This window comes from Artemia sp. Qi Xiang Cuo, chromosome 20, assembly GCF_049724085.1.
Source record: "Artemia sp. Qi Xiang Cuo chromosome 20, ASM4972408v1, whole genome shotgun sequence".
Classification (NCBI taxonomy): Eukaryota; Metazoa; Arthropoda; class Branchiopoda; order Anostraca; family Artemiidae; genus Artemia; species Artemia sp. Qi Xiang Cuo.
In genome coordinates this window covers 49830787-49974965 of record NC_142813.1, presented here as the reverse complement: position 1 = coordinate 49974965, position 144179 = coordinate 49830787, and the positions used below count along the sequence as shown (strand labels likewise).

Sequence of the window (144179 nt, the reverse complement as noted above, 5' to 3'; positions counted from 1 at the left end):
AAAAAGCAATTTTGTACCCAGCACTAACTAAAAGGTCAGAAATGAAACCATATTGAAAACTCCAGATGTTCTAGAATTAAATACAAAGCACCCTTGCATATTTTTCGTAAACCCTATCGTATTTGGCTTACCAAACTCAAGATAAAAAGCAATTTTGTACCCAGCACTAACAAAAAGGTCAAAAGTGAAACAACTTTCAAGACTCCTGCTGTTCTAGAATTAAATAAAAAGCACACATGCGTATTTTTCGAAAACCAAATCGTATTTGGCTTACCAAAATCAAGATAAAAAGCAATATTGTACCCAGCAGTAACAAAAAGGTCAAAAATGAAACCATATTGAAAACACCGGCTGTTCTAGAATTAAATATAAAGCACTCTTGCGCATTTTTAGTAAACCCAATCGTATTTGGCTTACAAAACTCAAGAAAAACAGCAATTTTGTACACAGCACAAACCGAAAGGCCCACAATGAAAGCATATTTAAAACTTCTACTGCTCTAGAATTAAATGTATATCACACTTGAGCATTTTTCGTACTCCCAATCGTATTTTTCTTACCAAACTCAAGATAAAAGTGAAGTTTATACACATCAATAACCGAATGGTCAAGAATAAAACCGTAGTAAAAATTCTGGCTGTTATAGAATTCAATACAAAAGCACACTTGTATATTTTTCGCAAACCCAATCATAATGGGCTTAACAAAATCGAAATAAAAAGCAATTTTGTACCTAACAGTCATAAGAAGTTCAGAAATGAAACAATATTGAAGAATCCAGATATTATATAATTAAATAAAAAGAACGCATGTGTATTTTTCGTAAGCCAAATCGTATTTGGCTTACCAAACTCAACTTAAACGGCAATTTTGAACCCAGCACAGACATAAAGGTCCACAATGAAACCATATTGAAAAATCAAAATGCTCTAGAATTAAATGTAAATAATTCTAGCGCATTTTTCGTACACCCAATCGTATTTGTCTAACAAAACTCAAGATAAATGGCAAGTTGATACCCATAACTAACAAAATGGTCAACAATAAAACCATATTAAAAATTCTTGCTGTTATAGAATTCAATGCAAAAGCACACGTGTATATTTTTTGAAAACCAAATCATATTTGTCTTACAAAATTCAAGATAAAACGAAATTTTGTACCCAGAAGAAATAAGAAGGTCCTAAATAAAACAATTTTCAAAACTCGAGAGGTTCTAGTATTAAATACAAAGAACCCATGTGTATTTTTCGTAAAACCAATCGTATTTGGCTTACCAAACTCAAGATAAAAAGCAGTTTTGTACCCAGCACTAACTAAAAGGTCAGACAATGAAACTATATTGAAAACTCCAAATGTTCTAGAATGAAATACAAATCACACTTGCGCATTTTTCGTAAACCCAATTACATTTGGCTCACCAATCTCCAGATAAGAAGGAATTTTGTACCCAGCAGTAACAAAATGGTCATAAATGAAACTATAATGAAAATTCTTGATTTTCTGGAATTAAATACAAAGCACTCTTGCATATTTTTAATAAACCCAATCGTATTTGGCTTACCAAACTCAAGATAAAAAGCAATATTGTACCTAGAACTAACTAAAAGGTTAGAAATGAAACCATATTTAAAACTCCATCTGTTCTAGAATTAAATAAAAAGGACACTTACGTATTTTTCGTAAACCCAATCGTATTTGGCTTACCAAACTCAAGATAAAAAGCAATTTTGTACCCAGCACTAACTAAAAGGCCAACAATGAAAGCATATTGAAAGCTCCAACTGTTCTAGAATTAAATACAAAGTACCCTTGCGTATTTTTCGTAAACCCAATCATATTTGGCTTACCAAACTCAAGATAAAAAGCAATTTTGTGCCCAGAACTAACCGAGTGGTCAACAATGAAACAGTATTGAAAATTCTTTATGTTCTATAATTAAATACAAAGCACCCTTGCGTATTTTTCTCACACCCCATCATATTTGGCCCACTAGAATCAAAATAAGAATTACTTTTGTCACCAGGACTAACTCCCAGGTCATAAATGAAACAATATCGACAACTCCTGCTGTTCTAGAATTAAATAAAAAGCACACTTGCGTATTATCATTAAACCTAATCGTATTCGAATTACCCAACTCAAGATCAAAAGCAATGTTGTACCCAGCACTAACTGAAAGGTCAACAATGAAACCATATTGAAAACACCGGCTGTTCTAGAATTAAATATAAAGCCCCTTTTATATTTTTCGCAAACCCAACACTCCCCCTCTCTTTTACCGTCTCTGTTTCGCATTCTTCTGGCCTATCTTCTGTTCGGGGCACGAAATGGTATGATAAGCGTGAATGGAATAAAGCTAACTGGACATTATGTATCTATACTTTGGCAACTCTGCTCTCATCTGTGACAGTTCCTTACCATTTACTTTGAACCAGTGTCCTCTCGCCTAATGCTCGATCACAACTCAATTTTTACTATTTTCAGATTGTTGCCTGCCTTAAACAAGCCGAAGCCATAGCTGTCCCTGTTTCCCGTATTCGTTCGAAAAATAGAAGTTCTTTATGGAAAGAGGACCCTAAGTTAAAATTTTTTAAAAACCGGGCAAAACTGTGGTTCCGTATATGAAATGCGTGTGGCCGCCCCATCTCAGTTCATGTATTTAATATTAAAAAAAAAAACAAATCTGATTTAAAATCTTAATTGCGAATCTTCTGATATAAGGGTAATGAATTTCCGAAAAGTACTTGGCAATGGAGTGAAGTGTTGAATTCTAGCAAGCTAAACCTGACTGTTTCGTCCAGTTCAATTCCCGGTGATTCATGGGTTAGTCATTACTCGACAATTTTCAGTACAGTAAATTATGCAGTCCATTCCAGGTTTTGTAGATTGCTTGATTCAGTTATTCCGCGTAAACTGCGCCAGAAAGATATTATCCCTATTAGTGCTGAGTATGTCGTGGAAAGCATTAAAAAAATAAAATCTAAGTCTGTTGATTTGGATACAATTTGTGTTGAACATTTAAGAATCGATTCTCCCGAGTTGATTAGCCATCTGCAACTCCTTTTTCAGATGTGTGTTAGTAGCTCACTAGTGCCTGACTCTTTCCTGTGTGGTACTGTTACCCCTGTTCTGAAGCGAGGGAAGGATCCGCTTAATTGTGGATCCTACTGCCCTATCACTGTACCGATTAATTTAAGCAAACTATTTGAATATGTACTGCTCCCATTTATTCAAGATAAGGTGGATTACGACACAAATCAGTTCGGTTTTAAGTCGCGTATAGGATGCCAGCAAGCCCACCGTATACTTGCAAAGTAGTTACAAGAAGGACATCGTTTAAAAACGGAATTTCACTTTTGTGCGTTAGACCTATCTAAAGCTTTCGATACTGTTTGTCACTCTCAGGCATGGTTTTCTCTGGCACGTTTGGGTGTGAATAGTTCAATTATCTGTGTACTTCGGTTTTGGTACCAGTATTCATTTATTCAGTTGAGGCAAGGTTCCTAGGCCTTTAGCAAAATCCCAGTTAGATCTGGGGTCCGTCAGGGTAGTGTGCTTTCACCTCATATTTTTAAAGCTTGTTTATTGAGTGTTCTTAATATGATACCGCTTTCTTACTCTTCAGGGTTGTCAAACGTCTCCTATATTGCATATGCGGATGATTTTCTGCTTGTTAGCAGGTCAAAGTTTGCATTAATGAAGTATGTGCTACTTGTATCGCGGCTGTATGGGGAAATCGGATTAAGCCTCAACACTGATAAATGCGAATATTTAGTGTTTAATTCAAAATTTTCAGCAACGCCGCATGATTGCGGCGTATTTTCTGTAAAAAGTGTTGAATCTTTCCGATGGCTTGGGATCAATATTTGCAAATCGCTTACGTTATTTTGTCTCCGGGCATGGAGTGATACTAAAGATAAGCTGAAACTGGGGTACGCCAAAATTGTCCCCAACAGGGGAAGATATAACAGAAAAGCATTGTCTAAATTGTACTCGAGATTTTGTGACCATGCAGTTTGTTCCCAGCTGTCCATCACATCCTGTTTCGGCCAGAGGATATTAGCGATATTAGAAATATATATTTTAAATATTGAAAGTTTTTATTGTATCTACCTCGCAGATACAGCAATAGAAACATGATGCGAATTTTTGGCACTTCGGATATTGTAAATTGTTTTGTGAGACAAAGTAGCCGTCTTCAAGAGAACATTTATGCGACTTTGGGTGTTAACCACCCAATTATCCGGGTAGCCACAGCGCATTGAGTGTAATATTTATTTATTGTGTAGTTGTTAAATGTATCTTTGTGTTTTTTTTTGTTGGTTTGTTTATTTATTTTTTTTTTTTTTCTCTTTTCTTGTGTTACTCCACTTCATTTTCTGTATAGTGGGTCAAAAATAAATTATTATTATTATTATTTGGCTGCTGTGTACAAAATTTCTTTTTATCTTGAATTTGGTAAGCCAAATAAGATTTGGTTTACGAAAAATACGCAAGGGTGCTTTGTATTTAATTCTAGAACAGCCGGAATTTTCAATATGGTTTTATTGTTGACCTTTCGGTTAGTTCTGGGTACAAAATAGTTTTTTATTTTGAGTTTGGTAAGCCAAATACGATTGGGTTTACGAAAAATACGCAAGGGTACTTTGTATTTAATTCTAGAACAGATGGAGTTTTCAATATGGTTTCATTGTTGACCTTTCAGTTAGTGCTGGGTACAAAATTGCTTTTTATCTTGAGTTTATCCGGAGTGATAACATCAACTTTTTGGATCTAGTGAACTTTAAAACCAGCTGTGAAATTGTATTAATTCAGTGCCTTGAGCAATAATATATTCAGTGACCTTGAGGATTATTTCACATGATTATTTCTGCTACGGATTATAATCTAAGGTAAACTTATTGATATGGACTAATTGCTTGTTTGGATGAATATGGTAGCAACAAAGTTCAAATTTTAAGGGAAAGAAAAGGAAGGAAAGAAGGGAAAGAAAAAAGGAAAGAAAGAAAAAGGATTATTTGGCTAATAATATAGTTTAATAGCCCAAATTTTCATTTTCATTATTTTTTCGCTGATTAGTGACAGCCTGTGCAGAAGAGAGCGGGAAAACACACAAGAGCCGTGTCGGTCCCGGCCGGATATTGATCCTTAAACTGCTGGGAAAGGTGATTTGGGTACCCGCACATCCCACAGGAGCTGTATCTCGTCAGCATTCTTTCTGTGCAGTTCATATATAATGTTATTGCTGTAACGTGAGCAAGATGTTAGTGGAATATGCATATTAGCCTGTTCTGAATTTTCTCCAATTAAATTTTCGCGAAGGAGTTGATGACGTGACGATAATTAATCATACACTGGAATTTTTTGATGATAAAGTCATTAAAGACGCCAAAGCGGAGTTTTGGGGAATAGCAGATCCGAATAAATCTGTTTAAAAAAAAAAAATTCTTTAAACTGAAAGTAAGGAGCGACATTAAAACTTAAAACGAACAGAAATTATTCCGTATATGAAAGAGGCTGTGCCCTCCTCAACGCCTCGCTCTTTACGCTAAAGTTTGACTTTCTCACAACTCTTTTTTTAAACAATAAAAACATTAGCGTAAAGAGCGAGGCGTTGAGGAGGGCAAAGCCTCTTTCATATACGGAATAATTTCTGTTCGTTTTAAGTTTTAATGTCGCTCCTTACTTTCAGTTTAAATAATTTTTTTTCATATTTAAAGGCTGCGAAAGCGGGGGGTTTGGGGGGTGGTAGCCCCACAACTGTGCCTCCTAATCCCGCACGTTTTAAGGTTCGACCTTGTAACTCAGCCTCTTTAACTCTTTAGAAAACGTAGTTTTTTTCAAATAATTTCTGCACTTTTTTGTACAGTTTATTACTTATTTTTGCTTGACTAACTGTTAGCTGATGGTGTCTGGAGTTAATGTTGGGGGGGCGGCAGCCCCCCCAACCCCCCGCTCTTGAACATTCTTGTGTTAAGGCTTTTAATTCCTGAATACGCAAATCACGTCGTACAGGGTGCCTCCTAATCCCTGTACGTTTTAAGGTTCGAAATTGTGACTCAGCCTCTTTAACAGCCCCCCAACTGTGCCTCCTAATCCCTGTACGTTTTAAGGGTCGACCTTGTAGCTCAGCCTCTTTAACTCTTTAGAAAACGTAATTTTTTTCAAATAATTTAAAAAAGAAACTGAGTTTCTTTTTAAAGTTTAAATTCAGTATATAAAAAAGTTGCTCTGATGGTGAATCGAACCCGGCTTTTCCGCCTGACAGTCTGGAGTATCAAGCGCTGGACTATACAAACACAATAGTAATTGTTGTTTAGCAAATGGAAGCTATTTTCGACGCAAGCAAATTCCCAAAAATCTTGATATGTGGTTTTTGGAAAACAGGGAAGGAGTGATCAAATTGAGCTGAAATTTCGAGGATAAGCTCCCAGGCCCCAGGAAAGCTTATTCTCTAAATTTCAGCCTGATCAGACAACGTTAAAGGGGGGTTGTGGTGGGAAAAATTAACATGGGCTAATATAGGAAAACGAGGTTTTTCGTAAATGTAAATTCGGGGGATAATTTTTTCGGTCTGAAAATATCAAAAGGCCCTAACAGGTCGAATTCTGCTTCGAATGAGTCCTCATTCAACCGGATCCATTGCCAACTGTGGCCTGTAGGCGTGGCTAAGAAAAAAAAAGAAATGATGATGATGAATTTTAAGTGGCTAGATTTGGTTTTTTGAAAACAGGGAAGGAGTGATCGGATTGAGCTGAAATTTCGAGGATAAGCTCCCGGGCCCTAGGAAAGCTTAACCTCTAAATTTCAGCCCTATCGGACAACGTTAAAGGGGGGCTGTGGTGGGAGGGTCCAAACTTCCGGCCCAGTTTACCCCATGAAGATAAAGTCGGAGGAGGATGAAATTTTGCAAGGTTCTTAGTTTGAGCTTGGGCCATAAAATGCGATTACCGTCGTCTCTCTGCGACCTCTAGGACCTGAAATCGCTTAACATTGTGGTGGGTCGCCTCTTTATAGAGGCACAAGTGTGCCTCCTTGATAAACCCGAAACCCGAAACTTAAAGAACAGGTGGGCTCAAGTGCGATGCAATTATTGGTTAATAAAGTTTTTTGTACAGCTTTGCGGTTGCCCAGCTTTGGGAGGAGGAGGAGGAGGAGGGGGAGGGGGGAGGGGGAGGAGGGAGGAAGAGGCGGAGGGAGAGGAGGCGCCCCCGGGCCAAAGGGGGGGAGGGGCCCTTTGGGGCCCGAGGGGGGAGAGGGGGGGGGGTCTGGGGGACCCTTGAGGGCGGGTGGTCTTTTGGGAGCCCGGGGGACCTTTGAGGACCGGTGGCTTCCTTCGGGGTTGGGGTTGACGGTGTTGACGGTGGAGACCCTAGATGGTGTTGACCAGTTTCTCCGGATACGAGCTTGAGATTTTCGTCTTCGATTTTTCATAACATTCGCTGAGAGCGTGCACTTACAACAACAACAACATCAACACCTTTGGAAATTTAGGTCATTGACCCCATTAACCACGTGTTCTCCCCAGGGACTCTATGCCCGTATACGGACTCCCGTTCGGAGTAGAACCCCCCTCTCTACTCTCATATCTGCAAAAATCTGCAACTATATCTGCAACGTATTTTTTGCCAGAAGGAAAATACACGAATATAGAAGTTCGTTACCTAAGTTAATTTGTAAATTACGTCAGAACCAAATTTAGAGACAGCCATCTAGCAAAAGAAGAGTAAAATTTTTATGCAAATTTTGTTTACTTATTCAATGACGGTGAGCCAAAATAAAAGCTGCATATAAAGAAAGAAAAACGAGCAAAAATGGGGTTTTTATAGGCCAAATGAAGATACTGAAAAAACGAAGCGAATATTTCGAGAGGACAAACGCCTCTTTTCTTCAGTGCGACACGAAACGATGCATCAATAAAAGCCAAAAATTAAAAGAATTAAAACCAGCTACCTAACAACCATAAAAGCGAGTTATTCGCCAATATCTGCGATTTGCACAAAATCCAAAAAATATGAACTGCCATCGACGGATACTAGCAAACAACTGAACAAGGAAAGGAATCAATTCATTCACTCGAAAAACAAAACGAACCAGCAATTAAATAAGTTGGAAAACTATGTCATTTGATTTCGGATTTTAATTAAGGCATTTCTTGCAGACACCCTTTGAGACCTAAGGGGTTGTTCACGTGTTTGATTAGATGATTGGGAAAGTGGTTCAAGGTTTATTTCAGGGATCACTAAAGTATCGGCTTCTCTTTTGAGAAAACCGAAATATGACTCGTTTATTCTTAAATCACCGGAATCTCTGTTTAAAGCTAGACCTAAATGTTGGTATTTATAAATTTCAACAGCTTCTCTGTAGTGCTGGACAATGCCTTTATCATTCGAAATAAGACTAGCTTGATTAAACAAAATAGTATGGTCTGGTTTTTCAAAAATGTGCTCTGCAAGGGCAGAGTCAAAATTTTCTGGTTTTTTCCGCTTTTTAAGTGTATTATTAATTGAACTAGAGTGCATTAACTGCATTAGCTGCATTAACTAAAAAACGATGAAAAATTTAATTTAAAAAAACAAGTTTTTTAAACTGAAAGTAAGGAGCGACATTAAAACTAAAAACGAACAGAAATTATTCCGTATATGAAAGGGGCTGTTCCCTCCTCAACGCCTCGCTCTTTACGCTAAAGTTTGACTCTGTCTCACAACTTTATTTTTTAAAACAAGAAAAAACTTTAGCGTAAAGAGCGAGGCGTTGAGGAGGAGACAGCCCCTTTCATATACGGAATAATTTCTGTTCGTTTTAAGTTTTAATGTCGCTCCTTACTTTCAGTTTAAAAAACTTGTTTTTTTTATTTTATTATTGGAAAATGATCACCGTAATAAGTGTCTGAACGCAATCTATAAGTTTGTGAATGATTTCATTCACCTTTACACACATGATTCCTGGAATCGTGGAGATAGTGCATGTGTGAAAGCATTTTAGATATTTTGTTACCACCGAATACATTGAACTCAAGTCCTTCAAAGTCAAAGGAGAGTCTTTTTCCCACTGTACTGTGGCAATTCTTAATATGAATATACCATTCAATTAGTGGTGTCTAAGACGCGAAAATAATATGTGAAAAAATATTCCATATCATCGTGAAGAAATTAAGTTTTTTATCTCCTCTATTATTCTTATGAATAAAGTTTCCAAGAAAAAATATTTTTATTCGTTAATACAATTCTAATTTGTAACTTACGGAAACAGTATGTCGTGACTGTGACTCAGAAACACACAGAAGAAAAGAGTAGCGTTCAACCCGCTTGAATATGAAAGTTTTTATAAGCCAGCGCTATGCTACGGTTATAAGCCATCTCACTAAAATGTAGGAGGGAGGAGCAAGGATTTCTTACAGCTGAAGAAAAAAATTGGATTTAAATAAAGTTCGCTTTAAAACATAAACATAAAAAAAGAAATCGCTCAAACAATTAAGGAGCGTTAATTGCCTGGATCTACACGCTGAAAACCTTACACAGCAAACGTATAGATTCCCATGGCTTGAACAAAGAGGAAAATCTGTTGGCTTGAAAAACAAGGATAGTCGCAGCAACCTAGTAAAATCTGCATGGGAAAAATGTCTTTTTTTGTTGTTTTTTTTCAGCAGCTAATTGGGCACTGGAACATCATAAAAAGTTGTTTAAGGGCTCATTTTAAAGAGAATTGCTGCACTAGTGCAGGGGCGGATCCAGGATTGTTTTTAGGGGGGGCGCAAAATAGGTTGATACGGTAAACTTGTGTTAAGAGCAAGTTTGTTTAACGCAAACTTACGTTAATTAAGTAAAATACACTATTTTAGACTACGTTAGGGGGCGCACACCCCCCTCGCACCCTGGATCCGCCATTGCGATAGTGTCTTTTGTAATTAACAAAAAACAACAATTAAGATAAAGTCAGTTTTTTATGAACAACTGTATTTTCGTATACAATATGAAGAGGGACGTCATAACTGTATGTTATACCATAAATGACATAAAAGTAAAACCTATATAATGATGTCAGCTATAATGATCAACTTAAAATACGATGCCGCTCTCCCTTTGTGTGAAAACCTGAGCAAGAACGAGTCCAACCCAGCATCAGCTATGTTTGGCACTAAAAATAATTAGAGGTATCTGTCCTTTTCAAACCCTAAGCCTACTTCTGTCTTAGCGGGTAGTACTAATTTGCCTTGCGGCGCACATTTCGGCGTTAATAATGTGAAGTGCAATTTCCACTCATTGTTAAAGGCCCTCCTGATTAAGCAAGAAAAAAGCAAACAAATTCCTTCTATAAGGAGGACCATAGGTACAGTGGTGGATCCAGAGGGGGAGGGCGCCCCCCTAACGTACTCTAAAGTAGTGTAATTTAATTAATTAACGTAAGTTTGCGTCAAATGTACTTCCTCCTAACGCAAGTTTATCGGATTAACCTAATTTGCGCCCCCCCTAAAAAAAATCCTGGATCCGCCCCTGCATAGGTAGGGCTGCTTAACCCAAATGCCCCCTTAGCTTTTCGCTCCCGGTCCATCTCTGAATATAATGGTGTGTGGAAGGAAGTACTGACAACCACCAACAAATTATCTTATTGTTAGAAATATATGCCTTTTTTCATTATTTAAACGATCAATAATCATGTCTAAATGTGTTTATAGGAAGCACTGACAACTGCCAACAAAACATCTTAGTGTTAGAATTTTATACTTTTTTTGTAATTAATTAAGTGAGCGATACTGGTAATTTTTTTCTTGAAACTTAATTATTGACCTTTCTGGCCACAAAAACAATCTAAATAGGTGACATCTATTAAGGAATCTTATTATCTATTGACATCTATAATGACATCTATAAGGATCTTGTAAGGAAGAATTTGTATTTTTTCAAGGGCGGTTGTATCGAACCTATGGCGACGCTATTATATTAAAAAGAAGTTCACATTGTCTGCGGTTAGAAGGCAACTGACAATGAGAATCAATGTATAAAAGTCTGCTGCGTTTCCTCCTTCCTTATTTCAAGAATAAACTATATCCCTATTCAAGCAAAAGTGCTATTCCGAATAATTCTGGGCTTTCCCATGCCGTATTTGATGGCTTTTCATCGGTTTGGGTTCTCATGGGTTCAGCAAGAGTAATATTTTTACTAGAACCCCTCTAAAGCATATTGTGAAGTACGTAAAAATTCATTAATTTGGGTTGTGAGATGTTTCGCAAGAGCAGTATTCCGAGAGAAGCTCTGCCTACAAATGTCCCATTTGTGCTACTTTTCACGAGTGTGAGTTCTCAGATGTACGGTAAGAGCACTATTATGTTTAAATATTTGCTTACAAACGTCACATTTGGCACAATTGTAGGGCTTTTCACCAATGTGTATTTTCACATGTTGAGATAGATGACCATTTGTCAGAAAGCTCCTGTTGCATGTAAAGCACTTGTATGGCTTTTCACCGGTGTGTATCATCTTATGTCGATTGACATGACTTTTTAGAGAAAAACTCTTACTACATATATCACACTTGTAGGGCTTTTCACCGGTGTGGGTTCTCATGTGTACGACAAGATAATCCTTATGACTAAAACTACGCTCACATACATCACAGAAAAATGGCTTTTCACCGGTGTGTATCTTCTCATGTCGAATAAGATTACTTTTTAAAGAAAAACTCTTACTACATGTATCACACTTGTAGGGCTTTTCACCGGTGTGGGTTCTTATGTGTATGACAAGATTATCCTTATAACTAAAACTGCGCTCACATACATCACAGAAAAATGGCTTTTCACCGGTGTGTATCCTCTTATGGTAATTGACATGAATTTTTTGAGAAAAACTCTTACTACATGTATCACACTTGTAGGGCTTTGTGTGGGTTCTCATGTGTATGACAAGATTATTCTTCTGACTAAAACTGCGCTCACATACTTCACACATAAATGGCTTTTCTCCGGTGTGTATCTTCTCATGACTTGTTGCGTCCTCTTCATTTTCATCTGGTTGTTTCTCCAGCTGGTTAGTCAGCTTCTTTGTGGCTTGATTATCATCAAAACTGTCTACTGATGAACTGAGTTTATTCGATAGTTCAGATTCAGTTGAGTCCGTATGAAACTGATTTAACTGATTGGTGTCGTTCTCAAAAATCATATCAGAGGCTTTTTCACTTATTAAATTCATCTTTGAGGATTCAAATTCTAACCGACTTCAATTTCGTTGAGCTTCAAGTTAAAGTTAAGAAGCCCTGGCAAGGATGAATTCACATTAAAAAAAAGTTCGGCTCAAACCAAGACATTGTATTAAATTATTTTAGATTTCATGAGAAAACGAAATAATTCTTTACTTTAAAGATTTTGATTATACACATAAGCACACTAAAAAATTTTGACTTCGTTCTTTTTAATGAAATTCGTCATTATTTACGAAAGCCAGTCTTAGTTAATTATCATGACTGTAGCAGTAACTACAGTCTAGTAAAAACAAACCAAAATTTAATAAGGAAATATTTGCAAGAAAACGAAAAGTGACAAATATTTCCCATGTTACATTAATTTCGAGATAGTAACTTTCACTCAGATGTATCAGAAAATTAATTTGTAATTACGAGAAGAAATTTTGAGAATTAAGAAAAAACCCGATACCTTTAATAAATTATGTACAGTAAATTAAAAGTATGCCGTTAGATAATTGATTTTTAAAAATAAGTTATCATGATATCAAATATCATAATATCTATTTTAGTGACGTCATTCCAAGAATCAGAATGATTTAAAAAGGAAAGTGAAGAAAAAAAAATTTGCGTTTAGAAGATATGCGACAACGAAGATCGAATTAAAAAAAAAAAGTTTAAAGAAAAGGCTGCATAAATAGCAATGATAGCATAAAACTCGCTGATGCCTAGAATAATTCTTCAGTTTTCTTATGAATAAACTAAAGTAAAACTTTTTAAAATATTAAAAATACAAATGAATGTGCATTGTCAGTTCAATATACATATACTGATATTTAGTAATCAAAATCTTAATATTATTTAATTTTTAAAGTTATAAAAGTAAAAACATTTATATTTTTTCAGTAAAGTGCAAATTTTGTTCTGACCTTGGGAAGGCATAGGGGTTATGCGCACAACTTCTGTTAGTTTCTGCTTGTTTTGAGTTTGACTCGGTTAATTATTGTAATTTCTGTTCGTTTTGGGTTTCATTTATTTATCGATTCTGATTTGTGGTAGTTTCACGCTTGGTAGATTATTTGATTTTTTTTGCTCATTTTTTGTTTAATGGAGTTCTTTACTTTTCTTTGAAAGACTTATTTTTTGGAATTTTTTTTTTTAATTAATTAAGAGTAAAAAGTGATCAGAGAGTCTCTAGCCCTCCCACGTCCTTTTTCCCAAATGCGCCTAATCACGATTCTGAGATAGCCATTTTGTTAAAATAGTCAAAGGATAAAATAGCAAAGCCTCCGGGGTTAAACAAATTTTAAGATAACTAATTTGGTCGAAATAGTCCAAATGTAAAATAACTATGGTTCCGAGCTTGATAACTCCCCAGAAGTCGTGGCAAGGTCTTGAAGTTCTGCAAGTTGTCCATTGTTAACACATAATTTTTTTGTGGAAGGGTCGTCGTAACCACTTTGGAGGGGACTCATTCGATTGGAGATTGAAGGTTTTGTTCTTTTTATAAGAGTCAAAACTGATCAAAGGGCAAACAGTCTCCCACCCCCCCCCCACCCCAACCTTTTTTTCCAAATGTATCTAGTCAAAATTTTGAAATAGCCATTTAGTTCAAAATAGTCCGAAGGCCAAAATAACTAGTCGTTCAAGTTTGAAATCACCCCCCCCCCCGCCAGACCCAGGGGCAACTATTGTGAGTTATACGAGTTTCTTATTGTTACTTTGATGCATACCTCTGCCGAAAATACCCTCCCTCCACGGAAAATACCCCCCCCCCGAAAATAACCCAGAAAATACCCCATGGAAAATAACCCGCGCGGAAAATAACCCGTCGCTGTTCTCCTCAAGAGCTTCGAGAAAACGCAGAATTAGCTAGTGTACCTCAAGAAAACGCATAACTGAATGATGGGACGCGACCCATCTTGTTTCAAAGAGTCCGGTCTGGTTTTGTTTTTGCGAATCCGACAAGAGTTGCTTAAAATCTTGAATAGAGCAGACAGATGAAATGACAAGGTTGAGACTGTGTGCACTACAGTGGACGTAAAGTGCCTTTGGAGACTGCTGGCGTATAATGGCCTGAGTGCTCTTTATGTGGTCGCTCATCGCTGCCGTGCGATCATAACGCTGGCCAGCCGTTTTGTCTAGGTCAAGCCCAAGGCTTTCCATAAAATGCAAAATTGCCGAAGCGAAACCTTGTCCAGATAGATCCTTAACTGGGACAAAACCAAGAAAATCTTCGTGAAGATTTCTAGCAGAGGTGTAGTGGACGCAAACACATAGCTGCTCCATGTTGAAAACGTCCGCCGTTTCGTCAGCAAGCAACAAAAAGCAAAGACTTGATGTTTCAACGTCGACAATGGACTGTTGAAGAATTTCTCCACAAGCGGAAAACCGACCATTCTGAACCTTTGGTGAAACATACGTGGCATTTGTAGCTGCGAAAAGAAGATGTTTCACCAGACTTTTGTCGCCAACCCATGCCCTTAGTTTCAAAAGAGCTCGGAAACTGTCATCGTTTTGAGATGATTCTGGATCCGTGAGTGAAATGGGACTGGAATCATCCGCACCCCTAAGGGCAAGCTATTGCTATCCGCAAAATATTACAGTTTCAACAATCAGTGTCAGTTTCTGATTATTTTCCTGAACCTGTACTGTCCTTGCAGTGTCTATATGGTTGATGAAGTTATCCTGCCTTTTCTTAGCAACAGACATAAAGATGTCTGTGGTTAAAGTATATTTTTAGTGAAACTGTGTTTGTTGGTGACTTGTGCAGCATTCAATAGCATAAAGATAATTTCTTAAACCACATTGGCCTGACATCACATAAAGAAAGAAAAACGAGCAAAAATGGGGTTTTTATAGGCCAAATGACGATACTGAAAAAACAAAGCGAATATTTCGAGAGGAGAAACGCCTCTCTTCTTCAGCGCGAAACGAAACGATGTATCAATAAAAGCCAAAAATTAAAAGAATTAAAACCAACTACCTAACAACCATAAAAGCGAGTTATTCGCCAATATCCGCGATTTGCACAAAATCCAAAAAAACATGAACTGCCATCGACGGATACTAGTGAGCAACTGATAAATGAAAGGAATCAATTCATTCACTCGAAAAAACAAAACGAACCAGCAATTAAATAAGTTGGAAAACTATGTCATTTGATTTCGGATTTTAATTTAGGCATTTCTTGCAGACACCCTTTGAGACCTAAGGGGTTGTTCACGTGTGTGATTAGATGACTGTGAAAGTGGTTCAAGGTTTATTTCAGGGATTACTAACGTATCGGCTTCTATTTGAGAAAACCGAAATATGACTCGTTTATTCTTAAATCACCTGAATCTCTGTTTAAAGCTAGACCTAAATGTTGGTATTTATAAATTTCAACAGCTTCTCTGTAGTGCTGGAAAATACCTTTATCATGCGAAATAAGACTAGCTTGACTAAACAAAATAGTAAGATCTGGTTTTTCAAAAATGTGCTCTGCAAGGGCAGAGTCAAAATTTTCTGGTTTTTTCCGCTTTTTAAGTGTATTATTAATTGAACTAGAATGCTGGGTTAATCTATCTGTTAGTCGCTGATTTGTTCTTCCGATACACCAAAGACCACACGAACAAGGAATTCTGTAGACACCGGAGTTTTCATCTATCGGTATAGGGTCTTTACCTTGATAAATTTGGGACCTGATAGTTTTTCTGGGTCTATAATAAGTGTAAATGTTATTTTTCCTTAGATTTTTTGAAATGTGGTCTGAAATCCCTTTAATGTATTGGAGAGCAAGATAAACTGAATTTTCCCTTTGATTTGTGTTTTCTGTGGAACTATCTGATAATCTTTTAAAGCGTTTTGTAATTACAGAATTTATTAAACTAATTGGATAACCATTCCCAAATAAAATATCTCTAAGGTGGTTGAGTTCTAAATCCAAGAATCGTGTTGAACAAACTTTCAATGCTCTATCAACTAGAGAAGTGACAACTCCTCTTTTCACAGCAGGAGAATGATTGGAGGAATAACTTAAGTAACGGTCATTATGTGTGGGTTTTCTATATGCACTAAACTCGAATCACGAATCATTTCGGTGCACCAGAACATCTAAGAAAGGAAGACGCCTCTCTATCTCTGATTCCTGAGTAAATTTCAGTTTTTGATCCAAAGAGTTGAGCAAGTGAAGAAAAGAACCCTGAGACTCGTCACCATGCTCCCATAAATAAAAAATGTCATCTTTAAAACGAACCCAAAATTCAGGTTTACAAGAACTTTGCAAAATAGCCCTTTCTTCAAGGTCTTCCATGAAAATATCAGCCTGTATTGGAGAAAGGGGCACCCATGGAGAGCCCATATTTCTGTCTATAAAAAATGCCTCTGTAATGGAAATAAAAAGAAGTTTTGTTACAAAGGGCTGTAAGCGAAAGAAGTGTCTGATTCGAAAGAGTAGAATTTTCTGATATAGATGGGTTAGAATTAAGTTTTTGCTCCAAAAACAGTTCGGCCTTTAAAATAAAAACACACATCAATTGTGATCCTCAAAAGGCCGAAATGATTTTGGAGACTAATCTTAATTCTAACCCATCTATATCAGAAAATTCTACTCTTTCGAATCAGACACTTCTTTCGCTTACAGCCCTTTGTAACAAAACTTCTTTTATTTCCATTACAGAGGCATTTTTTATAGACAGAAATATGGGCTCTCCATGGGTGCCCCCTTCTCCAATACAGGCTGATATTTTCATGGAAGACCTTGAAGAAAGGGCTATTTTGCAAAGTTCTTGTAAGCCTGAGTTTTGGGTTCATTTTAAAGATGAAATTTTTTATTTATGGGAGCATGGTGACGAGTCTCTGGGTTCTTTTCTTCCCTTGCTCAACTCCTTGGATCAAAAACTGAAATTTACTCAGGAATCAGAGATAGAGAGGCGTCTTCCTTTCTTAGATGTTCTGGTGCACCGAAATGATTCGTGTTTCGAGTTTAGTGTATATAGAAAACCCACACATAATGACCGTTACTTAAGTTATTCCTCCAATCATTCTCCTGCTGTGAAAAGAGGAGTTGTCACTTCTCTAGTTGATAGAGCATTGAAAGTTTGTTCAACACGTTTCTTGGATTTAGAACTCAACCACCTTAGAGATATTTTATTTGGGAATGGTTTTCCAATTAGTTTAATAAATACTGTAATTACAAAACGCTTTAAAAGATTATCAGATAGTTCCACAGAAAACACAAATCAAAGGGAAAATTCAGTTTATCTTGGTCTCCCATACATTAAAAGGATTTCAGACCACATTTCAAAAAATCTAAGGAAAAATAACATTTACACTTATTATAGACCCAGAAAAACTATCAGGTCCCAAATTTATCAAGGTAAAGACCCTATACCGATAGGTGAAAACTCCGGTGTCTACAGAATTCCTTGTTCGTGTGGTCTTTGGTATATCGGAAGAACAAATCAGCGACTAACAGATAGATTAACCCAGCATTCTAGTTCAATTAATAATACACTTAAAAAGCGGAAAAAACCAGAAAATTTTGACTCTGCCCTTGCAGAGCCCATTTTTGAAAAACCAGACCATACTATTTTGTTTAGTCAAGCTAGTCTTATTTCGCATGATAAAGGTATTGTCCAGCACTACAGAGAAGCTGTTGAAATCTATAAATACCAACATTTAGGTCTAGCTTTAAACAGAGATTCCGGTGATTTAAGAATAAACGAGTCATATTTCGGTTTTCTCAAAAGAGAAGTCGATACGTTAGTAATCCCTGAAATAAACCTTGAACCACTTTCCCAGTCATCTAATCAAACACGTGAACAACCCCTTAGGTCTCAAAGGGTGTCTGCAAGAAATGCCTTAATTAAAATCCGAAATCAAATTACATAGTTCTACAACTTATTTAATTGCTGGTTCGTTTTGTTTTTTCGAGTGAATGAATTGATTCCTTTCATTTATCAGTTGCTCGCTAGTATCCGTCGATGGCAGTTCATGTTTTTTTGGATTTTGTGCCAATCGCGGATATAGGCGAATAACTCGCTTTTATGGTTGTTGGGTAGTTGGTTTTAATTCTTTTAATTTTTGTCTTTTATTGATACATCGTTTCGTTTCACGCTGAAGAAGAGAGGCGTTTGTCCTATCGAAATATTCGCTTTTTTTTTTCAGTATAGTAATTTGGCCTATAAAAACCCCATTTTTTCTCGTTTTTCTTTCTTTATTTGTTCAATAGCATCCTTCCAGTTCCTGAAGGGTTTTCTGACAAGGTTACCTAAGCTTTGGTGGCTGCCTTTGCCAGCTGTTCTGGACGAAAAAAGAAGACAGAATCGACAAAAACCACCGCCCTCAGATGGCGAATAGGACAACCAGCTGAAACGAATCAGCCAAACCAACTAAAACTTCAACTTTCTTTTCCCAGATATTGGAAAAGTATATGCAATACCTGGAGTCCAAGGACTCTTTAGCAGACAAAGTTTAGACGCTGTGTTTAGTGACGACGATTTGTGGAACTATCCGTCCGATGTCGTTTGGCACCAAATAAGATTGGGTAATAGCGTTCTGCGAAGTGACTGTACCGAGTGGACTGGAATGTGAATCAAGCTTAGCGTCCTCAAGTTTAACCTGAGTATCAGTAACCTCTTCCATGTTAAATAAGGCCGCAGGGGCAGATGAACAGTCCGCAGACGACCCGCCAACGTCACTATTAGAAATAACTAACCTTGTTCGCTTGGGGGCAAAAAACGATGTTATATCACATTTCCTTTTCATTTTTTGGATCGCTCTTCACTTAGCAAAGTCGGAAAATAAACTGACAAAAGAAACTGTCTGGTGATCCCTTTATGTTCTTGTGATAGCTGAAATTTAGTTTTATCCATTTACTAAATTACATTTTTAAATTATGCTTTTTAGTTTTTTTATTTTCTTTTTTTTGTCGAAAACACGTTGAAGACAGATCTATGACAGTTTAGGTCATTATTTATGAAAAAGTATAAGTCAACAAAAGTCTAAGTATCAAAATCATATAGCCTTGACCTAATTTATAAAAAAGTATATATGTACGACCAAAACTCCTCCCTAAGTTAAGCCATGTCTTTTAAGGTTTGAGCTCCCTGTGAAAAATTTGGTTTGTTATTTTTCTGCAGTTATTTGATATGTTCCGACCTAAGGTTAACTCGTCCTAGCCAAGTGGAAGGCGCACCGGATTTGGGATCCTTTGTCCGAACGGCGATGGTTCATTTCCAGGTATTGCCAGCTATTTGGTTTGGGACGATGGTCAGTAGCGTAACAGTGTAAGCTCTGCCAGAGTTGGCCCTGCTCTAAATGGGTACCTGGAGAAATTTGGGGAAGGTAAGCAGGAAGAGTGCTGGAAAGCATAGAATGGCTTGCTCCATCCCCCCATTGCATTTCCTGGCTAAAGGGCCTTGAGACGGAGATCAGCATCGCTGGATTGGGCTTTTGTAACCTTAGGTTAAGGTAAAGAAAAAGGTAAAGGATAAAGCACTAGACCCTTAAAGTCTAACCCGGTGATGCTTATCTCCGTTTCAAGACCCTTCAGCCAGGAAGCGCAATGGGGGTACGGGGGAATGTAAAGAACGATCTAAATCAAAAGATACTATGTAATTCCATGCTTTCAAATCTTCATGCAATATTTTAAGAATGGTTTGGGGTATTAAGTTAAATTATTCAGAGCACAAAGCACAAACAAAGCAAACAATGTGCTTCCAACTTGTGAGAAGGGCGTATGTGATTTTAGAGCTTCTAACAAAAAATGTAAGTAAAATTAATGCTGATGTAGTCGGCCGCTCTCCAGAAGAATCGAAGTTGTAGCCAAAGATGAACACGGCCCATAGTAACGGAAAAATAGCCTGAAACCCCTGAAAATGGTATCGGATCTAAACACAAAGTGCACCGTTAGAATTACTCTGGCCAAAAACCGTATTCAGGAAACCTACACTCCCATGGCTTGAATAACATGGAAAGTTACTGCAGCCACTACAGTCACTGTAAATGCGCATGAGAAGCAGTGTTTTTCATGAAGAAAACATGTTTTATATTTTTGGGGGCTTTTTCTGTAAGAATTCAAATTTTGGCTAGCTATTTGTATGTTGGAGATTCTTTTTCAAATTTTTTTAATCCTGACACAAATAGTAGGCTATTGTTTGATTTTGTTTTATACCTCCTCAAATTGACCTGAAAAATAAAACTTTACGTGAAGTGCCTTTTGATTTACTTTTAAAGCAACATCTAGTTTTGGAACATAATGGGCAAATTGCATAATTGTGCGGACTTAAAATACCCAATATCTCTAGAGACACAACTACTGGATCGTTTTACTATGCTGAACAAAATGGCTGTTCTCAAAATTTTTACTGGATGTGCTAGGAAGATTAATGGACTTCGGAGGATGGCTGATTGTCCTTCAATATCTTTTGACTCTTAAAAAAGGCACTAGAACTTCCAAATCTTCACTCAGATTAGTTCCTTTACCAATGCTCATATGCGTTTTTGAAAACCTGTATGCGTATAATTTTTCTTTGTTTAATTCGAACTCCCCTTAAACGTCCTCGAAAAGTTTCACCTTAATAAAACTAGCGTCATTAGTTACAGTAACTGTAGTGGTAATATTAATAGTATACATATGGTGGCTTCTGGCTAGTTCAAAATCAGCAACATCATACCCTTAAAGGTCTAACTTTATCGTTCTGGAAATATTGCTTTGTCACCTTTTTGAATACTCAAATGCTCATAGTTTGCTTTGATTTAGTTTAATATTCTCCTAAGAATTCCTTGAAAGCTTCACATTCCTACCCTTTGCTTGTAATACAGCAACACTTGCAATATCAGTAATAGCATTAGTAGCAGCATGGACATAACGCCTTTGGCTTCTTTAACCTGCCTTTCAGCATACGATGGTAGTTTCAACTTAATACCATCGACCGTTACTTAATTATTGCTGATTATTGAATGATCTTGAATGATTGAATGATTCAATTATGCTGAATGATTGTCCTCTTGACCACCTGTGTGGACAGAGTGTGTTTAAATTTAGTTTCATACACTTTCAATATTTCCCAAATTTTTGGCCTTAATACCCTTAGTTTTAATAGCAGCAGTAGTAGTACCATCAGGAATAGTAGCAGAGGTAAATTTAATAACAGTATCCTTAGCTTTAGTGACAGTACTAGTAGTAGAAGTAGTAATAATAGTAGCAGAAGCAGTAATATACTCATATTACTAGAAGCAGTAGCATTAGGTAGAAAATACTTTCTTTTGGGTAGTTCAACATCCCAAAAACAAGCCCTGTTAATTCCAACTTCATACACCAGACTGTTCCTAATATATTAGTGTTACGCCCTTTTGACAACATGCATACAGACGGCATGCTATGATTTAATTCACCGTCCCAATCAAAATTCCCGGAAAATTTTACATTCATATCCTTAAGTATAGCTGTAATAGCAGTCACAATAGTAGTATTGGTATTACTAGTAGTAGTATTAATAGTGACAGCGGTAGCACTAGTAGCAGCAGTAGTATTAACGTGTTACTTTTTGGTCATTTGAACATACCTTTCATTAAGTACTGAAAGTTTCAACTTAATACAATAAGTAATTGCTATGACATTGCTGATACTTCCTTTCGATAACGTGTATATTTGATACTTCTTGAAAATTTCATATTAATGTTCTTGGCTTTACAATAGCAATAGTAGTTGAAGAACTATTGAAGAGCAATAGTAGTTCGATGGTCTGACAGCCTGTCCGAGTTCCTGGCGATGGCAAATATCAGGTTGAGCGATGTGCAAACGCTTGCCATGGACCGAAGTGGATGGAGGAGGCAGACGTCACTCTCTACGCCGAGCAGCGCCCGGCACGAGACATAAGTCAAGTAAGTCAAGTAAGTCAAGTTGAAGAAGCAGCAGTAGTAGTAGTAGTAGATGTAATATTGATAGTGGTATTAGCAGTAGCGTGCACATATTGCCTTTTGTTCAGATGATCTTCTCCATTAAGTATTCTCTGAATTTTCCAACTTTGCTCTTTTCATAATGTGCATGGCCCTTAGTGTCCTTTGGTTTAGTTCAAATTTTCCCTCAATATTGTAAATGGAGTAGTGTGGTAGCAGTAGCAGTAGTGGTACCAGTAGTAGTGGTAGCAGTGTAGTAGTAGTGGTAGCACGCATTAAATTGCTTTTTTGATCATCTCTCTTGTCATTTTCTGTAAGTTCCAAAATAATATAGGCTCCTTAGTCATTCCTGAGTGAGGACCTTTTGACAGTCCGAATACACATAACATGTTTTGATTTAGTTCAACACTCCTCTCAACACTTTTGGAAAGGCTCACCTGAATGCCCTTCGTCATATTCGAAAGTAAAGTTCAAACATTCATACCTTTCTCAATAACATATACTATATGTAATACCTGACAATTTCGACGGGATGCGTTTGGGGAAAAGAGGATGTCTGGGGGGGGTCTATTTGCTGTGTATCACTTCCGACTCATAAAAGGGAGCTAAAACCTTATATTTATAACCGATGAGCCTTCTTTAAAGTTTACATGACCACCCCTTCCATAAGAACCTTATATGCTCCTGGGCGTAACTCTCAACCCTTGGCCCCAGAATCTGGGTGGTTGTGTCCATCTCAAAGGCCTTTTTATGTGATCTTTGGACTAGTTTTTGAAAAATTGACCATCTCGAAATTTCTATCAGACCCACTTGGGCACAATAGGACGTGATGCAGGGGGGGTCTAGTTGCCCTCCGATCACGTTGACTCTTAATAAGGGCCCTAGAACTTATCTGATTTTAAATCCAATGAGCCCCCTCCAAAGTTTATACGACCAAACCTTATATACCCCCAGGAGCATAACTTACAACCCTTGCCCTGAGGGCTTTGAGCGGGTTGTCATCCTTAAAGATATAATTACCGGACCTTTCAATTACGCTGAATAAAATGCTATTGGAAAATTGATGGGTCTGGGGAAGGGGTTGGTTATCCTTCAATCACTTTTGACTAATAAAAAGGGCACTAGAACTTTCTACTTCCATTTCAATGAGCCCCGTTGATTGGGTGTGTTTAAGAAAATGATTGGCGTGGGGGGCTGGTCATCCTGCATTCACTTTTGACTATATAAAAAGGGCACTAGAACTTCTAATTTCCAAACCAATGAGCCCCATCCGAAATTTATGTGACCATCCTTTCTATAAAAACATTATATGCCCCCACGGCATAACTTACAATCCTTGCTCTGAGGGCTGTGGGGAGGAGGGTGTCATCCTCAAAGATACAATTATTGAACCTTTTAACTACGCTGAACTAAACGGCTAACTCAAAATTATTGCGCTGCTTATTATGTAATGTAATATTTCTGGTCTAAAATATTTAAAATATGATTTAAATAGGTAGAACTTTATTGCGAAACTTAAAGCTCTTGCCATTTTCTTCACTTTTATGTCTTATGCTCATATGAGTTCAAAGTTGCTGTTTTCAACTCTTTGTTATAAAGGTAATTATATTTAGGCTTTTATAATACCATTTTATACATCCTTTCGAAGAAATTCATTTTTTGAAAAAAAATTTATAAAAACATTTTATTATTTTCTTGTAAGATCCATTATTTATCAAACTCTTTAAATCTAAATTAAGGACACGTGGTAGATTACAATATTTGAATATTCGACAAAGTAAAAACATACTCTTAAAATCTATAAGAGATCACAAGAGTCAAGACTAATTGATTCAATTATCTAGCATATTTGTCTTCCATGGTGCAAATTTGTTCCATGGTGCCATGGTGCAAAGCCATTCTTTTCGATAGATGTCTCTTGCATACAATCTCAAAGAACATACTTTGAAACTATTTCTAAAATGTGTTTAATGAGTTAGTAATAGTGTCATAGGTCATTAATATTTTAGCTGATGACTTTACAAAATTTCATTTTTAATTAAAAATTTCTATTTATTTCTCTAATGAATTATACAGATTTTTTTCTTGCGATAATAAACAATTTTAATAATTTGTCATTAAAAAAAAACTAAGTTCACAAAAACGCAGTGGTTTTGTCCTTTAAAATGGCGTCGGATATATCCTTTTGATAAAAAATCATAAGTACAAAAAGAATTTTCAAAGTTTCTTTAATTTTCAATATATAAATCCCTAATTTTGTCGTTTGAAAACATTTATTGGTAACAGAAAAACAAAACAATTTTTAATTCTAACATACTTTGAAATAAGTAACAAAACAACACAAGTGATATCACAGAAACTATTTAGATCCTAAACTAAGGAGATGTGGAAAATAAACTCAAACTTTGAAACTCAATGGAAACAATTGATACCTCAGCAAAGACCAAATATCTCTTTTATTTCTATATAAAATTACCAAAATCATAGAAAATTAACTGACCAATTTTTTATTCAGATATCTAATTGATCGCCATCTTTCTAATAACGTAATGTACTGGTTTAAAACTAAGTCTTCCCTCTCTAAAAGATACAAAATATGCATTAAACATATAATTTTGCAATGACAATTAGTGCCCTTGCCATTTTAATGTGTATTCAGAATTGTTTCTGGCACTTTAACATAAAGGCAATTAGAATTAGGCTTTTTTGTTTTTGTTTCATTTTGATAAACTTCATACAATGAAAAAACGAACAAAATGGGACACATTTGTTTTTGGTTATTTCTTTGTCTTTTTGAAATTTTACTTAACTATTTTTTGGTTCACGGTGAAGAAGAGAGGTTGCTGTCCTTTCGAAATATTTGTTTTTTTTTCAGTATTTCCGTTTGGCCTTAAAAACAAAATATTTTTGTTGTTTTTTTCTTTAAATTATGACAGGCCAATTCGGTTTAAGAAATTATAAATTTCAGACATAGAAAAATAATTTAAGAAATCATTTTATTATTTTTATTAAAGAAATCTTTTAACTATAAAACTTTAAATCTAGATTAAGGACACTTTGGAAAAAAGACTCCGATTCTAAAATCCAATTACAACGATTGAACATTAAACAAAATCACGAATTTTTTTTTTTTTTTTTTTTTATCCATTTAACCTCACAAGTCAAATAATAAAAATAAAATGGTTACTAAATGATTTGAATCTAATTGACTGACATTCCAAGTTCCAAGGGCTCAATATTTTTTATAAATATTTATCTTGTGCAATCACAAAAAAATCCCCATTAGTGTTGTATTTATTAAATAGGTATATTCAGGGCTGCCACCCCTAGGGGTTTATTACTATTTCTAGGGATTTTTTTACATTGCCTAAACAAAAAAATTACTAAATTTTCACAAAAACCATTAAGATAATGGAGCTTACTCTATTATCTTATTGTAAAGGTAATGAGACTTGGAAAATCATTTTGAGAAAGTTTGAAGCTCAAGAAATAAATTTAAATTATTTTTTAATGATCTTTTTATACACATTCTTCTTTAATCTCTTCTTTTCCCTGTTTCGATCATCAATAAATGAAGACAGTTATTAAGGATAGAAGAAAAATTCACAATATATTTAATTTGAATTTTCTGATTCCTTGGTATTTCGAGTTTTAAGCTAACGCTTTAGGAAAGCGGTCTATTCATGTATTTTTATCACAAATTTGCTAAAAAAAAAAAAAAAAAAAAAAAAAAAAAAAAAAAAAAACTAAAATGGAATAGGTTTCTTGAGCTCAGCAGCAATATTGATAACAGAAAATAATTAATTAAAATACAATTTAATTTTGAAAAATATCCTTGAAATATAAAAATACACGTTAAAATTCATTAGTAAATAAAAATACCAGGACATCTTTAGTTTTTACTTTGTACTATTAAAAAATTCTTTTTCAATTTCGTTAAATTCAAATTTTTACATTCTTTTTTTTCATTTTAATTTTCCCAGAAATGCAAATTTCCGAAGTTGTTCAGGAAATTTGAAAGGAACAAAAATTTCCAAGCCGAAATTTCGTATGAGCACTAATGGAATACGTTTTTCTTTTTTGTTTAGAAATTTACATGGGCAAAATACCAATCAAATACAGCTTAGATTTATTCAACATGCTGTTTAGAAAAATACGTTTTCAAATCTTTAATTAAAAAATTAAAACGTATTAATAAACAAAAATATCATCACATCTTCAGCTTTTGCTTCGGATTATTTGCGAATTTCTTTTAATTTCGTTAAATTTAATTTTTTACATTCTTGTTTCAGAATTTCAAATTTTCGCAGTAATCCAAATTTCCGAAGTCTTGTTCAGGAAATTTGAAAGGAACGAAAATTTCCAAGCCGAAATTTCATATGAGCACTAATTGATAACGTTTTTCTTTTGTGTTTAGAAATTTTCTTAGAAGAAGTATATATCTATTACAGTTTAGATTTATTTATCATGCTATTTAGAATAATACGTTTTCAAATCATTAATTAAAACGTTAAAACGCATCAGTAAATAAAGATACCATCTTTAGTTTTTGCTTCAAATTATTTAAGAATTCTTTAAATTTCGTAAAATTCAAGTTTTTACATTCTTGTTTCAGAATTTTAAATTTTCCAAAGAAGTTTTGTCAAAGAAATTCGGAAGGAACGAAATTTTCCAAGCCAAAATTTTGTATAAATATTAATGGAATACGTTTTCTTTTGTGTTGATAAATTTTCTTACAAAAATTATAAATCAAATACAGCTTTTATCTATCATGCTATTTAGAAGAAAATGTTTTCAAATCATTTCAAATATTAATTCAATAAGCATACTTCTGAAATAAAAATTATGAATTTTATGTGTATTTATTGATTCTAATCCATGCATCAATGATATAACGGTTATTATTGATTCTTTTTGTGGAGCGTACCTTTAAATATACTTAATTAAACTAAAAGTAACTTAACACTAAGTAACTGTATATGTAATTAGTAACAAAATCTTGTAATTAGTCCCTAATGCAAAGAATAAGAAAGTTTAAGTACATTATAATGCAAGAAGTATTGAGAAAATTAAAATAAAAATTATAAATAGTAATCTGTACTCTCAGAACTGTTATTTAGTTTAGAAAAGTTTCATATGTATTCTATAGCGTTTGGCAGTGGCAGATCCAGGGGAGGGCAAAAGGGCGCCCCCCTAACGTAATCTAAAATAGTGTAATTTACTTAATTAACGCAAGTTTGCGTTAATTGTTTCCTGGTGTTTCGTGTTTCCTGGTGTTTGGAAAATCAAGCTCTATCTAAGTACTTCAAAACTATTTATTCGTTGATTTATGCTCACAAGAGTTCAGAGTTGTTTCTGACTCATTAATGTAAAGGTAATTCAATTTCGGTTTTTGTAATACCGTTTCATAAGTCATTTTGATGAAGTTGTTTGCATAAGAAATGATTCCATAATATATTGTATTGTTTGATCATATAATCTTTTTAAAAATCATTTACTGATGATGGAAAAATAAAATATACCTTATCTCGGTTTTTGGATTAGTTGGTTTTCCATGATTCAAAACCACACATTTCTTCAGACATATATCACGTGCAAATAGTAAAAACTCCTTTTTGAATTTTTTCAAAGACCTGTTTATTATCTTTTGTACTAAAAGAGTCTGTGTCAAAATAAAACGAAATTTGTTAAAAAGACTGTTCTGTTGAAAGCTCCAAATTCAAGCCGACTGATGAATTATTTGTCGCAGGTAGATATTTGTAGAGAATTGTTTGTACACTAGATGCAGTAGCTCAAGATTTGTTCCATTGAACTACATAAAAATCATCTATTGATGATGGGAAAGGGAAACAAAATTTACACTATTTTATTTTTACTTCTTCTAAATTGAAAATAAGGCGTTTAGGTACAAGCCCAACTATGCTTTTTTTTCCGCGAAAAGCTCAGATTCATTTATGACAAACAGTATATAATAATTAATAAATAGTTACAAGTGCTTGGCATTGAGGCCAAGCTGTTTAAAAAAAAAGCGAAAATAAAAATCGGACAAAATAAAAATGATTTTTTTTTTAATATGTGAAGACGATGTATGATGCCACATCATTGTGGTTCACTCCGTTGGGATTGTGCTTGTTTTACAGATCTTCCCCTTCAATCAATCGGAGTGCATCTTTGGAGAGCCAAACAATTTGCAGTCTTGTTTTTACTTATTTTCGTCTACCTATTACTTATTCTTTTACTTATTACTGCATTTATTTCGTCAACTTGTTTTTTCATTTGTGTTTGCTGTTAGCAGTGCATGAATTGCTAACATATTCATGCCATTTGCAGTGATTGCAGTGACATTTGGAAATTATTAAATTGTGAGCTTTATTTATTTGCTTTTTATTGTTTTTCTTTTTCTTTATATGTTGTGATTGATTTAGCTTTACACATTTTTTGTACGTTGATAGAAGCTCCCAGACATGGAGTCGAAACATTTGGATCTTTATTAATTAAAGTTTGTTGGTTTTCTGTTCTGTTTTGTTCCACTGTTTTATTGAAATATTTTTCTAAATTGTCATTTATTAAATTCTTTCAATTGAAATGCAGTGTGGTCTTAGAAATTATATACCGTCAAGATGGTCTAAAAAGTAAATTGGCTCAATATATGTCTAGTAGACTTCAAGATCGCAAGAAATCAAAAGGATAAAGACCCTCGAGAGCCATAGATGGCACTTGAGGCGTCAGATAGACATTTCAGTTGCGGGGTCTTTTTTTAAAGCGACAGGTAGCAGGCCTGTCGTCTAACCTTGGAGCAGCGAGCATCTAATCCCAGAACCCATAATGCCAAGCTGTGTATGAATCCACTGTGCTACCCCGGGGTGATTAATCTTTTTCTGGGCTTGATGGTCCCAGGTCTGGGCACTTGAGTTCTAGTACTGCTACATGGAGATTTGGATGTTTAAATGTGAATCAGCAGCTATAGATGGCTGTTGTTTGATTGAATTTCCGCAGCGTTGCATTTTATCAGTAAATATTTAGCGTTTCATTGTCTTTTTAGCCTAATGTACGGAAAATCGGGTGAAGAGAACTTTCAGATATTATGGGTGTCTTGGAGGTGATTTACGCCAATTGCAGTCACATCTTATTCAGTGGCAAGGCCGTACCCAGAGGGAGGATTAGGGGATTTGAACCCCTCCCGAAATATCTTTTTGGCTCGTAAAAACGTAACAAAAATGAATATAAAAAAATGTTGTATGCATTTTTTTATGTTTTTTGTGCCCCCCCCCCCCACGAAAAAAAGCCTTTGAATAAAACTCCTCTCCGAAAAAAAAATCCTGGGTACGGCCTTGTTCAGTGGCTACAGCTTGTCCTAAATGGAAACAAAGAACTTCGCTTTTTGATATTATATACAAATATACGGGTTTCCGACAAACACGTTTTTTACATAAATTATAGATTATATACAGTACCTAACGGCTACCTAGATAAATAACAATAACAACTCCCTTGAAAAGACGATATATTGTCTTCTTGGCTTTTAAACTACTTTTAAGTAAAATATCTTAAAGAAGCACTGTTGGGTTACTTCAATAGATGTTCGGTGAACACACTGAAAGCTATGGTAATGGTAGTGTTCAATTATGGCTCAGGAAAGTGACAAGTTCAAAATTTGAGGAAGGTGTTTCCAGAGGAGCTGTCCAAGGTCAGCTTCAGACACTTGTGGGAATGACCTTCTTAAGACCATGAATTGAAGTTATAAAGTATTTTGCAGTAGGATGCATCAAGACATGGCTAATTGTAGAAAGAGAAAAGCCAATACAGATAGTCCAAGTAATTAAGAGGCAAATGTTTAAATGGCTGTGGCACAGATAAATGGCAGGAGTAAGCATGACTCTCTTATTGGACACATACTTGTTTGTTAGTTTTTTGAAAGGCATGCCTGCCTGGAGTCTCAGGCATGTTGACCAAGAATTTAAAACTGACATAATACAGTTAGATTGCCTGTAATGAGAGGCAAACAAGACACGCTTGCCTATGGTCTTAAAAAGGTTATTCCAACAAGTGTCTGAAGCTGACCTTGGACAGCTCCTCTAGAAACACCTTCCTCAAATTTTTAACTTGTCACTTTCCAGAGCCATAATTGAACACTGACATTACCAAGGCACGCCCGCCTATATATGTTCGGAGAACACACTGAAAGCTATGGTAATGGCTGTGTTCAATTATGGCACTGGAAAGTGACAAGTTCGAAATTTGAGGAAGGTGTTTCCAGAGGAGCTGTCCAAGGTCAGCTTCAGACACTTGTTACAGTGACCTTGTATCAAACAACAGGCTGTACAAAGATGTTGTTCGGTCCCACTCTGTAGAGCTATAATGAATGAAAGGTTAAGGTGGGTATGCTATTTACTACAGAATAACGGGTCGGAAACCATAAAGCAGGTCATCCTCGAGTCTGACGGGATGAAATTATCAGAAAATATTTAAGAAAAAGTGGGGCTTCCTTGGAGGGGTTAAATATTGAAGTTTTAACATGATCGGATGGAGGTTTAGTATATGAAGCCATGTTAGCCTGAAGCGGCTTGTTGCTGCAATGAGTTGTTAGTAGTACTCGTACAAATTTCTGGGGTCTAATAAAAGTTTGGCGTCCTTGGGCTAGGAAATAAGAAAGAATTTATAATTATAGGATATATATAGAATCTATAATTAATGGAAATTAATTTGCTTATAGGAAATAAGAAAGAATAGGATATAAGTAAATTTGAACTTCTTATAGAAAGAGGGAAGAATGAAGGTCTGAACAGACTTTGATAGAAAGGAACCGAGTTGGCCAGTGTGCTAGTAGTAGGAGATATTTTGGGTTAACTCAGTAAGATGCAATTTTGATGTCACATACCTGCATGTATCTCTTCAAGTACCAAGGAGGGTGAAAATAAAATCTAATTTTTCATTGGTTAAGAGGAAAGTTACACAACTGTGTATGCCTAAGAAATTAGGCAAAATCGGAAATTGGGTTCTTAATAAAAGATCGACGGTTCTTAGACCTAAATAGACCAAAAATAGTTCCAGGCTCAAATAAATATTACATTTTAATATCCTTGGTACCTCAAATTTTTGGGAAATGATTGAAGTTTTGATCCAACATTTTTTCTCCATGGGTAATGCCCTCTTAAAATTGACCCCAATCACGCATATAGTATGATAAAACCAGAGAAACAAATATAAACGCTAATTCGAACTATAAACAGTTTCTGGTGATTGAATTATTTGCATACAATAACAAGACTAAATAAACAACCTAGAATTATGATGGTAAATGTTTTTACTCCGTAATAATTTACATCAATAATTTCAGTTTATGTAAACACATACAAATAGTATATTGTACACGATACCACATTACGAGTAAATGAACCAATAGTGATAACCATAAACGTTTTTTAGAGGAAATTTTTAAGAAGCAACCGAGGAAACACTTCAACCGCAAGGAGAAATAAAAAATATTTATTAAACACTTTCCACTCTTATTATTGGGCGAAAATTTCACACAGAAGAACCAATCAGGCGGGATTTATTCTTCATTCTCTGTCCTGACTTATAGCCACACATAGAAACCAATCAGGTTTTAATAAGGCGGGGTTATTGGCTTCTCTTTCTGGCATACCCTTTGACTGATGTTCAAAAAGATGTTACGGACGTAAATTAATGAAATTAAACCTCGGAATTTTAGGAGATTAATCTCTCTTGTTTTCTTTGAATGTGTTGGAAGACAACCCTCGCAACTTATATTTTATTGATCAAATACCCGAAATACCTTCAGGGAACCTTGAAAGAGCTAGATTTGCACAGATACCTAATTTATCTTTTGTACTATATTGACATAGAAAAATTGGTCTTTTACAAGCGCAAACCTAGAAACATCCACATCTATCGACAACCATGTTTGACACAACTGTCATATGAATATTAAACTCAGCATCGAAGTAAAGTACCGTTATTGATGATAATTTTTGTGGGGCACAACATGGGCCGCCCTTCCGTGAGGGATTAGTTTGCTGCACAATATGCGTATGAGGGTACTTTTGGAGGAATGCCGTAGGACACTCTCCACCACACATGTTCGATTCATATTTCTGTGGAGATATGATAAAATCCCAGCCAAGTTCTTCGAAGTCTACAGTTAAAGGGAACTTGCAGCACCTCGTTTCCTTTGAATTTTCGTCACAGCTGAGCCCAATGGCTCTTTTTCGTCTTGGCTTGCCAGGGTTGAAGTTAACCTCAATCGCTGGGGTCTAAAATAAAAAAAAAATAAGTGAGTATTTTTGCAACGTTTGAAAATCGTTTTAGTTTAGAGAAGTAAATTGTAAAAGTATCCAAAAAATAAGAAATAAATGGACATTTATTTTATTAAAAGTTAAATTTGGAAATTTCTTTGACAAATATGCGCTGTTGATATGAGGATCATATATTTTAATTGTCATTAGTTTAAAATAATCTCCCGACTGGGTCTTCCTTTTGAATAGTACATTAAATATAAACTAAAATATATTAACTAAATAGTTAAAATATATAAAGAGCCAAATTACAGAATCAAAATGTTAAATTATACAAAGTATTAATTAAATATAAAAATAAAACATATTTAAAAATGTCTTAAGAATGAAAATTCCTTGATCTTATCGGGAGTTAAGTACTTTCTTATTTAAACTGTAATTAAAAAAACAACTTAGTAACGTAGTAATCTATAAAAACAATAAGAAAGAAAAATTGTATTTTCACGCATGTTCAAGGTTGGTTTATTTATAAAAGAAAAAACTGTGAAAAGTTTCCAGAATATAAGAGAGAAATAGACCAAATAGCTTAAAATAAAAAGCAAAAGAGGATTTTTCCTTTAAGGTACAGAAATTAATATAAATAAAATATATAAACTGCTCACTAGCACTGCCTATTTAGCAAATAAAACTGAGCCTACAGTATATTTCAAACTAGAAGCGTAACTTTAATTAATTACATAATTATCTTACTTCTGCTAAAGTAACTCAACGGACATTTTTAGGAGAGTTTAGGTCTAGCAACTCAACCGACATTCTACAAGTTAAAAAAATTGATATCAACCGGGTTCAGGATTAATAAGATAGAGTTTTACTTACTCAAAGGCTCTCAATTACAAACCTTGCCGAACTTGTATTTTTTGAAAGAAAAGCAATAAAAGACAATGATTACAAAAGCAAAAATATAAATAAAAGAACAACGAAAGGTCGATTAGAGAAATTCAAATCCATACAAAAAAAAAATCAAAATATATTTTATTTTAAATATATTTTTTTTAAATATGTTTCGTATTACAACATAAAATTTAATTAACTTATTTCATCAATAAAAAAATCACTACGAAAAAAAAGAGCAAAATATATAACAAACTAAAGAAGGTATGATGGGAAAGTTCATATTTATCAGAAGTCTATAATAAATCAATAATAATTTGAAATGTGCAATGATTGTCGAAGCATAAAAAGTCAACCAAAAAACAAGAGAGTATTTAGAGTTAAAAGGGGGTAAAATAATTTGATATAATCAAGTATTAACCTCACAAACACCGCCTCTAGTGTTGCCTACAGCAAGTCCCTATGCCAAAGAGGAACTTAATATAATACTGTTTGGTAACCCTATTGCATAAAAATAGTTTTAGTTTGGGAAATGCAACCCCCCCCCCCTAAAAAATCAGGTCCAAATAAAGTACTCAATCTTTTCGATCAGCTTAAAATTCATATCCTTAAATTATTAGGCCCTGGCAACTAAAATCTGGAAAATTGCAGATCCCCAAAAACGGAAATCATAGAAGGATACAATTCCTTTCTTAGCTTGGGCACAGGATCTCCGAGTACTGGAAATGAAAATGGTAATTAAAGCTCTTTTTTCAATTGGCTTGAAACTTTCAATAAGCATCGTCTGGGCTATGGGACTTGATTGGTAAGCCTTCAGGTTGCGCAGAGGAGGGAGCGGCTAAAAAATTTATCTCTCTGGTCCACCTAATCCTTTTGGCAATATTATCAAATAGTATATCTGCAATATCTCAGGTACGGGTCGACGCGACGCATCAATGTAAAACTTTCAGGGAGTGTTAGGTTGGCCAACTAGAGCTCGGATTTTGAATTGAAAGGGTCGCCGAGGGGAGAAGGACTAAAAGAAATTTTATCTATTTTTACACTATAAGTCCCTACAGGACCTATAACCCGCTCCTGGTTAATTAGTGAAGTAAGCTAAAGGATACTCTTGCTAGGTGATCCAGATGACGCATCTGCAAGATCCTGGGAATGCTTTGGGATCAGGTTGAAACTTTCAGGAAGTTTAGGCTGGGGTGGGTAAAAAGAGGACCTCAACTGTTCACTTTGGGAGATGGGACAAAGAGGTAGGGTCTAAGGATATAGGTGTCTAATTTGTAAAACAGTTTTTGCACCGCAAATCCTTGTGGAACTAGAATCTTGTTCCCGGTAAAGTAGTAATGCACACCGAAAGAAACTATATGTACTCAGGCTATCGAAATAACGTGTCGGCATTATCTCTGAAACAATTTGGTGGGATCGAGTTGGGACTTCTTTGGGTTAGATGGGGAAGGAGAAGGGGAGGAGATGGTTGAAAGCGGATGGAGAAGGGAAGGAGATGGAGAAGTGGAGAAGATGGTTGGAAGGGGAATGAAAAGGGAAGGATGTATTTGGAAGGGGATGGAGAAGGGAAAAGATGGTTGAAAGGGGATGGACGCAAATGTGAATCAAATTTTGACTTGAAGGATATAAGAGAAAGAGAGGGGAGGAGATGGTTGGAAGGGGATGGAGAAGAGGAGGAGATGGTTGGATGGGGATTGAGAAGGGGAAAAGATGGTTGAAACGGGAAGGAGAAGAGAGGGAGATGGTTGGAAGGGGATGGAGAAGGGAAAAAGATGTTTGAAAGGGGACGGAGAAGGGGAGGAGATAGTTGGAAAGGGGTCGAGAAGGGAAGGATATGGTTGGAAGGGGATGGAGAAGCGGGAAAGATGGTTGGAAGGGGGTGGAGAAGGGGAGGATTGGTTGGAAGAGGAAGGAGAAGGGGAGTAGATGGTTGGAAGGGGAAGGAGAAGGGCAGGATATAATTGGAAGGGGATGGAGAAGGGAGGAGATGGATGGAAGAGGAAGGAGGCAAATGGGGTTCAAATTTTGACTTAAAAGATATAAGAGAAAGAGGAGGTAAATCGAAAGAGACTATCTGTCCAAGTTATCAAAATAACATATGTGCAACATCTCTCAAACGGCTTGTGTGGATTGACATGAACTTTTCATGTTCCTGGCGTAAAAGAGGGTTAGAGGGCTTCAAATCTTGTCTTTAAGAAGAGGGTGCATAGGGCCAAGAAATGTGTGTCTCCAATCCAGCCAAAATTATTAGCACTATTAACTTCAGTGAAACTATGAATCTAGTTGCGATGAAGTAATGAGGTAATTTGAAAGAAAGTATATACACCCATACTATTAAAATTAGAGAGCCTGTAATGTATCGCGAACGGCAGTATGAGTCAAATTGAACCTTTTCGGGGGTATTTTGGGACGATAAAGGGATTTCAGTTTTTGTGTCCGAAATATTGGTTCTACGAAAAAGAGCAAACACTATTTTTAAAACTTAAAACTCATATCCATGGGTTCTTGCGTCAATAAGAACCTCGTGTACAAGTAAACCCGAAAAAAAAATTGTGTTTACTTATACTGTTTTTAACCATTCCAGACAAAAAAAAAAAAAAATTCGGGGTATGCAAAAATTTTTCCTTAAACTTCAAATCTCCAATCGGTTTGAAAATTGCATTCTCAAGTTTCTAGACAAGGTGGATGCCTATGTAAGGAAAAATTTTAAACTAGCATTGCTGTTTCTATTTCTATTACCTGAAAATGGGCAAAAACTTGATTTCTCTCTGATAGGCTTGTAAATTAAGGCCATGTAGACATTGGAAAATAGACCTTAATGAAGTCAAATTATCTGAAGATTGAATATAGTAATCAAGGGAATACAAGAGATTTTTGTTCGGGCGGAGGTTGCAATTTAAAACACAGCAAAAATTTATTTATATGTATTTTATTTAATTTCGGGAGAGGGGGGTTCAAACTCCATATCCCCCTCCATGGATACGGCTTTGATAGCAGTATGTGACACCTGAAACTGGATTGACAAATTTTTTCCTCAGGTTGGCTTACCTGAAGAAAACGTGGAGGAAAACGTCCCGAGCACGTGGAGAGGGACGAGGGGATCTCAGTGAAGATATTTGAATATATCATGCATATCTTTCGATGGAAATGGTATTTTGAAATCGAACCCTATTTGTGAAATATATACCTACCTAGCCGCAGATTCTCAATTAGAGCTAAAAACATTTCAATCAAATTAAGGTGTAAATGGGAATGGTGCAACAGTTTTTTGTTTTAACAACTCAAATTATATTTTTAGTCTCATATTTGTAAATAGTAACTGCAAAAATCATTAAATACGAACTTAGGGAGAAATCAATCGGCCATTTCTGAAATTATAGTAAGAAAATCCTTTAATTATTTTTACGAATGTGCTAATATGGAAAATTCCTAGAAAGCTTGATTTTTTTATAATAAACTGCTTAAAAATGTCCAAATTACATTGTTCTTTTCAGGAAAGCCCAAACGACCCTTTAGCTACCAGGTAGCCAATACCCAACTATGTTTTGAAAGGTAGCCCCTCTATGTTTTTGGGGCATGTTTAAGGGGCAAAAATACATTTTGCCCCCTTAAATACAAGTTCATCTTAGATAATACCAGCAGTTATTCGAAGATAGTATTGTCTTTATTGGATTTAAAATTGCATGTAGTTCTGAAGTTTGGCTGCCATAGTTAAAACACTGATGTGTGGTGTCAAGAGATGCGTTGCCATCACGATCAAGGAGCGTCGACTCAAATAGTTGGGCCATGTCAAGGGAGGTCAACAGAGTACTTGCCTCCCTGTACTCTTCCTTCTAGCTGAGACCCTAAGCTAATGGAAGTACAGCAGAAAAACTGGTACCTATAAACTTGAACCTATTGGAGGGTTTAGAAAGTTTGGTCATGGATGGACAACTCAATGGCTCCCATTTGCAAAACAGCTGGCAGCAGACCAAACTACACGGTCCAAACGGGTCTTGAAGAGTTTTGATACCGGGCAAGGTGAAAAAGCCTGATTTTCACACAAGTACACAAGTACAAGTACAATTAGAAGTAAAATCCATTGATTCCCAGAGATAACTAAACGTGCAAAGGAAAGCTACACCCTTTTAAGCTGTTTGTGCTGTACGTTTTAGCTTATTCCTTCGCTGCTTTTTCATCTTTGCTTCCTTTTTTAATGGGGTAGCCACAACTTAAAAAAAACTATATTACTACGTATGGAGGTTACTGCATATTTCATTAAAAACTGAATGCTCGATTTTTTAAATTTTTAAAAGATAAATATGGCTGTGTAAATTTTCACTTAACCAATCGAAACAATGAGATTTCAATTTTCTTGCTAATTCAACAATTAAAGTTGCATATGGTCTTAGAAAGACACGCAAACAATAGCTTATATCGAATTAATTCGATATAATCGATAAGTGATATAAACTATTATAAACGATATTAATTCGATATATGTGTTATACATATTTAGTTGTGTAGATTTCCCTTATATGATTCAAGCAATCATATTTCAATTCACTGTCTTTGCCACTTCAATGATTTTTCATGATTACGACTGCTACTCTACAAAGTGAAGTTGCATATGGTCTTATACGCAAGCAATAGTTTATATCGAATTAATTCGATATAGACCATAAACGATGTAAACTAATATAAAAAATTATATTAATTTGATATATGTTTTATAAGTACTTAGTTGCGTAAATTTTTAGTCAACCAATTGAAACGATCAGATTTTATTAACTGTCTTTGCCACTTCAACGATTTTTCGTTATTACAACTGTTTCTCACAATGTAAGGTTGCATATGGTCTTAGATAGACACGCAAACTATAGTTTATATCGAATTTATTCGTTAATAACCATACACGATATAAACTATTGTAACCACCATTAACACGATATATGTTTTATATTTGTTCAGTTCTGTAAATATCCACTTAACCAATTAAAACAATCAGAATTGAATTAACTGTCTTTGCCACTTCAACGATTTTTCTACAGTACTATTTCCCTTTGTTTACTTCTCACAAAGTAAAGTTGCATATCAAACAGTTCGTGGTAACGAACTGTAAGTAAGGAGCGACCCGGCTCAATGGTAACCGAAACTCTAGAAAACAGTATTTTGATACAAATATATATATCAAAAGAATAAATTTTAATGCTGATTTCAAATATATGAGTTTCATCAAGTTTAATCCTACCCATCAAAAGTTACGCGCCTGAGAAAATTTGGCTGATTTTCGAAAAAAGAGGGAAAGACCCTCTAAAAGTTATAGAAACTTAATGAAAATCACACCATTATATTCCGCGTATCAGAGAACCCTACTGTAGAGGTTTCAAGCTCCTATCTGCAAATATATGGAATTTTGTATTTTTTGCCGGAAGAAAGATTAAGGATGCATGTGAATTTGTTGTTTTTTTTGTTTTGTTTTTTTCCCAGGGATGACCGTACTGATCCATAGGTCCTAGAATATCCTGAGAGGACTCAGTGGAACGAAAATTAAAAGTTCTAGTGCCCTTTTTAAGCGACCAAAAAAAATGGAGGGCAACTAGGCCCCCTCCCACGCTCATTTTTTTCCCAAAGTCACCTGATCAAAATTTTGAGATAGCCATTTTGTTCAGAATGTTCGAAAATATTATAAGTATGTCTTTTAGGATGACTTAATCCTCCGAAGTTCCTGGGGGGAGGGCTGAAAGTTATGAGCTTTACCCAATGTTAACATATTGTTTTGGTTATTGGGAAGTATACAGACGTTTTCAGGGGATATTTTTCCTGGTAGTAGCGGGGGGGGGGTGGGGGGTTATGTGGGCGGATCTTTCCACGAAGGAAGTTTTCATGGGGGAAGGGACATTGCTATGAAGGGGACGCCGGACTTCCCAGCATTATTTAAAAAAAGATCAGAAAATAAATATAAAAAACAAGTTTTTCAACTGCAACAGCAGCAACATCAAAACTTTAAACGAACAGAAAATATTACATATATGATTGGGTTCACCCCCTAGTCAACACCTCGCTCTTTAAGGCAAAGATTTTTTAGCACTTTCATAAGAGCTATTTATTCTAATTAACGGTCTTTGTGATTAAGCCGTCATTTTTAAAGAATTGGAACAAAATTCGAACTTTCGCTTAAAGAGCAAGGTAATGACTAGAGGGTGAACCCTCTAATATACGTATTGAAAATATATGAATATAGAAGTTCGTTACGTAAGTTAATTCGTAAGTTACGTATATTTATTACTAATAATAACGTTCGTAAATAAAATAAAACAAGTTTCGAGAAAGCCATTTAACTAAATAAAAGTAAATTAATATGAAAATTTTGTTTTAATTATTCATGTACGGTGAGCCAAGATCAAAACCTGTATTTATTCAAAAACGTTCAAAAATTAAATAAAAAAAAACAAGTTTTTTTAACTGAAAGTAAGGAGCGACGTTAAAAATTAGAAAGAAAAGAAATTATTTCGTATATGAAAGAGGCTGTCCCCTCCTGAACGCCTCGCTCTTTACGCTAAAGTTTGACTTTCTCACAATTCTATTTTTTTTAAACAATGAAAAACTTTAGCGTAAAGAGTGAGGCGTTGAGGAGGGGACAGCCCCTTTCATATACGGAATAATTTCTGTTCGTTCTAAGTTTTAATGTCGCTCCTTACTTTCAGTTAAAAAAACTTGTTTTTTTTTTATTTAATCATCTAAGAGATACAATAGTGAGCAAATAGAGAGCAAAAAGAGCAAAAAGAGATACAATAGAGAGCAAACAATAGTCTATATCGAATCAATTCGACGTTGAATTGTTGAAGAATGCTAAATCAAAAGCTGCCTTCAAAGGTTTGAATATTAGATCACTTGATTTTTGACCACACTCAAGTTAACCGAGCAGCCTACGTGAGAAATAGGACATACAGAGCCTATGGCAGAAACAGCTATTCATTAAATAAAATTAGATATTTCTTTTTCAACAACACGCAAAGAATAGTCTACTTCGAAGTTTCTCTAAAATTACAATAAATAGGTATTTCTAATCTTTATTAATTTCGTTTCTTCTACAAAGTTTCTAATAAAAATGCTGCACGTTAAAATCAAGCACTAACAACTAAGGGGTTGAAATAAAATCATGAAAAATTAGCAAATTAAGTTCACATAATGCTAAATTGAATTTATAGCAACATAATTATACATAAAAGAAACAAAGTATTTATTTTTGCACCATAAAATCAAAGTGAATATTTGAAATTTCAGATTGGGGGATACTAGGATACGAGGACATAAGTTGCATTAGCCTTTTTTGATTTCGTGTTATCGTAAATTTGTGTCTAGAAAGCAAAGTTTCCAGAAATTATTGCACGTTCTTACAGATGAACAAAAACTGAAGCATCGACGAAAAAACATGACATGCACAGTGCAATCACCCCTCCCCCTCCTATAGCCCAAATATGGCACCTAGTGATTTCCACCCTTTTTAAGAAATGAAATCCGTTCCTTGTGATCTATAACGAAGCCCACAAGGCCTCAACAATAGCGAGGAAGTGGAAAAAGTCATCTTCTTTCTAAGATGGCGTCATTTCTGTAAGATGAAGCAACGCAAAACAAGAGCTCATCGCTATTCTAAGTTCTTAAACAATGGGGGTACCTATGTTTAAGAGTTGCGTGATGTTTGTAGTTACTGCTAATTTTTTTTAATATATATGACTTGTTTTTACGACCATTGGAACCTACTATCATTGGGGGAGGGTTAACGAGTTTGAACCCCGTCAAAATTTTTGTCCGACTGGTAAAACGTAACAAAAATGCATATAAATAAATTTTTGACACATTTTTAAAATCGTTTTGTCCCTCTCCGAAAAAAAGTTCAAAAAAATCCCCTGTCCTTGAAAAAGAAAAAAAAAGTCAAGATATGCCCTTGCAACCAAGTCTTTTCACTAACATGATACAAGAAAAGACTTTTTGTAAATGGTAACACAGCCTCAGAGTTCAAGAAGATTTATCCAAAATATTCATATGGCATTCATCCCAAAATCTAAATTTTCAAATTTTCAAAAATACGTCTTGCTAATGACTTAAACTCGTTTTGATTTCACCTATCTATTACCAACTAAGTCAATATGTAAAAACTTTTCTGGAGAAGCTTATGGTGCCAATTTGCTTTTATATTTACTTTTTTTAAGTTAATTTTCAGCTGCCAAATGTCAACAGCTTCTAGCTTAAACCTAAGTGCTCATTAAAAAAAAAAAAAAAAAAAAAAAAAATGCTTTTTAGTAAAAGTAAGCAAGAAAAGGGGAATTGATTACGAGAGGATCTAAAGAAAGAAAACTAAATTTATCTTCGCTTGATTACAATTGCAAAATTAACATTTGTCACATTAGATCCTAGCTTTGTCATAAGAATATCAATCTGGTGCATTTGCATTTTTGATCTGGTATTAAAAATCTGAACTGCTATGTGATGTCTATTGTTCAAAATTTAGCCCCCACCCCATTATGATGTTGATTCCTATTTCAACCCAAAAGACCAATCTTTATCCCCTCCCCCTCCTATCCTAACTTAGCTCTCGGAAAAACAGCTGACACCCTTAAGATGCCATCTATTGTCAAAATTTATCTTCGCTTGATTATAATTGCAAAATTAACATTTGTTAAACTAGACCCTAGCTTTGTCATCAGAATATCAATCTGGTGCATTTGAATTTTTGATCTGGTGCTAAAAATCTGGTGCTACTAAAATCTGAACTGCTATATGATGTCTATTGTTCAAAATTTAGCCCCCACCCCATTATGATGTTGATTCCTATTTATACCCCAAAGACCAATCTTTATCCCCTCCCCCACCTATCCTAACTTAGCTCTCGGAAAAACAGCTGACACCCTTAAGATGCCATCTATTGTCAAAATTTATCTTCGCTTGATTATAATTGCAAAATTAACATTTGTTAAACTAGACCCTAGCTTTGTCATCAGAATATCAATCTGGTGCATTTGAATTTTTGATCTGGTGCTAAAAATCTGGTGCTACTAAAATCTGAACTGCTATATGATGTCTATTGTTCAAAATTTAGCCCCAACCCTATCGTGATGTTGATTCCTATTTCAACCCCGATGACCAATCTTTACTCCCTTCCCCTATCCTTACTTAGCTCTCAGAAAAACAGCTGACGCCCTAAGATGCCATCTATTGTCAAAATTTATCTTCGCTTGATTATAATTGCAAAATTAACATTTGTTAAACTAGACCCTTGCTTTGTCATAAGAATATCAATCTGGTGCATTTGAATTTTTGATCTGGTGCTAAAAATCTGGTGTTACTAAAATCTGAACTGCTATGTGATGTCTATTGTTCAAAATTTAGCCCCCACCCTATTGTGATATTGATTCCTATTTCAACCCCGATGACCAATCTTTACCCCCTTCCCCTATCCTTACTTAAGCTCTCGGAAAAACAGCTGACGCCCTAAGATGCCATCTATTGTCAAAATTCATCTTCGCTTGATTATAATTGTAAAATTAACATTTGTCAAATTAGACCCTAGCTTTGTCATAAGAATATCAATCTGGTACATTTCAATTTTTGATCTGGTACTAAAAATCTGGTGCTACTAAAAATCTGAACTGCTATGTGATGTCTATTGTTCAAAATTTAGCCCCCACCCCATTATGATGTTGATTCTTATTTCAACCCCGATGATAAATCTTTATCCTCCCCCCCCTCCTATCCTAACTTAGCTCTCGGAAAAACAGCTGACGCCCTAAGATGCCATCTATTGTCAAAATTTATCTTCGCTTGATTATAATTGCAAAATTAACATTTGTCAAATTAGACCCTACCTTTGTCATAAGAATATCAATCTGGTGCATTTGAATTTTTGATCTGGTGCTAAAAATCTGGCGCTACTAAAAATCTGAACTGCTATCTGATGTCTATTGTTCAAAATTGTGCCTCCACCCCATTGTGATGCTGATTCCTGTGTACCCCCCGATGGCCAATCATTATCCCCCCCTCCCTATCCTAACTTAGATCTAAAAAAAACAGCTGACGCCCTAAGATGCCATCTATTGTCAAAATTTCACTCTTATTGCTGACACTGGGTGATTTCCCTAACACAATATCCATCCTTTACCCCCCCCCTGTAAATAAAATATAGATATTGAGAATTGAACCCAAAAACTTTAAAAAAAAATATGTCCCCCTTCATATCGTTAAAGCTCTAGCTTTCAAAATAAGAAAATGACGCTTTGCTACATCACATTTTTTAGCGATAAATGCAAGTTTACACCTTTTATCTATTATTTGCAACAAAAAATAGGTTAAAAATATTATTTTAACAAAAACAAATTGTACTGTCTACTATTACTACTACTACTGCCAACTACTCATCGCAACACTAAGTTGCTTGGAGGCCGCAGCGTCGAGGCCAAGATAGTTGCGCATGCTCCTCCTCCATCCTAATCTATTCAAAGCCTCTCTCTTGAAAGAGGTCTTTCTATAACTAGTATAGAATAAAAAACGCTTATTTTATTTAGTTTTCCAGGTTTGGGGAGGACTTCTGGCCCCCCTTCCTCAGCTCTTCCCATAAGCCGTGCCTTTGAATTATAATAATAGTAGCAACGAAGATAATAATCCACATTTGGAGTTTTTTTTTTAAACTTATTATCAAACTATAAGAAATATGGTTTCTTTTATAACAGTAATTGGTATTTTCGTTTTTTTTAAAGAAATGTATAATCTCGTATTTTTTTTTTTTTTTTTTTTTAATAAGAACAATTTACGTTTTAATTTACAATTTACAATTTACGAGGTCAATTCTCGTTTTCAAAAATTTAAATTAAAGGCAATAAGATTTTGCTTTTAATTTGCTATTGGAATTATTTTCGCAAAGTTTTATGCTTAAAAAATGAGTTTAAAAAATATTTTGAAATTTTTATTGAATGAATTCCTTTTTGTGAAATTATTTATTAATAATAGAAAAAGGAAAGAAAATATATCTCTGACATACTTCGAAACAATTAAACAAAATCAACAGATACTGTACAAAACTTTAAATCTAAACTAACGACAGGTTAAAAAACAGAAGTCCATTTCTGAAACTCAGCCGCAACAATTGATTCTTCTGCAAATTGAACAATCGTTTGTACTTCATACTATAATCACCAGAGTCAAAAGCCAAATGACGGGATCACAGACAATTCGATTTTCTATTTGCTCGGCATTCCAAGTTATAAAGCGACGCCTCTCTATAGATGTCTCTTACACACTATCTCAAAGAACATCCTTCCTACTATTTCCAAGTCCTATCTATTGAGTAATCAAACTCAAAGAACGTCAGGAAAAAAAATAATAATACAAAAAAAAATCAATAATTCGATATGGCTTGTCAGTAGTAGATACAAATGTGCCACTATCCTCTCTTGGCTGAGTGTTTGACAAGCCTTAGTTTCCTACTCCGATGGCTATAGTGTGACACTTACTTTCGCCATTAAGCCATATAGCCAATTTAGCCATGTCTTTATTTAGCCATTAATGCCTTCTTAAATGGCTCAATTTTCAGAAATTGCTAAATAGCGTTATTTCACTAGGAAGGATCATGGCTCAGCCACATTTTAGCCAACTTCACCATTTAGCCATACAGCCAATTAAGGAAAGTCTTTGTTTAGCCATTATTGCCATCTTAAATTACTTAGTTTTTGAAAAAATTGATTATCATACTGCTTCACTAAGAAAGATCAAGGTTCCAAATGGTCATCTTGGCTAGGTCACTGTTTCTTTAGAAAATAGTTTTTGGAAACACTGGTAAAATATTCAAATACTCACTGAAAGAGGTAGATCTGCACTGATACCTATTATATCTTTGGTATGGTATTTACAAACAAAAATATTCACAAGCGCACGCGCAAACCACAAGCTCCTTCACAAGCACAAATCTAAGAACATCCACATCTGTCGACCACCATACCTGGTAAAAGTCCATAAATAATATTAAAGTCATTATCAAAATACAGCATGGTAATTGACGACAATTTGCGTGGGGCACAACACAGAGTAGCCGTCCCTGGTGGCTTAGTTTGCTGCACAATATGTGAATGAGGGAACTTTTGGAACCATGCCAAAGGGCATTCCCCTGCACAGAAATTAGCTTCATATCTCTTTGGCGCAATTATCCAGTCCCAGCCCAATTCATCAAAGTCTACGGTTAAAGGGAATCTGCAGCACCGTGTTTCCTCTGAATTTTCGTCACAGCTGAGCCCAATAGTTCGTTTATGTCTTGGCTTGCCGGGCTTTAAGTTAACCTCAATTGTTGGAGTCTAAAATACAAAAAAATCCAATGAAATTTTTACATAGTTAAAGGACATTTTATTCTTAGAAATCGTAAAATTGTGCAATAATAAGAGAAAAATGGACATCTGTTTTGTTAATAGATGAACTCAAGAATTTTCCTTTGACAAATACGCACTGTTGTTATGATAATTGACTATTTTAACTATGATCTGTTTAAAGAAAGTTCCCAACAGGATCCTCCTATTCAAAAACACATTAGACTTAAATTAAGATACATTAATTAAGTTCAGAGTTAAATTATATAAATAAATGAATTATTATACAGATATAGATTAAGGACTTGCAGCATAAAATTGTTAATATTAATTAAATACAACAATATAAACATATTTAAATATTTGTTCCAAATATATTAAATCTAAAAAAATGCTTTATACTTTTAAACTTAAATTATCTTCACACTTCTAGGTTTTAACTAAAATTTTTGTAAACTATTGAAAAAATTGTGAAAATCATGAGATTTCATGAAAAGGCTGCGGCCAAGATGTCCATCCACTGTCTGTGTATGTGGTACTACCATACCCATCGTTTACAGGGTTGCCAAAACTTTTTTAGAAAGGTAAAAGGTAATCTATTGCTAAAAATATGGTGGCTATAAAATAGGATTTTTGGATTGAAAATGAAAAGAAAGAAAACATTATTACTTAGATTTGTGATGGAGGAGGAGCGTATGCGGTTTAATTGGTCTCAAGTGGCTATGTGATGCAATAATTTGTTAGCAGAAGTGATAGTAGCATTAGCTGTTTAGTAGATTAGTAGTAAAAGTGATAGTACTAACAAAAATGGATATAAATAAATTTTGTATGTGTTTTTAAGTTTTTTGTGTAAGCCCCCCCCCCCCAAAAAAAATATTTTAGTAAAAACCTTTCCGAAAAAATATCCTGGGTGCGGCCTTGATTGTATGCAGGTACGTACGTAAGAATTTATTTCGCTTGCAGCCAATGATAAAAGAAACTATTTTGTTTGATAATCTGAATAAGAAGTGCCTGGAAATTCCTAAAATTTAGGATTTGAAAGGGATGAGTCCCGAGACCCCTCTCTCGCATACGTGATGATTGCAAATATATTTGCGATATTGTATTCTGGGGCCAGAGATTAGAATCACTTAACATCAAATCCTATTAGGTATTTTTGATAGTTTGAGCGACTGAATTCTTTGAAAATTTTGAATGCCCTCCAAATATGTCGTATTATGTTCTTATGGAAGACGGATATAATTTTCTATTGGTATAATTGGTATATTGTTATAATTGGTATATTGGTATAATTGGTATATTGGTATAATTTGAAATTAAAGCAAGAGCTTTACTTAATGAAGGCCCAAGGTCTATGCCATAGCTTAAAACTGTCCCATCTTTAGGTTTGATAGAAAGTAAAAAATTGGATTATTAATTCCAACTATTTCCTATACTTTGGTGTAATTTTAGTTCCCTCAGTGGGAGCTATATCCCCCCTCCCTTTAACCATTGGGTCCCATCATTCCAGATCTGAAAGATTACAGACGTATTTTTCTGCCGACGCACGTTGGAATTTAATAAAAACATTGAATAAAAAAATAAAAATCTAGTATATATAGTTGCAAGATAAAGCTGGCTTTCGAGGGCGTGTTTATTTGTGTAGACACGTTTAAGATTGGTAGAAAATCAGAAACGGCTAAGATGGTGGAAAATCAGACTCCTGGTCTTGAGGTCATGGTTTGAGCCAGAAATTAAACTTTGCTTTAATTTTTTTTAATGTTTATTATTAAACATATATAAATTTTAAATTATATAATGCAAATTTTAATTTTTTTATTAAATTTACCAAAATACTTTTTTAGACTATTTTGGTTAAAGGTTACATATTGAGAGACACGTGCAAATAGATAAAAATTTTGAATTTTCAGGGAGAGAGGTGAAACAACCTGTCATGCAACCTCAAATGAGATTGTAGATAAAAAAAAGTTAATATGTATTTTTCTGTAGAGACACATTACTATTCTTTAATTAAAACTTCGGATTAGAAAATACAGAATCTGATAATGTAAAATGGATGAAAATGTGCTAACATTTTCGTAATATGACGATTAAACACAAACAAACTCAGCACATGTTGTAAAGGTTGATAACATGGCGGAAATAAGCTTTGCTGAGTTTTTGTTTGAAACTAGGTTTTACGTCATTTAATTATGTAAATAATTTGTTCTCCAAGTTTAAAACTGAACAAAGGGATATATATTTAAGTCTTTTTTGTCTAGAAAGATGGATAAAATATGCACATTCGATGGCAGCGCTTCATCGTTAAACACAAGATAAGATACAATACTTTTACATGGAAAACTTAAAATTTAGCAGCGGGAAAAATTTAGTTACAATATTAAAAAAGATATAAAAGTATAAAGATTCTCCAGAGCTATTGATGGCACACAGAGAAATAATTACCGACTTTTCAATTCCCGGGTCTTGTTTTTACAGGGACAGGTAGCAATTCTGTTAGGTTTCTACCTGTGGCACCTAATTTGCCCTATCTTGTGGCACCTGAGATTGAACCCTAGGGCTGGAATTGCTAAGCCGAGATCGACCTACCAAGCTACCACAGGATTAAATTTAAGATTTAATACAAAAATCTGTTTGGAGTGGGGAGTGGAGTGGAGAGTAGGGAAGCTAGAGGACCATGGTATCGCACGCGCCTGTGTTTCCTTTAAGATAATGAGAATAGTTTTGCATATACACGTTACCTATCTAATAGCAAAACTCAGGGTTAGAAAGAGAAAATAAAATGCAAAATTTACTAAGTTGGGGGAAGGTCTTAGGGGCACGTTCATGAGCCGTTTATCTAAGGGTAGCAAAACTTAATGGACAAAAGGCTACAGTGTATAAAAATTTTTCCAATTTTCTCTGTCGTCTAACCCAACGTCAAGCCTTTTTTTCAGCATCAAAGACCCGCGCAGCTTCACTTCAGCTTTATAAAATCGAGCAATAAAGACGTAGATTTTTTACTAAATTTTTGGTAGATTTTTGGTCCACTAAATTTTCAAAAAATAATTTATCAAAAGAAATCTTTGTCTTTCACTTATTGTTGACATTCCACTCTCAGTAAGCAGAAACTTAGTACTTGTGGGCTTCATAAGACCAAATATGAGACGGCTTATTTCATTTTGTGTTGTTTCAATTTTTTGCATCAGGGTCCTTTTTATTTTTTTTTCAATGGAGATATAATTTGTTCAAAAAAAAAATCATCAAAAAAGCATGAAGCCCAATAACCTGGGTTTGTATTGCCACTCAAAAAAAATAAACAACTTACATCGACTTACATCAGAGCATTCGAGTTCACATTTCACAACATAACAAAAAAACTATAAAACATAATAAACATATAGAACTACTTGAGAAAAAAAACATTTGTGCATTTTGTGCACTTCATATCAAAGGAGTTGACGTAGAAAGTTCGAAAAAGGCTCAGTCGGTTGGAAATTAAAAGGGCTGGTGCCCTTATTAATAGTCAAAAGTCACCCGAGTCAGTTTAGAATAGTTTTAACGCAGTAACTACGTTCGTATTCAATTTTAGCTTTCAATGATAGCAAATGACAGTTCAAAACGATAAGAAACCTACATGACTCGAAAAATATACCCTGAGGGCTTTTTCTGTGCCCTATTTTCGCCTTCTTTCAACTTCTTTTTAGTTGTAAATAATTTCTGAGACCACACTGGCTAATCATGATAAACAAAAAATCACGAAGAAAGGAAACGAGGACAATTAACAGCCAGTGAAAAAATTGAAAAATTATGCAAATATTTCGGTCAAGACCTCCGCTTGACCGTCCTCAGTGCAGAATAAAACTGATAAAAATATAAAAACCAAACCTTAAAATAAAAACACGAAACTAAAATTGGACGACCCTTTCCTAGTAACGGTGAAAGGTTACCCTTTCACGTGAGAGGGGCGTTAAAATTCTTTTCTTGCCATCTACATCACTCTTAGTATCAACTTTTTACTATATTATATTGTTAAACTCTATTTTAAATTGACAACACTGTTCAAACGTCACTTGTGTATTATACAGAACATATCGAAGAAGTAAAGCGTAGTACTCACTCTCTTTGAAAAGGTGTAGAGCTTTAAGCAAATAGTATGGGAATTCCTATGGAGGCAAGCAAATAGCATGGTAATTCCTATGGAGGCAAGCAAATTCATTATATGCATTCTACTGTCAACATCGTTCATTACTTAGGCAGCGCGAAAAGACACTAGCCTTTTCAATTTCCAATCCAATGAGCGCTTTTTTAAGTTTCTACGACAACGCGTTCTATAAAATCCTTATATGCCCCCAGGGCATAACTTACAACCTTTGCCCTGAGGGCTGTTGGGGGGAGGGGGTTGTCATCCTCAAAGACCTAATTTCCAAAACTTTCAACTACGTTGAACAAAATGGCTATCTTAAAATTTTGATTGGATGCGTTTGAGGAAAAAGTGAGCGTGAGAGTGGGGTTAGTTGCCCTCCAATCACTTTCGACTATTAAAAAGGGCACTAGCCCTTTGAATTTCCAATCGAATGAGCCTTTTTGAAGTTTCTACGACAACGCCTTCAATGAAAATCTTATGTGTCCCCAGGACAGAACTTACAACCCTTGCCCCGAAGGCTGTGGGGGAGTGTCCTCCTCAAAAACATAATTTCTATCTTGAAATTAACTATGCTGAATGAAATGGCTATCTCGAAATTTTGATTGGATGTGTTTCGAGAAATGGTGGGCATGAAAGGGGTGTTAGTTGCCTTCCAACCACTTTCGACTATTAAAAAGGGTACAAGCCACTCCAATTTCCAATTGAATGAACGCTTTTCGAAGTTTCTACGACAACTTCTTCGAAACGAAGTGCCCTGGTCTAAAGGAAAAAAATAATACATTGTGCGAACATCGTTCTTATGGCAGTGGAGGGGGCTAGTTACCCTCCAATCACTTCCGACTATTAAAAAGGGCACTAGCCACTCCAATTTCCATTCGAATGAGCCCTTTTCGAATTTTCTACCACAACTCCTTCGATACGAAGTGCCATGGTCTAAAACCAAGTAAAAACAAATAATACATTGTGTCAACAGTAGAATGCATATAATGAATTTGCTTGCCTCCATAGGAATTACCATGCTATTTGCTTGCCTCCATAGGAATTCCCATACTATTTGCTTAAAGCTCTACACCTTTTCAAAGAGAGTGAGTACTACGCTTTACTTCTTCGATGTGTTCTGTATAATACACAAGTGGCGTTTGAACAGTGTTGTCAAATTAAAATAGAGTTTAACAATATAGTCTACTAAAAAGTTGATACTAAGAGAGATGTAGATAGCAAGAAAAGAATTTTAATAATGGATAGCTTTACTTCTTTGATGTGTTTTGTATATTACATAAGTGGCGTTTTAACAGTGTTGTCAGTATGAAATATGGTCTAACGTTATAGTATACTAAAAAGTTAATAATAAGAGAGATGTAGATGGCAAGAAAAGAATTTTAATAAAGAAATTAAGAACAATCCATAGAAATCCTTACAAATCAAGTAGTGAGGTATAAATGAGTATGAACCATCATGGATCATAAGCACCATTGACCCTAACCACCAGGGACTTCATCCCTCCATAGGTCCCCTATCCCCAAACTCGAAGGGCGCTCCCTCCCTCCAACTTTTTGGCCCCCCCCCATTTTTTTTTTATTTTTTTTTTAACATGATATATTTTTTTCAACTTTTTTCTTTTTTTATGTCTTCGAATGAGATTAAACATACTTAAATTCAGTAGTGTTTTGTCGTGGTTTACCTTGTCACAGTTACATTCTCTTGATTTTTCAAAGTTCATTTTGGATTTCTTTCCTTGAAATGCAAGAGTTGAAATATTTCAGAAGTGTTTTGTTGTGACTTACCTTGTCACAGTTATATTCTCTTGATTTTTCAAAGTTCATTTTTAATTTTTATATTCTCTTGATTTTACAAAGTTCATTTTGAATTTCTTTCATTGAAATGCAAGAGTTGGATTATTTCAGTAGTGTTTTGTCGTGGTTTACCTTGTCACAGTTACATTCTCTTAATTTTTCAACGTTCATTTTTAATTTTTTTTCGTTGAAATGCAAGAGTTGTAATATTTTAGTAGTGTTTTGTTTTGCTTTTCCTTTTCACAGTTACATTCGCTTGATTTTTTTCAAAGTTCATTTTTTATTTTTTTCGTTGAAATGCAAGTGTTGGAATATTTCAGTAGTTTTTTGTTGTGCTTTACCTTGTCACAGGTACATTCTCTTGATTTTTAAAAGTTCATTTTAAATTTTTTTCGTGAAAAGCAAGAGTTACAATATTTCAGTAATTTTTTGTCGTGATTTACCATGTCACAGTTACATTCTCTTGATTTTTCAAAGTTCATTTCTAATTTCTTTCATGAAATGCAAGAGTTGGAATATTTCAGTAGTGTTTTATCGTGGTTTATCTTTTCACAGTTACATTCTCTTGATTTTTCAAAGTTCATTTTGGATTTCTTTCATCGAAATGCAAGACTTGGAATAATTCAGTATTGTTGTGTCGTGGTTTACCTTGTCACAGTTACATTCTCTTGATTTTTCAAAGTTCATTTTGGATTTCTTTCCTTGAAATGCAAGTTAGACTATTTCAGTAGTGTTTTGTCGTGGTTTACCTAGTCACAGTTACATTCTCTTGATTTTTCAGAAGTTCAGTTTTGGATTTCTTTCGTTGAAATGCAAGAGTTGGAATATTTCAGTAGTGTTTTGTTATGATTTACCTTGTCACAGTTACATTCTCTTGATTTTTCAAAGTTTATTGTGGATTTTTTTTCCTTGAAATGAAAGAGCTGGAATATTTCAGTAGTGTTTTGTCATGGTTTACCTTGTCACATATACATTCTCTTGATTTTTCACAGTTCATTTTGGATTTTTTCATTCTCTTGATTTTTCAAAGTTCATTTTGAATTTCTTTCGTGAAATGCAAGAGTTGGAATATTTCAGTTGTGTTTTGTCGTGGTTTAAAATGTCACAGTTACATTCTCTTGATTTTTCAAAGTTCATTTTGAATTTCTTTCGTGAAATGCAAGAGTTGGAATATTTCAATACTGTTTTATCGTGGTGTTCTTTATAACAGTTACGTTTTCCTGATTTTTCAAAGCTCATTTTGGATTTCTTTCCTTGAAATGCAAGAATCTGAATATTTCGGTAGTGTTGTATCGTACTTTACCTTGTCATGGTTACAATTTATTGTTTTTTAGAAGTTAATTTTTGGATTTCTTTCGTTGAAAGGCAAGAGTTGCAATATTTCAGTAGTGTTTTGTTATGGTTTACCTTGTCATAGTTAAATTCTCTTGATTTTTCAAAGTTAATTTTTAATTTATTTCATTGAAATTCAAGAGTTGTAATATTTAAGTAGTGTTTTGTGGTGGTTTACCTTGTCATAGTTACATTTTCTTTATTTTTCAAAGTTCATTTTTGGATTTCTTTCGTTGAAATGCAAGAGTTGGAATATTTCAGTAGTGTTTTGTTATGGTTTACCTTGTCACAGTTAAATTCTCTTGATTTTTCAAAGTTTATTTTGGATTTATTTAGTTGAAATGCAAGAGTTGGAATATTTCAGTAGTGTTTTGTCTTGGTTTACCTTGTCACAGTTACATCCTCTTGATTTTACAAAGTTCATTTTTGATTTTTGACAAGGTAAAGCACAAAAAAATACTTCTTAAATATACCAACTCTTTCAATACAACGAAACATGTCCAAAATGAACTTCGAAAAATCAAGAGAATTTTAATGTGACAAAATATAACACAATAAAACCCTTCTGAACTATTCCAATTCTTGCATTTCACGAAAGAAATTCAAAATGAACTTATAAAAATAAAGAGAATTTAAAAATAATAAATTAACTTTGAAAAATAAAGATTATGTAACTATGACAAGGTAAACCATGACAAAACACTACTGAAATATTCCAACTCTTACATTTCAATGAAAGAAATCAAAAATGGACTTTGAAAAATCAAGACAATGTAACTTTGACAAAGTAAACCATAGCAAAACACTACTGAAATATTCAAACTCTTGCATTACAACGAAAGAAATCCAAAAATGAACTTTGAAAAATCAAGAGAATGTAAATGTTACAAGGTAAACCACGACAAAACACTACTAAAATATTTCAACTCTTACATTTCAAGGAAAGGAATTCCAAAAAGAACTTTGAAAAATCAAGAGAATATAACTTTGACAAGGTAAGCCACTACAAAAAACTACTGAAATATTCCGACTCTTGCACTTCAAGAAAAGAAATTCAAAATGAAGTTTGAAAAATCAAAAGAATGTAACTGTGACAAGGTATACCACGAGAAAACACTACGGAAATATTCCGGCTCTTGTATTTCACGAAAGAAATCCAAAAAGAACTTAGAAAAATCAAGGGAATGCAACAGTGACGATGACATCAACGACGCAAAACTGCTGAAACATCCCAACGTCTTCTTATCACGAAGTATGTTCAAAAATGTACATTGAAAAATCATGTGACTAACCAATCCCACCACGAGATCTGAAAAAATCAAGTGGATGTCAAAGTTGCAAGTGAATACACGATGGAGCGAAATTGAAAAAATCCAACTCTTGCATTCAAGGAAACTACTGAAATATTCCAACTCTTGCATTTAAATGAAAGAAATCCAAAATGAACTTTGAAAAATCAAGAAATTGTAACTATGACAGGGTAAAGCATAACAAAACACTACTTAAATATTCAACTTCATTAATTTCAATGTAAAAAATGCATAATGAACTGTGCAAAATCAAGATCGTTTAATTTTGAAAATCTTAACAACTAAAAGACACTATTGAAATAGTCTAAATCCTGTATTTCAAGAAAGGAATTCAAATTGAACTTTGAAAATCAAAAGAATGTAACTGTGACATTGTAAACCACGACAAAACACTACTTAAATATTATAACACTTTCATTTTAATAAAGAAATTAAAAAGGAACTTCGAAAAATAAAGATAATGCAAAAATCCGAAATGATCTTTGAAAAATCAAGAGACTGTAACTATGACAAAGTAATGCGTAACAAAACACTACTGAAATAATCTAAATCTTGCATTTCAAGGAAAGAAATCCAAAATGAACTTTGAAAAATCAAGAGAATGTAACTGTGACAAGGTAAACCATAACAAAACACTACTGAAGTATTCCAACTCTTTCATTTCAACGACAGAAATCCAAAAATGAACTTTTGAAAAATCAAGAGAATGTAGCTGTGACAAGGTAAACCACGACAAAACACTACTGAAATATTCAAACTCTTGCATTTCAAGGAAAGAAATACAAAATGAACATTTAAAAATCAGAAAAATGTAACTGTGACACGGTAAACCCCGATAATACACTATTGAAATATACCAACTCTTGCATTTCAAGGAAAAAAATCCAAAAATTAACTTTGAAAAATCAAGATTATGTAACTGTGACAAGGTAAACCACGATAAAACACTACTGAAATATTCCAACTCTTGCATTTTATGAAAGAAATTCAAAATGAACTTTGAAAAATCAATATATTGTGACTTTGACATGGTAAACCATGACAAAACACTTTTTAAATATACCAAATAGATATTTTCACGGTATAAATTCTAAGTGAAATGGTAAAAATCAAGATAATGCATCTGTAATAATGTGAACCGCAACAAAACACTGATTAAATATTCAAACTATTCCATTTCAGCGAAAGAAATCCAAATAGTACTTTGAAAAAAAAATCAAGAAAAAGTAAACGTGACATGGCCAACAAAGACAAGACACTACTGAAATATTACAACTCTTGCATTTCAACGAAAAAAAAATCACTTGTGTATGACACGGATCAGATCGGAGAAGTAAAGCTATCAATTATTAAAATTCTTTTCTTGCCATCGGCATCTTTCTTATTATCAAATTTTTAGTATACTCTATTGTTAAACTCTACTTTAAAATGACAATACTGCTCATACGCCTCTTGTGTATTATACAGAACACATCGAAGAAGTAAAGCGTAGTACTCACTCTCTTTGAAAAGGTGTAGAGCTTAAAGCAAATAGTATGGGAATTCCTATGGAGGCAAGCAAATAGCATGGTAATTCCTATGGAGGCAAGCAAATTCATTATATGCATTCTACTGTCAACATCTTTCATTACTTAGGCAGCGCGAATGCGCTGCCTATGATGTGCCCGACAAGGTGAGTTTTTATTAAAAAGGAGATACAAAGCATTTTAAGAAAAATAAAAACTTCTAATTAATTTAAGACCCAAGTGAAAAGTCCCAATGCAGAAAAGACCAATCGATGGAGCGTAATTGGTTTTATATGGTGTTTTTATGATTTTTATGATCCGCCACTTGATTTTTATGGTGTTCTATATGACGTTTTATGGTGTTTTATATGGTGTTTAATGGTGTTTTATATGGTGTTTTATGGTGTTTTATATGGTGTTTTATGGTGTTTTATGGCGTTTTTTATGGTGTTTTATATGGTGTCTTGTGGTGTTTTATATGGTGTTCTATGGTGTTTTATATGGTGTTCTATGGTGTTTTAAATTCACCTTGGACAAAAGTTTCGCATAGTGAGTTTTGGACTACCTCTTGTCTTCTTTACCTTTATTTTGAATCGTTGACCCTTAAATAGGCCACCTTTAAACGTATTGTATAGTTCTATTCAGGTTCAGATCCAGGATTTTTTTTTTGGGGGGGGCGGTGCAAAATAGGTTGATCCGATAAATTTGCGTTAGGAGCGAGTTTAATTAATGCAAACTTGCGTTAATTAAGTAAATTACACTACTTTAGACTACGTTAGGAGGGTGTGCGTGCCCCCTCGCCCCCTGGATCCGCCACTGGTTCTATTAGCTTTCCAGGCCTTCAAGTGCCTTGAATTCCAAATATGCCCTTAATCTCATTTCAAATTCAAATAAAATACCTAATATAATATTCAATTCCGCTCACGTGCAAATCTTATGTTCTGTTTTATTGATCACTAAATAAGTCAGTTATAAACACAATGATATAGCTCTTTTAGCTCTCCAGCATCTTAGTCTTTTAAGTATCTTGAGACAATCAAGGAAGAATTTAAATACTAAATATACCCCTAATCTCATGTCAAATTCAAGTCAAACGTGTAAAAAAAATCTTCAATTCCCCTCAGATACAAGTCTTTTGTTTTGTTTTATTGACCATTAAATTGGCCACTTTGAAACATAATGATGTAGTTCTATTAGCTCTCCAACACCAAATTCTTTCAGGCATGTCGAGGTCTTTGAATACTAAATATATCCCCAATCTGATATCAAATTCGATTCAAATGCCTAACAGAATCTTAAATTTCCCTCAGATAAAAACCTTATGTTTTGTTTTATTGGTCATTAAATGGGAAGTAATGGCAGCCAAATGAACAGCCACAGGTGGCCTATATTTATGCTAAAGAATGCTATTGTATTTGATTAGCCTTACATACAGGTTAACTCAATTCTAGATTTATTGGATTAAGGTCAAATTTACAGGGATATTCAAGGAAGAGTGTGCTAGAAAAGTAATGCACTGTTCCTTCCAATCTGTTCCTAGCAATAATGGCTGCAGGGAAGGACACAGGGGATGGTTTTTGCTCCCCCAGAAGGCAAAAATTACAAAAAAAACAGGATTGGAGGGGCGGAAATACTGATGATGAGCCAAATTTTATCGGTGCTTCCCCCCCCCCCCAAAAAAAAGCATTCTCTATCCACCCTGAATGGCTGCAGTAGTCGCTGTAACAAATAAAGAGCAAATCACTGCTCTAGTCACCAAAACGTAAACAGAGGGATTAAAAATAAACTCTCAAGAGTTAAATATTTTCTATTTAGCAGAATTTTGAAAACAGAGATTTGGGCTTAAATGAACAGTAATTTGTAGTTACGTGAAGAGGTTCTTATAAATTTTTTTATTCAAAGAAGCTTTTTACCCCTCGAAATTGATGCCTTATTGAAAAAAAAATTTGAGCATTGAAATTGCTGTTCTTTGAAAATCTTGACCAAAGTTTTAGAGTCCCCCACTCCGAGCAACAAAGGAAATTGGATTTTTGCATGAGTAGCACTCTGACATGGCCTCAGGAATGACAGTAACGAACTAGTGGTTATGGAATACCGGAAGAAATCTCATTTGAAAGGAAATGCAAATATTTAGATAAATTTCTAGTAAATATTGAACTACAAGGAGCGATATATCTCTACAGATACCGAAACTCTAAAAAACAGAAGTGTGATAGTAATATTCAAAAACGATTGCTTACTTTTAGAAAAAGGGAAAACCCTTCAGAAACAGGGGAGGGGAAGATATTGATGCAAATTATATCATCATACTTATAATGTCTAATGGCCTCAGCTTATATCGGATGTTTCAAGTTGTTGCATGCCACCTAAACTATTCAAGCTAGTAAAATAATTCAGCTACGCTGAAACATTAAAATCTTAGAATTGCAGCAAATTGACATTCCAAAAACTTTTGAATGTTATCCTTCATAAAACCTTGTGAAAACAATAGGCCAAACAATTTTGCTTATTTATTGCTAAATAAAGATGAGTGACAGATTTTTATCAGGTATTTTTGTGCTGATTTCAAATCTGTTTTCATGCCTTTTTAAGCTCCTCCCCCAAATTATGGCGATTTTGTTTTTGCTTTCTTTTACGGAAATTAAAATTTCTGACAAAAACTTCACAAATTATTGAAGAAAATTGGTAGTTTCATTCATCGAAAATCTATCATCGGGTATGTACGCAAGAAGGCCTCCAGGCCCACAGCCCAGAAATTTCATGACTTTTACAGTTCACCCATGGTTTCTGATAAGCTTTAATAATTAGCCTATGTTTTGTTGAATCCCCCTACCTCACAATAAATCCCTTTGTACATACCTGCTCTCCATAATCTGATTTTCCTTACATACTTTTCTTATGAATTCATCATTGTTCAATCAACTGTTGTACCTTCTTGTTTCATGATATTTACTAATTCACACGTTAAGCTATCTATGTTAGGCAGGCAGTATTATCATAGTTGCAGTAGGAGCTGATACCTAGCAAAGCTTAAACCTTATCCCATAGTAGCAAAAAAAAAAAAAAAAACAACAGAAAGACACGCTTTCAAAGAAACTTGTTTGTGAAAAAAATTTCTAACTTGGAGTTGATTTGGAAAAGATAACTCTTGTTGATATTAAACAAAAAAACAAACAAACAAAACAGTAATCTACAGTGCCGAGAACAAAATTTTGGGAATTCATAAAAAGATCCTGATACCTCACAAAATGATATTATATTGATATGAAAAGCATACTATTTACATTGCCCCGTCAAAACCCTGAACTGAGGGTTACAGTACCAAATCTTGAAAAAAATAAGGAGAATTACATTTTTGCATGGGTTATACTAATGTCTCCTCTTTTTTGATCCCCGGGGTCCATCGTGATCAGATGGCTGTTAACTGAACTTATAAGGGCTGATATAAAAGCTAACGATATAAAGCTACAATTTTTATATGATTCGACTACATTTATTTGTTTTAAATTTATTGATATATGTTTTAAATTTGTTATATATATATATATATATATATATATATATATATATATATATATATATATATATATATATATATATATATATATATAATATATATATATATATATATATATATATATATATATTTCAATTTTTTACCAATTTGATGAAATGACGGTGCGCTTTTTTGCCAGTTTTAAGTGCGTGGTTGTTTTTAAACCTTTTTCGGTGTTATTATCCTATTTTTTGTTTGACTCCAAAATACGACTTTGGCCAGTCAGGCTTGTGATAGTAACATTTTGAAATAAATATCTTAATGGAGAAATTAAAGCATTAACGAGAAGCACACTCACTTTTTGCAAAATTTCATAGTGATAACGAAAGCCATCAGCATCGTGCTACTTTAGGGACCACATCCGGACTGGTGTGGACTAGGGAACTGACTGATTTCTGTTATGAAAGGTATTATTAGGGAAAACCACTCAAATCGATAGCTGTTCAATCGGCACCGACAATGCACCAGGTACAGTTAGGGTCACATTAGAAGCAAAGAATAAGGAACTAATGTTCCACAGTCCCTGAATGTTCTACAAATACCATAACGCTTAGTAATATTAATACTAACAACAGTAGCAGTTGCGTTTTGGTCAGTTCATTATCCCTTTCATAATTCGCTGGAAGTCTCAGTTTGATTTAGCTTAATGTGATTTAGAACGTCTTTTGATTTAGTTCAACGCTCTCCTCAACATTTTGCTGCAATCTGTAGCTTCTTCTAGACTATACAACTAAGACTCTATTCCTTCTTACCAAATGAAAGTAGAAAGTTTTTTTTGACAGGGATTCGAGAAGCAATTTATATGCGTCCGAAGATTTCGGATCCGTTTATTTGTCGGACGTTGCCACTTTTGTTTGTTTTTCTTTTTTAGTTTTCTTATTTTATTATTAATGATCTTATATAATTTTAAGGGTTTGAAATTCATTTCACGCCCAATGAGGGCCTTTGTATTCGTCTCGGACTCCTCAGAAATAAAATTCTACGTCCAAGCCACATTACTCTGATAACAATAACGCTTGTTAACAACATTGTTAAGAACAAGGCTTTTTTTTACAGGGATTTAAGAAGCAATTAATAGGTGTACGGATATTTTGGATCCGTTAATTTATCGAACATTGCCACTTTTGTTTGTTTCTCTTATTAAATTACCTTATTTTATTTTTAAGTTTGTTTGATTAATTTAGGGATTTGAATTTCATTTCCATTCAAGTTATGCCTTTTTATTTATAACTTTTGCTGTTACTTATTTTGTCTACTTTTTCTTCTTTTTTATTAACAATTAATAATTTCGGTACGTGTATGATATACCCCCTACCTAATATTCTTCTAATATTTTAATCTGACACTCAGTTCTAATGAAATATACCAACGTAAGATAAAAATATAATGCTTTAGAAACAAATGTGGGGTATATATTTAAACATTAGAAGGGAGGGGTGTAAAATTCTATCCAATTTCATTGCTCGGTACTTGTATGATATAGCCCCTACCTAATATTCTTTTAATGTTTTTCTCACGCTCAATCCTAATGAAATATACCTAAGTATGATAAAAATATAATACTTTAGAAACAAATTCGGGATATATATTTGAACATTAGGGGGGCTGGGTGTAAAGTATAGCGGGTCTGCATGCCTAATATGTTAGGTACAATTACTCCGCATATTATGAGGTAGGAATTGTTTTCTACCTTCACACTGTCCAAATACTTCAACCCCAAGCACCGTCCCCCTAATGTGCAAATATATAGCCCAAATTGTATATTTTCCATCTATTCTGTCATTTCTCTTTGTCTTGTCTCACGCTAAGCTGAAAGAAACTAACGAAAAGAAACCGGTTCTATACAGCGTCAATGAATGAACAACTTGAGTGGTAGGGCGTTTATACAATTACTGTTAAAATCTTCCTTCAAGTCAATTTTTTCATAATTTAAAATATTAAACACCAAAAATTCAGATTATTAGCAACACTACTTGTAATTCAATCATCTATACAAATATCTAATTCACGGGTCACGGTGATGATATTTAATGCTTTGCTCTTTGTCTCCATTTTCTTTTTATTTATTTGCCAAACTCTAGTTACTTTTTCCGTGATTGAAAACATTAAAAGGCTAAAAATAGTGATTGTTCACAACACTGCTTGTAATTCAATCATCGATACAGATATCTAAATCACGGGTCACGGAGATGATATTTAATACGTGGCACCACATGTCATTTCATAGCAATCAAAATAAAAAGGCTACTACCGTGGAACTGTCCATCTCATCTGTGATCACCAGGTGGTTTCCATCTGAGGTTTTCACAAAAATTCCATGATTGGTATTCGGGTTCTTGAACCAAGAATTCACGATTTCACGAACATCCACACTGATCCAGCCTCCATGAGGAAGTAGATCTACTTTTATTTCTTTGGCACGTTTGGAAACGGGGGATTCCCCTTCAACAGCTCTTAACACCTAAAACACCAAAATACCATTTATTTCTTGTTCTTCAGCAACAAAGCAATCCTTGAGGATTCCCCCTCTGAGGAGTAAGTAATGTTTTTTTTCAGGGAGGGTGGGGATAGAGCGATTCTTAGCCACGACATCGTGGCTTGGGATGCACCGCAGCTGTGGAATTGCCCACTTTCATTCAATTTTTCACTTTGATTCGGCTTTTTTTGCTTATTTGAGTCGGGAGGGGGTGCTGTAATTAATTTTTCTCCTGGCATCCCCAGCCCTAGGAACGGCTCTGGGTACGGGTAATTTATAAAATGAAAAAAAAATACCAAAAAAGCATATTATTTGATTTTTTTATTTTAATCCTCATGTGTATATATTGTGTATTATGTTGGCCCTTATGAACTTTATTTATTTCTTTAGCTTCCCCAAACAATTGTGATAACCCACTTTTAATAGTAACTATATTTGTCTCACTTCTTACTTTACTGATTATCTCTATTCATAGTTTTTGCGTGTGCTTGTGGATTCTCCTATTAAGAATTCTACCATTTGCAGACCCATAATTAACGCTTTCACATACAGTACCCATAGCAAGATAGTGTTTTTTCCTACTTGAATGTAAAAAATCTTCAACTTCATTTTCAGTTATGAAAGATACAAGAAGGGTGGGTTTCATAAACCCCATTTATTATAATTTAATCTAGAAAAATTTAGAACATGTCTACAACCTTGATTTATGCTTAGATACGTTACATGCATAGACCTAAACAGGGGGAGGGGCTCACACCCCCTAGAAAACCTAAATTTTCTTGGGTTTATGGGCACTTCTTATTGGAATTATCAGATAAAATTTGCTTTTATCATTGCCACTCCCCCCAATTATTTCTACGTTTTTGCCCTCCCCCCTTCTTGTACGTAAAACCATAAGTAAGCCTTTTGTACGTGCATGGCTACGAATATTGTTAGTTACATAAAACAATTAGTAATGTTCACATCCACGTCTTGAAAATGATCGTGAACCTCTATCAACCTCTTTCAAATACATCAAATAAGGCTGTTGGACTGGAACCACTTCTTATCAGAAAATTAACAACAAGAGAACCAAATTATGACCTTCTGTCATATCAGCACAAAAACAATTTCATCTTTCGCCTTCATCCAAATAATTGGATAAAGAACTTCGCCTTCATTTTGAATAATTTTATTTCTCTTATAGCTTATTATTATTTTATTTATTTATTTATTTATAACCCACAAATAAACATAGACAATGACACTTCGGAGTAGTGAAAAATATAAAAGACAGGAAAAAAAGAAAAAAAGAACTAACTCAACAATATCATAAGGAGCATATCATACAATATCATAATCAAACTGTTTAACATTTCACAACAGACCAACAATATCATAACCAACACAACCCACAATAATAAAACAACACAGCACAGATCAATAAACAAAAATATCATCATAGGCAGCGCAATAGCGCTGCCAAGTAGAACGATGTTGGCATTATGTATTATTTTTTTCTCTTTTAGACCAGGGCACTTCGTATCAAAAGAGTTGTCGTAGAAACTTCTAAAAGGGCTCATATGATTAGAAATTGGAAGAGCTTATGCCCTTTTTAATAGCCGAAAATGATTGGAAGGCAACTAACACCCCTTCCACGCCCACCATTTAGCCAAACGCATCCAATAAAAATTTTGAGACAGCCATTTTGTATAACGTAATTGAAAGATCTGAAAATTATGTCTTTGAGGAGGACACTCCCCCCAGAGCCCTCAGGGCAAGGGCTGTAAGGGCAGGGCAAGGGCTCATTTGAAAGGAAATTCAAAGGGCTAGTGCCCTTTTTTATAGTCAAAAGTGATTGGAGGGCAACTAACCCCCTCTCACGCCCACCATTTCCCCAAATACATCCAATCAAAATTTTGAGCAAACCTTTTGTTCAACATAGTTGAAATCTCTGGAAATTAGGTCATTAAGGATGACAACCCCCCCCCCCACAGCCCTCAGGGCAAGGGTTGTAAGTTATGCCCTGGGGGCATATAGGGTTTTATAGAAAGCTTTGTCGTAAAAACTTCAAAAAGGGCTCATTCGATTGGAAATTGAAAGGGCTAGTGGCCTTTTTAATAGTTGAAATTGATTGGAGGGCAACCAATGCCCCTCTCACTCCCACAATTCCCTAAACTCATCCAAAATCTGTCTCAAAATTTTGAGACTGATTTTGTTCAACGTAGTTGACAGTTCTGGACATTAGGTCTTTGAGGATGACAACCCTACCACAACCCTCAGGGCAACGGTTGTAAGTTATGCCCTGAAGGCCTATAAGGTTTTTATAAAAAGCAAGGTCGTACAGAGGATTTTTCTTCGGAGAAGGTTTTACTAAAAGAAAATATCGGGGGAGGGGAGAGTTTACACAAAAAAACTCAAAAAAGGCATACAAAATTTTTTTATATACATTTTTGTTACTTTTTTACGAGTCATACAAACATTGCGGGGAGGGTTCAAACCCCCCTTACCCCCCCCCCTCTGGGTACGGCCTTGATAGAAAGCATAATTGTAAAAACTTCCAAAATGGCTCATTCAATTGGACATTGAAAGGACTAGTGCCCTTTTGAATAGTTGAAAGTGATTGGAGGGCAACTAACCCCACTCTCATTTTCAATAAAATATTCCCCCCCCCCCAAACTTTCAATGAAAATTATGAGATAGCCATTTTGTTCCACGCAGTTTAAAGTTCAGGAATTTATACCTTTGAGCACGAATCTCCCCCCACAGTCTTCAGGGCATGGGTTATGAGTTATGCCCTGGGGGCATATAAGATTTTTATTGAAATCTTTGTCATAGAAACTTGAAAAAGGGCTCATTTGATTGGAAATTCAAAGGGCTACTGCCGTTTATAATAGTCGAAAGTGATTTGAGGGCAACAAACCCCCCTCTCACGCCCATCTTTTTCCCAGACACATACAATCATAATTTTGAAACAGCCATTTTATTCAACGTAGTTGAAAGTTTTGGAAATTAGATCTTTAAGAATGACAACCCCTCCCGCCATAGCCCTCAGGGCAAGGGTTGTGAGTTGTGAAGGGTTGTGAGTTATGCCCTGGGGGCATATAAGGTCTTTATAGAAAGGGATGTTGTAGAAACATCAAAAAGGGCTCATTCAGTTGGAAATTGAAAGGGCTAGTGCCCTTTTTAGTAGTCGAAAGTGATTGAAGGGCAACTAACCCCCGTCTCACGGCCACCATTTTCCCAAACACATTCAGTCAAAATTTTGAGATATCTATTTTGTTCAACGTAATTGAAAGATCTGGAAATTAGGTCTTTAAGGATGAAAACCCCCTCAGATCCCTCAGTGCAAGGGTTATGACCTGGGGGTATATAAGGTTTATATAGAAAGATGTTGTAGAAATTTCAAAAAGGGCTCATATGATTGGAAATTGAAATTGCCCTTTTTAATAGTCGAAAATGAGTTGAGAGTAATTACCCCCCCTCTCACGCCCACCATTTCCCCAAAAACATTCAATAAAAGTTTAAAGATAGCCATTTTGTTCAAAATACTTGAAAGTTCTAGAAATTATGTATTTAAGGATGAAGAACCCCCCAGAGCCCCTAGGGCAAAGTTTGTAAGTTATGCCCTGGGGCATATAAGGTTTATATAGATAGAGTTGTCTTACAAACTTCAAAAGGGGTTCATTGAATTAAAAATTGGGAGGGCTAGTGCCCCTTTTAATAATCGAAAGTTATTGGAGGGTAACTAGGCCAGCTCTCACGCTACCATTCCCCCAAACACATTCATTCAAACTTTTCAGATAGTCATTTTGTTCAACGTAGTAGTTATGTAATTAGTTCAAAGTTCTGTAAATTAGGTCTTTGAGGATGACAGCCCCCCATCCCTCAGAGCAAGGGTTGTAAGTTATGCGCTGGGGGCATATAAGGTTTTTATTGAAAGCGTTGTCGTAGAAATAGAAAGCTTTGTCGTAAAAACTTCAAAAGGGCTCATTTGATTGGAAATTTAAAGGGCTATTCCTTTTTTTAATAGTTGAAAGTGATTGGAGAGCGACTAACGCCATCTCACGCCCACCATTTCCCAAAACGCATCCAATCAAAATTTTTAGATAGCCATTTTATTCAACGTAGTTTAAAGTTTTGGAAATTAGATCTTTAAGAATGACAACCCCTCCCGCCATAGCCCTCAGGGCAAGGGTTGTGAGTTATGAAGGGTTATGAGTTATGACCTGGGGGCATATACGGTCTTTATAGAAAGGGATGTTGTAGAAACATCAAAAGGGGCTCATTCAATTGGAAATTGAAAGGGCTAGTGCCCTTTTTAGTAGTCGAAAGTGATTGAAGGGCAACTAACCCACCTCTCACGGCCACCATTTTCCCAAACACATTCAGTCAAAATTTTGAGATATCCATTTTGTTCAACGTAGTTGAAAGGTCTGGAAATTAGGTCTTTCAGGATGAAAACCCCCTCAGATCCCCTCAGGGCATATAAGGTTTATATAGATAGAGTTGACTTGAAAAATTCAAAAGGGGTTCATTGAATTAGAAATTGGGAGGGCTAGTGCCCTTTTTAATAATCGAAAGTTATTGGAGAGTAACTAGGCCAGCTCTCACGCTACCATTCCCCCAAACACATTCATTCAAACTTTTCAGATAGTCATTTTGTTCAACGTAGTAGTTATGTAATTAGTTCAAAGTTCTGTAAATTAGGTCTTTGAGGATGACAGCCCCCCATCCCTCAGAGCAAGGGTTGTAAGTTATGCGCTGGGGGCATATAAGGTTTTTATTGAAAGCGTTGTCGTAGAAATAGAAAGCTTTGTCGTAAAAACTTCAAAAGGGCTCATTTGATTGGAAATTTAAAGGGCTATTCCTTTTTTTTAATAGTTGAAAGTGATTGGAGAGCGACTAACGCCCTCTCACGCCCACCATTTCCCCAAATGCATCCAATCAAAATTTTGAGAGAGCCATTATTTTAACGTATTTGAAAGTTCTGGAAATTAGGTCTTAGAGGATGACAACCACCCTAACCGCCCTTAGGGTAAGAGTCTTAATTTATGCCCTGGGGGCATATAAGGTGTTTATAGAAAGCGTTGTCATAGAAACTCAAAGAGGGCTCATTCGATTGGAAATCGAAAGGCCTAGTGCCCTTTTTAATAGTCGAAAGTAATTGGAAGGCTTGACATTTCATAGGCAGCGCAATCGTGCTGCCTATGTAAAGAACGATGTTGGCACAATGTATTATTTTTTTCCATACCCGGGTATTTCGTATCGAAGGAGTTGTCGTAGAAATTTGGAAAAGGGCTCATTCGATTGGAAATTTGAACGGATAGTACCCTTTTTAATATTCGAAAGTGGTTAAAAGCCAACTAACACCCCTTCCAAGCATACCATTTCCCCAATCACATCCAAACAAAATTTTGAGATAGCCATTTTGTTCAGCGTCGTGGATTTCCGGATAGCAATTATGTTTTTGAGGAGGACACTCTCCCACAGCCCTCAGGGCAAGAGTTTTAATTTATGCCCGGGGGGCATATAAGAGCGATGTTGGCACAATGTATTATTTATTCTTTTTTTCCTTTAGACTAGGGCACTTTGTATCAAAGAAGTGGTCGCAGAAACTTTGAAAAGGGCTCATTCAATTGGAAATCGGAGTAGTTTGTGCCCTTGTTAATAGTCGAAAGTGATCAGAAGGCAACTAACTCGCCTTCTACGCCAACCATTTCCCGAAACATATCCAATCAAAATTATGAGATAGCCATTTTATTCAGCGTAGTTGATTTCCCGATAGAAATTATGTTTTTGAGGAGGACATTCCCCCCACAGCCCTCAGGGCAAGGGTTGTAAGTTTTTACCTGGGGGCATGTAAGGTTTTTAAAAAAAGCTTTGTCTTAGAAACTTCAAAACGGCTCATTCGATTGGAAATTCAAAGGGCTAGTTCCATTTTAAATAGTAGAAAGTGATTGGAGGGCAACTAACCCCCCTCTTACACCCACCATTTCCCCAAACACATCCAATCCAAATTTTGAGATAGCCATTTTATTCGACATAGTTGAAAGTTCTGGAAATTAGGTCTTTGAGGATGACAACCCCCCATATTCCTCAGGGAGAGGGGTGTAAGTTATGCCCTGGGGGTATACAAGATTTTTATAGAAAGCGTTGTCGTAGAAACTTCAAAAAGGGATCATTCGATTGGAAATTGAAATGGCTAGTGCCATTTTTAATAGTCGAAAGGGATTGGAAGGTAACTAACACCCCTTCGACGCCCAATATTTCCCCAAACACATCCAATCAAAATTTTGAGATAGCCATTTTGTTCAACGTAGTTGAAAGTTCTGGAAATTACACCTTTGAGTAGAACATTCCCCCCACAGTCTTCAGGGCAAGGGTTATAAGTTATGCCCTTGGGGCCATATAAGGTTTTCATTGAAAGCTTTGTCGTAGAAACTTGAAAAAGGGCTAGTTCGATTTGAAATTCAAAGGGCTAGTACTATTTTTAATATTTAAAAGTGATTGGAGGGCAACTAAGCCCTCTCTCACGCCCATAATTAATCCAAACACATCCAATCAAAGTTTTGAGATAGCCATTTTGTTCAACATAGTTGTAAGTTCTGGAAACTATGTCTTTGAGGATGACAACCCCTCCCCTTCTGAGCCCTCAGGGCAAGGATTTCAAGTTATGCCCTGGGGGCATATAAGGTTTTTATTGAAAGCTTTTTCGTAGAAACTTGACAAAGGGTACATTCGATTAGAAATTCAAAGAGCTAGTGCCCTTTTTAATAGTCAAAAGTGATTGGAGGGCAACTAACCCCCCTCTCACGCCCACCATTTCCCCAAACACATCCAATCCAAATTTTTAGATAGCAATTTTGTTCAACGTAGTTGAAAGTTCTCAAAATTAGGTCTTTAAGGATGTCAACCCCCCATAGCCCACAGGGCAAGGGTTGTAAGTTATGCCCTGGGGGCATATAAGGTTTTTATAGAAAGCGTTGTCGTAGAAACTGCAAAAAGGGCTTATTCGATTGGAAATTGAAATGACTTTTGCCCTTTTTAATAATCGAAGTAATTGGAGGGCAACTAGTCCCCCTCTCACGCCCACCATTTCCCCAAACAGATTAATCAAAATTTTGAGATTGTCATTTTTTTCTACGTAGTTGAAACTTCTGGAAATTATGTCTTTGTGGATGATAACCCTTCCATAGACCTCAGGGCAAGGGTTTTAAGTTAGGTCCTGGGGGCTTATGAGGTTTTTAATAGAGAAATTTGTCGTAGAAACTCAAAATGGGCTCATTCGATTGGAAATTGAAAGGGCTAGTGCCCTTTTTAATTTTCGAAAGTGATTGGAAGGTTCGACGTTTTCATAGGCAGCGCGCTAGCGCTGCCTAAGTAAAGAACGATGTGTGCACAATGTGTTTTTTTTTTCTTCTTCAGTCGGGCACTTTGTATCAAATGAGTTGTCGTAAAAAGTTCGAAAAGGGCTCATTCGATTGGAAATTGGAGTGGCTAGTGCCAGTGTTAATAGTAGAAAGTGATTGCAAGGCCACGCGCGCCCCCCCCCGATCATCACTCCCCCAAACACATCCAATCAAAATTTTGAGATAGCCATTTTGTTCAGCGTAGTTGATTTCTAGATAGAAAATATATTTTTGAGGAGGACACTCCCCCACAACCCTCGGGGCAAGGGTTTTAAGTTATGACCTGAGGGCATATAAGAACGATGTTGGCACAATATACTATGAATTATTTTTTCCTTTAGTGCAGGGCACTTCATATGGAAGGGGTAGTCGTAGAAACATCAAAAGGGGCTCATTTGATTGGAAATTGAGAGTTTGAGTGCTCTTTTTAATATTTAAAGTAATTGGAGGGCAACTAACCCCCCCCCCCCTTCAACACCCATCATTCCCCAAAAACATCCAATCAAAATTTTGAGATAGCCATTTTGTTCAGCGTAGTTGATGTTCACATAGTAAATATGTTTTTGAGGAGGACACTCCCCTAAAACCCTTAGGGTAAGGGTTTTAAGTTATGCCCTGGGGGCATATGTGGTTTTTATAGAAGCCATTGTCGTAGAAACTTCAAAACAGGTTCATTCGATTGGAAATTCGAAGGGCTAGTTTCCTATTTAATAGTCGAAAGTGATTGGAGGACAACTAGCCCCCCCCCATGCCTTTTATTCCCCCAAATATATCCAATCAAAATTTTGAGATAGCCATTTTGTTCAGTGTAGTTGATTTCCAGATAGAAAAATGTTTTTGAGGAGGAAATTCCCCTACAACCCTCAGGACAAGGGTGTTAGATTATGCCCTGGGGGCATATAAGGTTTCTATAGGAGTCGTTGTCGTAAAAACTTCAGAAAAGGCTCATTCGATTGGAAATTCAAAGGGCTAGTGCCCTTTTTAATAGTCGAAAGTGATTGGAGGGCAACTATCCCCCCCACGCTCATCATTTCCCCAAACACATTCATTCAAAATTTTGAGATAGCCATTTTGTTCAGCGTAGTTGGTTTCCAGATAGAAAATATGTTTGTGAGTAGGACACTCCCCCACAACCCTCAGGGCAAGGGTTCTAAGCTGTACCCTGGGGGCATAGAAGGTTTTTATAGATGATGTTGTCCTAGAAACTTCAAAAAAGGCTCATTCGATTGAAAATTCAAAGGGCTAGTGCCCTTTTTGATAGTCCAAAGTGATTGGAGGGCAACTAGCCCCCCCCCCCTACACCCATCATTTCCCCGAACAAATCAAATCAAAGCTTTGAGATAGTTATTTGTTCCGCGTAGTTGATTTCCCGGTATAAAATATTTTTTTGAGGAGGACACTCCCCCAAATCCCTCAGGGCAAGAGTTTTAAGTTATGCCCTGGAGGCATATAAGGTTTTTAACGAAGGCGTTGTCGCAGAAACTTAAAAAAGCTAATTCGATTGGAAATTCAAGGGCTCTACCTCCCCCCACCCCACACCCATCATTCCCCCAAACACATCCAATAAAAATTTTGAGATAGCCATTTTGTTCAGCGTAGTTGATTTCCAGATAGAAAATATATTTTTAGGAGGATACTCCCCCACAACCCTCAGGGCAAGGATTATAAGTTATGTCCTGGGTGCATATAAGGATTTTATTGAAATCTTTGTCGTAGAAACTTGAAAAAGGGCTCATTCGATTTGAAATTCAAAGGGATAGTGCCCTTTTTAATAGTCGAAAGTGATTTGAGGGCCACTACCCCCACACTCATACCCACATTACCCCTCAACACATCCAATAAAAATTTTTTGTCAGCCATTTTATTCAACACAGTTGAAAGTTTTGGAAATTAGGTCTTTAAGGATGACAACCTCTCCCCCCGCAGCCCTCAGGGCAAGGGTTGTAAGTTATGCCCTGGTACATATAAAGTTTTAATTGAAAGCGTTGTCGTAGAAACTTCAAAAGTGCTCATTCAATTGGAAATTGAAAGGGCTAGTGCCTTTTTTAATAGTCGAAAGTGATTGGAAAGCGACTAACACCCCTCTCATCCCCACCATTTTCCAAAACACATCCAATCAAAATTTTGAGACATCCATTTTGTTCAACGTAGTTGAACGTTCTGGGAATTAGGTCTTTTAGGATTATAGGATTGTAAGTTATGCCCTGGGGGCAAATAAGGTTTAAATAGAAAGTTGTTGTATAAATCATGGGCAGCGCGACCACGCTGCCTAAGTAAAGAACGGGGACACTCGAGAACGAGACAAGAAACGGGGACTAAGTAAAGAGGAGGACACTCCCCCACAACCCAAAGGGCAAGGGTTTTAAGTTATGCCCTGGGGGCATATAAGAACGATGTTGGCACAATGTATTATTTATTAATTTTTTCCTTTAAAGCAAAATTCCTGAAAACTTTTCTCCAGCATACAAATAGCAGGCCAAAATATAAACTCTTTAAAAAAAGAAAAGATTTAAAGTATTATTTTCTTTTTCTCTGAAAAGACTATGTCAATATAAAACGAACAGAAATGAATTAAAAAAAACTTTTTCCACAAAATAAGTTTTTCAAAGAAAAGTAAAGAACCCCATTAAACAAAAAATGAGCAAAAATCAAATCAAATAATCTATCAAGCGTGAAACTACCACAAATCAGCATCGTTAAATAAATGAAACACAAAACAAACAGAAATTACAATAAATAACCGAGTAAAACTCGAAACGAGCAGAAATTAACATAAGTTGGGCTCGAAACCCATATGCCTTCCCAAGGTCAGAACATAATTTGCACTTTACTGAAAAACATATAAATGTTTTTAATTTCATAACTTTAATAAATCAAATAATATTCACATTTGGATTACTAAATATCAATATTGTACATTGAACTGACAATGCACATTCATTTTTATTTTTTTCATTAAAATGCAAATTAAGTTCTGGGCTTGCGAAGGCATAGGGGGTTTTGCGCCCAATTTATGTTAATTTCTGCTCGTTTTGAGTTTGACTTGGTTCTTTATTGTAATTTCTATTCGTTTTGGGTTTCATTTATTTATCGATGCTGATTTGTGGTAGTTTCACTTTTGGTAGATTATTTTATTTTATTTTTGCTAATTTTTTGTTTAATGGAGTTCTTTACCTTTCTTTGAAAAGCTTATTTTGTGGGATAAGTTTCTTAATTAATTATAGTAAAGATCGATCTGGGTACAATGTATTATTAGTTTTTTTTTTTTTTTTTAGACCAGGGCACTTCGTACCAAAGGAGTTATCGTAGGATCTTCGAAAAGGGCTCATTCGATTGAAAATAGAAAGGACTAATGCCCTTTTTAATATTCGAAAGTGATTGGAGGGCAACTAGTCCCCCTCCCAAGTCCATCCTACTATTTGTCCATTATGTTTAAAAACTCAATGTTGCATTAAGATTAAATCAAAATGCACTGTTTTAATCCTAATTCTCAATAAGGCATCTCAGCAGTATCCCAAGAACGACTGAGGGCATTATGTTCAAACTTTTGGGGCTACTTCTGCTCTTAAAATTTAACCAAATCAAAATAGCGTAAGTGTATCCAATTTATCAAAGAAAGTAAACAGATTTTTTTGTGAATGGTATCAAGTTTTCCATTTCAGGTCAACTAGAGGAGGTATGAAACTAAATTAAACACTACTATTTGTGTCTGGATTTTTAAAAGGGAGTAAGTTGTTAAAAATTGCTGAAAATTTTCTCCAGCATACAAATAGCAGGCCAAACTATAAAGTCTTAAAAAAAAGTAAACATTTAAAGTATTATTTTCGTTTTCCCTGAAAAGACTATGTCAATATAAAACAAACAAAAATTAATTAAAAAAAACTTTTTCCACAAAATAAGTTTTTGAAAGAAAAGTAAAGAACTCTAAATTTAACCAAAATTGAGCAAAAAATAAAATTAAATAATCTACCAAGCGTGAAACTACCACAAATCAGCATGGATAAATAACCGAAACCCAAAACAAACAGAAATTATAATAAATAACCGAGTCAAACTCAAAACGAGCAGACATCAACATGAGCAGGGCTCAAAACCCCTATGCCTTCCCAAGGCCAGAACATAATTTGCACTTTACCGAAAAAATACAAATGAATGTGAATTGTCAGTTAATATACATATACTGATATTTAGTAATCAAATGTTAATATTATTTGATTTATTAAAGCTATGAAAGTAAAAACATTTATATTTTTTACATACTTCGTTTTGACTTTGGAAATAATTTCCTTAAAAATGTTTATTTAAGATCTTTTGTAAAGTAATAACTGTAAATTTGCGATCGAAATGAGAATAAAAAACTTGAAAAAGGGATATTATGGTGTTTGCAATCTTTGCCGATTATGAACTGGTCAATTATCATTCGTGGGGCCCAGAATATTTCAGAATACAATCTATAAACATTTTATATTAGAAAATCAAGGAATTTTTTATTCAAAACCTAAATCAAGAAAACTGAACATAATTGAAACTCAAAATTTAAAATGAAGATAATGCGTTTCAACTTTGGAAGGTTAGTATGCTGTCGTCTTATTGCTACGCGATTGCAAAATTTACCATACCATAATGTTGATAAGTTTTGCAAGAGACACAATAGTTTTCCAAAAATCAATCTACGTTGTTTCGCTCTTTTCTTTTTTAGCCTACTTTACCGCTGGTTCGGAGATACAGTGATTGAGAAGCATATTTTATTTGCACATATTTTATTTGCAAATGCACACACGCAGAGATATTTTCGAGGAGGGGTAAAATTCTAGGATGGAAAATAACACTTCGAAAACATTCCAAAAACGAAATTTCGAAAGCTTCTTGGGAGAACTCAAAGAAGGAATAGGAGCATAGTTGGCTTTAACTGCCCTCAGGCGGCTTGGTGCTGCATTGATTTGTTAGTAGTAAGCCCTGGTTTGGAGGTACAGTGATTGAGAAGCATATCTATTTTATTTATTCGAGAAGCATACACGCAGAATTATTTTTGAGGAAGGGTAGAATTCTAGGATGGAGGAAAAACCTTCAAAAAAGTCCAAAAATGAAATTCCGAAAGCTTCTTGGGAGGGTTCAAAGAGGGAGGCTTTTAATAGATTGAGATGAAGGAGGAGCGTGCTTAGCTTTAGCTGGCTTCAGGTGGCTTGGTGCAGCATTGAGTTGTTAGTAGAAAGTGCTGGTTTGAAGATACAGTGATTGAGAAGCATATCTATTTTATTTATTACAGAAGCATACACGTAGAATTATTTTTGAGGAAGGGAGGAATTCTAGGACGGAGGAAAAACCTTCGAAAAAATTCCATAAATCAAATTCCGAAAGATTCTTGGGAGGGTTCAAAGAGGGAGGCTTTAATCAATTGAGATGGAGGAGGAGGGTGCTTAGCTTTATCTAGCTTCAGGTGGCTTGGTGCTGCATTGAGTTGTTAGTAGTAAGCACTAGTTTGGAGATATAGTGATTGACAAGCATATCTATTTTATTTATTCCAGAAGCATACACGTAGAATTATTTTTGAGGAAGGGTGGAATTCTAGGATGGAGGAAAAACCTTCAAAAAAGTCCAAAAATGAAATTCCGAAAGCTTCTTGGGAGGGTTCAAAGAGGGAGGCTTTAATCGATTGAGATGGAGGAGGAGGGTGCTTAGCTTTATCTAGCTTCAGGTGGCTTGGTGCTGCATTGAGTTGTTAGTAGTAAGCACTAGTTTGTAGATATAGTGATTGACAAGCATATATATTTTATTTATTCCAGAAGCATACACGTAGAATTATTTTTGAGGAAGGGTGGAATTCTAGGATGGAGGAAAAACCTTCAAAAAAGTCCAAAAATGAAATTCCTAAAGCTTCTTGGGAGGGTTCAAAGAGGGAGGCTTTAATCGATTGAGATGGAGGAGGAGCGTGCTTAGCTTTAGGTGGCTTCAGGTGGCTTGGTGCAGCATTGAGTTGCTAGTAGAAAGTGCTAGTTTGAAGATACAGTGATTGAGAAGCATATTTATTTTATTTATTACAGAAGCATACACGTAGAATTATTTTTGAGGAAGGGAGGAATTCTAGGACGGAGGAAAAACCTTCGAAAACATTCCAAAAATCAAATTCCGAAAGATTCTTGGGAGGGTTCAAAGAGGGAGGCTTTAATCGATTGAGATGGAGGAGGAGGGTGCTTAGCTATAGCTAGCTTCAGGTGGCTTGGTGCTGCATTGAGTTGTTAGTAGAAAGTGCTGGTTTGAAGATACAGTGATTGAGAAGCATATCTATTTTATTTATTCCAGAAGCATACACATGGAATTATTTTTGAGGAAGGGTGGAGTTCTAGGGCGGAGGAAAAACCTTTAAAAAAGTCCAAAAATGAAATTCCGAAAGCTTCTTGGGAGGGTTCAAAGAGGGAGGCTTTTAATAGATCGAGATGGAGGAGGAAAGTGCTTAGCTTTAGCTAGCCTCAGGCGGCTTGGTGCTGCATTGAGTTTTTAGTAGTAAGCACTAGTTTGGAGATATAGTGATTGACAAGCATATCTATTTTATTTATTCCAGAAGCATACACCTAGAATTATTTTTGAGGAAGGGTGGAATTCTAGGACGGAGGAAAAACCTTCGAAAACATTCCAAAAATGAAGTTCCGAAAGCTTCTTGGGAGGGTTCAAAGAGGGAGGCTTTTAATATACTGAGATGGAGGAGGAGCGTGCTTAGCTTTAGCGGGCCTCAGGTGGCTTGGTGCTGCATTTTGGTTGTTAGTAGTAAGCACTAGTTTGGAGATACAGTGATTGAGAAGCATATATATTTTATTTATTCCAGAGGCCTACACCTACAATTATTTTTGAGGAATGGTGGAATTCTAGGACCGAGGAAAAACCTTCAAAAACATTCCAAAAATGAAGTTCCGAAAGCTTCTTGGGAGGTTTCAAAGAGGGAGGCTTTTAATATACTGAGATGGAGGAGGAGCGTGCTTAGCTTTAGCGGGCCTCAGGTGGCTTGGTGCTGCATTTTGGTTGTTAGTAGTAAGCACTAGTTTGGAGATACAGTGATTGAGAAGCATAGATATTTTATTTATTCCAGAGGCCTACACCTACAATTATTTTTGAGGAATGGTGGAATTCTAGGACCGAGGAAAAACCTTCAAAAACATTCCAAAAATAAAATTCCGAAAGCTTCTTGGGAGGTTTCAAAGAGGGAGGCTTTTAATAGATTGATATGGAGGAGAACTGTGCTTAGCTTTAGCTGGCCTCAGGCGACTTGATGCTGCAGTGAGTTGTTAGTAGAAAGTGCTGGTTTGGAGATACGGTGATTGAGAAGTATGTATATTTTATCTATTGCGGAAGCACAAACACAGAATTTGTTTTGAGTAGGGTGTGAAACTCTAGTTGGAGAAAAAACTTCGAAAAAATTCGAAAATGAAAATTCTAAAAACTACTTAGGAGGGTTTAAAGAGGAAGGTTTATAATAGATTGAGATGGAAGAGGAGTGTGCATAGCTTTTGTTGGTCTCAGTCGGCTCTGTTCTGCAGTGAGTTGTTAGTAGTAGTAGTAGCAGTAGAACGAAAAATGTCCTATTGCTACTTTTAATGCTGAATTCAAAACGGGTAATCAGGTTGTTTCTAACTCCCCAAGTTCTTGAAAAATAATTTGTAGATATTCTTTGGCTGAATTCTTTCTGTTTCAAAACTTCAACACAAGAAAAAAGAATTCAGCTTGACTTCGTTAGCAACGGATCCTTCCATGGGAAGCAAAAAGACATTTAAAAAATGTATCAAAGGAGCAAACGGAGATATACTCCCATTTAAATCCTGGTAAAAACAACACTCCTATTAGGATCCCCCTCCCTACGGAAATTTTCTGGTGGTGTTCTTGATTTGCAATATTTGAAGGATTTTTTCAGGGATTTTCCGGGAAGGAAAGTGGTTGCGTCATTCAACTGGAGAAAGACCGAGAAAAAACTTAAAGATCAATGACATTTTGCAACTATCTATTCTATCCAACTATCCACAGATCTGCATTCCAAAGTCTAGAAAAAGGAATTGCCAAGAGAAGATGACGGTGAACACCCATACACTTTACCAGAAAGTGCATTTTTTTTTTGTATTTCTAGGAGCGTTTTCTAAGAAACCATAGGGAAGGTTAAAGGAGTCGTTCAAAACTGAAAGCGTGTTGAATTCATACTTGCAATGAGATCATTTCGGACTCCCGAAGTATGTATTGGAATTTGCCCGAATTTTAGTATTTGAACAAGTAACACTTAAAAATTCATTCTGTGGTAAGAGATCGGAACTAAAAAAGGGAAAATTCTAGTGTGGAAATTTCAATAAATTAATAAAGTTAAATTTTTAGAACTTCAACTAACTTTTTTTTGCCAAAAAAAAAACTTCAAAAAATTGCATGTTGTAACCAAAACAGAACATTACTTTAGCAAACAACAGTGTTTATTAATGCAAACATAATTTTGAGCAACTAAACTTTAACGTAATTTCTTTTCTGTCATTTTTAAGTAGCCCTTTGTGATGATGTTTATGAGAAAATGACCTGAAATCCACTATTTGAATTAAAAATTATTTTTGGAAAAAGATCAACGAATATAGGCTACATCATTGCCTGGATACTAGAAAATTCCCTTTATGCTTATTGAGTGTTCGTTGTCGGGCCGAAAGAAAACAACCCCTATGTCATGACAGACTTTTACTTCCTATAGGATGTAGACCTCTTGAGTAGCAGTCTGTGTCTGAAAATGTTTAGTGATAAGCTGTAAGGTTACGCCATCTATACTGCAGAAGAATTTTGTTACCTAGCTTCTATCATAACTTCAAATGGTGGGTTTTGGAGAGGGCAACGTTGTATTACAGATTGTACACACTGCAGCATAGAAAAAGATTGGGCACATTCATAAAAATGAAGAAATCGGTCTGGAGAGGGCAGGAAAAACAACTTGAAATTAAGATGATAATTAAGAAAATAAGATGATAGTATATTAGGCAATCGCCTGATCTGCTGTGCTGCACGCTTTACACGCCTCCAAGAGCTAAAAAAACCAGCACCCTTGAAGAATTTTGCCCACAGCTTGATATAAATTCTAAGTGTCAGCTAATGGTCTTGGACATAAGACCCTGAAGCTCAAAGGTACTACCCCCAAAAATCCCTGCTTACGGAAATTATAAAAAAAAGAAATATATATATATATATATATATATATATATATATATATATATATATATATATATATATATATATATATATATATATATATATATATATATATATATATATATATATATATATATATATTTTATATATATATATATATATATATATATATATATATATATATATATATATATATATATATATATATATATATATATATATATATATATATATATATATATATATATATATATATATATATATATATATATATATATATATATATATATATATATATATATATATATATATATATATATATATATGGGCTTGTTTCTTTAATGTAGGATATAATCATTGTTATTCCAATTTTATTTTAGTTCGTAGTTTTAAATAGAATATTTCTTGTTTTAAGACGTTTTTCAAATTGTAGCTTCTTGCAAATAATATTATTCAAGAGAAATCTGCATGGTAACAACAATCATAAAAGTGGAAAAAGCAGAAACAAAAAAATGGCTTTAAAAAGCAGTGACCTGTATCTCTCTCAATGTCACGCAGGCATGAGACATTGTCACGACATCTACTCTTTGCATATGCTGTAAAGCTTTCACATTTAAAAAACCAATCTTATACGATTTAAACATGTTTTTAGATAAAACGTGTTGCTGAGAAAGACCTAATTCTTATAGTACCCAGGACATCAAAATAGACATGTTCTCCCTTTGACCCATCTTGACTCTAGTCATTCATCTATCAACGATTTCCTACGATATTTCTTTTATTTGTTTCAAAATTATGAAGTTTTTTGGCGGTACCGCATATTCGTCAGTGTTGCCGCGTTGAACCATGAAAATAGACCAGCAAAACTCCTCTAAACAACGATAGCCTAAGGTATTTCTTTTGTTTGTTTCAAAATCCAGAAGTTTTAGGGCAGTACCACATATTCGTCAGTGTTGCCAAGGTGAATCATGAGAATACACAAAGAAAACTAATTATTTAAATCTGACAACGCTCCTCGTCCTCAAGAACCCAAATATCAACTATCAGTTGATTCCAAAAGACAGCTACACCTCCAAAGCAAAGCTACATTTTCTTATGATGTGTAGTGCTATATGTTTTTGGCTTACTTTTTGCTGATTTTTCACCTAGCCTATGTATCTCATTTTTTAAATTTGACACCCTCGGCTACAAAAAAAAACCGTATAAATACAGAAGGTCTTTTTCATTAAGAAGAAAATTACTGATTTTTCCTAATTTTTCAAGATAAATAGGTTTGTATAACATTCCATTTAACTAATTCAAATAATCAGATTTTTAATTTCATTGTCCTTAGTAGTTTCAACTTGAATTCTGGCTGCATTGTTGTTTTTTTTTAGTAAATTCATAAATTCAATCAATTTCTAAATCTTATTCATGCAATTAAAAACTATAGGAATCTATGCAAACTCAAACAGAAATCAAGGAGCAGGCAAGCTCATTTTCCAATAAACAGCCTAAAGTGGCATGAATTGGCAAAAATCTGATACCACTATTGCTACTACTCACGACTTGCAGCACCAATTCACCCGAGGACAACACAGCTGCAAACACTCGTTCTGCATCCCAATCTATTCATAACTTTAGTTTCTACCCCCTCCCCTCCATAAAGTTTCAATTTCCTTTAAATTATTTCCATTGATTTCTTCCCAGCCCCTTCAGGAATAACCTGCTTTTCGTTTAGCCCAAGATTACCAAAGAACACAATCTTTGACAATCCGTCTCCTTCTTCCGTAAATAGTGTTCTAGCTAGTTTTACCTCTTTCTCATAATAGCCCTAAGAAGTTGGATCAAATCAAATTTTTTGCATAGCTTTATGTTTGATATACTGTCTTTCTAACGAACACTGAAAACTATCTTTTAGCAATTCCCTTGGAAAACTATAATAAATCATCCTCGGCCTTTTGAAGCGTCCACGTTTTAGAACCATATTTAGATAATATATTTATTTCGAAAAATTACTATTACAAGCCCCAAGGGGCTAAATTTGAATTTTGGAGTCCATAAAAAACAAATAGACCAGAAAATCATAACAAAATCACAACAACTAAGAAACTGGCAAACAATGCCAAAACAAAATTATCGGAATGATGTGCCATTCCTAAGTCAAAAATATCAACAACTGCAAAATCTTGGGCGCTGGCAGGGGGTGGGGGGACCATGCCCCCCCCCTAGAAATTTGGGACTGTAAAGTAATTACAAGGAAACCAATGGAAGAGAGCTAATAGGGGAAATCCATGGAAAAAATGTGTGTTGCCCCATTTTTGGCTGCCTGCCAAGGCCATACCGAGAGGGATGGGTTAAGCGGGTTTGAACCCCCCCCCCTTCCCCCGAAAAAAACTTTGAGTAAAAACCCCTCCGAAAAAAAAATCCTGGGTCTGACCTTGCTGCCTGCCAATAGATTTTTACCCTTAGTCAGGAAAATTTAAGTTCAAATATGTGACTGAGTGACCTCTTTCCAGTTTTCCACAAACATTTTTTCTATATGATTTGGTTGGAGGAAAAAAAAAAAAAAAAATTTTTCATAGTAATGAATGGTAAGTAAATAACGATCCTTGTCAATAACGAAATTATATGAGCCAAACTATTGATAATATTCAATCGAAGAATCAGGTTTTCATGGTGATCCTAAATATGTATTTGTTTATTAGTAATTAGTGCAGTTATTAGTACACAAGAAAGTTCGTATAATCAAACAGTTCGTGGTAACGAACTGTAAGTAAGGACTGACCCGGCTCAATGGTAACCGAAACTCTAGAAAACGGGATTTTGATACCAATAGATACATCAAAAGAATCAGATTTTAATGATGATTTCAAGTATATAAGTTTCATCAAGTTTAGTTAAGCGCCACCCATCAAAAGTTAAGCGCCTCAGAAAATTTGGCTGAATTTCGAAAAAAGGGGGAAAGCCCCTCTAAAAGTTATAGAACCTTAATGAAAATCACACCATCATATTCAGCGTATCAGAGAACCCTACTGTAAAGGTTTCAAGCTCCTATCTACAAAAATGTGAAATTTTCCATTTTTTTCCAGAAGAAAGTTTTTTGCCAGAACACGGATTCGTGTTTATTTTTTTATTTTTTATTTTTTCCAGGGGTGATTGTATCGACTAAGTGGTCCTAGAATATCGTGGGAGTGTTCATTGGAACGGAAATTAAAAGTCCTAGTGCCTTATTTAAGTGACCCAAAAAAATTTAGGGCAACTAGGCCTCCTCCCACGCTCATTTTTTCCCAAAGTCACCCGATCAAAATTTTGAGATAGCCATTTTGTTCAACATGGTCGAGAATATAATAACTATGTCTTTTAGAATGACTTAATCCCCCTAAGTCCCCGGGGGCAGGGCTGAAAGTTATGAACTTTACCCAATGTTAACATATAGGCCTAGTATTGGTTATTGGGAAGTATAAAGACGTTTTCAGGGGATATTTTTTTTGGTAGTGGGGGGGATGGGTCGGGGGTTATGTGGGAGGATCTTTCCATGAAGGAAGTTTTCATGGGGGAAGGGACATTGCTATGATGAGGGTGCCGAATTTCCGATCAGAAATTAAATATAAGAAATTAAAAGATCAGAAAATTAAATATAAAAAAAACAAGTTTTTCAACTGAAAGTAAGGAGCAACATCAAAACTTAAAACGAACAGAAAATAAAAACGGAATAATTTCTGTTCGTTTTAAGTTTTAACGTCGTTCCTTACTATCAGTTAAAAGAACTTGTTTTTTTTTATTTAATTATAGAAAATACAAGGAAAACAACTTAATAAGGCCTAATTTAGAAAAAAATATGCCATCAACTTTTGCTTGCATTGCAAGAGTACCCAAGAGCTGTTATATGAAGCCACTATAATCAGAAATATTTCCCTTGAACGGAATGCTGGGAATTTCTATGTTTTTCCTCTGAACGGATACGTTTTTGTGTTTTATATCATTTTATTTCCACGAGTAATTGCATTTATATAGTTCTCAATTTGAAAAGATTTTATTTTTTTAAAATTATGAAGTATAAAGGTATCAAATATACTGGCTTTTGATATTCAAAATTAAATTAAAAATACTGAATTAAAAATTTATTTGATTTTCTTAATCTTAGTTTTAATGTTTTACTTTGAGCAAACTTCTTTGATAATGCGTTACTTTTTATATACACTGAGTCTAAAGGTATTATATATTTTGGTGTTTGATAACCAAGTTCAAAACTGTCGATATCAGAGGTAACGCTGTAGCTTTGCCTATAGTAAAGGTCATACGGATCCAATGTTTTATTATTATCAATTTATTATTTTTTTCCCAGAGGCACTTCATATGGAAGGGATTGTCGTATAAACTTCAAAGGGGGCTTATTTGATTGGAAATTGAGACTTCTAGTACCCTTTTTAAGAGTCAAAAGGGACCGGAGGGCAACTAGCTCCCCCCCGTCCTTTTTTCCCTAAATGCATTCGATAAAAATTTTGAGATAGCCATTTTGTTAAAAATAGTTCAATGATCATATAACAAAAACTCCGGTGTCGACACGACCCCAAAGGACTGGGTAGGCGTTGTAAGTTATACCCTGGTGCATATATGGTTCTTATGGAAGGGATGCTCGTTTAAACTTCAAAGAGGCCTCATTTGATTAGAAATTGAAAGCTTCAATCACTTTTTAAAAGTCAAAAGATATCCGAGGGCAACTAGCCCCCCCCACACCCTTTTCCCCCAAAAACCCATCCGGTAAAAATTTTAAGATAGCCATTTCGTTAAAAATAGTTCAAAGGTCTGATAGGAAAAACTCCTGTGTCGACACAACCCCCAAGGGCCTGGGGGAGGGTGTTGTAAGTAATGCTCTGGGGGCATAGATGGTTCTTATCGAAGGGATGCTCGTATAAACTTCGAAGAGGGCTCATTTGATTGGAAATTGAAAATTCTCGTTCACTTTTTAAGAGTCAAAAGAGATCGGAGGGCAATTCACCCCCCCCTCCATGTCCTGTTTTTCTCAAACCCATCCGATAAGAACTTTGAGAGAGCCATTTTTTCAAAATGGTTCAAAGATCATATATGCCCGGCGGGCATATATAGCTGTTATAGAAGGGATGCTCGTATAAACTTCAGAGAGGGCTCATTTGATTGAAAATTGAAAGTTTTAGTTCAGTTTTTAAGAGAAAAAAGTTCAGAGGGCAACTATCCCCCCCACGCCTCTTTTCTTCCAAATGCATCCGATAAAAATTTTGAAAGTCATTTTGTTAAAAATAGTTCAAAGGTCAGACAACAAAAACTCCAGTGTCGACACAACCCCCCAAGGCCCGGGGACAGGCGCTGCAAATTACGCCCTGGTGGCATATATGGTTCTTATGCAAGGGATGCTCGTATAAACTTCAGAGAGAGCTCATTTGAATGGAAAGAAAGTTCTAGTTCGATTTTTAATAGTCAAAAGAGATCGGAGGGCAACAAGCCCCACCCTCGCCCTATTTTCCCCAAACGCCTCCAATACAAATTTTGAGATAGCCTTTTTTTAAAATAGTTCAAAGGTCAGATAACAAAACTCCGGTGTCGACAAAAACCCCCAGGGCCCGTGGGCAGGCATTGTGACTTATTTCCTGGGACCATATATGGTTCTTATAAAAGGAGTGCTCGTAAAAACTTCAGAGAGGGCTCATTTGATTTGAAATTAAAAGTTCTAGTTCACTTTCTCAGAGTCAAAAGAGATCGGACGGCAATTAGCCCCTCCTCCTCTAGGCCTTTTTCTTCCCCAAACCCATCCTATAAAAATTGCTAGGTGGCCATTTTGTTAAAAATAGTTTCAAACATCAGATATTAAGACTCCGGTGTTGACGCAACCCCCCAGGGCCTGGGGACAGGCGTTGTAAGTTATTCCCTGGGTGCATATATGATTCTTATAGAAGGGATGTTCGTATAAACTTCAGTGAGGGCTTATTTGATTGAAAATGGAAAGTTTAGTTAACTTTTAAAGAGTCAAAAGAGATCGAAGGGCAATTAGCCCCCCCCCCACACACACTTTTTTTCCAAACCCATCCGAAAAAAATTTTGAGATAGCCATTTTGTTAAAAATAGTTCAAGCATCAGATAATAAAAACTCTGAGGTGGAAACAAACCCAGTTTTTTACTTTGATATTGTTACTTTGATACTAGTTTTGATACCTTGATAAATATTTGATTTTGAAAAAAAAGTTTGATTTTAAAAACTTGAGATTTTTTGCAATCAAAAACGAACAAAAATTAATTTTAAAAAAAAAATTCCGAAAAAGAAGTTTTTCAAAGAAAAGTAAAGGCCATTTTAAACTTAAGATGAACAGATAGAAGTACCTGTTCAAATTCAAACTCAAAATAACCAAAAATTACTACTAAAGAATAGATGAAACCCAAAACGAATAGGAATTAAATAAACAATCATAGCAAAAGAAACACACAAGCAGTAATATAAATGAATAAATGAATCTTAAAGCGAGTAATTTTTAAATAGAATAAGCAAATCAAGCTTAAAACGAAAAAAAATATTTTGCTATTGAAGTATAAATGAAACCCAAAACGAACAGAAATTAAATACAGAATCAAAGCAAACAACCATAAAATAGATACTAATGTAAATGAAAATTGAAAATGAAAATAAAATTAATGTGAAATAAAATCTTGAACTGATGGATCTTTAAACAATTAATATCATTATATATCAAATATTCAATTTGATTTTTTTTATACTTTCCAAGACTGTGCAAGACACATATAGTTTTCAGTAAAGCACCATGACGCAGTAGGTTTTAGACTTTTACAGTGAGAAAAGGAGGCGATACCCAAACTCTAGTTTCTGGTCGTTTTGAGTTTGAATTTTAACAGTTATTTGTATCTGCTGATCTAAAATTTAAAATGGCCTTTACTTTTCTTTAAAAACTTCTTTTTCGGAAAGTTTTTTTTTTTAATTAATCGTTAAAAAATACCCGTCCAACGCTTCGGCATTGCTCAACAGAACTGAACTATGGGAGTTCATATCTTTGTTTTTTATATAGGCTATCGTTTTTGTGTATTTTTTTGTGATTACTTACTTTTTTCACTTTTATATACTTTTACTTTAATTGCCATACTTTTTCCATTGCCTTTAGAAAAATGTTTGTCTCTAAGCTTCATTAAATAAAGAGAAAAAACAAGTTTTTTCAACTGAAAATAAGGAGCAACATTAAAACTTAAAACGAACAGAAATTATTACGTATATGAGGGGGTTTGTCCCCCTCCTCAACACTTCACTCTTTAAACTAGTTTTCCAGCACTTTAAAAAAAGTTACTTATTCTTCTAGTTAAAGGACCATTGTGTTTCAGGAGCCGTTTTCAAAGAATTGGGACAAAATTTAAACCTTAGCATAAAGAGCGAAGTATTGAGGAGGGGGAGGGGGCAACCCCCCTTATATATGTAATAATTTTTTGGGGTTTTAAGTTTTAATGTCGCTCCTTACTTTCAGTTGAATTTTTTTTTCGATCGTTTTTTAAATAACGCCAAGATACCTGGCTCAACATCCACGAAAAAATCCCCTCCCCATAGAAATATCCTCTGGACAATTAAATCCTGGCAAAACTTTACCCCGGATAATTACCCTTAATATATCCACACGTAAAATTGAATCGGCAAAGAGAAAGCAAGACATATAAAGAAATTTCGTAATAGAATTCTGGCAAATTCACCCAGTGTAAAATTACCCCTGATAAGTTCGCCCCTTGAAAACTTCCCTCTCCATGTAAAATTCTCTCAGCAGAAAATTCGGCCTCCCCTACCCACCCGAAAAATGTACGCATACTTCCCAATAACAAATAAAACAATGGGCAAATTTTATAACTTAAAAACCTTTCCCCAGGGACTGTAGGGGGTCATTTTATCTCTAAAGAAATTGTTATTGGGCCTTTTAACTATGGTGAACAAAAAAGGTATCTCAAAGTTTTGATCGGACAATTTTGGGAAAAAGTGGCGTGGGAGGGGGCCTAGTTACCCTCCAATTTTTTGTCACTTAGAAAAGACACTAGAGCTTTTCATTTCCGTCAGAATGAGCCCTCTCCCGGCGTTCTAGACCCACTGGGTCGATACGATCACCCCTGAAAAAGAAAAACAAATAAACACGCATCCATGATTTTTCTCTAGCAAAATTTAAAAGAAATCCAGATTTTTACATATATAATAAAAAAAACAAGTTTTTTTAACTGAAAGTAAGGAGCAACATTAAAACTTAAAACAAACAGAAATTATTCCGTATATGAAATGAGCTGTTCCTTCCTCAATGCCTCGCTCTTTACGCAAAAGTTAGACTCTTTCTCATAACTCTATTTTTTAAAACCACAAAAAAATTTAACGTAAAGAGCGAGGTGTTGAGGAGGGGACAGCCCCTTTCATCAAAAACCTCCCAAAATCAAAACCTCCATTTATTCAAATACGTTCAAAAATTAAATAAAAAAACAAGTTTTTTTTAACTGAAATTAAGGAGCAACATTAAAACTTAAAACGAACAGAAATTATTCCGTATATGAAAGGGGCTGTCCTCTCCTCAACGCCTCGTCTTTACGTCAAAGTTTTTATCGTTTTAAAAAGACAGAGCTGTGAGAAAGAGTCAAACTTTAGCGTACAGAGCGAGGCGTTGAGGAGAGGACAGCCCCTTTCATATACGGAATAATTTCTGTTCGTTTTAAGTTTTAATGTTGCTCCTTACTTTCAGTTAAAAAAACCTGTTTTTTTATTTAATTTTTGAACGTTTTTGAATTAATGGAGGTTTTGATTTTGGGAGGTTTTTGATGAAAGGGGCTGTCCCCTCCTCAACGCCTCGCCCTTTACGCTAAAGTTTTTTTTTTTTTTTTTAAACTAGAGTTTGTGAGAAAGAGTCTAACTTTAGCGTGAAGAGTGAGGTGTTCAGGATGGGACAGCGCCCCTTTCATATATGGAATAATTTTTGCTGGTTTTAAGTTTTAATGTCGCTCATTACTTTCAGTTAAAAAAACTTGTTTTTATATTATTTAATTTTGAACATTTTTGAATTAAGGGAGGTTTTGATTTTGGCTCACCGTACATGAATAATTACAAACAAGTTGCATATTAATTTTTACTTTTATTTGGTTAAATGGCATTTTCGAAAGTTGTTTAATTTTATTTACGAACGTTTTTATCAGTAATAAATGTACGTAACTTACGAATTAACTTACGTAACGAACTTCTATATCCATATATTCTTAATACTTATATTAGGGGGTTCGCCCCTTGCCAATACCTCACTTTTTACGCTAAAGTTCGAATTTGTTCCAATTCTTTAAAAATGACCCTTAATCACAAAGGCCGTTAATTAGAATAAATAGCTCTTGTGAAAGTACAAAAAAATCTTTGGCTTAAAGACAGAGGTATTGAATAGGAGGCGAACCCAATCATATACTTAATAATTTCTGTTCGTTTTAAGTTTTGATGTTGCTCCTTACTTTCAGCTGAAAAACTTGTTTTTTTTTATATTTAATTTCTGATCGTTTTTTAAATAATGCTGGGAGATCCGCAACCCCCTTCATAGCAAAGTCCCTTCCCCCATGAAAACTTCCTCCATGGAAAGATCCTCTCACATAACCTCAACCCCCCCCCATACCAGAAAAAAATCCTCCTTGAAAACGTCTGTATACTTCCCAATAAACAATACTATATGTAAACATTGGGTAAAGTTCATAGCTTTCAGCCCTCTCGCCGGGGACTTTAGGGGATTAAATCATCCTAAAATACATATTTATTATATTTTCGACCATGCTGAACAAAATGGTTATCTCAAAGTTTTGATCGGGTGACTTTGAGAAAAAATGAGCGTGGGAGGGTGCCTAGTTGCCCTCCATTTTTTGGTCACTTAAAAAGGGCACTAGAATTTTTAATTTTCGCTTGAATGAGCCCTCCCACGATATTCTAGAATTACTGGTTTGATATAATTACCCCTGGAAAAGAAAAAAATAAACACACATCCGTGATCTTTCTTCTGGCAAAAAATCAAAATTCCACATTTTTGCAGATAAGAGCTTGAACCCTCTACAGTAGGGTTCTCACGCTGAATCTGATGGTGTGATTTTCATTGAGGTTAGCCATTTTGTTTACCGTAGTTGAAAGTTCTGGAGATTATGTCTTAGAGGATGACAACCACCCTAACAGCCCTTAGGGTAAGGGTTGTAATTTATGCCGTGGGGGCATATATGGTGTTTATAGAAAGCGTTTGTTTTTCAAAAAGGGCTCAATCAATTGAAAATCGAAGGACCTAGTGCCCTTTTTAATAGTCAAAAGTGATTGTAAGACTTGACATTTTCAAACAGTTCGTGGTAACGAACTGTAAGTAAGGAGCGACCCGGCTCAATGGTAACCGAAAATCTAAAAAACGGGATTTTGATACCAATAGATACATCAAAAGAATCAGATTTTAATTCTGATTTCAAATATATAAGTTTCATTAAGTTTAAGCTTACCCATCAAAAGTTACGTGCCTGAGAAAATTTGGCTGATTTTCGAAAAAAGGGGGAAATACCCCCTAAAAGTTATAGAACCTTAATGAAAATCACACCATCATATTCAGCTTATAAGATAACCAGCCTGTTTTTTTTTCACGATCCAAAATAAAAAATGTGGTAATTTTCAATTTTTTGCACTAATAAAGATCCCGTTTGGGGTTTTATTTTTTTTTTTTTTTTTTTTTTTTTTTTTCCCAGGGGGGTTCGTTAATAACCCGGGGGCCTATAAAATAGTGGGATGGCGAATTGTAAAGGAAATTGAAATTTATAGTTCCATTTTTAATTTAACAAAAAAAATGGAGGGCAACTAGGCCCCCTCCCACGCTCATTTTTTTCCCAAAGTCACCCGATCAAAATTTTGAGATAGCCATTTTGTTCAGCATGGTCGAAAATATGATAAGAATGTCTTTTAGAATGACTTGATCCCCCAAAGTCCCCAGGGGGAGGGCTGAAAGTTATGAACTTTACTCAATGTTAACATATAGTATTGGTTATTGGGAAGTATACAGACTTTTTCAGAGGAGATTTTTTCTGGTAGGTGGGGGAAGGAGAGGGTCGGGGGCTATATGGAAGGATCTTTCCATGAAGGAAGTTTTCATGGGGGAAGGGACATTGCTATGAAGGGGGCGCCGGATTTCCCAGCATTATTAAAGAAAAAGATCAGGAATTAAATAAAAAAAACAAGTTTTTCAACTGATCAACTGATTGTGATTAAGAGGTCATTTTTAAAGAACTGGAAAAAAAATTCGAACTATAGTTTAAAGAGCAGGGTATTGACTAGGGGGCGAACCCCCTAATATACGTGTTAAAATTTTATGAATATAGAAGTTCGTTACGTAAGTTAATTCTAAGTTACGTATATTTATTACTAATAAAAACGTTCTTAAATAAAATTAAACAAGTTTCGAGAAAGCCATTTAACCAAATATAATATGCAAAATTTGTTTTAATTATTCATGTACGGTGAGCCAAAATCAAAACCTGCATTAATTCAAAAACGTTCAAAAATTAAATAAAAAAAACAAGTTTTTTAAACTGAAAGTAAGGAGCGACATTAAAACTTAAAACGAACAGAAATTATTCCGTATATGAAGGGGGCTGTCCCCTCCTCAACGCCTCGCTCTTTACGCTAATGTTTGACTTTCTCACAACTCTATTTTTCTAAACAATAAAAAAACTTTAGCATAAAGAGCGAGGCGTTGAGGAGGGGACAGCCCCCTTCATATACGGAATAATTTCTGTTCGTTTTAAGTTTTAATGTCGCTCTTTACTTTCAGTTTAAAAAACTTGTTTTTTTTATTTAATTATAGTAAGGATCGTTGTGGGTATAATGTATTATTATTTGAAAAAAACTACGTTTTCTAAAGAGTTAAAGAGGCTGAGTTACAAGGTCGAACCTTAAAACGTACAGGGATTAGGAGGCACAGTTGGGGGGCTACCACCCCCCAAACCCCCCCTTTCGCAGCCTTTAAATATAAAAAAAAAATTTCTTTAAACTGAAAGTAAGGAGCGACATTAAAACTTAAAACGAACAGAAATTATTCCGTATATGAAAGAGGCTGTGCCCTCCTCAACGCCTCGCTCTTTACGCTAAAGTTTGACTTTCTCACAACTCTTTTTTTAAACAATAAAAACTTTAGCGTAAAGAGCGAGGCGTTGAGGAGGGCACAGCCTCTTTCATATACGGAATAATTTCTGTTCGTTTTAAGTTTTAATGTCGCTCCTTACTTTCAGTTTAAAGAAATTTTTTTTATATTTAAAGGCTGCGAAAGCGGGGGTTTGGAGGTGGTAGCCCCCAACTGTGCCTCCTAATCCCTGTACGTTTTAAGGTTCGACCTTGTAACTCAGCCTCTTTAACTCTTTAGAAAACGTAGTTTTTTTCAAATAATTTCTGCACGTTTTTGTACAGTTTATTACTTATTATTGCTTGACTAACTGTTAGCTGATCGTGTCAGGAGTTAAAGTTGGGGGGCTGCCGCCCCCAAACCCCCGCTCTTGAACATTCTTGTGTTAAGGCTTTTAATTCCTGAATACTCAAATCACGTCGTACAGGGTGCCTCCTAATCCCTGTACGTTTTAAGGTTCGAACTTGTGACTCAGCCTCTTTAACAGCCCCCCAACTGTGCCTCCTAATCCCTGTACGTTTTAAGGGTCGACCTTGTAACTCAGCCTCTTTAACTCTTTAGAAAACGTAATTTTTTTCAAATAATTTAAAAAAGAAACTGAGTTTCTTTTCAAAGTATATAAAAAAGTTGCTCTGATGGTGAATCAAACCCGGGTTTTCCGTCTGAAAGTCTGGATTATCAGCCGCTGGACTATACAAACACAATAGTAATAGTTATTTATCAAATTGGAGCTATTTTCGACGCAAGCAAATTCCCAAAAATCTTGATATGTGGTTTTTGGAAAACAGGGAAGGAGTGATTAGATTGAGCTGAAATTTCGAGGATAAGCTCCCAGGCCCCAGGAAAGCTTATCCTCTAAATTTCAGCCCGATCAGACAACGTTAAAGGGGGTTTGTGGTGGGAAAAATTAACATGGGCTAATATAGGAAAACGAGGTTTTTCGTAAATGTAAATTCGGGGGATAATTTTTGCGGTCTGAAAATATCAAAAGGCCCTAACAGGTCGAATTCTGCTTCGAATGAGTCCTCATTCAACCGGATCCGTGGCCAACGGTGGCCTGTAGGCGTGGATAAGAAAAAAAAAAGAAATGAATTTTAAGTGTCTATATTTGTTTTTTTGAAAACAGGGAAGGAGTGATCGGATTGAGCTGAAATTTCGAAGATAAGCTCCCGGGCCCTAGGAAAACATAACTTCTAAATTTCAGTCTAATCGGACAACGTTAAAGGGGGCTGTGGTGGGAGGGTCCAAACTTCCGACCCAGTTTACCCCATGAAGATAAAGTCGGAGGAGGATGAAATTTTGCAAGTTTCTTAGTTTGAGCTTAGGCTACAAAATGCGATTACCGCCGTCTCTCTGCGACCTCTAGGACCTAAAATCACTTAACATTGTGGTGGGTCGCCTCTTTATAGAGGCACAAGTGTGCCTCCTTGATGTGCCTCCTTGATATTTGTTGTTGTTGTTGTTTAGACCAGGGCACTTTGTATCGAAGGAGTTGTCGTGGGAACTTCGAAAAGGGTTCATTCGATTGAAAATAGAAAGGGCTGATGCCCTTTTTAATATTCAAAAGTGATTGGAGGGCAAGTTATCCTCCTCCCACGCCCACCCTCCCATTTGCCCATTACTTTTAAAAACTGAATGAGGCCTTAAGATTAAACCAAAATGCACTGTGTTAATGCTAACTCCCAATAAGGCATCTCAGCAGTATCCCAAGAGCGACAGAGGTTATTATGTTCAAACTTTCGGGGTTACTTCTGCTCTTAAAATTTAACCAAATCAAAATGGCATAAGTGTATCCAAGCTATCAAAAAAAGTAAACTGATTTTTTTGTGAATGGTATCAAGTTTTCCATTTCAGGTCAACTAGAGGAGGTATGAAACTAAATTAAACTCTACTATTTGTGTCCAGATTTTTAAATGGGTATATGTTGTTAACAATTGCTGAAAATTTTTCTCCAGCATACAAATAGCAGGCCAAACTATAAAGTCTTAAAAAAAAGAAAAGATTTAAAGTATTATTTGTTTCCCTGAAAAGACTATGTCAATGTAAAACGAACAGAAATTAATTAAAAAAACTTTTTCCACAAAATAAGTTTTTCAAAGAAAAGTAAAGAACTCCATTAAACAATAAAAGAGCAAAAATAAAATAAAATAATCTACAAGCGTGAAACTACCCCAAATCAGAATCGATAAATAAACGAAACTCAAAACGAATAGAAGTTACAATAAATAACCGAAGCAAACTCAAAACCAGAAAAAATTAACATAAGTTGGGCTCAAAACCCCTATGCTTTCCCAAGGCCAGAACAAAATTTGCACTTTACTGAAAAAAAAAAAAATACAAATGAATGTGCATTGTCAGTTTAATTTTTTTTAGCAATCAAAATGTTAGTATTATTTTATTTATTAAAGTTATAAAAGTAAAAACATTTATATTTTTTCAGTAAAGTGCAAATTCGTTTTCAGTTAAGTGCAAATTTGAAGTTCGTTTGGTTATTTACAAGGTATTCTTTACTTGCAGTTTGTTACTGCAAACTGTTTCACCTAGAACCAATTGAAATATGATAGAGGCTACCGATCCCCTTTTCTCCGCTGGCTTATGTTCAGTTTTTACATAACAACCATTACATACATACAATGCTACATACATACATACATACATAACCATACATAACAATGCTTCAAGAATGATAATCACCACTGAAATAGTACATAGCTTAAAATATGTCTTTGGGGGGGGGGGTGTCAGAAATGAATTTTCGTGTAGTGAAATTTACGTTTTATCAGTATATTACGGAAAGAAATATTGTGGATGCGACACGGTTTCTTGAAAAAGCTCTCCAGATACGGAAAGATTGTAAATAGTGTACATATTATATGTTTATTTATTGTATCTCTTTCCTTGTTAATCTGTGTATGGACTATGGGTAATAAACTTATTATTATTCTTATTATTATTTCTCTGACAAATTTGATTTTTGAGGTATACCATCCCTATCTTTTCAGCACAGATAAACATGCATGGGTAGTCTTTTATGATATAATGGGTGCAGTTAATATGATAAGCGCACGATGTAATCCATGAATGATCCTCTGATGAACCCAGGGTTGAAAGAGGTACAACATGTCCTTATACACAAAATTGGGAGTTGGAAGGGCTAATAGGAAGCACCAGGCCAAGGGCTCTCTAATCATTTGAAATTAATAATCTTTGCGTGATTCTGAATCAGGAGCGGATCCAGGACCTTTTTAGAGGGGGGGGCAAATAGGTTGATCCGACAAAATTGCGTTAGGAGCAAGTTTAATTACCGCAAACTCGCGTTAATTAAGTAAATTATACTACTTTAGACGACGTTAGGGGAGCGCAAGCCCCCTCGTCCCCCTGGATCCGCCATTGTTCTGAATTCGACGTGCAACTAGAACGAATTTATGAAGACTCTGTTTTAAATGGTTCGATTTAGGACCCTTATTCCTTAGAATGTATGATTCGCGTCACCCGCGACGGCTTATTTATAAACCTTTTGACTACTTTATTAAGATTGCTATCTTGCAATGTTTTGAAATGATGCCACGTGGGGCAGCCGATGGGCTAAGGTGTCCGTACTTCAATTAGTAGGATGTATGAACAGTGTGGTTCAATCCCGCTTTCTAGGGCAGTAATGAGAGAAAGGTTGAGATGACTAAGGCATGCTCTGCGGATGAAAGAAGACAGATTGCCAAAGCAAGGCTTTATCCAGGGGAAGTTAGGGGATATTACTTCCCCCCCTCCGCCCTCGAAATTTTTGTTCGACTCGCAAAAACGTTACAAAAATAAATATGAACACCATTTTCTATGCGTTTTTTTTAAGTTTTTTTTACCCCCACCTAAAAAAATCCTTAGTAACTCCCCCCCTCCCCAGGAAAAAAAATCCTGTGCCAAAGATTATCCTTTTCGGCCAACCGTCTAGGGCTAAAGGAAAGCAGGTCGTCCACGGTTTGGGTAGGAAGATGTCACAAAGAAAGATTTAAGGGAAATGGGAAACTCCTGGGAGGGTGTAAAGAGGGAGGCTTGGAATAGATTGGGATGGAGGAGGAGCGTGCGTTTCTGTGTTGGCCTCAGGCAGCTTGGTGCTGCGGTGAGTTGTTAGTGGTAGTAATATGTACGCTAGCTCGATGCAATTTTTGAATGATCTACAAGTGTAACCTGATAATGTTATGGATGATGTCATAGGGCTACAAGACAAGCGAAAAGAAACCCTCTAGATCACACTCAGGACAGAAAGTAACTGAATGCAAGAAGGTAGAGGCCCCTTTAGGGTGATAATTTTTTCGTTCTAATTTGTGTTTCCTCAACTGGATTGCTCCTAAAGGCAAAAAAATTATCATTAGGTCTAATCGAATTTTCTTAATTTCTGTTAATTTGACTGTAATTGTGTCGAGATTATGATGTTTTAAATCCACTGGACTGAACGGAAAATTAGAAACTAAAGAGAGAGACTGTTTAGCTTCGAAACAATGAAGAGTAGGTGGGGAGGGCAGGGTGTTAATAGAAGATTAAATTTTCTTTTCTTTTTTCAGCACAACAATGTTGGTAGCCTTGAAAGTAGATTTTCTAAACCTTTTCTTGGCAGGTTCAAGCCAACCTACGTTTATAGGTCAACGCGATTATATCCGTTTTATACATTAAATATCTTTTAGCGACCTAAATGGTTTGATTATACCTCCAAGCAGCAACCGAGTGGGAGACATTAAATGACTCTTGATAAGGACCTATCTTTGAAACAGTTTTAATATTTTTGACCAACAAAGGGTTGGCAAAAGAAGCTTTTTTTAATTTCTTAGGCTTTATAATAGGCCTGTTAAACATGTTTTGATGATTTTAATCATTTTAATGACTCATAAATATGTTTGGATAGTCGATCTTTGAACGACCTTGTAGATAAAGATGTCTTGCAAATTACCTTGCACCCTGGCGTTTAGTGATGACAGTAGCAAGATAAAACACAAGAGGTTGACAAGGGTGAAAACCACCTGTAACCGTTAGCCAACTTTTTTTAGGCTTTAATCACACCATTTCTTTCCAGGGAACAATTGTGCTTTTTCTCCCACAATTGCAAGGCCGTATCCAGGGGGGGGGGTTACCCGGTTCGATCCCCCCCCCCCCGAAATTTTTGACCGAGTCGAAAATTAGTAAAACCTAGGTAAAAATCAGTAAAATTAGTCAAAAACTGAGTCAAAAATCAGTACCCCCCCTCCCCGAAAAAGTCAAAAATTAGTACCCCCCCCCGAAAAAAATCCTGGATCCGCCCTTGCACAATTGTTATTATTTTTGTTATTTGTTTTTAGAGAGAGAATAGCATGTTTCATTCCTAAACTAGTGAAAAAAAAGGTAGCACATTGGAAAAAAAGAAAAAAATTGGGCATAATTCATTTTGTTTCAATGAGTTCTGATGAATAATTATGTTATTTATCTACTACCTTTGTTTGTATGCATATTTTTTTTTTCAAAGAAAGTAGTAGTAGTAGAAGTAGTAGTAGCAGTATTAGTAGTAGTAGTAGTAGTAGTAGTAGTAGTAGTAGCAGTAGTAGTAGAAGTATTAGTAATAGTAGTAGTAGTAGTAGTAGTAGCAGGAGTATGAACATAGTATCTTTTGGCTAGTTAAACATCCCCCTACAAAGCCTGTTTCATTCTTGAATCAACAGAAAAAGAGGTAGCATATACCTGACTTTTGGAAAAAAAGTGAAAATTGAACATAGCCTAATTCATTTTTTGTAATATGTTCCAAATGTTTCAGTATGTTCTCAATAAGTATTTAGCGTACTTTCCAATCTTTCGGATAAAGTGTTTCCCCCTTATGAATATATGTTAATGTTAGGATTTTCATGCGTAAATACGTAGATTATTACATCCTTAATAAGACTGAAAATATGGTGTATACCAATTTCTATATTTGGATTTTAACCATGCTCTCTCTGTCTATGAGATAAATGATTTTTTTTTCACTTTTCTTACTTTGTTTCTGTGTATGTCGATGTTTCATTTTTCCTTTGTTACAATAATAATATGGCTCAATCCTGAATTAACAAAAAAAGACAGCAACATTAAAACTTAAAACGAACAGAAATTATTTCGTATATTAGGGGGGTTGCTCTTCCTCAACACCTTACTCTATCCACTAAAATTTGAACTCTGTCCCAATTCTTTAAGAACGACTTCTGAAACAGTATGTTCGTTTAATAAGAACAATACGAAGCTTTTCTTAAAAGTACTAAAAAACTTTTTGGTAAAGAGCGAGGTGTTGAGGAGGAGCAACCCTCCTCATATGCAGCACGGTATTCGTTCGTTTTAAGTTTCGATGTTATTCCTTTATCTTTGCTGAAAAAAAACTTGTTTGTTTTTTTATTTAACCTCAGTCTCTCCTTCTTGAAATTTGTTCTTTTCGCTTTCTTAGTTCTGTCTTTTCTTATGCTTGCATTATTATCTTTAGATATAATAATTTTTACTCTCGTAGAAAATGCATAAACGATGTTATTTTTACTCTTATTTTTGTTATGACTGATAAAACTTATTTTCCATAGTGTTGCTTTTTAACGCACTATTTTGTAATTTAGTGCTGTACTATAGTTCGTCCATTTGACTTAACCTACTTGACTCACGGCTCCTACCAGGACGGCGTAGAGAACGATGAGACCAGGTGCCTCCAGGTTGACCTATCACATGCCAGGCTCACAGCTACTTCCACTGGAATGTGGGCTTGAGCAAGAAGTTCGTTGGCTTCCTCTTTCCACCTAATAGGGGGGCGGCACCCTCTGTAACTTTTCCATCCGTGCAAGATGGGGTCATATTCAATAGATGGTGGGGAGGACAGACCCTGTGCCTTGCCATGTATCTGCTCCATATAGTAGCGCGGTGCCGATGAAGCGTTGGAGATACGCAATTTAGTATGGTGGCTTATATTTAGTTTTTCACCAAACGCTACTCAGCGTCCAAACAGCTAATGACGCTTTCGCTCTTTGGGTTGTAAGCTGTTTTGTGATCGAACCATCCCTCGAAAGTGTGGATCCAAGATAAGTGAAGTCTTCAACCATATCTATTGAGTCGCTCCCTTATGTTGACTTCCTTTAAAGTTGATAGTGACGTAAAGGGTCGATGGGCATAACTTTGGTTTTCTGCCAATTCATCCGCAGACCAACTTTCAAAGCTTGGAGAGCTTCTGGAAGCCTATGAAAGTAAATGGGGAGCTTCGATGAATTTTTCTATGGTGTCTACAACTAAGGCTATATCAGCAGCGAAGTCAGTATCAGAAAGTACACGGTCTCCAAACTGGAGACCGAGTTGAAGGCGATTTACGTGCGAGTTCTGTAGTAGTTTATCCCGCAGTTCAAGAAATCGGGAGCGGTGGTGCAACCTTGCGTGACGCCTATCTTCACTGAGAATGTGGGACTGCGTCTTCCATTGACTTCCAAAAAGCTCTCCGAACCATTATATAGCTTTTCGAAAATTGAGCACTATTTTTTCGAGGTAGGCCTGTAGTTCTTCGTATCAGCCAGAACGTCGACCTACAGAATCAAAATCTGTATTGAAGTCTACAAATGCAATGTACACTTTTTGGTGTAGCTCTTGCTTCATCTCCATAAAATGGCGCATACCGAAGATTTGCTCCGTTGTCAACCTGCCGGACATGAACTCAGCAAGCTGAGCTCTACTACTTCTATGCAGGGAGGCAGAGTATCTTTTTAGTAGTGCGATGGCAAAAAGGTTTGCTTGGAACAGAGAGAAGCGTAATCCCGCAATGATCAGAGCAGATTTGGCAACTGCCCTTTCGTTTTCAAAGTGTCACAATAATGCGTGCACACAAATCTTTAGGAATGCCTTCAGTTATCCATATAACTGAGAGGATAAGCTGGATCTACAGTAACATTGCTGCACCTTTGTACTTTATAAGTTCTGCAGAAATACTATAGATACCAGATGATTGGTTACTTTTTAGACGTTTTACAGCATTTCAGATCTCAAAGGCTTCAAACAGTTGCAATACGAGGTTAGAAGTCACCTCAGTTGTGGCCATTGCTGCTTGAGTCAGGTCCAGGTCAGGATGTGCGACTGCCTCAGCGTTCAGAAGCTTTGAAAAGTCACTTCTCCAGGAGGAAAGTGGACCTGTGTCATCATCGAAAACATACTGTCATCCGTATACAGAACAAGACTCACGGTGGAAGGCACCCCTTCCGTCAACTCGTGGAGGCCTTTTTACAGTGAGCAGGTGTCTCCTTTCCTGGCCACATTTTCACGATGGCTGGATTTCCTATCAACAAATGATTTTCTATCTCAGTGCAGTAGATTATTGAGCATATAGTTGAGACTTCTGTACTCTATCACGTTCTTTGCTAAGCAGACCTTCTGACTTGGCTTAATTACAGAGAGGGTCTCCTGGGGTATCCAGGGTTTTTTCTTGTGCTTGGCACGGCCAATAGTACTGCCAGCAGAGTCGAGTGCAGCCTCTTTAAAGGAATTTCATACAACTTCCGAGTCATCTGCGTCTTGGATGACTGATTTAGCCCACATTGTGTTTTAAATAATATAAACTATATATACACATGTTTTTACTATATAGGTATTATTTATGTTTCAAATATTATAAACTATGATTAATTAAAATATAATTATATAATACAACCTAATAAACATATACAATAATTATTTATTAAAAATAAAATTAAAAAAATTAATTTTAATAAACGATTTTTCATCAATTTGACTTTAAATATTCGGGGATGATTTAGACTTTGGTCAAGATAAATTTGGTCAAGAATTTGGTCATCGATCAGGGTGGGATGAGAAGCATTCGCCAGTTGTTAGATTTGTCAATTTGACAATGCAACAAGTTTATACCAGTAGAAGTTGTTAATTAGGCTTCTTTTTTTGGGGGGGGGGGGCAGGGTTGAGGCAATAAGCCTAAGCCAGAGTGTATGGGTCCGCCCTGCTATATAATAATAAAAAATAGAAATACTAATCTTGGAATGCCTACACGGTATTTAGCAGGTAGTTTTGAACCTTACTCAAAAATAATTGAGGAACTAATTAAGACTATTAGGTATCATACGTGTTAGCGATACGATAGAGTTTTGTCTAATTGGACAGTCCCAAATGGCATGTAATTTACGGCTTCTTCTCAAACTCGGAAGATAGGGGGTAGGGAAAACCTACCTTATTAGCTTTTTTGGGATGGGTGATTATCAATAGGTTTTCCTGTATTACAAAATACTAGCTTTTGTGCTCAGTAATAAGTCATGTTTGTATGTTTCTGTCTCTCTGTGTTAAAAAGTGTGCTTAATATTTGTCTATTATTGTGACGTATCTTTTGCCTGGCAATCAAGTTATTTACAATTCTGAAGAGAAAAATCACCTGACCTTTTATAGGACAACAAATCGAGATAGACAAGGGAATGAAATTCTTGGAGAGACAAATCACCAAGTCTTTTGATTAAATCATTTTGTGAGAGAAGAGCCACGACAAGTAACAATCAAGCCACAACACAAGCCACAAGCAAGTAACAAGAACAATGAGCCACAACATTTTGCATAAGTTAATTCTCTGTATCTCTGTATGCTGGCTCTAAGAACAGTTATAAGGCTTCGGTACAAATTTAGAAAGCTGAGAAAGGGAATTGGTCATCCATATCGGCAAAGGCAAGAAAACTTGAAGCCCAAAAGTTGATTAAAGCGTTGGAAGACCACTTGTTCTGGGAGAAGAGAACCCTTGAAAAGTTCATTTGTTCTAGGCGGGGGGGGGATAATGTTGCATTAACCAAATAGCCTAGAAACCTGACAAGAGAGAAAACTTTAGTTTGCATTACAGAAAAAAAATAACCAACGCCATCTTGCCCTGCCTAGGAAAACCATAAAGTAAAATTATAAAACCATAAAATAAATTATAAAGTAAATCAAAAAAGTTAATTTTTAACTACAAAAATAACGTATCATCTGTGTTTGTTTTGTGTCTCTTTTTTATTTAGATTAAGCTGAAGATAAATTTTTCAATTTTTTTAAGGGTCTAAAAGTCACATTTGTGCGCAATAAAAGAAATAGAATATACTCTGCATGATAACGTTGCACTATAATAGATAATATGTATCTTATAACATACTAGATATATGCCTGCTTTGAGAAGTAATGCGTTGAAATCAACTTTATTTAGACCTTTAATTAATACACAACCCTTGATAAAAATCAGACCAAACTTGTTATTATTCGTTTTTAGTTTTTCTAGGTACCTCCATACTGTCACCTCCACGCCACGCTTCTACTGTCACAGTAGTAGCAGTAGTAGTAACAGTAGTAACATCAGTAGTAGTACCAGCAGTAGTAGCAGCAGCAGTAGTAGTAGTAGCAGCAGTAGCAACAGTAGTAGTTGCAGTAGCGGTAGTAGTAGTAATAACAGTAACAGCAGCAGTAGTAGTAGTATTAGCAGTATTAGTTAGTAGCAGTAGTAGTATCAATAGTAGTAGCAGTAGCGGCGGTAGTAGTAGATGCGGTAGTAATGGTAGTAGTAGAAGTAATAGTAGCAATAGTAGTAGTAGTAGTAGTAATAGTTGTGGTTGTCGTTGTAGTTGTAGTAGTAGTAGTAGTAGTAATAGTAGTAGTATGTAGTAGTAGTAGTAGTAGTAGTAGTAGTAGTAGTAGTAGTAGTAGTAGTAGTATTAGTAGTAGTAGTAGTTGAAGTAGCAGTAGTAGTAGCAGTAGTAGTAGTAGTAGTAGGAGTATGAACATAGTATCTTTTGGCTAGTTAAACATCCCCCTACACATGACCTGAAAGTTTTAGCCTAATACCTTCAGCCGTTCCTGAAATATTCCTGATACGTGCTTTTGATAATCTGCATGAAAAGTGTATTTTAATACATTCAACATCCCTCTCAACATTCTCTGGAAATTTTATCTGAATATCCTTTACTTTTTTGGAGACCCAGGATTAAACATGCCATTCTTTCCCAATAGCACAACCTATATGTAAACAATCGGCAACTTCCATAATTTACAGCCCTATTCCCAAATGCTGTGGGGGGTCATGCCATCCAAGGAGGCTTTCTTCTTTTATATTTCAATTATTTTAAACGAAATAGCTCTCCACAAATATTTATCGTTTGTGCTTAGGGGGAGGATAGCTGGAAAGAGCATGAGAGGGGGTTGTTCACCCTCCAATCACTTTAGACTCTTAAAAACTACACTATAACTTTCGAATACCAATCGAATGGGCCTTCGAAGTTCTTACAACAGATCTCTTCCATACGAAGTGACCTGGTGAAAAAAGTCAATAAAACGCTGAAGCCACGTCGCTCTTCACCTATGATGTAAGAAGCACACTTGAAATGCACTGTTTGAAGTAGTAGGACAGGACCATAATTAAACATTGAAGGGTCTTAATAGGACCTAAAAGGTCTTTACGTCATTAGGACGAGCATCATTACCAATTGGAAGAGCAATTAACTGCATCGCCAGCTGGTTGAAGCAAACACAAATGCACAAACTGCTCCTCCGCCCTGGCTTATCTAAACCTTAACTCGTTACCCCTCCCTTTAGCTTCAATTTTCTTTAAATCATTTCTTAAGACCTCTTCCCACCGTTTGGGGACGCCCCAAGTTTTGATTATCCCTTTTGACCCCTTATGGCCTTTTTGACCTTTTTGGTATTTATGACCAAAAAGCACAATCATTCGTTTGTAAAAAGGGGCCTGGCTATTTTAACCATTCTTTCATTATAGCCCTAGAAACTGGAACCAAATTTTTTTCACGGCTTACTGTTTGATATACGGTCAGTCAAATGAATGCCTAAGACTATATTTTTCCAATTCCTTTGGAAAATATTTAACGAAGCACCCACGCACCCCAGTCTTTCTAAGCACCCACGTTTCAGAGCCATTGTCAGGACTATGACTTCCAATATTCTAATCTCAGTTAACAAACTTATGGGTACGCCTGGTTATTAAGTTACGTAAGTTACGTCGCAATTTGTACACTGGCAACAAATTTTAATGAGGTTGGAAGTCGAAAAATCAGATATCTTAACAGCTTGGCCATTAATATTATATTATATTTTTGGCCTCTCTCCTAGGGCCGTCAACGTATGGACAGGAGTGGTGACGCCCCCCTCCCCAGCTTTTTCAGCCACTCGGTGAAAAACTGAGTCGGTAAAATTTCGGCGCGAAGCACGACGATTTTCTGACGCCGCCAGAATGTTTTACTCCGTTAAACAAAGACCAGGAAAATACTGACATGTCATCTATAGAAATCTCGGACTTAGTCGGTAAACGCAGCATTATTACCGACTCCTGTCGTGATTTTACGAATGGTACCAAAATTTTCTATTTGGTTAAATAAAGAGTATGAAGATACTGACATGACATATACTGAAATATCTATCTCGGTCGGTAAATGCAGTGGTTTTACCGGCTATTGCAGTGATCTTACGGTTGGTGCCACAGTTTTCCATTCGATTAAAGAACATGAAAATACAGATATGACATCAATGAAATTTCAATCTATTTTGGTAAATGTAGCGGTTTTACCGGCTCGTGTTGTGAATTTACGGACGGTGCCATAATTTTTCGATCGGTTAAATAAAGAACATGAAAATGCTGACATGATGTGCAGCACCATTTCAATCTCGGTCGGTAAATCTAGCAATTATACCAACTCGTCCCGTGGTTTTACAGACGGTGCCACTGTTCTCTATTCGGTTAAGTAAAGAACACGAAAATAATGATATGACGTCTACCAAAATCTCAATATTGGTCGGTTAATGCAAAATAAGATACCAGAGACATGGCTTTGGCATAGTTAAGTGAACTAGTACTGTTAACATCTTTACCAAAAATCGATTGTCCTATCGATCATGACCACGGACAGCGACCATTCCCACTTAAGGAGCATCAGAAACGTTATTCGCTTAACAAAGGTCCTAACCAACCATATCTTGCCACTTTTCTGGACCAGAAAAACTTTTAACGAGCAACGAACACCAAAAGAGAATGGACGCTGGCTTCCCATGCATGTTGTTTCCTACTGTACCAAAGCGCCAAAAGACAAATGATGCGTGAGTTAGAAATAGAGTGTGCTCCTGGAACAAGATGATGAGCTGAGGGACGGAGAACCCTGGTAAGATGAAAGAATATTTTGAAAGCGCTGCTCATCAGTCAGCAGTAATTGATATGGCAGTTTATAGCAAAATCGAGCACGACCTTTGAAAAGACTGAAAAGACTGTTGGATGAAAAGACTAAGGCCTTCAAAAGACAGCAAGAAAAGATATTAAATGAAAACCGATGAGGGGTTAAGGTTCTTATGGATATAGTAGAACACTAGGAAAACAACAGGTAGCTCTTCGTGGTGCGGCTGATGACAGCAATGTGAATTTTCGTCAAACTGTTAGCCTCGTTGCTCGCTGCGATCCATGTTTGTGTAACTGGTTGCAGGAAAGACCGATGAAAAGGAATACGGTGAACTACCTTAGTGTTGTTTTGCAAAACCAATTCACTGAGATACTGGGTAAGCAAATCAAGCGCACGATTGTAACTGATGTGAACAGTAGCGGTGCGTATTCAATTATCACAGATACCACTCCAGACTGTGCACACGAAGAAAGGATTGTGATTTATGTCAGGTACGCTGACTTCAATGGCACCATCCCGGGAGAGACTTTTAGCCATGATACCAGTTGAATAAAAAAAGTAAAGAAAGTGCCAACAAGACTCTAGAAGTTTTAGAAAGGGAAGGCACAAGCAAAGATACTCTTATGTTTCAGAGCTATGATCACGCAAGTAATATGTCTGGTGCCCACCAGAGTGTCCAGGAACACATGTCAACTAAAATTGGATGTAAAGTAAGCAACATTCAATTCATGGCTCATAGAGAAAATCTCATCTTGGAACACACGTGCAGCAACAGTCCCATAGTATGGTAAATGTTTACGATCTTACAAGAAATATACGTCTTTTTTATGGGTGGAATGAAAAGAATTATTGCTTATTCATGAGCACTGGAGAGGGCTGAATCAGTACTGAAGCTAAATAGTTTGTCAATGTCAAGATGGACGTCCAGATCAGAGAGTTTGACAGCACTGTGGAAGTTCTCCAAGAGCAAAAAGAACAAAATGAGGACAAAATAATAAAAAAAGCCAAAGTTCTGCACCGCCGCATAACCTGCTTTGACTTAATTCTGACGGTCATGTTCATGCGCCAGGTCATGTTCAAGACAAAGGTTGTTGCGGAAAAGTTGCAGGCTGAACACTTCGATCAGATGACTGCTAACGAAAAACTCAGAGTGACACGCAATATCTTAGATTCTCTCCTCGAAGACCCGGATCAGATAGAAAGGCAAATTGAGGCAGCAAAAGCAATAGCGGAAAAATTGGGTTGAATAGCCAATGACGAGTTCCAACTTAAACACCGTCTTACATGTCCGTCTGCAAGTTATACAGAGGCAATTGCTAATTCTGTAGCCAACCTGCTGGGTGACTGGAATTTGGCCTATTCTAAAGAGCTCTGCGGTATCCTTAGAGCCCTAGTGAACGGCTTGGATGATGCAATCTGCGACAACTCATCTTTTCTGCGGCAGCATACCAAAATCTACTGGGCAAAATGGATGACCTCTATGAAAGCCTTTTCGAACTCATGAAGATGTTTCCTGGAAAAGGCTTAGATCCCGCGGAACTAATATTAGAACAAAAGGCTTTCAAACGCATTTTGTTTAGGACTGAGGTTGAAAGCAACAAAGTCATAAATTGCACCATCTTTGACAGACTGTTCCGTGAAATTAATGCAGTGAAATAAATATTTCCAACTCTCTGGTCAGTTTACCAGTGGGTTGCGACAGTGGCACCAACTGTGGCCACAACAGAAATGATCTTTAGCAAAAAAATACATCGTTTACGCACAACGATGGAAGAAGTCCGTTTGGATCAAACACCACAAATTACTGAAAGTCTGGCTGCCTTCCAAACCAAGACGTTGGAATTTTTAACTGAATGTATATAGTTGTATTTTCTTCTTCTTTGGTTTAATCTGTGTATTTTAATTTAAATTTGCCAATTTTTCACTTCTGAGATCTTTTTGTATATAAATTATGTTATCACTTTTCTCCTATTATATTGCTCCATTCTTTATTAGGTCACCAAGTCGTTGTTCATACACTTTTTATGGAAAAAAGAACTAAGCAGCTATTTGCCCTCATATTATATAGTTCTTTAGGCTGAATTGCGATATTAGAAATGGACATTATGTTAATTAGTGGTGAAAACAGTCAGTATAAATGATCAGCCAGTCGGTAAAATCAATCAGTCACCCCCCCCTCCCCCCCCCAAAAAAGAAAAGTGTTGGGTAATAACACCCCTGGTTCCTCCTATATTTTTTGTCCTCCCCCCCCTCCCCTAGATTTTGAAAAACACCTTTTATGGTATTTACATTGAAAAAACCCTTATTTGGAGTTTTCATTGGAAAAATCCTCCCCACCCCAGATTCTGAATAACACAATTTGCCCACTCTCTGCATTTTCATAAATTGGCACCATTGTAGTTGCATTCAGAATAGTGACAGCGAGAATAGACAAATATTTACTTACAAGCATGTTTAATGCTTACTTCGACTTGCCTCACTTACAGTATTTCCAGTATTTTTTCAAACAATCTATAAGACATTGGTTATTTTGGGTAAAAAAAAAAATCGGTAAATCGCTCTCAAGTTGACTCAAAATATCCGGATTTTTTCGGAGATTGATTGGGATTTCGGAAGATCTCCGGAAGATGTGGTAGAAGTGAAACTACCCAGAGATTGAATTTAAAGCTAACCTGATAAATTTCTATCCAAACAGGGCCAGTGGGCATAATTGAAGAAGGCCGTAGATGTAACCATAGATACGCATTTCGGACATCTGACTGAGAAGCTTTTTCAGAAAACTTAAACTTTAGTATTCCTCTGAGTGACTTGGACGCTGAAAAAAGAACAAAAAATTAATCTAATTCTAAACGTAATTAGTTCTTTTTTATTAATCAGAACATTTATTACAACAAAATACAATAAATACACTGAAAGAAACAGGGGAAAAACAAAATAGTCATACAATTACAATACACAGAAATATATTTCTTTACTATGTTGTATAGGCTGTTAAGTTCGTTTCAAGTTCTAAATCTACTGTTTACGTCCAACTGAAAGCAGCTTAATATTTATTCTTTTAATAAATTCCGTGAAGTCTGTTAAACAAGCAACGGATAAAATTCAAAAACTAAACTTTTTCCTTACTTCTATTTTAATGTAGCCTATTTCTATTTGTCACCTGTTAGGTGACAATATCACCTTGTTAATGTCATAACACCTTGTCATGTCATGCCTTGTCGTGTCATGTCTTGTTAATGTCATGTCACCTTGTTAATGTCACCATTGTATTAATGTCACCTTGTGAAAAATATGTCGAAGCTTTGATTGTGTTGTGTGTATGTATGTCGAGGACATTCTTAAATGTATTTTGAATGAACTTTGTGAAAAAGAAAAAAAAGAGACACATCACTACTACCCATGCAAAAAAGTCATTTTTGTTCAAGAGAAGGGGGTGAAACCTCCAGCCCAAGGCTTTCAACCACGATGTTTCCGATGAAAAATTTTCTATTTTGATCTGTTACCAATTTACTTTTATTCCTTTCAAGTTATTTTTTCAGATATTTCAAAGAAATATCTGAATCCGCTTTGCAATAAACTTTACTATCAAGTAAACATGTATAATGATTATAATTCTTGAATGCTCTTTAAATGAAAAAATAAAAACTCACTACACACTTTTTCAAGACACGCTTTTGAACTTTCGGTTGTTCTGGGCTCTGGTGCGCTTTTTATTAGGCTGAAGCTACTGCTGTAACCATGGCAAAATTTGAAGGCAAAAATATTTCTTTTTTTTATCCAATTCTTTTTTTACAGTTGTCTTGCAACGCCAAGACCTAAAAAAGGGATTGCTCAGATGTGCTTCTGAAAGGCTTTTTTTTTTCAAAGATGCCTTATTTTTCTGATTTTAATCACAATTTTACTTCCTCAGATGAATGAAAAAATGTTTTGATAATCATTAATTAGCATGGTTATATTTCAATAGGTCACTGGCCTGGCCTGATTGAACGAATACAAGATTGGAAAGAGTTAACATCAATGACTGTAAAAATATTACTACTACTACTACTAGTAACAACTCACCGAAGCACCAAGCCACCTGAGGCCAACACATCTATGCATGCTCCTCCTCCATCCCAATCTATTCAAAGCCTCCCTCTTTACACCTTCCCAGGAAGTTCACATTTCCTTTAAATCTTTCCTTATGGCATCCTCCATGCCAAAGGACGACCACCAGCTTTCCGTTTAGCCTTAGACGGTTGGCGAAAAAGGACAATCTTCGACAATCTGTCATCCTTCATCCGCAGAATGTGCCCTAGCCATCTCACACTTCCTTTCATTATAGCCCTAGAAAGCGAGATTGAACAACATTTTTCAAACAACCTACTGAATGAAATACGGTCAGTCAGCCAGGTACCCAGAACAATCCATAGGCAATTTCTCTGGAAAACACCTAGCAAATCTTCTTTCGCTTTTTGGAGCGCCCATGCTTCAAAGCCATATTTTACCACTGTCATCACTGTAGCTTCCAATATTTTAATCTTGGTTTGCAGATTAATCTCCCTGTCCTTCCAAACTTTTTTTTAACTGTAAAAAAAAAAACCTTGAGCAATACTACCAAGGTAAGTGAAGCTGCCCACCTGATCAATCTTTTCCTTACCCAATGTCACCTTTTTATCTTCACTTATTACTAGCCTCAGTGACTTAGTCTTCTTAACATTAATTTTCAAACCTATTTCTAGCACCCTGAACTCGCAAAACCTCTTAAAATTCATTTATTTTGCTCACACTTTCATCTAGGATGCTTAAATCATCAGCATAATCTAAGTCCATGAGACTTTTCCCTCCCCATTTGATTCTGTGGTCTCCCATTGACTTTCCTATGCTCCTTCATTTTTTAATCTTTTTAGTATTGTCGCTAATTCTACCTCACAAAACAAATCTTCCTTCACATCCAAGGTATCACAAACTTTTTCATTTTCCTCTATATCTTTTCCTGTAACTCTATCTCAGCTTAGAACATTCTCAAAATGTTCTAGCCATCTCTCTTTAACTCTTTCCTTATCACTAATTGTGGCCCCGTTCCTATCTTTAACTGGGTCAAGTTCGGATTGACTACTCCCTCTCAGTTTATTATCATGCCAGTACAATATTTTACTATTATGCCGTCTAGCCGCATCCTCCAGATCCTTGGCAATTTTATCCATTGCCTCCACTTCACACCTCCTTAGTTCATATTTTAATTCTTTCTCCACTTTCTTTACATTCCTTTTGTGTTCATATGATCTATCACTCAGAAAATTCTTTTTCAAGTCTGTTCTCCTCTCTATTAAAGCCTTTTCACTAATATTCCTAGCTGCAGTCCTATCTTTCTTTCCTAAAACACCATCAGCAACTTCACGAATCGTTTTTCTAAAATTATTCCATTCATCTTCCACACCGTCAAATTTTAAACTCTCTACTTTAGTATTCAGTTGTTCCTGGGAAGATTCTCTTAAATTCTCATCCTGGAGTCTACCAACATCATAACTTCCCGAGAGGTAGTTACCCTTCCGAAGTAGCAGCGTTAAATTAACCCTAGACACTAGTAGATGGTGATGTTTACTTTTAACATCAATAACAGCACTCCTATATACCCTAGTATCTTGTAATACCCTAGTATACCCTATCCTATATACCCTAGTATCTAGTATCATGTGAATACCATGTTAACTTATGGGCCATTTTGTGACCCACACCGTACTGGTTATAACTAGATTATTATACCTACAAAATTGCAAAAGTCTGTAGCCATTACGGTTTTTTTCCCCACGCCAAATTTACCTAGGCTAGGATACCATCAATCCCTATTTTTACCGACCTGGACGTTAAAATCACCGAGTAAAAACACCACATTTCTACCTGGAACCCTGTCTGTTTGCTCCTTTAACTGTAAGTAAAATTCGTCTCAGTCACTAGCATCTCCGTCAGGTTCTACATGGACATATACAATAATACAGGTAAAAATATAATACTTTAAACACAGGACTTGTGTTAATTTCCAGTTTGGATCAACTGAAATGTAGATACCCAGAGCTAGCACTTTAGTGCTGGTTGAGTAAATAGCTGTATGTTTGCTATGTACTTTTTTTTATTTGCTTTTCCCCGACCCCTTCTTATGAAAGAAACATTGGAGCTGTAAAAACATTGAGGGGGCTCACTTGATTGGAAATTGATCATTTTTGTTGGCCTTTTCAAGAATCGAAAGTGATTAGAGGGCCGTGCCCTCCTTTAGACCCCCCCCCCCAAAAAAAAAACATTTAAAATATAGACATAACAGATGACGCTCTGGTCTTCAGAAAATTTAGGGATTGGCAACGTTTTTTCTGTTTGTGATAGTTTACGTTGGTTTTAAGTTTAACTTGATTCTTCGTTTTAACTGTCTGTTCTAGGATTTAGTAAATAAATAAAAAAAAAATCAGCTGAAATTAAAGACCAACACTAAAACACAAAAATGAACAGAAATTATTCCGTATGTGAGGCGGTTCGCCCCCCTCAGAGGGGAAATCTGAGGAGAGATATCCCCTCCAATGTCCCTCGCTCGTCACGCTGAAGAAACTTAAATAAGCTTCTTATTCTAATTAAAAGACCCTTGTGTTTCAGGAATCGTTCTTAAAGCATTGGGACAAAATTTCAAAATTAAGCGTAAAGAGGAAAATATTGAGAAGAGGGCATTCCCCTCAATTACGGAATGATTTCCATTCATTACAAGTAATTCACCTCATTACTTTAGGTTGAAAACAAAACTTTTTTTTATTTAATTTCTAATCATTCTTCAAATAAGCCAGAACATCCACCCCCATTCTCCACAGAAAATTCTTCCCCGCAAAAAATTACATGGAATGTTCTTCCCACACAAAATACCACCTTCCAGAGAATTCTCCCCTGGGCAATTCCATCCTCACTAAAAATTTTCTCATGAAAATTTCTTCCACAAAAATTCTCCTTAGACTGCTTTCATTTGCGAAAAAAAAAATAATTATCTTTTTCAAATCATGCCGGAAATCCCCCCCATGGAGTTCGACAATTTCCCGAATGGAGAATTTATTCCGTGGAAATCCCCCCCCAAGGAAAAATCCCCCGAAAAATTATAAACCCACTAAAAATTTCTCTCGGAACATCTCCACATGTAAAACTGAGTCGTCAAATAGAAAGTTAGACAAATAAGTCATTTCGCTTAGGGATTCTGGCAAATCCCCCCGCGTATAGTTTTCCTTGGAAATTTCAACCCGAAACTTTCCTCTCCACGAAAAATTCACCCGTGGAAGTCGTTCCCTACAGAAAATTCACCCTCCCGACAAATGTCTGAATACATCAGAGGCAATGCTACAGCGTTGTCTATAGTAAGGCCATACGGCTCCAATGCTTTAGTATTTATAATTAAAAAAAAAAATCTGAAAAATAAGTTCTTCAAAGAAAAGTAAAGGCCATTTTAAACTTAAGCTCAGCAGATACAAATGCCTATTGTTTTTTTTTCTCTGAGAAAAAAATGAATAATAAATAAATAAAAACATTGGAGCCGTATGGCCTTTACTATAAGCAATACTATAGCGTTGCCTCTGTTTTCTTTATTTATCTTTTTTCCCAGAGGCACTTCATATGGAAGGGGTCGTCGTATAAACTTCAAAGGGGGCTCAATCGAATGGAAATCGAGAGTTCTGATGCCCTTTTTAAGGGCCAAAAGTGATTGGAAGACAACTAACACCCCTTCCACGCCCACCATTTCCCAAAACACATCCCAATCAAAATTTTGAGATAGCCATTTTGTTCTACGTAGTTGATTTCCACATAAAAATTATATTTTTGAGGAGGACACTTCCCCCACAGCCCTCAGGGCACGGGTTGTAAGCTATTCCCTGGGGGCATATAAGGTTTCTTATGGAAAGCTTTGTCGTAGAAACTTCAAAAAGGACTCATTCGATTGGAAATTCAAAGGGCTAGTGCCCCTTTTTAATAATCGAAAGTGACTGGAGGACAACTAACGCCCCTCTCATGCCCACCTTTTCCCCAAACACACCCAATCAAAATTTTGAGATAGCCATTTTGTTCAACATAGTTGAAAATTCTGGAAAGGTCTCTGAGGATGACACTCCCCCCACCCCCACAGCCCGTAGGGGAAGGGCTGTAAGTTATGCCCTGGGGGTATGTAAGGTTTTTTATAGAAAGCGTTGTCATAGAAACTTCAAAAAGGGCTCATTGGATTTGAAATTTAAATGGCTAGTGCCCTTATGAATAGTCGAATGTGATTAGAAGGCAACTAACACCCCGTCCACGCCCACCATTTCCCCAAAAACATCCAATCAAAATTTTGAGATAGCCATTTTGTTTAACGTAGTTTAAAGTTCTAGAAATTATATCGTTGAGCAGGACATTCCCCCCTCCCCCCACAGTCTTCAGGGTAAGGGTTGTAAGTTATGCCCTGGGGACATATATGGTTCTTATGGAAGAAATGCTCGTAAACACTTCAGAGAGGGCTCATTTGATTGGAAATCAAAAGTTCTAGCTCACTTTTTAAGAGTCAAGAGATTTAAGGGCAACTAGAGCCCCCCCCCTCCCAATGCCCTTTTTTCCTCAAACCCATCCACTATAACTTTTGAGATAGCCAGTTTTTTGGAAATTGTTCAAAAATTAGATAACAAAAACTCCGGTGTCAACACAACCCCCCAGGGACCGAAGGTACGCGTTGTAAGTGTTGTCATGGGGGCGTATATGGTTCTCATGAAAGGTAGTAGGTTATAGACTTTTACAGTGAGAGACGGAGGCGATACCCAAACTTTTGTTTGTAGTGATTTTTGATCGTTTCAAGCTTGATTTGCATATTAAATTTAAGTTTCACTCGTTTTAAGATTTATTTATTATTTTACATTAATATCTATTTTATGTTTTTTTTCATTGATTGTTTATTTAATTTCTGTTCGTTTTAAGTTTCATTTATACTTAAATAGCAAAATATTTTTTTTTGTTTTAAGCTTGATTTTCATATTCAATCTAAGCATTACTCGCTTTAATATTCATTTTGTTCATTTATATTATTACTTTTTGTATGTTTTTTGCTATGATTGTTTACTTTTTTTCTGTTCGTTTTGGGTTTTTTGGATTTAACGAGCCCCCACCCGACCTTCTAGGAAAAATGTTTTAATACGATCATCCCTAAAAAAAAATAACACACATCCGTGATCTTTTTTCTGGTAAAAAAAACTCCATATTTTTGCAGACGCTTGAAACTTCTACATTAGAGTTCTCTAATATACTGAGTCTGATGGCTTGATTTTCATTAAGATTCTTTGATATTTTGGGGCTTTTTCCCTCCGTTTTTGAAAATCAGGTAAATTTTCTGAGACTCGTAGCTTTTGATGGGTAGCATTAAACTTAAAGAATTTTTATATTTGGAAGCAGCAAAAAAGCCAATTCGTTTGATGTGTCTATTGCTATCAAAATTCTGTTTTTTAGAGTTTTGTTTACTATTGGGCCGAGTTGCTTCTTACTTACAGTTCTTAACAACGAACTGTTTGATTATTCATTTTAATTTCTGTTCGTTTTGGAATTCATTTAGTCATTGATATTTATATGGCTCATTTTATTATGGCTCATTATGGTTTTAATATGGCTCATTGCTTTTATTTTCTGTTTTGGAACACATTATTTTAATTAATCATGAAGAAAAATACTGTTTTGCGCAATCTAGAATTTATTTTGCTTGTCGGGACCCATGATTTCCAACTGCTCCAAGTATCGCAATTTTCTTGAATTTATTCTTTAAGGAAGACTTTTGACCTTCAAAAGAGCAAAATAATAAAAAAAAATAGCAATGTTCACATCGGAAGTTACAAAATTTGCTGGTTTTATTTGCAAATTTTTCGTTGACAAACCGTTCACCTTTGCAACATTTATGATGATGCAGCATTAACATCATATGTCACACATGATGCTAATCCAGCATCGGATGTGGTTATTTACAATCATTCGTTGGTTTTTACAGAATATGAGTCGAAAGAAGGGAGTTCTAAAACTTGTCAGTTCTTACAAAACACCAGTTGTACCCCTCATAACAGGTGGTTGCTATAAACATAATATTGAGCAAAAGTAAATACAAAGCACAGCATTTGTATAACATAAGTTACTAAGTCCAAAAGCATTCTGAGATTCGCTTCAGCTCATTCCATCCTCATCCTCCTTGATTTGTCCTGATACACTCTCCCTCCTTTTAAAGAAGTTCCTTGAACCCTTTTTAATTCATGACTTATAACACAAACAGTCAGAAGCTTCGAACTAGAGTCCTGCCCAGTAATTTTGATGAAGCATCATAGGAACTCTTAAGACAGAAATTATATCCTCATCCCCCTTGATTTGTCCTTATACAGTTCCTTTTAAAGAAGTTCCTTGAGCCCTCCCTAATTCATGAATTATAACGCAAAGAGTCAGATGCTACGAACTAGAGTCCTACCCAGTTATTTTGAGGATGCAGTACAGGAACTGTTAACACAGGAATTCCATCCTCACCCCCCCCCCCCTGATTTGTCCTGATACACTCTCCCTCCTTTAAAAGAAGTTCCTTGAACCCTACCTTAATTCATAACTTATAACCCAAACAGTCAGAAGCTTCGAACTAGAGTCCTACCAAGTTATTTTGGGGATGCAGTATAGGAACTCTTAACGCAGAAATTATATCCTCATCCCCTTTGATTTGTCTTGATACACTCTCCCTCTTTTTTAAGAAGTTCCTTGATTACTTTCTAATTCATGAATTATAACGCAAAGAGTCAGAAGCTACGAACTAGATTCATGCCCAGTTATTTCGACGATGCAGCACAGGAACTCTTAACGCAAAAACCCTATCCTCACCCCCCTTGATTTGTCCTGATATATTCTCCCTCCTTTAAAGAAGTTCCTTGAACCCTTCGTAATTCATGAATTATAACGCAAAGAGTCAGAAGCGACGAACTAGAGTCTTACCCAGTTATTTTGACGATGCAGCACAGGAACTCTTAACGCAGAAACCCTATCCTCATCCCCCTTGATTTGTCCTGATACACTCTCCCTTTTTTTAAAGAAGTTCCTTGATTCCTCCTTAATTCATGACTTATAACGCAAAGAGTCAGAAGCTTCGAACTAGAGTCCTACTAAGTTATTTTGAGGATGCAGTATAGGAACTCTTAACGCAGCAATTCTATCTTCATCCCCTTTGATTTGTCCTGATACACTCTCCCTCTTTTTAAAGAGGTTCCTTTGTACCGTGAGTAATATGTGATATATTTAAAATACAAAAAAATAAAATTCTTTCCTTCTAAGGATGCTTCCGATATAAATGCCTCGCAGCATTTCCAGTTTGTAAACATAATGACAAAGTAGCGGGCCCTCCACATGAGTTGGGCCAATCGTGAAATAGCTTTTAGAGCGCAGAATCTAGACTTGTGTGATATAGTGAAGAAAAGTGTTTTTCGTGTCAATTATTGATTGTCTCTATTGTCATTATTAGGGGCATTATGATTACAGACATTATGTTCCTACCATTCTGCGAGCAATTATGAAATTATTATTCTAATTGAAGTGAAGCCTTGCTCATATACATACATTGTTGTACACCTGAAATGTAAGTTTCAATAAATCCATTACTTTTCTATTTGCGTTTGTTCTTATTATATGCCTGTATCTCATCGCATAGTAGATAACTAGTTCAATTGTACTCCATAAGCAGCGCTCCCGTGGAATCTGATAACCCTACAAAGAATGATTACGCTCCTGGATTGACGGCTCCCCTAATTAATCACCTCAGAAGGAAATTCAAATTTATTATTTAAACTATTTTATTTTCTCCCATAGGGAGTGGCGCGGTCATTTTTCTACCCCTTCATCATACTCAATCCTTTTCCCCTATTACGAGTGGCGCAATCTTTAGTGGCACAAGTTTATATCAACTCAGCGGCTCAAGGTAAAACCTAAGCGGCACAAGTGGAGCAATTCGATAACGGCGCAGTTGGCACGCTCCTTAATAATACAGCCTAAATCCTCATTGGCACAAATGACACGGTCACAAGTGGTACAGGGCCGACAACCATGAAATTCACGAACGAATACAATTCCCCCGGCAGAACTGGCGCAGTCGGTAGGTACCACAGAAAATAAGCGGTACAAGTGGCGGTACATGAATCGAATTAAGCAAAATTCCCCGGCAGACCTTGAACCCTTTCTAATTCATGAATTATAACGCAAAGAGTCAGAAGCTACGAACTAGAGTCCTGCCCAGTTATTTCGACGATGGAGCACAGGAACTCTTAACGCAGAAACCCTATCCTCATCCCCCTTGATTTGTCCTGATACACTCTCCCTTCTTTTAAAAAAGTTCCTTGATTCCTCCCTAATTCATGACTTATAACGCAAAGAGTCAGAAGCTTCATACTAGAGTCTACCCAGTTATTTCGACGATGCAGCACAGGAACTCTTAACGCAGAAACCCTATCCTCATCCCCCTTGATTTGTCCTGATACACTCTCCCTTCTTTCAAAGAAGTTCCTTGAACCCTTCCTAATTCATGAATTATAACACAAAGAGTCAGAAGCTACGAACTAGAGTCCTACCCAGTTATTTTGACGATGCAGCACAGGAACTCTTAACGCAGAAACCCTATCCTCATCCCCCTTGATTTGTCCTGATCTACCCTTCCTCCTTCTAAAGAATTTTCTTGAACCTTTCCTAATTCATGAATTATAACGCAAAGAGTCAGAAGCTACGAAGTAGAGTCCTACCCAGTTATTTTGACGATGCAGCACAGGAACTCTTAACGCAGAAATTCCATCCTCACCCCCTTCATTTGTCTTGATACACTCTCCCTCCTTTTAAAGAAGTTCCTTGATTCCTCCCTAATTCATGACTTATAACGCAAAGAGTCAGAAGCTTCGAACTAGAGTCCTACCCAGTTATTTTGAGGATGCAGTACAGGAACTGTTAACGCAGAAATTCCATCCTCACCGCCTGATACAGCATCCCTGCTTTTAAAGAAATTCCTTGAACCCTCTTTAATTCATGACTTACAACATAAAGAGTCAGAAGCTTCAAACTAGAGTCCTACCCAGTTATTTTAAAGATGCAGCACAGGAACTCTTAACACAGAAATTATATCCTCATCCACCTTGATTTGTCCTAATACACTCTCCCTCCTTTTTAAGAAGTTCCTTGAGCCCTCCCTAACTCATGAATTATAACGCAAAGAGTCAGAAGCTTCAAACTAGAGTCTACCCAGTTATTTTGACGATGCAGCACAGGAACTCTTAACGAAGAAATCCTATCCTCATCCCCCTTGATTTGTCCTGATATACTCTTTCTCCTTCTAAATAAGTTTTTTGAACCCTTCCTAATTCTTGAATTATAACGCAAAGAGTCAGAAGCTTCGAACTAGAGTCCTACCCAGTTATTTTGAGGATGCAGTACAGGAACTGTTAACGCAGAAATTCCATCCTCACCGCCTGATACACCCTTCCTCCTTTTAAAGAAATTCCTTGAACCCTCTTTAATTCATGACTTATAACGCAAAGAGTCAGAAGTTTCAAACTAGAGTCCTACCCAGTTATTTTGAGGATGCAGCACAGGAACTCTTAACGCAGAAATTATATCCTCATCCACCTTGATTTGTCCTAATACACTCTCCCTTCTTTTTAAGAAGTTCCTTGAGCCCTCCCTAATTCATGAATTATAACGCAAAGAGTCAGAAGCTTCGAACTAGAGTCTACCCAGTTATTTTGACGATGCAGCGCAGGAACTCTTAACGCAGAAACCCTATCCTCATCCCCCTTGATTTGTCCTGATACACTCTCCCTTCTTTCAAAGAAGTTCATTGAACCCTTCCTAATTCATGAATTATAACGCAAAGAGTCAGAAGCTACGAACTAGAGTCCAACCCAGTTATTTTGACGATGCAGTACAGAAACGCACACGATGCTTCACAGTGTGATCCTTGGAGATTATACTCTCTAACTCCGAAGTTCAGGGAAGAGGCTGTATTTGGGGACGGAAATGAACCAAGAAGTTCCTTTATATTACAGTAATTCTTATCAAAATTTATTTGACATATTTATTTGGTAATTATTTTTAATAATTAGTTAGGAAATTTTTAAAAAGATGCTGGATGCAGTGAAGATGTTATTTGTAGAATAGCCAAAAACATGGTCTCTTGTCGCAGTTGAAAAGACAAGTTTGGAAGAACAGGAAGATAAGCCTGCAAACTAAGATTAGAATAATTGAAGTCATTATCATTACAGTGGTCAAGTGTGTCTCTGCAACGAGGGCAGTTTCAAAGGCTGAGAAAGGCTTGTTAAATATTTCCTATTGAAATTCTGTAACAGAAAGTTTGGGTACTCGTGTGACAGATCCTACATCATTCTGTAAGTAATATAAAATTGTGGTTTGATCCCAGTTTCTAAGACTATAATGAACGAAAGATGATTAGGCCACTTTTTGCAGAAGAAGGATGGCAGATTGCCAAAGATTTTGCATTTTGCCAGGGGCCAAGCAAAAAGTGGCCAAACAAAAAGCTAAAAGCTAAACAAAGTGGCCATATCAGGGGCCAAACAAAAAGTCAGTTGTCCCTGAATGGTACTGGAGGTCACAAGAAAGGATTTAAAGGAAATTACAACTGCATTAAAGGGGTTAAGAGTGAAGCTTTCTATAGACTGGGTGAAGGAAAAGCATACCCAGTCGTGTTGGCATCAAATGACTTGCACTGGATTGAGTTGCTAGTAGTGGTAGAAAATGTATCGTAGATAATATTAGCATTAATATATAAGGAATTGGAGGGAATAGGCCCAAGATTGCTTGTTCAGTAAGTCACACGTCTAAGGACAGCTACATTGTTGATATTTTGACTTACGAATTCGGGTGTTTTGAGCTAGACTTTTTGGGAGTTTTGAAAACTCAGCTCCTAAGGGCAGCAAATTACATGTTGTATAGAATTCGCTTTAGTTTGCCCAGTTCGCCCTTTCGATCAGGTTGGTGCAAATGGGATTGATGGTATCCAAGATTAGGTGGATTTAGTCTAGAAAGGAGAAGAAATGAGTTTAAGGGCTAGAAAGTTGCAACAAAGCTTTAAGCCTGTTAAAGAGAAATGGAATTTTTATATAAGAAAAAAGTTACTGAATGATAGATAATACGAGCGCAAAAGGGAAGTAAAGACGGTACTAAAGCAAGAACGGAGGAGATGTGAAATGGAGGCTATGATTAAAATTCTTGAGGATATTTTAGATACAGCCGGAAAGCATATTGGTAAGATATTGTGATATGGCATATTAAGAATGCTGATAAAAACTAGTCAGTCCAGAGTTAAGGGACTCTTCGTCCCAGCACCAATGACCAGTCCAAGGACTAGTCAGTGCCAGTTATAAATGAGAACGGGAGATACTGTTGAGGAGAGATCGGCTGAACCTTCTGAGAGTGAGTTAAACCGTGATAAAGTTGTAGAATGATATGAAAAATAGTAAAATAAATTCTGATACTTTATAAATAAAGGAAGATCTATTTTATAACAAGAATTTAAAGATAATATCAAAGGCATTAAAAAAAATTAGGTTGCAGATGCTGATAGTATGGTAGCTGACCTATTAGAATATGTTGGTTACGAAGTTAGAAGTAAAATACTGAAAATTTTAAGTATGGTTTTGATAAAGGAGATGTAACAATTGATTTGAGGATATTTTCAATTAGCCCGCTTAAGAAGAAAGTTGACAAGAGTAGAAGCAGTAATTATAGAGGGGTCACTCTGACTTTAATGGGATTTATTCAAGAGGTATGGTACACCAGATAAATATCCTAAAGTGATTCGTTTCATGTACGATAATAGTGTTGCTGCGGATAACATAACAGGCGACACTAATAGTTGGTTTGTTGCGGAATCAGGAGTCAAATAAGGTTGGGTTTGAACCTTGTTTTTATGGTTTAGTTTAATCGGTTTTGTCATAAGGAAGACGTTAAAGGCTTTGGATAATGATGGTATCAAATTGTAAGATAAAACTGATGAAATTTGTTAGCTTTAAATTTTTGATCTTATGCCATGCTGCGGGGGTGACCGGACCATTTTGAGGATTGAAAGGATGACCGGTAGCCTTCCAATGACCTTATACCATTAAATTAAAGAGAGAAAATACAGGTTTTTTCCAATTAAAAGTAAGGTATAACATTAAAACTTAAAACGAACAGAAATTATTACGTATGTGAAGAGGGCTGCCTCCTCCTCAACACCTCACTCTTTACGCTTAAGTTTTTTAGTATTTTTAAAAAAGCTTCCTGGTGTTCTAATTACACGACTCTTTTGTTTCATGAGTTGTTCTCGAAGAATTGGAAGAAAATTCAAACTTTAGCGTAAAGAACGAGGTGTTGAGGAGGAGGCAATCCCCTTCATATACGTATTAATTTCTGTTCGTTTTAAGTTTTAATGTTGCTCCTTATTTTCAGTTGAAAAAACTCTTATTTTTATTTAATTTCTGATCGTTTTTAAAGTAACCCCAGAAAATATGACCCTACCTCCACGGACAAATACTCCTCCACGGATATATCCTCCAGACAATTCAATCCCGGTGGAGTTTTACCCAGGATAATTAACCTTAACAGCTCCACCCGTAAAATTGAGACAGAAAAGAGAAAGCAAGACATAAAAAGGATTTTGTATAGGAATTCTTGCAAATTCCCTCAATGTATAATTTCCCCTGAAAAGTTCACCCCCTCCCGCGGAAACTTCCCTCCCCATGGAAAATTTCCCCGTGGAAAACCCCCCAGCAGAAAATTCGCCCCTCCCCCACCCTAAAACGTGTGCATGCTTCCCAATAATAAACAACATCCGTAAACAATGAGCAAATTTTACAACTTAAGGATCATTCCCCTGGGGCTGTGGGGGGGGTCATGTTATGGCCAAAAGCATAGTTATTGGGCCTTTCAACTACAATGAGCAAAATTGTTATCTCAAAATTTTGATTGGACGATTTTGGGGAAACAAGGGACGGGGGAGGGGCCTAGTTGCCCTCCAATATTTTTGTCGCTTATAAAAGGAACTAGAACTTTTAGTTTCCGTTCTAATGAGCCCTCTCATGATATTTTAGGACCACTGTGTCGATATGATCACCCTTGGAAAAACAAACAACAAATAAACATGCATCCGTGATCTATCTTCTGGCAAAAAATACTAAATTCCACACTATTGCAGATAGGAGCTTGAAACCTCTGCAGTAGGGTTCTCTGATACGCTGAATCTAATGCTGTTATTTTCGTTAAGATTCCTTTTATGGATCTTAACACCCTTTCTAGGGGATGTTTCCCCCTTTTTTCAAAAATAAGGCAAATTTTCTCAGGCTTGCAACCTTTAATGAGTACGACTAAATTTAATAAGACTTATATATTTAAAATCAGCATAAAAATCCGATTCTTTTGATATATTTTTGGTACCAAAATTGCGTTTTTTTATAGTTTCGGTTATTATAGACCGGGGTCGCTCCTTACTTACAGTTCGTTACCATGAACTGTTTGAAAAGGCACTTGGGCTTATAATCTGTGATCGAATGAGCTACGATATCCATTCAAACATACCGTATGACGAAATGGCATTATACCACTGTAATTAAAAAGTGGTCCTAAACTAGTAGAAATGACTATGAATGAAGAATTGAAACCTTATAAGAACAGAAATACTTGATGATATAAAATGTCAAGAACCCCAATACTGAGGTTTCAAGTACTGGTATCCAGAAATTTGCGTTTTCTCAAAAAGGATAGTAACAGGTGTCTCTTCGTTTAATTGTTTAATTTGTTTTTTTTTATTTCCTTTTTTACCAAGGGCACATAATACACGGGGCACAAGGACACATATACCCGGGTAGCTACAATAATCGCATAATACCTGAAGCGTATGCCAGAAAGTGAAGACAAATAACTCCGCCTCTTTAAAACCTGATTGGTTTTCTGTGTGAAATTTTAAGCCAGTAGAAAGAACAAAAATTTTAATTCCTTAAATTAATTCACCTAAACTAAGTCACCACTTTGTTTTAACAAGTGACCCCTTTAGGGGAACGATAAAGCTTATTCGGGATTAGATAGTGTTCACTGACTGTTCAGAACGGGCCACCGGATCTTTTTGTGTGTGAATCTGTTCTTTTTTTCGGGGGGAGGTGTATTTGACCCTTAACTTATAAATACTTATATAAAATATTAACTTATATTACTCTTTTAACTGCGTAATAGCACCACAGTAAAGGATTTATGATATGCCATTTTGTGCAGCAAAACAGCAATTTTGATGCAGCTAGGATGAAAATACTATCAAGCAAAATACTTGTGAAAAGACCACTGGATACTTGTAAATTATTCAGAACATACTCAAGAATTTTGATCTGAATGTAAGATCTGAGAAATCTGGTTTCATAGCCACAAAGACAAGTGACTGGTGACAGAATGCATTGGACTTGTATAATTCAGGCTATATATTCACACTGTAAATCTGGACTATATATTTAAAGGGGTAAAGTATAGCGGGTTTGCATGCAGAATGTTTTAGCTACAATGATTTGGAATATTATGAATTAAGAATTGTTTTCTAACTTCACGCAGTCTAAATACTTTACCACCACCACCTTTTTTGCGCAAATATATAGCCCATATACAGCCCAATATACAGCCCAAACATTACAAGTCCAATGCATTCTGTCAAACTAAATAAGTCTTGTGGCTATGAAATATGAGACCTGTTTTCTGCAGATCAAAGTTCTCGAGTGTGTTCTGAATAATTAACAAGTACTGACTATTGATTCCCAGTTTCAAATACTGTACTGATCAGGGGCAAAACATTTCTGAGACCAAACTGGCTAAGCAAACAAAACCAGAAAACGTAGGACATCTAAGAAAAACGAGGCGAATCACAGCCAATAACAAAAAGAAAATATGCAAATAAAAAAACGAGCCAATAAGAAAGAAAATATACAAATAAAAAAACGAGCCAATAAAAAAAGAAAATATGCAAATATTCGTGATTTACTCGTTTTACATTGACCACCTATGTTTTCTTGTTTTGGATTGCAGGGGACTGGCCTAATCATCCATAAAAATAAATATAATCCAAGGGAAACGAACAGTTATTACAGACAGCAGGGTTGCCAACTTGAACACTTTTCATGATAAATGCACTCTTTTTCGCCTCAGAGGGGGTGCGGAAGAGTCAAAATCACTTTGGTTATTACTTTTAATTAACTTGGAACATCAGTAGTTGGCAACTTCGTCAGCAGTGTAATTAACCCAAAAAACAGAATTACCAACTTGCACACTTTTCATTTGGAATGCACTCTTTTGTACCTCAGAGGTGATGCGCAAGCAGTGATGGCCTTGCATATGAAAAATCTTTTATTTGCACTCTTTTTCGGCAAAAATCACTCTTTTTTGGCCATGATTTGCACTCTATTTAGACATCAGCAGTTGCCAGCCTTGACAGACAGTCTATAAAATTATACCAAAGAGAAAATGATATATCACTTTTCTATAATTCCATGATGAAAAGTTTGCTTTACTTTGAACAGTTAACGTCTATGATATGTCTTTTCAGCCAATCACATAATACCTGAAGCGTATGCCAGAAAGTGAAGACAAATAACCCCGCCTATTTAAAACCTGATTGGTTCTGTGTGAAATTTTAAGCCAGTAGAAAGAACAAAAATTGTAATTCCTTAAATTAATTCACCTAAATTCAGTCACCAGTTTGTTTTAATAAGTGACCCCTTTAGGGGAATGATAAAGTTTATTCGGGATTAGATAGTGTTCACTAACTGTTCAGAACGGGCCATCGGATTATTTTGTGCGTGAATCTGTTGCTTTTTTTTCTCGGGAAGAGGTGTATTTGATGCCTCACAAAATGTATTTTTGGCTCTCATTTCTCATCAGAAGTCCAACTCTCTAACCTCCCTTCACTAGGAGCAATATATTTAAACTGAAGATGCAGTATAGGTAATGAATGGTGACAGCTACCTAATGTTGAACTTTGAGCGTGAAATAAAAATAACATCCCTACGCTTACTTGCGCAAACGTGGAAGGGGTCGAGGCATCCCCAGGAAAAATGTCTAAGCCTATACTTGAACAGCCTATACTAAAATAAAAATGATAAGTCAATAAATAATTTTCGGCATTTCCCCTCCTCTCCTCTTATGTACTTGTTTAGAGGTTGAAGGGGGGCTTCATGCGTGCTAAGGTTTCAACTTATTATACATATTGGTTCTCCTCTCAGTAAAACTTTAACGTAAAGAGCATGGGGTGCTACCATTTCGACTAACCGTCACAAGCACTAAACGTCATATTACCTAAAATTTGTTATAAGTTTATATAATAGTAATAAGTATATAATAATTCAGAAACAAATTTCGGCTATATATTTGCACCTCAGGGGGGTAGGGGTAAATCATAGGATTTATTAAATACGTAATAAGTATATAATAATTCAGAAACAAATTTCGGCTATACATTTGCCCCTCAGGGGGATAGGGGTAAATCATAGCATTTATTAAATACGTAACCTAACCTAGGTACCTTTTCCCCCCTAAACCTCAAAAAAACTAGTTTAGAAATTTGTCAATGTTACGATGGTCAGTGGTTCTGACGGATTTTTTTTGTCGATGTTATGACGGATTTTGTCGATGTTCTGACGTTAGTGCTCCTGACGGTTAGATGTTATGACGCCTTCCCAAGAGCACGAGGCCTATAAGACTTGGAAGTGAACAAACATCGCCCTCAGATATAGAACAAAAGCTATTCATTTTCAGTCTTAAAGTCGCCCGTTGCTTTCAGTTCGTATAAATTTATTTCTTTATTTTTCTTATTACGGTTTGGAAAGGTTTACAAAAATCATAGAAAAAAGGGCCAAAATGCAGATTACCGGCATATGGAAAATTACTTTTCTCTGTTCATAGAAAGTGAAAATGTGTTACTCGGAAATAATTCTTTTTTTTGTCTAAATAATAAAAAACACAAATTGATCCTTGTCTTCGAACAATTGTTTAAGAGGTCAACCTGAAACTGAAAAGAAAATTTGCACTCTGAATTCTCAGAATTTTCTAAGCTGATAAGAGGCTTTGCTGTAACAGCAAAAATTTCTGGCAATGTGCAAAAGAGCTATTATTCATAGTTCACGTGTCATATTTTTATTTTAATTATAAACTGTTGCTAATTGAGAAAGTGATAGTTGCGTAGCTAAGGGTGGGGGTGTGAGCACCAATGACAGACGGATGGGCAGAAATTTTATAACCGGGCTAGCTAAAAATAGTTTAATTTTAATTGTAGACTTCATAGACCGTTAATTATATTTTTATTTTAATCATAGATTGTTGCAAATTGATTAGTTGCGTAGCTAAGGGTGGGGATGTGAGCATCAAAGAAAGACGTATGGGCAGAGATTTTTAACCAGGCAGCTATATTTTTTTCAATTTTAATTGTAGACTTTTACAGACCATTGATAGTAATTTTATTTTAATTTTAGACTGTTGCAAATTGATTAGTTGCGTAGCTAAGGGTGGGGATGTGAGTATCAAAGAAAGACGAATGGGCAGAAATTTTTAACCAGGCAGCTATATTTTTCCTAATTTTAATTGTAGAATTTTACAGACTGTTGATAGTAATTTTATTTTAATTGTATACTGTTGCTAATTGAGAAAGTATAGTTGCGTAGCTAAGGGTGGAGGTGTGAGCACCAAGGACAGACGGATGGGCAGAAAATTTATAACCGGGAAGCTAAAAATAGTTTAATTTTAATTGTGGAGTTTATAGACCGTTAATAATATTTTTATTCTAATCATAGACTGTTGTTAATTAATTAGTTGCGTAGCTAAGGGTGGGGATGTGAGCATTAAAGAGAGACGGATGGGCAGAGATTTTTAACCAGGCAGCTATATTTTTTTTTATTTTAATTGTACACTTTTACAGACCGTTGATAGTAATTTTATTTAATTATAGACTGTTGCTAATTGAGGAAGTTTAGTTGCGTAGGTAAAGGAGGGGATGTGATCGCCAAGGAGTAACGGATGGGCAAAGGTTTTTAACCGGGTAGCTACAATTTTTTTAATTTTAATTGTACACTTTTATTGATCGTTAAAATAATATTTTTATTTTAATCATAGATTGTTACAAATAGAGGAAGTTTAGTTGCGTTGTTAAGGATTGAGATGTGAGCAGCAAGAAGAGACGTATGGGCAGGAATTTTTAACCGGGCAGCAACGAGTTTTTCTAAATTTTATTTGTACACTTTTATATACCGCTAATAATATTTTTATTTTAATCACGGATTGTTGCTAATTGAGGAAGTATAGTTAAGAGTGGGGGTGTGAGCGTCAAGGCGAGGCAGAATTTTTTGATCGGGCAGCTGATTTTGAAATTGTAGATTTTTATAGACTGTTAACAGTATTTTGTTTTAATCATAGATGGTTGCTAATTGAAGATGATTAGCTGTGTAGCTAAGATCAGGGGTATAAGTGCCAAGACGAGACAGACGTGCATTAATTTGTAATTGGGCGGCTTGTGCTTTGACTGAGTTAAAGTTACAAAAAGTGCGAAAAATGGCAAAAATTATAAAAATGGAAGACCCACTGTGGGGGTTCTGGCCCCTTTGCGCCTGGGGTCTTTATAAGCACCCTCCCCCTTTCTCCCAAAAATGTTCAGGCCAAATTTAGCAATATTTTCATCGATTAACAAAGTTTTCATTTATTAATATAATTTGAATACAAAATACCATAAACACATTAGATTAATCGGTACTGGTGCATTATGCGGGCGCCACGAACAAGTCAAGTTTGGTTAATGCTAACGAAATAAATAAAATAGAATGAATATATAATAGTTTAGAAACAAATTTGGGCTATATATTTGCACATTAGGGGGGGGGAGTAAAGCATGGCATATGTTATATTAAATACGTAACCTAACCTAACCTAGGCAGACACGTACGCAGGAATTCGTTTCGGGGGGGGGGCCAAATCCTTCAAACCCATTATTCTGTGAGAAAAATTAGAAAATTATGGGAAAACGAAAAAAATCCTGAGATTTCGGGGGGGGGGCGGGCCCGGAGGCCCCCCTCCTGAGTACGTCCCTGAGCCTAGGTACCTCCCCCCCCTAAACCCCAAAAAACAATCTTTCGAATATTGGAGCTCATTGAGAAACCACGGCCTTGCAATCATTTATCTATAGCAGTTTCTTGCAAATAACCTGTTTGATGGGTCTCGTAACTGGTTTGCTTGTACAGTATATAGCGATGCCCGCAAAATGCACCAGTACCGATTAATCTTATTTGGTCTACTTATTTGGTCTTTCGAGGAATTTTGATGAAGTTATAGGAAAAATGAAATTTCGGATTTAATTTTCTTGTACTTCCTGCCAACTGCACCCTCTACTTTATTTTAATGAGAATAAATTTCAAAAATTCCATGATAATTATAAACATTAGATTATTTATTTGAAATTTTGCGTCCCTAAATTTCCTGTGCCTGGGGTAAGTGCCCCCCGTTCCCCCTAAAACTACCTCCGAAGACCCCTCGCCAGCACGCTCAAAAATACTTATGAAAATACCTTCATTTTTATATGATTTTCTTCCTCAGTTGAAGGAAGACTATGTTGTTTCCCTTTATTAGTTTAACACTTCACCCCTTCCCCCCTGATATGAGCTGGAACAGACCAAAATTGAACACACCCTTCATCTGGTAAAATAACTGAAATTTTAGTAAAAATTGTTCTAGACTTCAATTTTTGATGTCTAGAGCAAAACTTAAAATCTAATAGTAGCCTATTCTATTAACACCCATGGGCGTACTCAGTAATTACGTCAAGGATGAATAGGACCAAAAATTTCGTTTTTTTGGCGCCTGCTTTTACGGGATTTTTACAAAGTTTTTCACGAATTTATATGGAAACTGAACAAAAAATTCTTTCAAATGAAAGTAGAAAGAGACACTAAAATCAAAAGAAACTATTTAACAGAAATTCATGGAATTTCTAGGAAGATAAGTGGACATCAAATTTACTTTGGTTGATTTGGATGCTGAACCTTTTTATCGGCGATTCTTCTAAATGTTCAGCACTACAAGGTCCAACACGCTCTAAGAACAAAAAAAAGCAAGCAATAGTACAAATATAACAAGTGTAATTTTAGCCGAAAAAACAAGTGTAATTTTTTAGCCGAAATAAAACAAAAAAACAGACGGAATTATTTTTTTTCCTGTATACTTTCTTCGATTTTTTTTTCTTTCTTTTTTTTGCACTGAGGACGGTTAGTGGATGTATTTGCCAAAATATCTGGTTTTTTTTTTTTTTTATTCACTGGCTGAGAAAACCCCGTTGGATTTTGTCTTTTTCAGAATTTGTTTTTCTTTGTTTCTTGTCGCGCGTTATGTATAGCCAGCGTAATCTCCGAACGTATTTGCGCTATGAGCTCCAGCGAAACTTAAATACATTTCAAGTGCGGTCGCTAAGTAAATCGAAAGACATTTTGTGCGCTGCGCTTATGGAAATAATACACCTATATTACCTTGGAAATGCCTATGGAAATGCCTTTGTGGACTAAGTTGAAACTTTCAGGGAATGTTGGAGTCGGACAAGGGAACTTTAAATTTGTGTTTGTGGAAAAGATGAGGGCGGCGTCCTAACGATTATCCTGTAGATCCGGAAATCAGCCATTCCCCTCAAAAACCCGCTCTTTACGATGAATTTTGAATGGTACTTTGCTGAAATATTTTTAGAGTGAAGAACCATAAGTGTTTTTTTCACCGAGTTTTTTTTTCTTCAAAACATTCAAACTGAAAATCTTACTGTAAACTACAAAGCAAGTGCAAATAAATATTCCCTTGCGTTTTCAACGTAATGTGAGAAATTTATTTTATTATATTACAAACAGCGTCAAAATGAAGTTATTATATTACAGCGTCAAAATGAAGGGACTGAGGCAGGGACGTACGCGGAAATTTGTTTCGGGGGGGGGGGTTAAATCCGGCAAATCACTTATTTTGTGAGAAGTATCAGAAAATTATGGGAAAATAAAAAAAAATCTTGATATTTCTGAGAGAGGGCGGTCCCGGAGGTCTTCCCTCTGCGTACGTGCCAGGACTGAGGGGATAGTGTCCCCCTCATATGATGGATAATTTATGTTAGTCATGAACATTCAGGTCAATTCCTACTAGTTTGTGTGTCAACCCACTTCTTTTTAGCCGCTGAAGTCCCTTGCCAAATGAACTTTAATGCAGAATAAATATTTTATTTTGGGGCTTGGGTCTCCCTAAATTTTCTCCCTCAATAGGACCGAAAAACATTTTCTTCCCGCTGGCTTAAAATTTTCAAGGATTGCTGCTTGGGCAAAGAGCACAACACAGTTTGTTTGGAGGAGGGTTGTTAGGGAGCTTGGAAATGGACCAAAACCCATTAGTCCCTGATTAGCTTTGAAGTTACAGCCATATTTCTGTAGGTCAACAGGAACCTGCTGCACAAGATAACATTGTAAAAATAGGAATTCCCCCCAAAAAAGGCTGAAAAGGCCAAAAAATATTTTTATCGAACAACTTGAAAGCTGGTACCATAAAATCCTGGCCCTTAATAAGGGGACCCTTATTAATAAAAATATATGTATATATATCGAGGGTTTCGGCACACCTATAAATTGTCCATTTTTTTTCAGTTGGTTTGAAACATGAATCTAAATTTCCTTAGACAAAGAGAACCAAAATAAAAAATAAACAAAATAAAGCAAAAATGCAAGTTTGCCTTAAAGTTAGTACCACAAAAATGCTGAAACTCGTTTTTCTGAAGAGACTGAAACTTAAAACCACACATCCATGGGCCAAGCGGACCCCACTGTATCAGAAAAAATTTAGTTTGGAAGCACGGTCCTCCCTCCGAAAATAGAGCAAATACAGATTAAACGCAAATACAGTTACAACACAAGACAAATACAAACACAATACAAACAAAAGCACAAATAGAAAATACAGATTAAATAAAATCTAATTAAATATAAATAGATTAAATATATGTATATATATCAATTAAATAGATTAAATATAACTTTTTTCCGATCGGCTTTGGAGTAACATGTGGACAAGTATAAGAGCACAGCAGCGTTTCGTGGCGTCAGAAAATAGGTACAATATTTTTCTTTGACACTCCCACAGCCTACAACCCGATATAGTACATAGCGTAAACGGTAAGTATGTCTCCTTGAAAAATGCTTTAGATTATCTTTCCTAAATGAAAATTATACAATTTCCCACTGGTACTAAAACAGCGTAAGTTTAAATTGCGGCAAGTTGAACTGATTAGCAATCTAATACCCCTGGTTGACCCCTTAGTTGAGTTCTCATAGTTGAGTTCAAGTCTCAACTAATCCAAAAAAGCAGTTAAGCCCTTGAGAGTGGATTTCAATTGCAATTTCAATTGACGCTCGGGTCTTTGGAGGATGGAACCTAGAGCTTAGTTCCGACAGAACACGAATATTGCCTCGTCAGGCGAAAATTGCTTCGCCGAGCTTCTACTTGAAGTTGTAAAAATCGTGTAACGAGGCGATATCTTTAAGGAAAAAAAAGAGTGGAAGTGTTAAAATCAAACAGTTCGTGGTAACGAACTGTATGTAAGGAGCGACCTGGCTCAATGGTAACCGAAAATCTAGAAAACGGAATTTTGATACCAATATATACATCAAAAGAATCAGATTTTAATCCTGATTTCAAATATATAAGGTTCATCAAGTTTAGTCCTACCTATCAAAAGTGGCTGATTTTCGAAAACAGGGGGAAAGACCCCCTAAAAGCTATAGAACTTTAATGAAAATCACACCATCATATTCAGCGTATCAGAGGATCCTACTGCAGAGGTTTCAAGCTCCTATCTACAAAAATGTGGAATTTTGCATTTTTGGCCATAAGAAAGATCACGGATGCGTGTTTTTTTTTTTTTTTTTTTTTTTTTTTTTGTTTTTTTTTAAGGGGTGATAGTATTTACCCAGTGGTCCTAGAATATCGTGGGAGGGCTCATTGGAACGGAAATTAAAAGCTCTATTGCCCTTTTTAAGTGACCAAAAAAATGGAGGGCAACTAGGCCCGCTTCCACGCTCATTTTTTCCCAAAGTCACCCGATCAAAATTTTGAGATAGCCATTTGTTCAGCATGGTCGAAAATATGATAACTATGTCTTTTAGGATGACTTAATCCCCCGAAGTCCCCGAAGGGGAGGGCTGAAAGTTATGAACTTTACCCAATGTTAACATATAGTATCGGTTATTGGGAAGTATACAGACATCTTCAGAGGTGATTTTTTCTGGTAGTGGGGGTCGGGGGTTATATTGGAGGATCTTTCTATGAAGGAAGTTTTCATGGGGGAAGGGACATTGCTGTGAAGGGGGCGCCGGATTTCCCAGCATTATTTTAAAAAAGATCAGAAATTACATATAAAAAAAAACAAGTTTTTCAACTGAAAGTAAGGAGCAACATCAAAACTTAAAACAACAGAAAACTTTACGTATATGATTGGGTTCACCCCCTAGTCAATACCTCGCTCTTTAAGCCGAAGACTATTTAGTACTTTCATATGAGCTATATATAGTAATTCACGGACTTTGTGATTAAGGGGCAATTTCTAAATAATTGGAACAAAATTCTAACTTAAGCTTGAAGAGCAAGGTATTGACCGGGGAGCGAATCCTCTGATATACGCATTAAAAATATATGAAAATAGAAGTTCGTTGTGTAAGTTAATTCGTAAGTTACGTATATTTAATACTAATAAAAAGGTTCGTAAATAAAATTAAACAAGTTTCGAGAAAGCCATTTAACCAAATAAAAGTAAAATTAATATTCAAACTTTGTTTTAATTATTAATGTACGGAGAGCCAAAATCAAAACCTGTATTAATTCAAAAACGTTCAAAAATTAAATAAAAAAAACAGTTAAAGTTTTTTTTAACTGAAAGTAAGGAACGACGTTAAAACTTTAAACAAACGGAAATTATTCTGTATATGAAAGGGGCTGTCCCCTCCTTAACACCTCGCTCTTTACGCTAAAGTTTGACTTTCTCAAAACTCTATTTTTTAAAAACAATTTCGTTTTAATTATTCATGTACGATGAGCCAAAATCAAAGCTGCATTGATTCAATAACGTTCAGAAATTAAATGAAAAAAACAAGTTTTTTTTAACTGAGAGAAAGGGAAAACTTAAAACGAACAGAAATTATTCCGTATATGAAAGAGACTGTCCCCTCCTCAACGCCTCGCTCTTTACGCTAAGTTTGTCTCTGTCTCACAACTTTATTTTTGAAAACAATAAAAAACTTTAGCGTAAAGAGCTAGGCGTTGAGGAGGGGACAGCTCCTTCATATACGGAATAATTTCTGTTCGTTTTAAGTTTTAACGTCGGTCCTTACTTTCAGTTAAAAAAAACTTGTTTTTTTTTAATTAATAACAAGCATTAGATCTTATATTGCGCTGTATATGCGCTGTAAAGAATACAAGGACCTGGGAACCAAAGAAAATGCATGGAAAGAGGTGGTAATCGGATAAAATCAGAAAAAAATTGTCAGAATCAAATAAACATGTTTGGTATTTGTTTAATCTTTGAAATGAATAGCCTAGTTTTTCATAAATAAAGGGAAAAAAAATCACAAGCCATTGCGGAAAATCTCCAATTCCCTCTGTTTATATTAGTATATGTTGTAGGCTTACGTCTGGCCAATAGAATGTTTTTAATATAATACTAGAAATTCTTGGGCCAATAGGAAAGATGGTTTAATTGACCCCAATGCTGCCATCGGTAGAAGCATAGCAGCTTACAATAGGGGAATAAATGGACACCCATGGTGGTCCCTATCAAAACGATAGGTCTTTCACGTTTACTGTTTTTGTGTTTGTTATATGTACTGTATGATTGTTTGGTTTATTATTATGCTTGCGTGCTTGTTCCATAAGTTTTGGTTTATTATTATGTTATAGTGCGATTATTCTATGAGTTTTAATGTTGTTTCATTTGTCGTTATCCGTCTTTTTTTGCTTTTGTTTTTTCTTTTCTTCTTCTTTTTTATGCTCCGTTTGTTATTTTATTTTCAGCGGGTTATAAATAAATTCAATTCAATACACATCTTTCAATTAAAGCTTAAAAAATCACCTTCAGTGTGAATTGTCAAGCGATTTTTGTTTCGCCCCGCGAACTATTTTTTTCACAAGCAATTTTTTGTCAGAGCTTAGCTTAACTTTTACGACCGCTTCTCATCGTCTTAAGTTTACCATTGTGGCAGATCCAGGAGAGGGGCGAGGGGGGGGGCTCCCTCCCTAACGTAGTCTAAGATAGTGTAATTTACTTAATTAACGCAAGATTGCGTTAATTAAACTTGCTCCTAACGCAAGTTTATCGGATCAACCTATTTTGCCCCCCCCCCTAAAAACATCCTGGATCCACCCCTGGTTTACCATGATTGTTACCCCTATAATTTCTGTTTGTTTTAGGTTTAATATTTTCATCCATTGCAGTATCTGTTATTTTTCTGTTTTTTGTTTGATTATTCATTTTAATTTCTGTCCAATTGGGTCTCATTTATTCAAAGTAATTCCGGTTCTTTAAGGCTAAATTATTATATATTTTACATCTGCTCAAGTGGCTTTAAAAATGGCTCTTCACTTTTTTTGAAAACTTTTTTAGGATGATTTTTTTTTAACAGTCAGGCTATACCTAAAAACTCTAGTAAAACCACGAACATAGGAAAAGAATAGAAAGCAATGAGAATCGGAAAACTGAAAGCATAGATAGAAAATAGTAGAAACAAAATAAAAACAGAAAGAAAAAGAACAGGAAATGGAAATGAATAAAATAGTAAAAATGGAAAATAGAAAAAATACCAAAAACAGAGATAGAAAGGCCAGGTTTTGCTATTTATTATATCCTACAAACTAACGAGACTCCAGATTAAAGGTAGAACCCAAGGAAGTATCCAGGGGGGGTTACCCGGTTTGAACCCCCCCCCCCCCCGAAATTTTTGACCGAGTCGAAAATAAGTCGAAAATTAGTAAAACCTAGGTAAAAATCAGTATAATTAGTCGAAAACTGAGTCAAAAATTAGTAACCCCCCCCCTGAAAAAGTAAAAAATGAGTACCCCCCCAAAAAAAAAAAATCCTGGATCCGCCCTTGGTAGAACCTTCCACGAGATTTGGCAAAATCTGGCCTCTATTTTTTTAATCTCTACGGTCGAAACAACCTTACAAACACTAAAAAAAGTAACAAATTGCAGCTAATAAAGGCAAGGTAACCATCAAGTGCCCATATAAGAAACCATAACATAGAGCTGTCCAAGATATAATCAAAACAAGTCTTTCTTATATCCCCTTATACATGTACAAGTCACAATTAGCTAAGTTGTTAAAAAGATCTGGAGAGCCTTTTTTCAAAGCAATTATTTTTCAGTAGGCTGTTAATGTCAAACTGCTAATTTTCCTATTGGTTAATGTCGCCACTCCTCCGTTCACCTGTACCTAAATGTATAATTATACTAGGCCAAACATTGGTTATATCTCTCACACCTGGGTAGTATACCCAATCGCCTAGAAACAAGGGAGACTCCATAAAAATTAAGTCTTAAAGTAATACAGTAGCTTGAGTTGGCAACAGCATACCTTATTAATTAGAAACATGACCTATATAACCCTAAGATCATAAAGATGTCAGCCTCTTACAACGACTTTAGTTTATAAGCTTGGGCATCCACTACACTTTTCAACCAAAAAACCCGTTTTGTACTGTTTTTCTATATATAGTAGCAGGAGAATCTTTTAAAAGGCTACGGGGGTTTTATAAGCACCCTTGTGGAGGGATGAAGCTCAATGTAAACATTATAAATCATGTGAACATCCAGCCTCTTTAACTAAATTTGTTCTTTTGAAGTGACGTTGTGGCTTGATACCAAAAAGGCAGGGCAGGGAGGTCAAATAGAACCGCACAAAAAAAAAACTAGAAGTCTTCCATACTGTAAACCATCCATCCATCACCATTCGTAAACCAACCTTCCCGTAAGCCTTTATATATCCTGAAGAATAAACTTTGTTCCGTCCTATCTTCACATTGAACTTCTCAACGCTTAAAAGCCCTAGGTAAGATCCTGCGTTTACGTAACCATAGGCTTTCACACTGCGTACGTAATTTTGTATGCTAAAGGGTTAAGTAACTTTACGTTAGGTACGTTAGGTATAACCTTAAACAAAGGTATTATCGATTGACACTCGCTTTGGATTGTAGGGTTATGAAAAGAAAAATAAATTTTACAATCTAAATTGTTCAAAATCCCCACAATCGGATAGTGTAAAGAAACTGACTTTTGGTATAATATTTGAATAGTTGAAGAGGTGAAAATTTATTACATATTTTTATTTAAAAATTTAGGAAATATTGTTTGGTTATTATTCATTTCTATAATTCTAGATACCCCCACTGAAACGCCATACCTTAGGTATTTTTGGGATCTCTAAAGAAGAATTGGTACGTTTACATTATATCCAACACACGAAAGATGTCAAATTTGGTTAATGCTAATGAAATAAAATAGGATTAATATACAATAGTTTAGAAACAAATTTGGGCTATATATTTGCGCATTAGGGGCGGGGGTAAAGAATAGCATATATTCAATATGTAACCTAACCTAGGTACCTTCCCCCTAAGCCCCAAAAAACAATCGTTTAAATATGTGTAAACTCAATGAGAAACCACGCTTTACGATCAATTTATCTCTTGCAAATACCCACTTGACGGGTTTCCGTTAGTATTTCCTTTTACAGTCTACAGCGCTGTATCGGATATAATGCAGAAGTACCGAAAAATTAATATCACATACTAAAGATGAAATTAGAAAAAAAGACTAGGATTCCTTAGAAAAAAATCAGTCATCTAGAGCAACACAAAATTCTTAAATAAATATAATTATAAATTATAATAAGCTATCGAATTCTTGTGCAACCTGCAATCCAATAATCCTTATCAGAAATAGGATTGTGAAAGTGCTATTCTCGGATTGTGAACATAAAATTCTAAATCCATGATCAATTGTGGATAGAAATTGAACCTGAATATAATATCAGATTCTAACTGGCAACCGAGAATGCCTGAAGTCCCTTTAGACTTAACATAAAATTCCATAAAACTATGATCATTGTCTAAAATCTTCACTATCATCATAAGCAAAATATTCAAAAATTATAAATGTGGAATGATGGAGGTTAAAATTCTGATCAGGTGTGAAAGACTTTCTAGAAAAAGTTTATTAATTTTTTTTTAATTTATTAACTGCTTGTCTAGTAATCCCATTTTGTTGTTATTATTTTTACTAGCCTTAGTCTGCTTCAAACACTGGCAAGTTCCTGGTTGGCTGGGGAGGACCCTGTCTCCCCAAGATTTTTTCCAGCGCCCTCATTCATCTTTTTTTCTTTTTTTAGAATAAATTTGTCAATTTGAATTATTGGCACCTTTGTCACATTGGGCCCCAGAGATTTTTCTCGTTGGTGCCCTTGTCACGTTTAGCCTCCCCAAGATTTTGCTCTAGATCCATACATGAGCACAGATAGGGGAAAACGAATTTTCAGAAATTTTTGATCATCTAGACCATTTTTTTTTTTTTTTTTTTTTTTTTTTTTTTTTTTACAGCAGAATATGTTAGTACCGTATGCCAATTTCAAGAAAAAGTTTCTTATTGCTTTCGAGTAAAGAAACTGCACATTAATTTAAATTTCAGGACTAGCTTACTGTTATTAAAACAACTTGGGAAACCAAGTAAAAACTTGCAATTTGTTAAGACATATGCAAATTGATGAGACTTGCCAATTTTAAGGTTTGGGAAATAAAGGAGGTATAAGAAAAACATGTAAAATTAAGCAGAAAACCCAAAATATGGCAACATTACTACAAAATTTGGCCGTTTATTCATCCAAATATTTTTGTAATTTTTTTTTCACTATAAATTTGGAAAATAAGGGAGGTATAAAAAAAAACATGTGAAATGACTACGTGGTTTGAGCATAAAACCAAAAATACGGCAACTTTACGGCAAAATATGGCTGTTTATCTATTCAAAAGCTTTTTTAATTATTTTTTCAATCTATAAATTTGGAAAATAAGGGAGGTATAAAAAAACATGTGAAATGACTATTGGATTGAGCATAAAACCCAAAATATGCAAATGTTACGGCAAAATTTGGCCGTTTATTGGTCCAAACGCTTTTCTAATTTTTTTTTTCAATGTATAAATTTGGATAATAAGGGAGGTATGAAAAAACATGTGAAATGACTATTGGGTTGAGTATAAAACCAAAAATATGACAACGTTACGGCAAAATTTGGCCGTTTATTGATCCAAATGCTTTTCTAATTTTTTTTTTCAATTTATAAATTTGGAAAATAAGGGAGGTATAAAAAACAAGTGAAATGACTATTGGATTGAGCATAAAACCCAAAATAACGCAATGTTACGGCAAAATGTGGCCGTTTATTGATCCAAATGGTTTTCTAATTGTTATTTTTTCCAATCTGTAAATTTAGCATCGACTTAGAATATCAAGCTGAAGCACAATAGGGCAACAAAGACTTAGATAAGAGAGCAAATATTGACCAGAGCAAATAGACAATAGCAAAATACTTTATATAGACATGAGCAAAAGACTTATCAGTTGTAAAACTGCAAAAACATATTTCCCAAAGACTACCGAAATCTCTAAGAGATCCAAGTAGTTTAAGAAGATTTACTAAATAATCCCTTATTAATCAAGATTCAAAAGAGGTTGAATTTATGAAACGAACGGGGTTGAACCCCATCATCTGGTTTTCAACCCTCCGGCTACAGTACTTAAAGGACCCCTGTGTAACGACTAGTACTACTAATTAAACAACACCTAATTAAAGGTGTTACGTCGAAAAAACGACTAGTTCAAAAAGTTGCATCATGTGTATGATTAATAACTTGAGGAAGGGTTGGGGGAGGCAGATCCGAACTTTAATAAACGGAAAAATTTTAAATGTCAAAGAAACCCTTTATTATTCGATTCCAAAAAAATCCTCATTATAAGCAAAACGTATGCAACAAAGAAAAGAGAGGACATAATAAATTAAAAATAAAATAAAATAGGTGAGAAAAAACGGGGTTTTTGTCAGCCAGTAGCAAAATATAAAGACGAAAACAAGCAAATATTTTGACAAGGACCTCCTCCAAGTCGTCTTCATTGCTCACAAAAAACAAAACAAAAAACAATCTAACCTTTTGAAGTGAACTCTGTAAGAAGAGAAAAGATACATCTTTATATTTTGCTACTGGTTGACAAAATCCTCATTTTGTCTCACCTATTTGATTTTCTTTTTTCTTTTACTATATCCTCTCTTTTCTTTGTTTCATACGTCATGTATAGCCAGTGTGGTCTTAGAATGTATATAAGCGAAACAAAAGATTGCTAGGTTTTGTTCTCAGGCAGACAGCTGATTATCGAAGACTTGACCCTACCTGATCCCAGAACAATTACAAGTTAGGTCAGATACAACATTTCTACATTTACTGGGCTGGGAGGAGCAAGGTAGGGTCCAGGCCCCAGGGCCCTACAATATTGTGGACTGAAAGTCTTCAAAGGTCGATCACTTGAACCTCACACACAAACATTTAATGCCACCTTTATGAGTTGATATGACCATGATCTGAACTGCGATTAATTTTTTAGTAAAAAGAAGTCCATGGTTTTCTATGCTTGAGTATTTTATCAAATATATTTGAGTACTGATTTAGTTCAACTCGTTAGTCCTTTCGTGTACTAATTCTAATTTTCAAGGCTTTAATAAAGACCACATTAATTCAAGGGTGACTTTCCGGGCAGAGTGGCTTCAAAGGCACTGAGTGCCTTTCAGTGGCTTTACATTCTACTGCCAGGTTCTACTAGCAATTTTGTGTTTACCAGACGTTAAATGAGAGTATTTGTCATATTCTTCTTTCAAATCATTTTAAAAATATCTTCTTATTTCCCAGGTGGGATACTATAAGCCCTCCCCCTCCTCACCCTTTTTGGTGACGGATATTCTCTATGGCAGTCCTTTACGGTAAAAACTTTGCTATATCTAAACGATTCATCAGGGCATTTTTAGCAATTCCAATTTCAGTATGATGATGGTAATGCCTAAGCAGAATTCATCGATTTTTAGAATTCTTTTGATGAAGTCACAGTAATTCAAATTATGTCAATTTTAAAAATTTTAAAGATTGTGGAGCTACTATAGAAAAGACAAACTACCCAAACTTTGAAATTCCTCGCTCCTTAATTACACGAGTTTGGTTATGATTATGGAGTAGGGAGTAGGGAGTATGGTTAACGTATGAATCTTTGTACATAGAATCACTCGCTCTTTGAGGATGGTAGCAACCTTCCTCCCTTCAACTCATTCATTTGAAATATGGGCAGAAATATTGTTTTTAGCACTTTTTTCAAGACTTACACTTCAATTTAATTGAATTTGATACTTGCTTCGTTGATTATTTTCCTCTTTGTAGCGACTGCCATCTATATCTAGTATCAAAGTTTGAGGTCCGAAAGTTGAAAGCTTCAGCCATGAAATCTTTTAAATACAGACGTGCCTTCAAATATCCCAGTCTTGATCTTTCTTATTATTTTATAAATTTCGTTTAATATTATTTTAAACACAGGCTACACTAGTAATTTAAACCCACACCAAGAGGTCTTTGGAAGGATTACACGCCAGGAATGCTAATTCTTAGAAATATAGGGAAACAAGGGACTTTCCTATCAAATTTTATTTTTATGAAAGTACAAAAAAGGTATTTTTACAGATCTAGGGGTGGGGAATCTAGGAGACAACTTATTTGCTATTTGGAGTAGATAAGGTTAAATTTACATTTTCCCCAATTTTGGGAGTTTCCACGAAAGAGATTCGGTTCTCTGAAATCTCCCCGAAAATTAACATTCATAAATACTTGAATGTTGACATGAAAATATTGTTCACTAATTTTCATTGCTGCTAATTTTCGAGGAGAGCCTAATTTTTTATTTTTTTTTGGGGGGGGGGGGGAATTTGGGCAAATCCTGGAAAATTTGAAATAGTAAAAAACCTGATCCAGGAATTTCCTAAATAAAAAAAAATTCAAAGTTTCCCCGAATTTTCCCCAAAGAGGAGTTCAGTGTCCACACATAACGTTCGTAAATACTCTGATGTGAACACAAAACGGTATTCGTTAATGTTTGTTAAGGTTAATTTGCAAGATAAATCCGAATTCCTTTTGGGGAGATTTGGGGTAAATCCTGAACAGTTTGAAAATAGCGGAAATACGGACGCGGAGACTTCCTAAATTAAAAGCCTTTTGGGCTTTTCTTGAATTCCTCAAAAAGAAAAATTGGTTCTCCCCGAAAACAATGTTCGTAAATACTTGAATGTTAGCATGAAATACCGTTCTTTAATTTTCGTCAACGTTAATTTTGAGAATAACCCAAGTTTCTTTTGGGAAAATTCGGGAAAACCCTGGAAAATTTGGAAACAGTGGCAAAACTGTTCCAAAAGCTTCTTAAGTTAAAGCGTTTTTTTTTGTTTTTTTTAAAATCCTTCTGAATGAGAAGTTATTTCCTCATAAATTTATTTCCTGACAAATAACGTTCGTAAATAAATACATATTAGCAAGAAATGTGATTCGCTAATTTTGAGGAGAATCCAAATTTCTTTTGAAAAATTTGGCTAAATTTGATTGGGTTAAATTTGCCATTTATCTATTATTAATAATTCGAAAATATGTTTGTGATCCCCTATTAAACCCCACATCTACTGGCGTTTCAAACAGGGTTGCCACCTTGTGAGAAAAAAATCACTAGATTTAAGTGATTTTCTTCAATCCCCTAGTGATTTATGTGCTGACTAGAAATAGTGAAAAATCACTACGGATAGCAACCCTGGTTCTAACGACTCCACTGTACTACTATATACAAAGAATACTACTGTTTTAATAAAACTACCAATAGCTCATTGCAGCGCCAAGCCACCTGAGCTGCGCACGCTTATGCTCCGCCCCAATCTGTTTAGAGCTTCTCTCTTTTTTCCTTTCCATTAAGTCCCGATTCATTTTAAATCCTTTCTTGTTCGGAGACGACCTTAACAAGTGGCTCATGTGGCTTTTCATGTGGCTCCAGGCGACTGACCAAGAAGTGCAAATGATAACAGTCTCTCATCCCTCATTCGTAAAACATGGCGGTACTTGTCAATTAGCTGGAACCCACGCAAGAAGCCAAGTTTGGTTAATGCTAATGAAATAAAACGAAAGGAAAATATTATAGTTTAGAAATAATCTGGGCAATATTTTTGCACATTAGGGGGGTGGGGTTAAAGCGTAGCATATATTAAATAATTAACCTAACCTAGGAACCTTTTTTTCCCCTAAATCCCAAAAAACGAAAGTTTAAATATTGTAAACGCAATGACAAACCATGGTTTGCAAATCAATTCTCTATTGAAAGAAACTCGTTTGACAAGTTTCTTAAGTGTCTTCCGTATTCAATATATCGCGTGGGTTCCAGCTAATGGACAAGTACCAACATGGCCTAGCCATCATCATTCTTCCTTACTTTTTCCCTTATTTGATTATATTATTCCTTAAATTATTCCATATATTGTTCCATTGTATTCTATTATATTATTCCATAATTCCTTATATTAATGTTGTTATTTTGCCTTATAAGTACCATTCAAATTGCATATTTCGGCCTATTTTCAATTTGTCTCGTATGCCTACAGTCACCAACTACACAAGCCCATGGTTTTAGAGCTAATTGTACATTTGAAGTTTATCCGCATGGTTTATGGACTCATCAAGAAATGCTTGCAGGCTTCTCTAGAGATTTCTTCAATCCCCAAGATTGGGATGGGGGAGGAGTGTACGTAGCTGTGTTGGCCCCAGACGGCTTGGTGCTGCAGTGAGTTTTTATTAGTTGCAGTAGTAGTAGTGTTGAGGCATCGGAAATAAATGAAGTAAAACTCGTGACGAGTGTCTTGAGTCTTGAGGATCCTGTCTAGGAAAGTAGTTGGGTTGGGTGAATGAAACTATCAGGAACTGATCCACAGCATAATTTAATCTCTACAAAACTGTTTTCACGCACCTATTTCTACTCCTTCCTTATTCCTAAAGCTTAGAAGTTTGCTTAGAAGACTATAGAAATTATTAACAAAAGGTAAGTCGTGAGACCAAAGGGAGCTCATCACCATCGACATCAAGCACAGCAAATGCTCGGGCCAGAGCCGTACCCAAGAACTTAATTTGAAAGAAAGGGACCGAATTTGGGAAGTACCCAAGAACTGAATTTGAGAAAAAAAGTAAGAAGGTACTTGTCTATTACAGCGGCCACACTTTGTTCGTAACATGTAATAAAACCGATTTTCTGTGTGTACTCGGATATAATCAACTTACCCTGCGCGAGATAAACCACCATACAGATATTTTTTAGTTAAATTTTTAATATATAGAGTTGGTTAGGCTAGGCTAGTTATTTAATTTTATGCGTTCTGGGCAGTCTGCTTTTCATAATTCTATGCCGTAGTTACCTTTTTTTTTTTTTTTTTTTTTTTTTTTTTACTAAAGTATTCTATTTTCTTCATATTTTGGTAGATTCTTAGGATTAAACTAACTTCACTTCTTGGGCGGGGATGCTATAATAGACAAGTACCAGTAAGAAAAACAGCAAATTATTTAGAAATGCAATTAATGATAGGAAAAATCACGAAAGTATCACAGACCTTAAGGGCATTCCTAGTCCCAATGCTTGTAGCTTGTATTTAATTTCCACACTTCTGCTTCTGGTTTAGGCAACAAAGCTAGAAAAGCAAGTGTGTTATATCCAGGTATACATAAAGAATCGGGACCCCCAGGCTGCTCCCTGAAATATACATTTTTTAAAATATTTTTCACAGTCTAGCCAAAACATTAAAATGGCCTTTTCCTCTTTTTTTAGCAAATTTCTCTGTGCCACACACGAAGGTAGTTACCTACGTGCCCCTTCAAGGTAGGACCCCTCCAAGAATAAACTTTAGGCAAACTATTCTTTTTGATGGCTACATGCATTTGCCTAAACCGAAACCAAAACCAAAAACTCGAAATCTTTTGTCTGGCTATTTTTTCGTTATCAAACCTCCTGTTTTATTTTCTTAAATAAAAATAAAAAAATTTATTTCATAGCTCAACAGATGCATCAAAACGGCCTTTTATTCTTTTTTTTAGCAAAATTTTCTGTACCTCACCTAGAATTTAAACGTACGCGTCTGTTTGCGTGCCTGGATTACTTTTTTATAGGCCAAAAACTATCATAATGAAAAATCTTTGGCTGACTACACTTTCTATGTCAGAATTCATCTTTGATTTTTCAAATTGGAAAAAAGGAAAAAAACTCACTTGCAGGTTGAGCAATTACTATTATTTTTTCTGTTCTTGCATGGAAATCATCAATTTCATCATCATAAAATACTCCCGGGTGGGCTGGTGCATCACCCTGCATACCATACATATCCATTAGCTTATGAATCGGCGGTATACGCGGGGGTTTTCTTCCTGTCATATTAGGGGTAGTTGTTAGCCCCAACTTCGATAAAATCTGATCCTTAATCACTTCTAAATTTCTCCTTCTAAGTTCTTCTCTACCCACACATGCTGAACAATTAGACGGTACATAAGTCCCAGGTACAGGTAGATAATCATTGTCATAATCACTGTCACTAGATTCATAAGGATCACGAACAATTGAACTAGGCATGACTTCAGAAAATTGTAGCATTAGTACCACAACTACGAACCTACATGCCATTGTAGGTACACCGTATGAGGTACATTAATGCATAGTCTTCTAAATCTAATTAACGTTTATCACAGTTCAAAATATCACAATTAATGCTCAACTCTCAGCAACGAGTAGACAACTTGACGCGCGCGGGACGCGCTCTTGTTTCCGAGACGTTCGGACGAAGATCTGGTTTACAACCTTGGAATGGGTAGAAATTATATCTCTCCAATAGGCTTTGACCACATGATTCGTTGTTTAGGAGGGCTTTATAAATCCGCCCCTTTTTACTTAGTTTGAACATCTCTCCCAAAAAGGTTAAATTTAATATCTTGCATTTCTTTATTTCTTCAAACATTTTAGTCAAAATGTAGACAATTACTGTTGTAATTAAAAAAGTAATTATAGGAAATATCTTGACAATATCAGGTTTAGATGACAGATGTTCTTTTCCGTTGGAAAAAACCAATGCAAGGAAACCCAAAACTGTTAATTGTTTCATTTGTTTTGATGTTTGTATTTTATCCATGTTGGTTTAGGTGGGCCGCCTACATGGAAACTGTTCCGGGTACGGAAGGGGCCTAGAACTAATTATTTTTGTCAGGTATGTCTAATTAGACATTACTAGATTTGTGTTTTATGCGCAGTATCGTTTCCGAGTATAACCCAGCGTTATTATTATTATTATTATTATTTTTCTATAATCTAAAAATTTTCTTCATTCTGAAGATAAAACTATTCTGACATTTTTTAGCGGGACAATATAAAATTAGGGCCTGCTTTTCAGAAAATATTTATTCTTCATTTGTGATTTTAGAAGATTTTTCTTTTTTTGTTCTTCTCAGCATTTAGTAGTTTCTCCACACCATGCAAGGGCCATTTATATCGTCATACCAA

General features: G+C 35.6%; 1 protein-coding gene across 2 annotated transcripts; it reads right to left on the bottom strand.

The window, feature by feature from the left end:
• Nucleotides 1-31337: 31337 nt before the first annotated feature.
• On the bottom strand, nt 31338-143448 carry myo (growth/differentiation factor myoglianin). 2 transcript variants are annotated; one of them, XM_089106475.1, is made up of 4 exons: nt 142901-143448; nt 106138-106280; nt 61415-61624; nt 31338-32339 (listed from the first exon to the last, which is right to left on the bottom strand). In XM_089106475.1, the coding sequence occupies exons 1-4, from the start codon at nt 143307-143309 to the stop codon at nt 31959-31961; spliced, it is 1143 nt and encodes a 380-aa protein (XP_088962601.1). In that variant the 5' UTR covers nt 143310-143448; the 3' UTR covers nt 31338-31958. The 2 variants fall into 2 exon arrangements, with proteins under 2 accessions (XP_088962601.1, XP_088962602.1); XM_089106476.1 differs by lacking the exon at nt 31338-32339 and adding an exon at nt 44006-45532.
• Between the last annotated feature and the right edge of the window lie 731 nt (nt 143449-144179).

Bases quoted from the DNA above. Each gene is read 5' to 3' on its own strand.
- myo (XM_089106475.1), bottom strand. From the start codon at position 143,309: ATGGCATGTAGGTTCGTAGTTGTGGTACTAATGCTACAATTTTCTGAA. The intron at 106,281-142,900 runs GTGAGTTTTTTT...TTCTTTTTTCAG, and splicing joins AGTAATTGCTCAACCTGCAA to CGTCCAAGTCACTCAGAGGA. The intron at 32,340-61,414 runs GTAGTAGCCTTT...TTTTTATTTTAG, and splicing joins ATGAGATGGACAGTTCCACG to ACCCCAGCGATTGAGGTTAA.